The sequence below is a fragment of the Nycticebus coucang genome, chromosome 4 (genome assembly GCF_027406575.1).
Source record: "Nycticebus coucang isolate mNycCou1 chromosome 4, mNycCou1.pri, whole genome shotgun sequence".
Lineage (NCBI taxonomy): Eukaryota > Metazoa > Chordata > Mammalia > Primates > Lorisidae > Nycticebus > Nycticebus coucang.
Window position 1 is genome coordinate 8,694,538 of NC_069783.1, and position 142,092 is coordinate 8,836,629.

Sequence of the window (142,092 nt, forward strand, 5' to 3'; positions counted from 1 at the left end):
GGGCTCTCCTTCCCTGTACCCTAAACCGTACTAGTCTAGGATCCTGCAAATCCCTTGTCAGGTGCCTATCCCCTCAGTGAAGCTTCTAGGGGCTCAGTACATCCAGAGCTCCATACTGGGATGTTCTTCTGGCAAAAGTTAAGCCATGGGTAAAAAGCCTGAGATCCTGAACAATAGGTACTACTGGGTTCTACCTCTCAGAAGGTCCAAAGGTGTATCACCCAGACAGTTTGTGCCCCAGCCTGGAAACACACAGAAAGGCAGAGTGCAGCAGCCACCAGGCAGCCGGAGCCCCAGGTAGAAGGTATGTTGGGGTGGGTAGGGAACTGGACAGCAACAGAGGGAACAAGGCAAGAGCACCCCCTCTTGTGCCTGGTGGGAGCACCCTCCCAGGTCCACGTATGAGAACACTGTGTGTTCTCAGCAGCCACTTTTACAGTAGGAGCTGGCTGGGAGTACCAGACTTAATCTAGGTGGCTCCCTGGACCTACCACTAAGTGCTCAGAGGTGACAGCCACGTGGCTTCACCTCTCTGCCCCTCAGCTTCTTCATTTATAAAAGAGGCTAAAATCTGGAGGATTATATGATGCAGAGCTGGCACCAGCACAACACTTGGGTTACTCTGGGTCCTTAACACGTGTCTGCTGACCTGATCTGCTCCTGTGTCTCAAACAGATCAGACAGGTATCGTGATGATTTCTTTCCTGGGCCAGTGGCTTGGTGTGATGTTGCTAGGGTGCAGCTTCCCCATCTGTAAAATACGTGGGTGGACCTGGATGACATGATCCCCAACTGCCCCAACAGGTCCCCCCCCCATCCCTATACCAATCAGTCCCTCTAGGCGAGGGGTGCTCTCAGCAGTCACTGAATATCTCTGTGGGTCTGTGGATCATTAACTCCATTCCCTCAGCCAATCATTTATTAGGTCCTTTAGTTAACCAGATAGCGGCCAAGCAGTTAATCCATTCACAGCACATTTGGGTCCTTGTAAGCTCTGTAGGCAACCAAACTCCCTTCCAAGTTGGCTCTTCCCGCTCTCCCTCCCAGCCCGGCAGACAGGCAGGGGTGGGAAGGGCAGCCTCTGGAAACCACTTTGTCCTTTGTTGGCTCCACAACTGGGCTCTGGCCAAAAGCTAAAATACTTAGGAGCTGGGAGAAGAGGGGCAGGAGGAGGAAGAGTCTGCCCACTGTGGGTCCTCGCCCCTCAGCAGCTGCCAGGCCCAGGGCAGGCCTGGAAACTAGCTCCTCCAAGTTCAACATGAAGGAGACAGACCAGCTCTGGTGGAACCATGGATCATCACAGCTGGGAGAGACCTCTGGACACGTCTTGTCCAGCATTCTCAGAGTTGTGGATTTGCCTCTGATCATAAGATTTCAGAACAAATTTAGGGGGCAACCATTGATTAGCCAATGTTTTAATAGGATAGGGCATATGTACCATATATGATCACTATCTCATCATAAAAGACAGGACACTTTAGGAAGAAAAAAATAGAAGAATATAATCTCAGAATAAATATTAAATCTTAAATTATACTTAGCTATATATCTTAGTCTGTTCTGTACTGCTTTAACAGAATACCTAAGAAACTGGGTAATTTATTTATATATTTTAAGAAAGGTTTTTTTTAAGCAATCAGATCTTGGTTGGTGCCTGTAGCTCAGTGGGTAGGGCAACCAGCCCCATATACCGAGGGTGGTAGGTTCGAACGTGGCCCCAGCCAAACTGCAACAACAACAACAAAATAGCTGGGCATTGTGGCGGGTGCCTGTTGTCCAAGCTACTCGGGGGCTGAGATAAGAGAATCACTTAAGTCCATGAGTCGGAGGTTGCTGTGAGCTGTGAGGCCACGGCACCTTACCGAGGGTGACATAGTGAGACTCTGTCTCAAAACAAAAAAAAAAAAGGAGGAACTGGCTTTGCAGTCTGTTTGTGGTGGTGGGGTAAACAAGTAGACAGCACATTTGGAGGGTGTGACAGTATCTTGCCAAATTAAAAACACCCACATCCATGGGCGGCACCTGTGGCTCAAATGGGTAGGGCACCAGCCTCATATACCAGAGGTGGCGGGGTCAAACCTGGCCCCAGCCAAAAAAAAAAGCCCACATCCACATATCAGAATCTTCATTTAGTACTGTTTCGGTTTTTTTTGTTTGTTTGTTTGTTTTGAGACAGGGTCTCATTTTGTCACCCTCGGTAGAGTGCGTCATAACTCACAGCAACCTCAAAACTCTTGGGCTCGGGGACAATCCCAGATGGTGGCCGAGTAACAGCCTCCCTACAACAGGGCATGGTGAGTCTGGGGAGATAAGACTCCAGGTATCTCTGGCTGGTGGGATCTACCTATATTCATCCCTTTGAGGACACAGGGAATCAGCAAGGGACTTCTGGACCCCAAGAGGAGGACAAAAACAGTGGAAAACTGGCAAATGGTTGCGTGTGTCCGATCGACCTAATCCTGCAGGCAGCACTAAGTACAAGCAGCAGTGAGACTGCAAACCGGAAAGGCCTTACCTGTGAACTGTTTCAGTGTTTTTGGACTTGGAAGTCAGTTGAACTGCCTTTGGGGAGAGATTGAGCAGGAGTGTGGAGAACTTTGGGCATTGTCTAGGGCCCCAGACTGAGCCACTGAGCCAGATGGATAATAGTGTTTGGCTGTGGGCTGCAGGGAGCCATTGTGAGAGAACTGCCCCAACAAGCTCCACCCTCAGGGTCGCAGAGCAAGGATTGGGCAGGAACTAGTAACCTAGTGACTGAGCAGCCTAAAGGCAGAGACTGAGCTGCCTTAAAGTCTTAACCCTCAGAGTGAGAATGTTTTGGCACACTGGAGCCTGGGTAAAGTGCCGTGGTGTCACAGCTCATAGCAACCTCAAACTCCGCCGCCCATAAGAACTGTGCCGCGACCCCCGTCCCGCACCACCAGGCCTCTGCATGCCCTGACCAGGAACTGCAAGAGCCTCCCTGTCTCCACACCAGCCCACTGGTATGGCCAGGGACTCTGGTAGCCGCGTGCCCTCCGGAGACCTCCCTGCCTCTGCGCAGAGCCCTTCTCCCGGCCAGAGACTGCTGGAGCATTGGGCTCTCTGTGCCAAAGTCACTGGATGCCAAGCACCCCCAGAACTGTGCATACCATCTCCTGCCCTGTTGCTGGATCCAGGTGTGTCACACTCCAGAGCTGCTTCCACAACCAGAACTCCCTGGCTGGGGAAGTCCCAGAGGAACTACACAGGGCCACTCCCTACAAAGATCCAGCAACAATAGAGTGATCCTAATGGGGTCTATCTTGGACAAACACCTCCCCAACTCTGAGGACAACCAAAGGCAACGGTGAAAAACAATCATGAAGCAAAATCAACAGAAAAACTCTGGCAATATGAATAGTCAGAGTAGATCAACTCCCCCAAGGATCAATGGGGCAGACACAGCACAAGATCCCATGCACAAACAGCCAGCTGAGATGTCAGAAATCGAATTCAGAATCTGGATAGCAAATAAGATCGAATTAGAATTCCAGGCAGTAACCTAAAAGATATCTCAAAAATTCAACGAATTCAAAAACCAAATGACCAAAGATTTTAACACATTGAGACAAGAAGGTGCAGCCCTCAAAGATCTGAGAAACACAGTTGAATCCCTCAGTAACAGAATGGAGCAAGCAGAAGAAAGGATTTCCAACATTGAAGACAAAGCTTTCAAACAATCCCAAACTCTGAAAGAGGAAGAAAAATGGAGGGCAAAAACAGATCACTCTCTCAGAGAGCCCTGGGATAATTCAAAGAAAATCAATATTCGTCTTACAGGGATCCCTGAAAGCGACGAAGGGGCTTCACAAGGCACAGAGTCTCTTCTCCATGAGATTAGGACCGAGAACTTTCCAGACATGCCAAGAGATTCTGAAATTCAGAGAGCAGTTTCAGAACTCCAGCACAACTCAACCCAAGTAAGACATCCCCCAGACACATAATCAACTTCACTAAAGTTAATATGAAGGAGAAAATTCTGAAAGCAGCCAGATGAAAGAAAACTATCACTACAAGGGCAAAAATATTAGAATAACTGCAGATCTCTCGGCTGAAACCTTTCAAGCTAGAAGAGGATGGTCATCGACTTTTAATCTCCTAAAACAAAATAACTTTCAACCCAGGGTCCTGTACCCAGCTAAACTGAGTTTCATTTATGACAGAGAAATTAAATACTGCAATGACATTCACATGTTGAATAAATTTGCCATAACTAAACCAGCTCTCCAGGATATTCTCAGACCTATCCTCCATAAAGACCAGCGTAATCCTCCACCACAAAAGTAAACCCACCCAGAAAATTTTGATCAAATTCCAACTTCCACAGTCACAAAAGGATTAAAAATGTCCACCGGACTCTCGAAAGGCTTATCAATATTCTCAATTAATGTGAATGGTTTAAATTGTCCACTAAAGAGGCACAGGTTGGCTGACTGGATACAAAAACTCAAGCCAGACTATCTGCTGCATATAAGAATTGCATCTTACATTAAAAGACAAATTTAGACTCAAGGTGAACCAACCGAAACAAGGAAGGATAAGGATGGACACAACATATTTGTTAAAGGTAATACTCAATATGATGAGATTTCAATTATTAATATTTATGCACCCAACCAGAACACACCTCAATTTATAAGAGAAACTCTAACAGACATGAGCAACTTTATTTCCTCCAGTTCCATAGTAGTTGGAGATTTTAACACTCCTTTAGCCGTGCTGGATAGATCCTCCAAAAAGAAGCTAAGCAAAGAAATTTTAGATTGAAACTTAACCATTCAACATCTGGACTTAACAGACATCTACAGAACATTTCATCCCAACAAAACTGAATACACATTCTTCTCATCAGCCCACGGAACATACTCCAAAATCGACCACATCCTAGGCCACAAATCAAACTTCAGCAAATTTAAAAAAATAGAAATTGTTCCTTGCATCTTCTCAGACCATCATGGAATAAAAGTTGAACTAAGTAACAACAGGAACCTGCATAACCGTACAAAAACAGGGAAGCTAAATAACCTTATGCTGAAGGATAGATGGGTTAAAGACAAGATTAAGAAGGAAATCACCAAATTTTTCGAACAAAACAACAATCAAGACACGAATTACCAGAACCTCTGGGATACTGCAAAGGCAGTCCTAAGAGGGAAATTTATAGCACTGCAAGACTTCCTCAAGAAAACGGAAAGAGAAGAAGTTAATAACTTAATCGGACATCTCAAGCATCTGGAGAAGGAAGAACACTCCAACCCCAAATCCAGCAGAAGAAAAAAAATAACCAATATCAGAGCAGAATTAAATGAGATTGAAAACAAAAGAATTACACAACAGATCAATAAATCCAAAAGTTGTTTTTTTGAAAAAATCAATAAAATAGATAAACTTTGGCCAACCTAACCAGGAAAAAAAAGAGTAAAATCTCTAATTTCATCAATCAGAAATGGTTACGATGAAATAACAACAGACACCTCAGAAATTCAAAAAATCCTTAATGAAAACTACAAGAAACTCTACTCCCAGAAATATGAAAATCTGAAAGAAATTGACCAATACCCGGAAGTACGCCACCTACCAAGACTTAGCCAGAATGAAGTGGAAATGTTGAACAGGCCTATATCAAGTTCTGAAATAGCATCAAATATACAAAATCTCCTTAAAAAGAAAAGCCCAGGACCAGATGACTTTACGTCAGAATTCTACTAAACCTTTAAAGAAGAACTAGTACCTATATTACTAAACCTCTTCCAAAATATAGAAAAAGAAGGAATACTACCCAACACATTCTACGAAGCAAACATCACCTTGATCCCCAAACCACGGAAAGACCCAACAAGAAAAGAAAATTATAGACCAATATCACTAATGAATATTGATGCTAAAATACTCAATAAGATCCTAACAAACAGAATCCAACAACACATCAAAAAAATTACACACCATGAACAAGTGGGATTTACCCCAGGGTCTCAAGGCTGGTTCAATATACGTAAATCTATAAATGTAATTCAGCACATAAAGAAACTAAAAAGTAAGGACCATATGATCCTTACAATTGATGCAGAAAAAGCTTTTGATAATATCCAGCATCCCTTCATGATCAGAACACTTAAGAAAATTGGTAAAGAAGAGACATTTCTTAAGCTAATAGAGGCCACCTACAGCAAACCCACAGCCAATATCGTATTGAATGGAGTTAAATTGAAATCATTTCTACTTAGATCAGGAACCAGGCAAGTTTGCCCATTATCTCCATTGCTCTTTAACATTGTAATGGAAGTTTTAGCCATGCAATTAGGGAAGAAAAGGTGATCAAGGGTATCCACATAGGGTCAAAAGAGATCAAACTTTCACTCTTCACAGATGATGTGATCGTATATCTGGAAAACACTAGAGATTCTACTACAAAACTTTAAGAAGTGATCAAGGGATACAGCAATGTCTCAGGCTACAAAATCAACACCCATAAATCTGTAGCTTTTATATATATCAACAATAACCAAGCTGAAAAAACAGTCAAGGACTCTATTCCTTTCACAGTAGTGCCAAAGAAGATGAAATATTTGGGAGTATACCTAACAAAGGACGTGAAAGATGTCTACAAAGAGAACTATGAAACTCTAAGGAAAGATATAGCTGAAGATGTTAACAAATGGAAAAACATACCATGCTCATGGCTGGGAAGAATCAACATTGTTAAAATGTCTATACTACCCAAAGCAATATATAATTTTAATGCAATTCCTATTAAAGCTCCATTGTCATATTTTAAAGATCTTGAAAAAATAATACTTCATTTTATATGGAATCAGAAAAAAACCTCAAATAGCAAAACATTACTCAGCAATAAAAACACAGCAGGAGGAATCATGCTACCAGACCTGAGACTGTACTATAAATCGATAGTGATCAAAACAGCATGGTACTGGCACAAAAACAGAGAAGTAGATGTCTGGAACAGAATAGAGAACCAAGAGATGAATCCGGCTACCTACCGTTATTTGATCTTTGACAAGCCAATTAAAAACATTCAGTGGGGAAAAGATTCCCTAGTTAACAAATGGTGCTTGGTGAACTGGCTGGCAACCTGTGGAAGATTGAAACTGGACCCACACCTTTCACCATTAACTAAGATAGACTCTCACTGGATAAAAGATTTAAACTTAAGACATGAAACTATAAAAATACTTGAAGAAAATGCAGGGAAAACGCTTGAAGGAATCGGCCTGGGTGAATATTTTATGAGGAGGATTCCCCAGGCAATTGAAGCAGCTTCAAAAATACACTACTGGGACCTGATCAAACTAAAAAGCTTCTGCACAGCCAAGAACATAGTAAGTAAAGCAAGCAGACAGCCCTCAGAATGGGAGAAAATATTTGCAGGTTATACCTCCGATAAAGGTCTAATAAGCAGAATCCATAGAGAACTCAAACATATTAGCAAGAAAAGAACACATGACCCCATCTCAGGGTGGGCAAGGGACTTGAAGATAAACTTCTCTAAAGAAGACAGACGCACGATCTACAAACACATGAAAAAAAGCTCATCATTCTTAATCATCAGAGAAATGCAAATCAAAACCACTTTGACATATTACCTAACCCCAGTAAGAGTAGCCCACATAACAAAATCCCAAAATCAGAGATGTTGGCGTGGATGTGGAGAAAGGGGCACACTTCTACACTGCTGGTGGGAATGCACACTAATACGTTCCTTCTGGAAGGATGTTTGGAGAATACTTAGAAACCTAAAAATAGACCTACCATTCGATCCTGTAATTCCTTTACTAGGATTATACCCAGAAGACCAAAAATCACAATATAACAAACACATCTGTACCAGAATATTTATTGCAGCCCAATTCATAATTGCTAAGTCATGGAAGAAGCCCAAGTGCCCATCAACCCATGAATGGACTAGCAAATTGTGGTACATGTATACCATGGAATATTATGCAGCCTTAAAGAAAGATGGTGACTTTACCTCTTTCATGTTTACATGGATGGAGCTGGAACATAGTCTTCTTAGCAAAGTATCTCAGGAATGGAAGAAAAAGTATCCAATGTACTCAGCCCTACTATGAAGCTAAAATATAGCTCTCACATGAAGGCTAAAACCCAACTATAGCACAAGACTATGCAGAAAGGGCCAAGGAAGGGAAAGGGAGGCGAGAGGTTAGGGTGAAGGGAGGGTAATGGGTGGGGCCACACCTACGGTGCATCTTAGAATGGGTACAGGCAAAACTTACTAAACGCAGAATACAAATGTCTACATACAATAACTAAGAAAATGCCATGAAGGCTACGTTGAACAGTTCGATGAGAATACTTCAGATTGTATATGAAACCAGCGCATTTTACCCCTTGATTGCACTAATGTACACAGCTATGATTTAACAATTAAAAAAAAAAAAACTCTTGGGCTCAAGCAATTCTATTGCCTCAGCCTCCCAAGTAGCTGGGACTACAGGCGCCTGCAGCAACGCCTGGTTATTTTTAGAGACAAGATCTCACTCTGGGTCAGGTTGATCTCCAACCTGTAAGCTCAGGCAACCACCTGCCTCAGCCTCCCAGAGTGCTAGGATTACAGGTGTGAGCCACCATGCCCAGCCCACGTATCAGAATTTTCATAGCAGTTTTTGTCGTGTACTAGCACAAGAGAGTGACCTCTTGCAACCTGGTACAAGGAGCGAGAGTTGACCTGAGTGGAAATGGTGGGCAACTGAGAAAGAGGAACACACACACGAGACAAAAGATAGGATGGCGTGGGCGGCGCCTGTGGCTCAAGGAGTAGGGCGCTGGTCCCATATGCCGGAGGTGGCGGGTTCAAACCCAGCCTTGGCCAAAAACCACACACACACACACACACACACACAAAAAGATAGGATGGCGTTGGGAAGTGACGCAGCTGATGGCTGCACCCAGCACCTGAACTGTAGAAACAGCTTTATTTATACATTGTCTTTAAAAAGATGCATAAATCAGGTGGCGCCCATAGCTCAGTGGGCGCCTCATAAACCGAGGCTGGCGGGTTCGAACCTGGCTCAGGCCAGCTAAAATAACCATAGCTACAACAACAACAAAAAAAAGCCAGGGGTTGTGGCAGGCACCTGAGTCCCAGCTACTTGGGAGGCTGAGGCAAGAGAATCGCTTACATCCAAGAGTTTGAGGTTTTTGTAAAGCTGTGATGCCAGGGCACTCTACCCAGGACGACAGCTTGAGGCTCTGTCTCAAAAACAAACAAACAAAACACATCACTATTCCTCTTTTCGCAGGGCCAAAACAGGAGTTTGGCAGTGATCACAGCCTGTCTGTCTGGAAGGCAGGCTAGAGGACGGCAGAGCAGACGCTTATGCCTGGAGCCTGAGCTAGCCTGCCATCCAGAAAGCAGAGACGGAGCCTGAGACCCAGGAAGCCAGAATCCCGGGAGAGCTGCTGCTGCCTCCTGTTCTGCAAGAATGAGGACTTGACCAAGGTCACACTGACAGAGCAGGGATTTGGATCCAGGTCTGACCCTGAAGCCCATGTACCCTGTCTTCCCCTGAGACAGTTAAATATTGTTAGTCAGGGTCAGTTAATCCCTCTCTTCCCTCAACTCCCGTCCCGGAGTAAGCCTATGAAGAACAAATGGTGGCCAAGAACTCTGGCGGACCTCAGTTTCCTTCTAGTATGAGGGGGAGTTCTGTCTGCTCCTGTTGAATTTGCTGAGGCTGGGCTTGTCCTGGAGGGCCCACCCAGAGCTTCTTAGAGCACAGTCCCCATGGAGCAGAGATCCTGTCTAGCGCCCAAGCTGTGGCTTTTAAGGACGCGGACTCTCACTGCAGCCTCTGCACCTTGCATTGCACCAACCCATGTCAGGGCTCTGCAAACGTGGGTTCCCTGGATGAAGAAGGGTGGGGCAGGGTGGGGAATGTCCTAACTGCTGCACGGCAATATACACATACCTCATGGCTCTGCTCTCCCAGAACTTAGCGCTGCAGAAGTGGAAAAATCACACCAGCAATCAAAGTACAGAATAAAAAAAAAAAAAAAAGTGCAGCGCCAGGGCCAGATCTTTCATTTATAACTGAAGACTTCCCAGAGGGGGTGGTTTTTCCACAGGGTCTGGAAAAAAATGGGAGGGTTTTACCGGGCTCCTTTCAGGTGACTGCCCATCTTGGCTTCCTCTAATACTGCAACACAGTGACAGTGTGTTGGCTTCCCCTAATACTGCAACACAGTGGCCCAGAGAAGCCTCAGGCAGGGCATCAGCGAACGGACTCAGGCGAGGAAGCCTGCCTCTGGGTGTATGTAGAAACGAACGGATGCAGGAATGTCACCTCTTCCTAGTCAGGGATGTACTCCTAAGACATGATGGTTAAGAGAAAGTTAAAAAAAAAAAAGAGTTGAGATGGTCACATCTATCTTTGCGACCTGGCGGATTCTCTCTGGGAACCCTGACCTTCGGACATATGCAAGGCGCCCCTTTAAGTGCAGTCCTCCTCCCCAGCAGAGACAGCCCATTCACAGCCGGGACCCTGTGACTTCCCTGCACGCAGCAGCACCGCCCCCTCCGCGCTGCTGCCGCGCCGCCGCCGGGACCTTTCCCCTACTTTCCAGGGCCTCAGGCCCCGCCCGCTCGCCCTGACCAAAACACGTGCCGCATCCCGCTCGGCGAGATCACGCCGCGGCCAGGCTCAGATCATGCGGCCCCCTGCGGCGCCCAATGGCCGGCCGCGCACGGGCCAGTCACGGATTGGCTAGTGGTAGCCGGCCCCACCCCTGAGGGGAGCGGTCTATTTTGGTTTGCCTTAGAGCTCCGCCCCCGTGCAGCCGCTCCCTTCGCGGCAGCCCCGCCCCTCCCGCGCCGCGAGGGCCGCGCCGGGGCAGAGCCGCGCGGGCGGGCGGAGGCGCGCGCCGGCCGCAGGAGCTCCGGGTTGCTGCCGCTCGCCGCGCACGTGCGGCCGCTGCAGTGCGCGGAGCTCACACACCGCACCTGTTTTGTTGCCTCTTGACGGCCTGCACCATGCACGGGCCGGGCTCCGCCGGCCTGGGCGACGCGCGTGCGGTGAGTAGTGGGGCTGCCGCGGTGGGGCGCCCGCCTGAGCGAGGGGCGCGCCGCATTGGCGGAGTCGGCACAGACGGACGATGTGTGGGCCTTGCCGCGGCCGCACCGGGAATCGGGGCGAGCTCGGGGTACGGGCAAGGCGGCGACCGTGCGGGCTCAGGCCGAGGTGGGGTGGGGGGCGTATGCCCCACGCCTCCGGAGGTGCAGCTTTGTCTGCTTCTCCAGCGGACGCTCCGCCCCGCCCTGCCCTCCTCGGGGCTATTTCCAGCCATGACGTCACCTTGGTCCTGTGCGGAGGGCGGCCGTTGGGCGGGGGTGCGTCTGGCGGGAAGGCGGCATGCGGACGGTGAGGGCGGGGCAAAGCTTTGGGGGCGGAGCAAGGACGGGGTGGGAAGGCGGGGTGGATGCGGTGAGGGCGGGGCAGAGGCGGGGCGGGAAGGCGCGGGTGCTGTTGGGGCGGGGCAAGGATGGGGTGGGAGAAGGCGCGGCGTAAGGGCTTCTGGCGGGAACGCAGCACATGGACGGGGAGGGGAGCAAGAGGTTTGGGGCGGGGCGAGGTCAGCTGGCGGGAACGCTGCACGCGTAGGAGAGGAGGCCGCGTAGATTGCGCCCGAGCCGGGTCGTCGTGGCGCGTGAGTAGCGACGGGCCGGAGCGGGGCCGGCGGCCTTTGCCGCACGTGCTGTTCCGCTCTGGGGATTCCGGGGCGAAGCTGGCGGTGCCCCTTGCCTGGCGGGCTGAGTGGTCTGCGTTGTGACTTAACAGTCGACATCGTGGAGCAGGCTGGAGAACAGAAACTGAGCAGAGTGGCATTTGTAAGGGTCTTTTTCTTTACTCATATGGTTTGAGCAGAATATAGGCCGACAGGAAGTTTTGATGATTAGGAAAATTGAGTGGAAATGTATGTCCTTGTAGACTTTATTTTGGAAAAAATCGGTTAATTCCATTTGCATCCCTCCTCCCACTTAGAGATGGTGCAATGCACTGGGAAGTGATCTCACACTTGAGTTGTGGCCGTTCTTACAAACACTCTATTATCCCCTACTGTCTTTGGAGCAATAACAAGTGACTTAATGTTCCTGAATCTATGGAGGGAACAAGCTAAATTGCTGTGGGATCTACCTTCCCGGAGCCCTTGGTGTTGAGCCGGTGGCAATGCGCTGACTTGGGGTGGGGTGAATGCCCCGGAGAGTTTCAGAAAAGCATCTTCTGTAGGGACGCTACTGTAGTGGCTTTGCCAACTCGAGAGAGCCATTTTCAGAGGAGTTTACTCACCGGCAGATCTGTTAGATGGCCTCAGTGTCAGCTCATTCCCACTGTGCAACAGCTTCTCACTGGCCACTTGGCTTATCCCTCTGGAGTTAAAGTCTTATTAATCATTTACCCAAGAAAAACATGAACTTAGTAACTTTTTTTAAGAGTCAGGATTTTTAGTGAAAATTGCTTTCCAGCTAAGTTCAGTCTTCAGAATGTTGGCTTAAAAGCAAAGTTGGCATCAGTGTTCTCTTACATCTTTTACTAGAACACAGCTGTTGTGTGTGGAATATTGCATGTGCATTACCTGCATGGTACAGGCTCGTAGTGTGAGCATTTACGTACCCAGTGTGGGCTACCCTTCCTGTTTCTCCCCTGCACTGAGAAGCCACTGTGTTGCCCTTAGGTTGACATCATGGACATATATGAGTCGATCCTGGAGAGGAAGCGGCATGATAGCGAGAGGTCTTCGTGCAGCATCTTGGAGCAGACAGACATCGAAGCTGTTGAGGCTCTTGTTTGTATGAGCTCTTGGGGTCAAAGATCCCAGAAAGGTGACTTATTAAAGATAAGACCCCTCACACCTGTCTCTGACTCTGGGGATGTTACCACCACTGTGCATGTGGATGCCTCTGCACCTGAGCTACCAAAGGACTTCCATTCTTTATCAACTCTGGTAAGAGGAGGGGGGAAGGGAGGAGCATGTTTGTGAAATACAGTAGCTTAAATAAAGGTATTCCTCACAAAGTTCTTCAAGAACTTGTGGAAGAGACACCTAGGATGTTAGCAAATAAGTTGTATACCCTCCCTTTGCGTGGGTCTGAAGGGGTGAAGACTCCCTTCTGATCTCTTGAAAATGTACTCTTCTCACAGCTTCTCCCTGGCTGTGTTTGGGATGAAGCTACAGATTGGTAGAGAAAGTGAAATTTACTCATTTCCTGGGGGACCTTGGGTTGGGGGCTGAGATTCTCCCAAGACTCAAGTCTAGGGTCAGGGTATGTAGGTGGCAGCTGGAGAAAGCCTGTGCTGTGACCTCAGCTTTAACTGGGTGGCACCTTTGCCTTCTTGTGGCATCTAACTTCTTGTATGAGTTGAGTGCTGTAAATCACTATTTTTTGCCTGTTTTTTTTTTTTTTTTTGCAATCTGCAGCTGTGGAAGTGTGTAGAGAAAATGCTTCTCAGCTTAGAGAAGTTGAGGGCTAGATGTTGCCAACAGTGAAAATTATGATGTGATTGTCCTGGGCTGGAAGCTTACACTGCAAGAAGAGTGTAGAAAGCAGATCTGGAGAGAGCCGAGAAGGGACAGTGGGTGGCAGACAGAGTGGCAGGATCATGGGCCTGGCTGCTGAGAGTCCCTCTGAATTCTGTGGCATTGGGTTCTTCTACTGAGGAGTTCAGAGCAGGCTTAGACCAGTCTCCTCTAAATGCTTCTTTTAATGTATTGGGGGCAATGTGAATCTCTTTTAAAATTTAACCAAAATGACCTTTTCACGTGGTACTTTTTTTTTTTAAGTGCATAACTCCTCCTCAGAGCCCTGATCTCATGGAACCATCGACAGGGACGCCTGTTTCTTCCCAACCAACTGATTCCAAAGTACAAGTATGCAAAGCCATGGCCATGCCCCCGTCCTCTGCTGTTGCAGCCAGAGTGCTGAGCAGGAAGGTAGAAAGGGGCTTGCCAGGTTTGAAGCCAGAGCCACTAGAGCCAGCCCCCGGCCCCCCCTGCAGGGCCATGGTGACCAGTGTGATCCGACACACTGGGGAGACCCCTGTTCCCATCCACTGTCCTACTATCCAGACTTCAGAACGACAACTTTCTGACAACAGAGAAGGAGAAGCACAGTTTCTGGGACATTTTGAAGCTTTGCAGAACTCAGGCCTCACAGACGGTTTACTCAGCATTGACTCAATGTCCTGTCAGCCTTGCTTGCACAAGTCTGGGAGCCTGCTCCCCACTGACAAAGGCCAGCAGGCAGGGTGGCCCATCGAAGTTCCAACCTGCTCACCAAAGAATTGTGAAAATGACTTGCCAAGGAAAACCACTCCTCTCATCTCTGTCCCTGTTCCCAGTCCTCCTGTCCTTTGCCAAATGATCCCTGTGATTGGACAGAGTGGCATGTTATCAGCTTTTCTGAAGCCCCCTCCACAATTGTCTGGGGGGACTGTCAAATCCATATTACCCCAGGCTGCTCCGGTGCCTCCACATGTGCTGGTGGGACCTCCTGTGTCTCAGGGAGCTGTCATGCTGGTTCTGCCCCCGGGAGCGCTCCCCCAGCCTGCCACGTCTGCCAGCATCATGGCTATTGGGAATACCAAGTTGTTGCCCCTTGCCCCTGCTCCAGTGTTTATTGCCTCCAACCAAAATTGTGCCCCTCAGGTAGACTTTTCTCGAAGGAGGAATTATGTTTGCAGCTTCCCAGGCTGCCGGAAGACCTACTTCAAAAGTTCCCACCTTAAGGCTCATCTTCGTACTCACACAGGTAAGTAGGTACTGGGGCAAGGGAGGGTATTGGGCATTCAGCGCCTGTGGTGAGGAAGCACACTTCGAGCTGCCCTTTTGAGCGTGGGAGGGAAGTGTGAGGACCCCAGGGTAGATAGATGGAAGTGTGCTTTCTCTTTGGCTCAGTCCTCATGGTCTTGTAGGGATTGGGTTATTACTAGCACAACTATCATAGTTTGGTGGGGATTTCTTTCCTTGAGACAGAGTCTCACTCTGTCACCATCAGAGTGCTGTGACGTCACAGCTCACAGCAACCTCAACCTCAAGCGATTCTCTTGCCTCAAGCCTCCTGAGTAGCTGGGACTGCAGGTGTCTGCCACAATGCCTGGCTATTTTTTGGTTGGCAGTTTTCATTGTTGTTTAGCTGGCCTGGGCCAGGTTCGAACCCGCCAGCCTTGGTGCATGTGGCTGGCGCCATAACCACTGTTCTACAGGCACCGAGCCATCATCATAGTTTTAAACAGTGGCCAACTCCTCACCCCCAGGAGATAAAATGCAGTAGAGATCTGGGATCTGAAACCTTTGATAGCTTGTAGGGTGAGTCACAGTGCCCTCTTCTGCTCACATTGCAGTAGACATCTAAAACTAAGAAATACATAAAAGTTCAGATTCTAGAATATTTTAAGTGAGTGTTTTCTTATCTTCAAGAATATGTGCTTCTTTTCTTTTTTCTACTTCTTAAAATTTTTTTTCCTGTGACTCCATACCTGCTCCCCAAGAATATGAGGTTTTCTGAGTTTTTTTTGAGACAGTCTCAGTCACCCTGGATAGAGTGCCTTGGCATCATAGCTGACTTACAACCTCAAACTCTTGTGCTCAAGAGATTCTCTTGCCTCAGCCTCCTGAGTAACTGGGATTATAGGCCCCACACCCTCAATAATGCCCAGCTACTTTTTTTAGAGATGGGGTCTTTTGCTCTTGCTCAGGCTGGTCTTGAACTCCTAAGCTCAGGCAATCCACCCACCTTGGCCTCCCAGAGTGCTAGGATTACAGGCATGAGCCCCTGTGCATAGCCCATATAGTTTTTTAGCTCAGAATAAGTAATGCAAGAAACTGTAGTGATCTAATGATAGGTTATCTAATCATTGTCCAGTAGAATTTTTTTGTGAAGGTGGAAATGTTGATTATCTGTCCACTAGGGTAGCCACTAGCCACATGCACTTGAAATGTGACTAGTGCGACTGAGAAACTTAATTTTACATTTTCATTAATTGAACTTAATTATACAGCTCCCTGCATGGAGAATCACTAATAGATTGGGTCAGCATTTCTCATCTGTTCTGTGGAGCTTTTGTTCTGTGAGTTCTTTTTTTTTTTTTTTTTTAAGGGTCCCCTGTGGTTGAGTAATATGCTTGTTAAACGCCTTTTAGAAATTCACACATATTATAGGTAAGCACACTAATAGGAAATATTAGCATAGGAAAGCCCTGGTCCAGACAGCCCCATGTGTAGAATGGAGCACAGTCTGGTAAGAGGAACTCTGCTCTTCCTTCATGGTACAGACTGGCTGTTTGCTTTGGGAATAATGTTCCAAACCTGTCCCTAAGGTATTTGCCTCTCTGCCTATGAAAAACAGCCTTCAGGGGCAGCGCCTGTGGCTCAGTGGGTAGGGTGCTGGCCCCATATTCCGAGGGTGACAGGTTTGAACCCAGCCCCGGCCAGCTAAAACAGCAGTGGCAACTGCAACAAAAATAGCCGGGCGTTGTAGTCCCAGGAGCTCTAGCCCAAGAGCTGGGGATTGCTGTGAGATGTGATGTCATGGGACTCTACTGAGGGCTACAAAAAAAGCCCAGCCTTCCGGCTTGGCACCTGTAGCTCAGTGAATAGGGTGCCGCCACATAGACCGAAGCTGGTGGGTTTGAGCCTGGCCCAGGCCTGCTGAACAACAATGATGACTGCAACAAAAAAATAGCCAGGCGTTGTGGCAGGCACCTGTAGTTCCAACTACTTGGGAGGGTAAGGCAAGAGAATCGCTTAAGCCCAAGAGTTTGAGGTTATTGTGAGCTGTGACAACGATGGCACTCTACCCAGGGCAATATAGTGAGACCCTGTTTTAAAAAAGAAAAAGAAAAACAGCCTTCCTTGACTTCTCTCTGATTCCATATTTCTACCCTTAACCCTTCGCCCATGTCTGTTTGCTGGAACCCTCCAAGTGCCTTCCCAAATTAGTTCTTAGAATGTTTCCTGATCTTCTTTTCTTTGACCTTGGTGGTTTATTGTATGTCTCTCCTAGTTCTGCCTTTGGTTTTTATGTGCTATGTATTTGTCTCACCTGAATATGTCCCTGGTGCCTGACACTAGTAAGTGATAGCTAGTCATTCGTATTCGGGTGTGGGTGTGGGGGATATAACTGGCTTGGCTGTCTCACCAGCCTGTTGACTTGTTAAGTTCTGTTCTTCACTAAGACTGCTTAGGTGAACTTCAAATCACATCACAGCATAGCTTCCAGAATTGGGAGGTGACTGAATGAGGTTCTCCTGTTTATTCAGTCAGCCTTCCTGGGCAGAAGTACTGATAAAATGGCATAATATGTGATGATACAAACAAGCTTGCTTTTTGTTTCTCAAAGTACTTTAAATTATATAAGCAAGAGGTGGTTGCATAAGACTATAGCTCCTCGGGAGGCTGAGATAGGAGGATCTCATCTTGAGCCCAGGAGTTAGAGGCTACAGTGGGCTATAAGCTCACCACTGTACTCCAGTCTAGACTATGGAGGGAAGACCTCATGTCTTAAATTAAAAAATAAAAAATATAAATAGCTATAAAGGTTCTGAAGAAGCCCATCTTGTGCCATTTTGTAAAGTCAGTGTTTCCATGAGAAATAGAAACTTTAGGTAAGATTGCCTTGGATAAGATCATTTTTTATGTATTTCTACCAATCTGAAAAATATTTACATTAGAATAAGGTGAATGGATGACACTTTTTTGTTAGGTTGAAAACAAGTAGGGGCTTGGTGCCCATAACACAGTGGTTACGACACCAGCCATATAACACCAAGGCTGGTGGGTTCAAAACTGCCTAGGCCAGCTACACAACGACAACTGCAACAAAAAATAGGCATTGTGGCAGGCGCCTGTAGTCCCAGCTACTTGGGAGGCTGAGGCAAGAGAATCACTTGAGCCCAAAAGTTTGAGGTTGCGGTGAGCTATGACTCCACGGCACTCTACCCAGGGCGACATAGTGAGACTCTGTCTCAAAAAAAGGAAAAAAACAAGTAGGGACCTTGATATATCGTGGGCCAAAGAGCTGTCAGTGTCTGTCCAGCACGTAGACAAGTGTGCTGCAACAGTGTGGTAGAACCTGGGAACAGGCAGGGCTCTCCTTATCCTTATAATGTGGGGCGTTTGAAATTAGGAAGTTTCTTTCAGGCCCTGCTGCTTAAAATGGTTTGTGAGAACCATTGTGCTGAATCATCTTGATCATTCAACTCTGAAAATTGCAAGTATTTAGTTGGTATTTCTTTGACATTCATTCAAAAACTATTTGCTGGACGGCGCCTGTGGCTCAAAGGAGTAAGGGCGCCAGCCCCATATGCTGGAGGTGGTGGGTGCAAACCCGGCCCCGGCCAAAAACTGCAAAAAAAAACTATTTGCCAACTGTCTTGTGAAGTGCTGTGCTAGGACCTTACATGTCCAATGACAAATGAGCTGGACAAGTCATAAACCCATGGGAAGGTGGGTCACATAGCCGTATTTTACAGATCAGTGGTTGCATGTGCAGTATGTGATCTTCATAGCCTGATGAAGAGAAGTTCTTTGGGATGCAGGAAAAGATGTCCTGCTGGCTAGAATGACCCCAGAGGGCTCTGTCAAGGAGGAAGGCTGCAGTGACCTCTGGTGGGAGGCTCCCTTGGGTACCTGTGTAACTACAGAAAGACACACAATGAGGTACCTGCCAGGTATTCTGAAACTTTGAATGACAAAGACACTTGAAGCTTGTAACAAGGTGGCTATTAGAATTCTAACCCTTCCGTTTTATAACTAACTTACTTGTCAGTGTGAAAGGAAATAGACAGAATTAATGATTCTGAGAAGTCTTGCAGGTCCTGGAGAGATTTTTTTGGATGTAATGTTTATTTTGAGAGGGGAAGGAATTAATTCTTTGAAGAATTATCCCTCAACTCGAAGCTATAACAGTAGATTTATTTTTATTTTATATCATCTTTTAAAAGATTAGTTTGTTCTCTTTGGGTCCTGACGTATGGCATCTTAGGTGTGGCAGAAAAAATTCATCTTGAAGAATTTCTTGACTTCTGAATCACATGATACCAGAATAATAGGATATTATTTTCTTCTGAGATTTTGGTGAGCAAAATTTTAAAATAACTTGAACTAACCTATCCAAGTAAGGTTCGTTCTGAATGTTTAATGCATGTTTTTCCCTCTTAGGGGAGAAGCCTTTCAACTGTAGCTGGGATGGCTGTGATAAAAAATTTGCTCGTTCAGATGAACTGTCTCGCCACCGCAGAACTCACACAGGGGAGAAGAAGTTTGTGTGCCCGGTGTGTGACCGACGTTTCATGCGCAGTGACCACCTAACAAAGCATGCCCGGCGTCACATGACTACCAAGAAGCTCCCGGGCTGGCAGGCAGAGGTGGGCAAACTGAACAGGATTGCCTCTGCAGAGTGCCCTGATAGCCCACTCATGACCATGCCAGCTTCTGCCTGAAAGGTCGGCTAGGGCTTACTCATGGGATTTTTAAAAAGCCTCTTTTCAGGAACGGAACTGATGGATTCCTCTCCAAAAAAAAAATGGTCTGGGGAGCTAGGGCACAGTTGGAGAGCTGGTTCTGATGAAAGTTATGTTAACTTTTCTGTTCTGGTTGGGACCCTGTTCAATATCTTTTGTAGTTTGAGAAATTTTTTTTAAGGAAATGGAAGAAAATTTGGTAATTTGAATCACCAGCATTCAGGCAGACATTTCGGCAATAAAGTTTACAAAATCTGGGTTTTTACAGTCTTTCTATTCATGTTTTATAGAAATAAGACAGGGTACTAATTTTTATACTATTTTTTATAAGAATATTTATATTGTTGGTGCTCAGATCACCAATGTTTAGATAGATGATTTTACAACCTTCTTTTCTGTGTTTAATAACAAAGTTTGTATATGACCCTGCCTTTAGTAAACTTGACACATTGTTCAGCCAAAACCAAACAAAATCACACATCTGTTATCAGGACTTTTAGGTCTAAGAATTTTTTTGAAATTAGAACTGGCCGAATAAGGGGCTCTTAAAGAAAAGGGAAAAATACATTTTGCAGTCAACTTCTTCATAACATTTTCAAGGGAAATTCCAGGCAACCACTCCTGTCGCCCAAGGAAGTATAGTTTTGGTTGACTTGAAGGTGGGACTTGTGAAGGATGTACCCCAGAGAGTAGCTTACGCCACTGAGTGGACCCCCGCTGCAGGAACTGGTGCAGGATCAAGTGTCTATATGTAATGTTGGCTTTTAGGTTATTGCTGTGCTGAAAGCAAGCCATTCAGTGTCCTGAATTTTTACCTGTAACACCAAAAAAGATCAACTCTCAAACCCAACTCTTTGGCAGTTGTCTTCTTGTGATGTGGCCTTATCCATGCTATATTGTGGGTAGAAGAAGTTCTTAGAGAAAAAGAACGTGTCTGATCGGTTAGTGAACTTTCTACCAAAGTACACCTCACCGAAGTGAGGTATATTTGCAGGTAGATGGTTCAAGGTTCAATTCTTTATCACATACTGAAAACCGTAAGAAATGCAAATGACTCAAAATGGCAGTATGCTACCCAGCTGCCCTTTCTACCAACCTGAAAAATGTTTAAAATGGAGTAAACATTCATTTTCCTTAAGGAAATTGTTTTGATCAAACTAAATTACATGGAATGGGGTTTTTTTGCAGTCTGCCTAGAAAACAGACAGTGTGCACCACTTGTGTGAGCACATCCTACATATGTAAGAGGCTGTGGCTTCTTGCATCTGAGAAGCCGCTGAAACTAGTTTTTGTTAAAATGTGTTGGAAGTTCAGGCAACAGAATAAATGTAAGATGATGCAGAATGTTGCACTACTTTGGTAGCCTGGGAATTTTTTTTTAACGTGCAGTATGTATTTAGAGTTTGTCTTGGTCTATTAGTTATTGACATTTACCTTTATTAAAATGATGGTAAGGGGAACTATTGAATAATTAAATAAAATGAGGTTTTGTGTTCAGGTGTTTTAGTCTGATACGGCCCCCATGTGGCTATTCATAGTGTGTAACGTGATGCCCATTAAGTTGCATTTTACTGTCAGCTGACGTGTGTGTTTTTAGGAAGTTTTCGTGTTTGGACACTTCCTTAGCTGTGTGTTCCTGTTGTCATGAGACGTAGCACAGTTGCAGGAAAACTGCAATTGTACATAGCTCACCACCCCCCCCCCCATCCTTTCTCCTGCTCATGTTCAATCAGCATAAACATTTTCGACTATGCCATAAATGGCATCAAATTTGGATATTTTTCTTAATTATGACATGCAAAGTAACATTAGTCCTACTAGTGTTTGGTGGATACTACAAGGTCTTTGAGTGTTTGGTTACTTGTCACATAGAAAGTCATTCTCTGAGCAGTTTCTAAAGAATAAATATGTAGAAAATAGTTTTAATTTACACTTCCATTTCCTGATTAGATTTGGGGGTACCTTCTGTAAATGATTCCCCACCCCCAACCCATTCTCTTGAAAGATTGTGTTGGTAAACAGTTCCTGTCTGAAAAAGACTCTCGTGAGAACCAGAACCCTTGCTCGTTGGTCAGCATGGAGCCCCTCAGCTGCGGCCAGGTGCTGGAGCTGGAGGGGAGAGGCGGTTTCCCCCATGCACTTTATCACCTGAGCAGTTTTGCTTGATCTTTTCTGACTTTGAGCCTTTTAAGTAGTCTCAATTATAAAACTTAAAATGGTTTGTAATTATGTTTTATGTAACAGATTTTGACTTATTATTTAAATGAGTATATGTAATATAACTTTTTTCTTTGAATCATATAAAACTTCCTCGATTTGCAAACTAGATTTGTGTCCTGTCATTTAATGGAAGTATACGCAGAGGGTCAGGTTCCTACCTGTAATCTTAGCACTTTGGGAGCCCAAAGCTTGATACCAGCCTGAGCAAGAGCAAAATGCTGTCTCTACTAGAAATAGAAAAATTAGACAACATCATGGGAGGTGCCTGTAGGCCCAGTGCCTCGAGGGGCTGAGGCAGGAGGATCACTTGAGCCCAGGAGTTCGAGGTTGCTGTGAGCTATGATTACGCCATTGCACTCCAGCCTGGGTGACAGAGTTAAGACTGTCTTAAAAAACAAAACAAGGTTTTGAAAGTGTCAAAGATTAATTGCGTATCAGCCTAACCTCAATTCTTCTTGTTTTCTGGGCTTTTATTCTATTTCTTTAGATTTCCTGGAGGGTTCTTTGTGAAAGAAATGTGTTGAGAGGCTGCTTCCATGGTGGCCTCTCTGGCAGTGGGTCTAGTCCTGGTAGGAAAGAGGCCCTGTGGCCCTTGGTGCCCAAGTTCTTCCCCCTGTCAGGGGTGACCGCAAAGAGGAACAACTGGAAGCCTTTCCTGGCCTCTCTGAAAGAGGTGCTTGGAAGCCTCTTCCCTGTCTCCCTTCACCCCCAGGCCAAGGTTCATAAGTACATCACAGAGCCACATTCCAAACTCTTGTTCTGTGTACATTTTCTCCTGTCCACATAGGGCTTTGTCCACACATCACTGCAGGAGCTTCTGTGATGTTGCCAGAGGATTTAGAGGGCCAAATTCTCAGGCCTATCAACAGCAACAGACAGAACTGGTAACACCCTACAGGCTGTTTGTTCCAGCCCTTCTCCCACCATGTGGTCTGGCTCCGTATCTGACTGGCCTCATGGGCCCCACAGCTATAGTCCCTTAGATCTTTGGCAGCCTAGTCACTTAGATAAAAATAACATCTCGATCATAAAGACCCCCGAGTGTCTTTCTCCCTTGCGCCTCTTGCCTGACTTCACCTTCCTATATCCAACTGGCCACTTGACATCTGTCCAATCAGCAACTCAAATTTAAAATGACCAAGTACTTTGCTTTTTTCACAGTTGACCCTATCGTCCGGTCACCCTTAACCTCTTCTCTCACCCCCATCCATCCATTCTGTCACAGTTCTTGACTCTTGTAAAATATCCAGCATCCTGCCAGCCTGAGAAAGAGTAAGACCTCATTTCTGCAAAAATTATAAAAAATCAGCTGGGAGGGCGGCGCCTGTGGCTCATTCGGTAGGGGGCCGGCCCCATATGCCGAGAGTGGCGGGTTCAGGCCCGGCCCCGGCTGAACTGCAACCAAAAAAATATATGTATCTGGGCGTTGTGGCGGGTGCCTGTAGTCCCAGCTACTAAAAAAAAATCAGCTGGGGGTTTGGCACTCATAGCACAGTGGTTATGGCACCAGCCACATACATGGAAATTGGTGAGTTTGAACCTGGCGTGGGTCAGCGAAACAGCAGTGGCAACTGTAACAAAAAATAGCCGGGCGGTGTGGTGGACACCTGTAGTCCCAGCTACTTGGGAGGCTGAGGCAGGAGAATCGCTTAAGCCCAAGAGTTAGAGGTTGCTGTGAGTTGTGATGCCACAGCACTCTACCAGGGGTGACATAGTGAGACCGTCTCAAAAACAAAAATCAGCTGGGGTGGCAGTGTGCACCTATGTTCCCAGCTACTTGGGAGGCTGAAGGAGAATTGTTTGAGCCCAGGAGTTTGAGCTTGCCGTGAGCTATGATGACACCCCGGCTCTCTAGCCTGGGCAACAGAATGAGACTTTGTGGAGGTCCTGTGTCAGAAAAAATAATTAACATACGCAACATCTGTGGCAGGGCATGGTGGCTCACGCCTGTAATCCCGGCACTCTGGGAGGTGGAGGCAGGTGCATTGCTTGAGCTCAGGAGTTAAAGACCAGCCTGAGCAAGAGTGAGACCCCGTCTCTACTAAAAATGAAAAGCTGAGGCAAGAGGATCACTGAGCCCAAGAGTTTGACGTTGCTGTGAGGTATGACGCCACGCATTCTACTAAAGGTGAAAGGTGAGACTCTGTCTGAAAAAAAATAGGCAACATCTGACCACTTCTCAATATATTCACTTGTCACCTGGTCCAAGTCACCCTTGTGTCTCCTGGATTATTGCTAGCCCTCCCTACCTCTATTGGGGCCCATTTAGTCTGCTCAGCAGCCACAAGAAGCTCTTTAGAAATGTCAGGTCTGCAAATATGAGTTTGTGAATAAAATTTGTAGTGATACAGTAAAAAAAAAAGAAAGGTCAGGTCTGCTTGGCACCTGTAGCTCAGTGGCTAGGGCACCAGCCACATACACTGGAGCTGGCAGGTTCGAACCCAGCCCAGGCCTGCCAAACAACAATGACAGCTACAACCAAAAAATAGCCATTGTGGCGGGCACCTGTAGTCCCAGCTACTTGGGAGACTGAGGCAAGAGAATTGCTTAAGCCCAAGAGTTTGAGGCTGCTGTGGGCTGTGATGCCATGGCATTCTACCGAGGGTGACAAACAAAAAAATGTGAGGTCATGTGGTTTGCGTAAAACCTTCATGGGCTTCCATCTCTCCAAGTAAAAGCCTGACCTGCTGCAGACAGCCACCTGCACACTGCTTCACTCTTTCTATTCAGTCCACTAGTTCTCTCGGGTGGTGATGACGGCGGTGTGTCTTGGGTGAGTTTCCCTAGAAAGAGATCTTCTAGACAGATTTGCCTGTAGGGCAGTTATTGGATGAAACTCCCAGGAACACTACTGTAAGGAAGTGAGGGAAGAGGATTGGGCCTAGGGAGAAAACTGCAAAGCTAGTGCAAGAGAGGTGGACCCCACAGAGCTCTGGTGCTGGGAGGGCCCTGTGAAGGGGTCCCAGAGTGGGGCAAGGAGAGCAGTCTAGTCATCAGATGAGGACTGCCCAAGGGGAGTAGTTAGCCTTAGGCAGACCACTGTTAGCCTTGGCAGACCACTGCTGACAAGCTGGGGACTCCCTGCAGCTGGGGGTCCCTAGTACCTATTCTCCATTGCTGGCACAAAGGCTGCCTCCCGGGCCAGTGTTTTATCCACTGGCAGAAAAACACCCCAAACCTACAGCCCCCACATCTGTGTACCCTTCCCTGCTCCTCAGCTGATTCTCTTTTTCTCCTTTAGCACCTTCTCAAATTTGTCCTAGGCTGGGCAAAGTGCTCACAACTGTAATCACAACACTATGGGAGGGTGAGGTGGGTGGATGGCCTGAGCAAGGGCCAGACCCTATCTCTACTAAAAATAGAAAAATTATCCGGGTGTTGTGTTGGGAGCCTGTAGTGCCAACTACTCGGGAGACAAAGGCAGGAGGATAGCTTGAACCTAGGAGTTTGAGGTTGCCGTGAGCTGTGCTGACGCCATGGCACTCTAGCTTGGGCAGCAGAGTGAGACTGTCTCAAAAACAAAAAATAAAAAGTAGTCCTAAATCTTTTTTTTTTTTTTTTTTTTTTTTGTAGAGACAAGAGTCTCACTGTACCGCCCTCGGGTAGAATGCCGTGGCGTCACACGGCTCACAGCAACCTCTAACTCTTGGGCTTACGCGATTCTCTTGCCTCAGCCTCCCAAGCAGCTGGGACTACAGGCGCCCGCCACAGCGCCCGGCTATTTGTTGTTGTTGTTGTTGTTCTTGCAGTTTGGCCGGGGCTGGGTTTGAACCCGCCACCCTCGGTATATGGGGCCGGCGCCCTACTCACTGAGCCACAGGCACCGCCCAATAGTAGTCCTAAATCTTTAAGAGTTGGCTGTGAGGTCCTGGAAAGACTTGGACTTAGAACAAAAGACCTATTGAACCCAGGCTTGACTATTTACTGGCTTTGCAAACTTGGGCTTCTAATGCCTCCCACACAGGAGAGTGGCAGAGGACATGCCCCAGAGTTTAGTGTAATCTATCAACTAGTTCAGTAAGTACTCCAGAACATGGTCACTACAGGGCAATTACTGTCACCCTCTCCCCACTGGGATATCCCTTAGCCTGCAACAGTGCCCGACCTTCTGTGTGTGCTGAACATGTGTTGGAGTGGATGCCACTCCACGTGCTGGAATCCAAGCCTGGCGCTCAGGACATCCAGGGCAGGGATGAGCTCAGCGTAGGCCTCTCACCCCTGAGCTCTCTGCAGATTCAGCCTGTGGGGAGAAGCAGACCTCCTGCTGGGGCCCCCTGGGAGTGCTGGGGCTGAGCAATCCTGTGTCTGCACAGGGAGGGTTGCTGTAGTTGTGCGTCTGACACAAAGGCTTAGTGCCTTCCGGGGACACTCATCCCGGAGGCGATGATAGAGAAGGCTTGCAGATGAGATCTCCCCGACACGGGTCCAGGCTGTGTGCACGTGTGTGCATGCAGGCATGTTGGGGGTTAGTAAATAATAATGGCCTTCACACTGGAACTCTGGTGGTGGCTACAAGCCTCAGCTTTATGACTTTGTTATCTGCTCCTCTCTCTCTGTTGTCACCACAGTTCTTTACTTTCTGGCCAAGACATCGCTGTACCTTTACTTTCAACCTGCCTCTTTGTTTAGGAATTTTTTTGTTTGTTTTTTTCAGTTTTTTGGCCGGGGCTGGTTTTGAACCCAGCACCTCCAGTATATGGTGTTGGTGCCCTAACCCTTTGAGCCACAGGCACTACCCCTGTTTAGGGATTTTTTAAAATGAGGAACTTGAGACATTTTCCTAATAGTTGGCCCACCCCCGAGGTGTGGGACACACTGAATCCCCTAAGTCATGGAGCTTCAGCCTTAAAGCCTCAAACCTTTCCTCTTAAGAAGCCTAGCAGGTCCCAGAGTTTCCCTGAGCCAGACCTGCAAACAGGCTTCTTCTCCCTAATGTGGTTCGTGCTGACTCTAAGGACAAACTGGCCAACAGCAGAGACGGTAAAGAAGAAACAAGACAGCACAGCGTGCATGTGTGCGGGATGCTGACAGTGCCCATCTGCAGCTGGGCTCTGGTGCTGCGGCCTCAGGGCACTCCTCCAAGATTAGATTCTGACCCCTATTAAGAACATACCAGATTTTAGAGCTTAGTTTATTGCAAATCTCATTTATCTGCTAAGATGTATGTCAGCTCCTCCACCACAGGGAGCATATCACATCCACCCAGCCAGCCACCCATCCAACAAGCATTTAATGAAATCCAAAGATGAACTGTCCCAGTACTTGCCCCCAAAGAGCTCATAACCATGTGGGGAGGCAGATGATGAAAACACACGATGACTATCCAGAGTCAGGACAGGACAGCAGACATGGGAGCGGGGCCGGGCAGCACCAAATGGTGAGTGGCTAGTTCTGCCCGTGTCACCAGAAAAGTCTGCGGATGACTGTGCCTTGAAGGTCAAGGGAGAGTTTTCAAAACCTAGGACTAGAACAGCAGCACCTGCAGAACAAAGATGTCAACATAGACACCAGGTGCAGACCCAGGGAGGTGGAGAGGGGCGGGCTGGGGACAGTCTCTCCTGAAGGGCCACTGAGTTAAACTGAGAGTCCCCCAGGGCAGGAGAGAGGAAGCAGCCCCCACCCCCACCACACTCACCTGAATGCCTGTGGGAACTTGGGGAGGGATGTGGACCTGTGCCATTTAAGCCTTGGGCCTTTGCCCCTCTTCCCTTTTTCCAGAATTCCCAGCATCTGGCCACCTCTCCTGCCAGACAGCCCAGACACCTTTCACGGCAGCTGGCACAGGTGATCGCCCCTGTCTGTGTGCCTTTGTGTCTCATAGACTGAAGTTCCATGAGGACAGGATGGGAGCCCTTCCCCGGGGCTTGTCTGTGTCTCCACGGCCCAGCACCTTGGGAGGCTCAGGAGGCATGCTATCTGTGTGTTCAACACATGGAAAGCATGTGTTGGTCATACTGCTCTGGCTGTAAGAGCTGGAGGGGTGAGGCTGGGCAGGTCAGGAGATGAAAGTCCAAGAGAGCATGAAGGAAGGATGATAAGAAATCGATTGTGAGCGGCAGAGGCTATGATGTCTGGATGTGAAAGAGGAGAAGGTAGCGATGAGGCAGCCCTGGTCCTCCAGCACACACATGCCACAGAGCCAGGCCACGGGCAGTGCCAGCGTGGACGGACAGCAATCTTCCTCCTACGCAGAGGCCACCTCCACAGAGTGTTGCTTTGGAATGAGAGGTCTGGTGCGGACACCATGTGCCTCATTGTCAGTTGCTGAGAAAGGGATTTTGCCTTTCTAGGCTTTAGTTTATTGTTTACAAAATTAGGACTGAGGAGAGACAGCAGGTACCATGCCTACCTCAGTGTTGGGCACTTTATTCTGGATGTAGAAGTCTTAATTATTTTCCATTAAAAGGAACCAGGGCTCTGCAGGGCAGCCATTGGGGGCAGACATTATCAGAATGGCCTTAGAATATTCCTGTGTTTCTGGATGCCTTCCAGAGAGCCAGGGCAGTGCTTCGCTGCAGAGAAGTCCACTCAAGGGGCTGCCCCTGCCCAGCTTCTGATAGGCTGAACACCGAGGTAATGGTAATAACATGACCCCACTTCTGCCCCAGATGGAGTAATGGGGATGGGATTGACACACTCAGATAGTGAGAGGGGAGAGAAGAACCCTGATGAAAGACATGAAAAGAGTTCTCTTTTTGACATTAGGAATGAAAGAGTGACCCTGAGAGATAGGCAGTAAGTGGGGTGGCCCCTGGGGCAGCCCTTTTGCTGCCTTGAGTTTCCAGGTTTGGGCTGTGGTGTAGGGAGTTGGCAGGACAGAGTACTGAAGAGACAGTGACAGCAGAGAATCCTGGAGACCCCGCAGGGAACACAGGCTGGTGGGATGGGACACCTTCAGACTGCAGGCAAGTTGTGTGCCCCGTGAGCAGGTGTCCCTTCTCTGAGACTGGAATCATCTTCTTTATCAAAGGGCGACCCTACATGATTAAAATCTGTGCTGAGCACCTACTGCAGCGGTTCTCAACCTGTGGGTCGCAACCCACAGGAACTGTATTAAAGGGCCGCGGCATTAGTAAGGTTGAGAACCACTGGTCTGCTGGGTGCCGAGCAGTCATCTCCACTGTGCCTGACATAGCCTCCGAGGCTAAGCAGCCTGCCCTAGAGCCGAGTGTGGGATCTGCTCACTCAAGTGTAGGAATTGGCTGAAACAGAGGCAGAAAGAAAAGCATCTCAAAGTTGAAAATGATGTATGTTATTGTCTGGAAAGTCTTAAGGAACCTCAAGTATGTCTCCTGGGCTGCATGGCGCCCATCCCTGCTGCCTCCAGGCCCAGTCCCTCCATCTCCCAGGACTGGGACCCAGCACTTCATTTGGCAGCTCCTGTTCAGATGATACTTTTCTTGCACTCAAGAAATAAAAAGACCTGAGAAAAACTGCTGTGACTTCTTAGTTTTGACGAAGTGCTTTCACTTTGACGTTGACATAGAGTCGTGGCCTATAATACTCAGGATCACTTTATTCCTAACACTTCGCTCTCATTAAGGGCTTTATGGGTTTCCCACTGGAAAATGGAGAGGTATCATCTCTTTCTTGGAAACTAGCTGAACATTTCCATTTTAACAAAATAATGACATAAAATTATAAACATTTACATCATTAAATTCAAAGCCGGATCCATCAGGTGGTAAGCAATAAATAAAAATTTAACTCTTACTTTAAAAGAAGTGTTTATATTATTATTAAAATAGTATTGACTTTCGTCTTTATATCAAAAGGAAAGGTTTGGGCTGAGATGAGAAACAGTCCCCCCAGACCCCTCCTTTGGGGAGGTTCTGTGCCAGCCCCTCAGGGGGGCTATTCACACTCTTAACATGCAGTAAAAGTCTTCCAGCTGCAAACAGCTGGCCTAAGGCACACCTGTCAATTAAAAGTTCATGAGAAAGCTCGTGGATGATTCAGCAGGCCTGTGTGTCTGGGGACAGTTGTCCCCTGGTTCCTAAGATGCGGTGTTCTGAGGACATGTGAGCTGGAGTTCTTCTCAGGAAACCTTGGCAGGTAAATGCAAGATAAGCCAGGGACTGTTCTGTTCTGACTTCAGCAAACGCTGCTGTTGTTTCCTGGTCCCCCTATAGACTTGACATCCTTGCCAGATGCTCTGGAGGAGCCTGCCTCCCAGCCTTTCTGTGGGGTGCTCCCCACCACCTGTCTACCCAGTGTTTCCCCTGAGCAAGCTCCAGCTGAGCACCAGCTCATCCCTGCCTGCCCACAGCCAAGTCCCCCTTCCAGCAGGGGCTCTGCCTTGCATTCAAGGGCTCCCTGGGCAACTCAGTTTTTTCCTCTGTCAACTGTGAACATTCTAGGGCTCTTCCAACCCCACCCAGCAGGAAGAGAATTAAGAAGTCCCACAGCCCTAGTCAGGCTGGCTGCTGGAAGGAGAAGTAGAGAGCAGGTGGCAGAAAGGCCCTTCCATGTGGGGCCTGGGTGCTCACGACCTGCTGTGCCTCAGGGCCATTGGGGAACAACAGTGACAGCCTGAACTTGTGTAACCTCAGATTATTGTTAGAACTGTGGAGGGCCTCAAAGAACCTCCAGAACTCATTTTCCAGAGAGGGAAACTGAAGGTTAGAGAGGGAAGGTGACAAGCTCTACAACCCACTTGCAAGGCCAGGATTAGAGCCAGGGTCTGTATCGCCCAGCTCAGGCTTAGAATCAGTCACCTCCCATGCCGAAAGGAAGTGCCAGAGAAGGTCTGAAGCTGGGGGTCAAGATCCCTGGCTCCTCAAAGTGCAGCAGGGGCTCCAGCAGCTTGGCATGGCCTGGCAGCTGGTCAGAAATGCAGAACCTCGGGCCCCCCCCAGGACCTAGAGAAGTAGGACCTGCATTTTAACAACCCTGGGGCAATCGTGCCAGTTACAATTCAGAAGCATCGGGCTAGGGAGTAGGGGTGAGACTGAGGGCACAGCTTGGTGCTCCTTCCACAGCAGAACCTATCGGATACACACCTTGAGGGGTTCACTTGTGTCACCCAAGCCTTATGAGGCTTCCCCACTGTGGAAACCAGAAGAGCCCTACAGACAGCCCCGAGACTAGAGAGTAGGTGGCCTGGGCCCACACCCCTATGAACTAGCACCCAGGCCTGCCCTGGGTCTTGGGGCTGTGTGGCTGCCTGCCTGTCACCAGCAGCCACCCATAACACTGTCTGAATATAACTGAAAAGGTCAGTTTTGAAAGATCCAGGAGCAGCTACATTTTGGAGGTGGCTCAGCTCGAGCCCGGGCAGGCAGGGGAGCCGGCCTCAGCGGCAGTACTCCCGCTCAATGCTGGCCATCAGCTCCTCTTCTGAGTAGTCGTAGGAGATGGGCGACTGCCTCTCAGGCCTCTTGTGACTGCTGCTGGGGGCTCTGCAGTGAGAAAAGGGATGATGCTGTCAGGAGGCCAGGTGGGGCCTTCATACGCTCATCTTTCCTGGCTACCACACAGGTCCCTAATGGGTCCAGTCTGAAACTTAAACTGAAAACCTTTGCCCTGGGGACACCTTCTGACTCCACCTTTTTTCTGGCTTCACCTCCCACCATATTGTCCACCGAGACCTTACCCTGAGAAGCCTGGCCCTACAGTTGTTGAAAGGGTGGGTGGTCTCCAGGGTGTCAAGACCCAGCCCCGCCACTCATCAGCAAACTTGAGCAAGGCATTTGGACCTCCGCACCTCTGTTTATTCTCCTCAAAAATGTAGATTTACTCATGATTCATCATGAGGCACAAGAGAATGCATGGGTATCACCCGATATGTGAGCCAGCCTCGCCATCCCATCCAACAGAAGCTAGCCTGCCCCTCACACCCTGCCTGTGCCCTCTGGGGCCTCACAAGAGCTGCTGCCCCAGGACAGGATCCCTCCACTCACTTGGCCTGAGTGAGGCGGACCTAGAACACAGTTCCCACTCCTGCCGCCTGAGCTCTCAGACTTTCTGGACTTCTCTGGGTGGTGCTAGCTATGCCCCTGGACGTGGCTGTGTTGGCATGTGTGTGGCCTGGCCTTGCTCCCACCCACAGTGCCTGTGCTGAGGGTGTGGTGCCCTGCAACCCTGGGCAGGGTGAGATGTCTCGGCCTGGCTGAGAGCTACCCCTGGGAGGTGCTGCCTTTGAAAGGTGCTCAGTTCTGCAGCTGAGAAGGTCCAAGAAAGCGGCTAGAGCTGCCCACTGCCAGTGTGGGGCATCACCCTGCCACCCACCGGCCTGAGCTGCTCTCCCCTTGCCAGTCAGACAGCTGGGGCACATGCTCCCCCTTTTCTGATCTCAGTCTCCCCTCCTATGGGCTCAGAGGCCTGGGCCAGAAGTCTCCACGGCCCACAAGGCCACTGCAGCCACGCTCCTGCTGCACAGAGAACAGGCTCCCAAGCCCCAGCTATCCTGGTGACTTCACACCTGGGGTGCAGTCCCAAGACTCCACAGGAGAGAAGTACGCCTAACAACAGGACTCCAGGCATCTGTGGTGTGGGCACTTCCTATGCCCTGAAGATGAAAGGTGCTGATGGCACAGCTGGCTGTGGGGCCCTGTGTTTACTGGGCACAGACCCTGTGTCAGTACGCAGGAAACAGCTAGTGTTGTTACTGTTATACATAGGGGGCCCAGCACCATGCCTGTTCCGGAAGGTGCCCAGTAAATGTTCCTTTTTGCCCTGGAGACAGTGGGAAAAGCAGATGCTTGGGAAGCAGGCAAGCGCTTGGCTCTGATGCATCGCAGCTATGTGGCCTTTGACAAGTCATTCATCTGGCCTCAGTGCTGCAGGTAAAAGGCAACAGCTACTCCATGAGGCTGAGCCGCTGGCTAGAAGAGCTGCTGCCTGCAGCACGTTAGGCATGGAGCTGGGCACCCAGGAAGCACTGAGGGCTTCATTTGTTTTCCTCTACATAGATTTTACATTTCTTGACTTTTATGTACCTTAAAAATTTCATGGGCGGCACCTAGGGTTCAATGAGTAGGGCACTGGCCCCATATACCAAGGGTGGCGGGTTCAAATCGTATCCTGGCCAAACTGCAACAAAAAATAGCCGGGCATTGTGGCGGGCGCCTGTAGTCCCAGCTACTCTGGAGGCTGAGGCAAGAGAATCGCCTAAGCTCAAGAGCTGGACGTTGCTGTGAGCTATGACGCCACAGCACTCTACCTCTACCAAGGGCAACAAAGTGAAACTCTGTCTCAAAAACAAAAAAAAAAATTTTTTTTGATAATGACCCATACATAGCAGCAGTGCTGCATTTAGAGTTGCTATATTTACTTTATCACATATTTATCTACTTCCTCATCCGGTTTTTTGATGCACACGAGGGTGAGCTTCAGACTGAGTACCTCCACCCAGAAACCCTGCTGGAGGGATCCTGCCAAGAAGAGCTGGAAGATGCAGGAGGGAGGAGACGGAGGCTGGCGCACTGCAGAGGCCACTGCGTGAAGGGCTGGTACCGAGGGTGCCCATGCTGAGAGGGGCAGCAGCTGCCAGCCTGGAGCCCAGGGCAAGCCTGCTGTGGCCTTGGGGCTCCCTCCCTGGTGGGTACACAGAGCTGACTTTGCTTCCCTGGCACTGTTCCAGGAAGGGGGCTGGCCAAGCCCTGGGCACAGCCCTGGGCACTCTCCCACCCCAGCCAGAGCCTGAGTGCCTAGTGCCATCCTCAGGGCCACTCCCACTAACGTATGATGAGTGAATGAATAAGTCAGTGAGGTACGGCTGGGGAGAGGTGGTAAACAGAAGTGTGAGGAGTGTCTTGGAGTCTGCATATGTAAAAACCACAAGGGAAAGAAATAGCTAATTAGTTCATGGTGAAATTTAGTCCTAAATTCCTTGGGCTGGTGAAAACCATAGAGAATCCCTGCTAACCATCACCTTGACCTTGGCTGAAGGTGCATGGGTAGAGCCGTGTGACTGTCCTCACTGCCCTCTCCCCTGCTACCACAGTGGTGTCCCAGCATCACAAAGGTGGCTACAGAGTTCATTCTACTGGAAAGCAAGGGCTCTCAGTGTGGCATTCAAGGCCCTCCTAGTCCCCTTCCACAGACCCTCCACTGAACTGCCACCGGCACACAGATTCCTGGAAGGTGATGCAGTTCCGGGACCTGAATGCTCCTTCCTCCTCCTCCTTAGCCAGCTCCTCTATATCCTTCAAACCATCCCGAGCACTGACTCCTCCATGAGCCCTCTCTGATATGCATAGGCTGCTGGTCTCAGGACCTCCCCAGATGTCTGTTAAACAAGGAGTCCAGCAAGGTTCATGCCCTAAAGTCATTTGTAACTAAGAAAAATAGCTCTGGAGCCAAAACTTTCACACTCTTTACCTCCAAGATCTTGTCTGAGCTCCACCATCACCACATGAGTTACCATGTCCATTAGAAGTGAGTAAACTAGGTCAACCTGGGCCGTGGTGCCTTCCACAGAGGGGGCCACCCTCTCCATTTTGCTAGGGCTGGGCTGGGATCAGGCCTGGGGAAGCTCGAGGGGAAAAGGTGGCAGGCACACTGGCCTGTCACCTTCTAGGCTGTGAAGTCCTTAAGGTCAAGGGCTATGTCTCAGTCACAGATTCAGCTGATGCACACAGCACAGACACTTGACACCTGACTATTTCTGAATGAGTTAGTGAAGGCAGGAATGGGGAACAGGGAAGTCAGGGAGGCCCCGATCCAGCTCATGACCATTTATAGGAAGCAGTTGGAAGCTGGGAGACGAGAACACCCCAGCAATCCCCTGCAGCTGGCCCCTCCCTTGAGGGGCACAGGTTTGCATGAACTCTAGAAAGTGGGGGGCAGAGCAGTTGCAGATAGCTAGAGTCAACAGAAAACTTGTAGCTTCTGAACAGGGGGTGGGCTTCCCACACTTACTTGGAGACACTGCTGTTCCCTGTGTGGCCTCCTGCACTCTGTTCTGGGGATTCCTGGAGGATAAAAGGAAGAGGCATCAAAACCTTGTCCACAGCGCGGCCTGCCCGATACCCTGGCTTCATGTGGACAGATGTCAGTGACCACTTCCAACCCAGGACCCATAAACCTCAGAGCTGGAAAGGCTCCCTCAGCTGAGTTTGTTCCATCTGCTCATTTCACAGACAAGAAAACTGAGGGTGCAAGACAGTGACTGATAAAGCTCACGCAAAAAGCAAATGGCAGAACCAGGGCCAGCCTCCCTGCCTCTGGGACTACCACCTGGCAGGAGGGCACCCTGACTCCCACCTCTAGCACCCACGTGACCACTGCCACACAGCATGAGAGCGCCCCGACTCCCCCTCCAGGAATCCGTGCCCATTGCCATGTAGCACAAGGGTACCCTGACTGCTACCTCCAAGAATCTGTGACCACAGCCACCTAGACTCCCACTTCCAGCAACCATGCGACCCCAACCCACTCTTCACACTGCCCAGAAGCCACACCCTACTCCTCCGCAGTGCTTTCCCCTTGCATGGCACAGTTTGCCGCAGACTCTGTTCCCACAGTCCCCTTGCCTGACCCATGGCTATAGACAGGCCTCGATATCTGTTGGAGAGAGCCTTCCCACCTTTTTTCCTTTTCCAAGAGAGTTTTGGCAATTCTTGGTTATCTACACTGCCATTACGGATGCTCCTCCACTTACTATAGGTTGTGCCTGTGGTAAAGTTGTTTTGACTTACATTGAAAAATCTTAAGTCAGGCTCAGTGCCTATAGCTCAGAGGCTAGGGTGCCAGCCAAATGCACCGGGCCTGGTGGATTCGAACCTGGCCTGGGCCTGCTAAACAACAATGACAACTACAACAACAACAACAAAAAATAGCAGGCATTGTGGCAGGCGCCTGTACTCCCAGCTACTTGGGAGGCTGAGACAAGAGAATCACTTAAGTCCAAGAATTTGAGGTTGCTGTGAGCTGTGACACCACAACACTCTACCGAGGGTGATACAGTGAGACTCTGTCTTGAAAAAAAAGAAAAAAGAAAAATCTTAAGTCAAAACATTGGAAGTCAGGGATTATCTACATATGTGTACATACGTGTTAGAATCAGCTTGTCATAGGATAGTTGGGGCTGGGAGGGAACATTGTAGATTGTCTTAGGGGGAACTTACTTCTTTACAGGAAGAGTCTTCAAATTTATAAATAAGGAATACCTATTTGTTTGAGGCTTTTTTAATGTCTTTTTTTTTTTTTTTGAGACAGAGTTTGACCATGTTGCCTAGGCAAGTCTCAAACTGCTGACCTCAAGTGATTCTCCCACCTCTGCCTGGCAAACTGCCAGGGGTGGCGCCTGTGGCTCAAAGGGGTAGGGCGCCGACCCCATATGCCGGAGGTGGTGGGTTCAAACCCAGCCCCAGCCAAAAAAAAACAAAACAAAACTGCAAACTGCTGGGATTACAGGTGTGAGCGACCATGCCCAGCCTTTATTGTCTTTTAAGAAGTTTTACCTTTTTCCCTGTAGAGATATCATGTAAATCTCTTTTTAGACCAATTCCTAGATACCTACTTGGTACCTACCTGTTTTCCTTTTCAGATTGGTATTTTTTTAACTGACAAATACTAATCGTACATGTTCATGGGGTAGTGACATTTTGATACGTGTAAAATATAGTAATCAGAGTAATTAGCATACCTATCATCTCAAACATTTACCATTTCTTTATGCTGGGAACATTCAATATCTTCCTAGCTATTTGAAATGCTTTATTATTATTAGCTACAGTCATCCTGCACTGTTGTGGGGCATCACACTAAGACTTATTACCTCCACCTAGCTCAATGATTTTCCACCTGTGTGCCGTCAGAGGCTCTTAGGTGTGCTGCAAAAATTTTTAAAAATCATTTATTAATGTGAGGTTTTTCTATGAATGTTCTGCTAGCTTCATAAGTGAGTATATGATAGGCTCTATTTGAATAAATTTGGAGTTATTTTTCTTAAAAAATTTATTAAATTATTTTTGAAGGAAATTCAAAAAGTATATATATATATATATATATTTTTTTTTTTTTTTTTGTAGAAACAGAGTCTTACTTTGTCTCCCTCGGTAGAGTGCCATGGCATCACACAGCTCACAGCAACCTCCAGTTCTTGGGCTTAGGCGATTCTCTTGCCTCAGCCTCCCAAGTAGCTGGGACTACAGGTGCCCGCCACAACACCCGGCTATCTTTTTATTGTTGTTGCAGTATGGCTGGGCTGGGTTTGAACCCGCCACCCTCGGTATATGGTGCCGGCACCCTACTCACTGAGCCACAGGCACCGCCCAATAAAATTTTATTTTTTACCTGCTTGTTGACAGAAATATATAAATTTATCTTGTCCTCAGTTCTGCTAAACTCTTTTATTAATTCTAATAATTGTTTGTAGATTCCTTATGGATTTTCTTAGTTCCCACGCATGTGGTCTGAGAATAACAACCTTTTGGCTTGGCACCTGTAGCACAGTGGTTACGGCACCGGCCACATACACCGAGGGTGGTGGGTTCAAACCCGGTCCAGGCCAGCTGAACAACTGCAACAAAAAAAAATAGCCATAGCCGGGCGTTGTGGCGGGCGCCTGTAGTCCCAGCTGCTTGGGAGGCTGAGGCAAGAGAATCGCTTAAGCCCAGGAGTTGGAGGTTGCTGTGAGCTGTGTGAGGCCACGGCACTCTACAGAGGGCCATAAAGTGAGACTCTGTCTCTACAAAAAAAAAAAAGCCAGGTGTTGTGGCAGGCACCTGTAGTCCCAGCTACTTGGGAGGCTGAGGCAAGAGAATCGCCTAAGCCCAAGAGCTGGAGGTTGCTGTGAGCTGTGATGCCACAGCTCTCTACCGAGGGTGATAAAGTGAGACTGTCTCAAAAAAAAAAAAAAAAAAAACACAACCTTTTGGCTTTTCCCTTTCTGGTCCTTGTACATTTTCCCCCTAACCTTTCTGGGCTGGCTGGGACTTCCAAAATTAAAGTGAAAAGAAGTGATGCTGACAGGTTTCTTTGTCTTATTCCTTTATTTATTATTATTATTATTTTGAGACAGAGTCTCACTATGTCACCCTCGGTAGAGTCCCATAGTGTCACAGCTCACAGCAACCTCAAACTCTTGGGCTTAAGCAATTCCCTTGCCTCAGCCTCCCAAGTAGCTGGGACTATAGGCACCCGCCACAATGCCCGGCTATTTTTTTTTTCTACGGTTGTCATTGTTGTTTAGCTGGCCCGGGCCAGGTTCGAACCCGCAAGCCCCAGTGTATGTGGCTGGTGCCATAACCACTGTGCTACAGGTGCCGAGCCTCTCTTATTCCTTTACTGAAGGAAAAGTTTTCATTATAGCACCACTAAACATGACATTTCCTATAGTTTCCTCTCTGACTGTCCTTCATCAGATCCTGGGTCCTCTGTGCCAGGTTCCGGGTGATTTCTTCAGCTTTATTTACTCATCAAGCCTCTATTCATCTCTGTCTAATCTGTTAAACTCATACCATTGGAATCTTTCACTTTCTTTATTATATTTTCCATTTCTAGATGTTCTATTTGTTTTTTCTCAAATCTTGAAGGTCACTTTCTATAGTGCCTTGTCCTCTGCAGGTATTTCTTTAAACTTAATAAACAGAGGATTATAATCTGTGTCTGGTAATCCTAGTAACCTGACATCTTCACTGGTCTGTATTTTTGTGTGTATGTGTTTTCTTTTTTTTTTTTTTTTGGCCGGGGCTGGGTTTGAACCCGCCACCTCCGGCATATGGGGCCAGTGCCCTTCCCCTTTGAGCCACAGGCGCCTCCCCACTGGTCTGTTTTTGTTGTCTGTTTCTTCTAAGTCTTCATTCGGTTCCTTGGTAATTGATTATTTTTTATCGTTTGCTGCTAGTTGGCCTTGAGAAACTCTTTATGGATATTCTGTGAGACCTCAGGGGAGGACACCCTCCTCCAGGGAGGGTATGCACTTGTTTTTGCCCAGCTTCTAGGGGCCTACTCGGCTTGGAACCACCTTAAATCAAATCTCTGCATTAAGGTATTTTTGGGCCACCCAGGTGATGAGAATTTAGGCGCAACCTTAAGGGGCAGCAGGATTGAGCTTTTAACTCCCCAGAGTCTTTTAACCTTCCTGCCATGACTCTTTTCCTTGAGCCCCCAAGGATCCTACAGTTCAGAGGGAAAGATGTCCCTTTATACTCTGTTAAGCCCTAATTTCTGTTCCCTTTACTGTTAGACAACACTGGCCCCAAAGTTCAAGTTCATCTGGGACAAAAGAAACTTCAGTAGCTCTCTCTGGATTCTGCTTTTTCTTAGGTTTTTGGGCTGGCAATTCCTCACTATCTCATCAGCTATTTAATGCTTCAATGATGCTTTAAAATTATTAATCTTATCCAGTATTTTCAGTTGTTCTCAGCAGGTGGGTTTGTCTGAATCTCCTTTTTCCCTGTGTTCCCCAACATAAGGCACTTGGGGACACTGTGGGTCACCCTTTTGAACCACAAAATTGAGCAAAGCCAAAGTCTAGCAAGATGTCAACCTTGTGGACAGGATTCCACCTGCCGATACAGGAAGAACATTCTGGAAATCCTTACAGTGCGCTCCTTGGTGGGACACTGACAATACTGTATGTTCACTCATTCATTCACTTGGTGCCTCCTGTGAGAATGGCACTGGGCCCAGGGCTACGATATGGAGTGAGGCTGCCAAGAACCCAGCCTGCAATGAGCTTGCGCCCATAGGAGACACAGTCTCGTGACAGTGAAATATGAATAAATCCTATAACTGAGTTATGTAGGAAGGGCCAGGAGAGCAAACAGGCAGGGCAGCCACCTCTGTCTAGAGAGAACACCAAGAGAGATTTTTGGTTTTTTTTTTAAAGACAGAGTCTCAAGCTGTCGCCCCGGGTACAGTGCTGTGGCATCATAGCTCACAGCAATCTCAAACTCAAGCTCAAGTGATCCTCTTGCCTCAGTTTTTTTCTATTTTTAGTAAAGACGAGGTCTTGCTTTTGCTCAAGCAGGTCTCAGACTCATGAGCTCAAACAATCCACCCACCTCCCAGAGTGCTAGGATTACAGGCGTGAGCCACTGTGCCTGAATGACGTCAAGGAGATTTTGAAGGAGAGTGGCAAGAATGACTTTTAGCTGGGTTTTGAAAGATTAGGAATCTACCAGATGGAAAAGGAGGGATGGGCACTCCAGACACGGAAGAGCACATGCAAATGCACAGAGTCATCAAAGAGCAGGACACGGCATTTCTTATCAGCTCCTACGTGCCCTACGTGAGCTGTGCTTTTTTGCCTGAACAGATACAATCCCTTCCCCAGAGCAGATCACAGCTGGGGAGAAAATGCCAGCATGATGAAACCAGACAGAAAACAAATGCCAGATTGTACAGCTGGAACACAGGCACTGCAGGCACACAGGAGACTTGATTCCATGATAAACCAAACCCACTGGCCTGCTTCTCCCTTTCACCTGAATACTTAGAAATGACAGAAAAGGTCATAAGCAAAAAAAAAATCCATCATAGTACTGGAAGGCAGGGCGTGCCCGCCCCTGGTGAAGCGGAAATGCCAAGGAGCTGATGAAGGACGGAAGACAGACTTAGGCTAGGGGAGGAAAGCACAGCCCAAGACATACAGGACAGAGCTGCTAGGGCAGTGGGGGCAGCTCTGGGGGGCTCGCAGGTCAGAGGAGACAGACCAGAGCAGCAGAGGGCCACAGTCAAGGGCAGGCCCCATCTACAAAAAAGTAAAAATATCAGCTGGGCATGGTGGCACATATTTATAGCCCTAACTACTTGGCAGGCTGAGGAGGGACAATCACTTGAGCCCAGTAGTTTGAGGCTGCAGTGAGCAATGATATGCTACTGTCCTCCAGCCTGGGTGATAGAGCAAGACCCTGTGGAAGGAAGGAAGAGATGAGGAAGGGGGAAGAATGGAAGGAAGGAAGGAAAAATAACTGAAGTAAACTTTCTTTCTTTTTTTTTTTGAGACAGAGCCTCAAGCTGTCACCCTCTGTAGAGTGCTGTGGCATCACAGCTCATAACAACCTCAAACTCCTGGGCTTAAGCGATTCTCTTGCCTCAGCCTCCTGAGTAGCTGCGACTACAAGCACCCACCACAACGCTGGGCTATTTTTTGGTTGTAGTTGTCATTGCTGTTTGGCAGGCCGGGGCTGGATTTGAACCCTCCAGCTCTGGTGTATGTGGCTGGTGCCTTAGCGGCTTGAGCTACAGGCGCCGCCCAATAAACTTTCTTGAGTTAAAGCTATTTAAGTCTTCAAAATGAAAGGACCCACAAAAAGCAAACTAAATAAATGAAAACCCTGCAGGGCATGGTAGCTCATACCTGTAATTCCAGTAGTCTGGGAGGCCAAGACAGTAGGCTCACTGGAGCTCAGGAGTTCCAGACTAGCTTGAGCAAGAGCCAGCCCCGTCTCTACCAAACATTAAAAAATTATCCAAGCATTGTGATGGGCACCTGTAGCTGGGCGCCTCCCAACTACTCAGGAGGCTGAAGCAGCAGCATTGTTTAAACCCAGGAGTTTGAGGTTGCTGTGAGCTAGGCTAATGCCGCAGCATGATAGCCTGAGCAATAGTGAGACTTTGTCTCAAAAACAAACCCAAAGAAACCCTAAATAAATGAAAAACCATTCCAGTCTAAACATAAACATTCTGGTAAAATTTTGGATATTGAGGTGCTATAGTCTGAATGTGCACCCCCAAAATTCCTAAGTTGAAACCTAATCACTAATGTAATAGTATAAAGAGGTGGGGCCTTGAGGAGGGGTTCCTGGTCTTATGGAGGAGGCCCATGGGAGCCTGAGTGCCCCAGGCTCACTCTGAAGCAGAGAACAGACCTCACCAGGCACCTGGCACCTTGATCTTGGACTTCCCAGCCTCCAAGATGTGAACAATACATTTCTGTTGTTTACAGACTGCCCAATCTTAGGCATTTTATTACAACAGCCTGACTAAGAAACAGGATAAAGAGAAAATCCTACAAGTGTTCAGGAAGGGAGAAGCAGGTGGAGACAGGCCACCTTGGCCTCGCACTGTCATCAGCCGTAATGGGTACCACTGTCATGGCCTCAAACATGTAAGGGAAAGTAATTTTAAACTCAGAACTTTAATTCTAAATAAACTATTAATCAAGTATTTTCTGACATACAAAGACTAAGAGTTTATCTCCTATTACCCTTTCTGGGGAAAAAAAATCTTTAAAAAAGAAAAATATATGTATTTTTTCAGCCTGAGCAAGAGTGAGACCCCATCTTTACTATAAGTAGAAAAACTAGCTAGGCATTGTGGCACATGCCTGTAGTCCCAGCTACTTTGGAGGCTGAGGACTGTTTAAACCTAAGGGTTTGAAGTTGCCATGAGCTGTAACACTACAACACTCGAGCCAGAGTGACAAGAGTGAGACTGTCTTTTCTTTTTTTTTTTTTGAGACAGAGTCTCACTATGTCACCCTTGGTAGAGTGCTGTGGGGTCATAGCTCACAGCAAACTCAAACTCCTGGGCTCAAGCAATTCTCTTGCCTCAGCCTCCTGAGTAGCTGGGACTACAGGCGCCCACCACAACGCCCAGATACTTTTTGGTTGCAGTTGTCATTGCTGTTTAGCAGGCCAGGCTCAAACCCGCCAGCCTCGGTGTATGTAGCTGGCACCCTACTCACTGAGCTATGGGCACTGAGCCAAGACTCTGTCTTAAATAAATAAATAAATAAATGGATTTTTAAAAAAATCAGAGAAAGGGCTCCATAAGCCTAATGGACTTAACTCAGAAATACCAAGGAGTAGAAATCTCTTGGCAAGCACCCTGTTTGTGTTTAGTTTCCAAGACACAAATGGAGTGATCAGGATAGCTGACTTGATTATCTGAAGAGCTCATGTGGGAAAGAGGCACCACATTCCTTCTGCCTGTCCCAGGATGTGTACACACATTGGATGTGTACACACATTGTGTAGACTTTGGCTCAACCCAGAGAACCAACAGTCAGATCTGCCTGTGAGGGAGAGGCTGCAAGTCCAAGGGTCTGTTCCTCCCAGCCAAAGCGCTCTGTCTGGACTTATGCGTTCCATGTCTCAGATCCCTGCAGATGCTCAGCAGGAAAGGCAAGGGGGCCACGGAGTGAGAGCGCGTCATACTCACTGTTCCCACTCTCCTTTCCATGCCTGGGCGCCTCCCCCAAAGCTGCCCACTTCTCCCTGACTGGCCAGGGGCCCTCTGACAGGTTTTGCTTTACCCTGACTTCTAGCGTACGTTCATCGTGCTGTTTGCAAATCTGCTGAGATGGAGACCCTCCTGAAGGCAGGAGGGACACCACTGCGCCAAACACCTGTCGGTCCGTATAGACAATTACCTGCCTGCTGCCACCCCTCAGAAAGGGCTGCCAAACCCAGGCCACAGGGGCTTTGCCTGGTGTAGGGACCTTACTCTGCTCAATAATGACTAGATAGCACCTCAGCCTCAGGGCAGCTTTGATGATGGAACACCACCTGTGTGTGAATCTACCCCCAGTGCAGTGCAGAGGGAAGGCCAGGATCTTCCTTTGCTTTTCTTTTGAGACAGAGTCTTACTATGTCACCCTTGGTAGAGTGCTGTAGCGTCATAGCTCACAGCAACCTCCAACTCTTGGGCTTAAGCGATTCTCTTGCCTTAGCCTCCTAAGTATCTTGGACTACAGGCGTCCACCACAAGGCCTGGCTATTTTTGTTGTTGTTGCAGCTGCCATTGTTGTTTAGCTGGCCCAGGTCGGGTTCGACCCACCATCTTCGGTACATGTGGCCGGCGCCATAACCACTGTGCTGTGGGTGCCGAGCCAGGCTCCTCCTTTTCAATTTCTCTGATGGCTCAGACTTGTCCTATCTTGTTTGGTTTCCTCTCACACGTCTCTCTGTGCTTTTGGTTTGAATATGGCCCTTTTTCTGGCCAATTTGTTTAAGGCTTCAACTTGACTTTCTCAGAAGGGGAACACCACCAGATTCCTGCCCAGAACGCACAGCTTGCTGAAGCAGCACGGAGGAGCTTGTAAGAAAGGAAGGACACAGCAGCCCCTGGTGGCAGCTTCAGACCTGGTGCAGACACAAGCTCCTGCCACTATTTAGTGCCAGCTGGCTGCCTGCCACCTGCAGTCAGACATCTGGACGTGCGGGGGCCCTGGGAACTGGGTATGCTGCTAATATGTGTGTGCGTGTACACCTTTAGAGGGTTTGTGTCATCCCTGAAGATTTATAGGGAGGCTCTGGAAAGACCAAACCACAGCCAAACAAGGAGCAGAAAACATGAGAAGGAACCAAGTAAGAGCTCTGTCTCCTTGACTCTTAAACAACCAAGGTTTTTGTGAAAATTAATGGCGGGCGCCTGTAGTCCCAGCTACTTGGGAGGCTGAGTCAAGAGAATCGCCTAAGCCCAAGGATTTAGAGGTTGCTGTGAGCTGTGTGACGCCACGGCACTCTACCGAGGGCGATAAGGTGAGACTCTGTCTCTACAAAAAAAAAAATAAATAAATAATAAAATAAAAATTAAAAAAAAAAAAAAAAAGAAAATTAAAGTTTCAAAGGTTACTTTTTAAAAAAATCCACAGCATATTATAGATTATATCCCATTTCTTCTATTGAAAAAGTCCTCTTCTTGGGCGGCGCCTGTGGCTCAGTCTGTAAGGCGCCGGCCCCATATGCCGAGGGTGGCAGGTTCAAACCCAGCCCCGGCCAAACTGCAACAAAAAATAAAAAAATAGCCGGGCGTTGTGGCGGGCGCCTGTAGTCCCAGCTACTCGGGAGGCTGAGGCAAGAGAATCGCTTAAGCCCAGGAGTTGGAGGTTGCTGTGAGCTGTGTGAGGCCACGGCACTCTACCAAGGGCCATAAAGTGAGACTCTGTCTCTACAAAAAAACAAAAAAAAAGAAAAAGTCCTCTTCTTAACTCTTAATTTCAACAGATTCTATCTATATGTGTTTATATACCGTAGATATAGATACAGGGTGTGTACATATGTATACCTAGCAATTTTGTGGATAATTGATAGAACAAACTTCAGATATTTAAAACATACAACTTGGAGCCAGGCATGGTGGCTCACACCTATAATTCCAGCACTCTGGGAGGCCAAGGCAGAAGGATCACACTTGAGCTCAGGAATTTGAGACCAGCCTGAGCAAGAGTGAGACCCCATCTCTACTAAACATAGAAAAATTGGCCAGGCATTGTGGTAGACAACTGTAGTCCCAGCTTCTCAGGAGGCTGAGGCAGGAGGATTACTCAAACCCAGGTGTTTGAGGTTGCTGTGAGCTAGGCTGATGCCACGGCACTCTAGCGGGGGCAACAGAGTGAGATTCTGGCTTAAAAAAAAATACAATTTGTTAAGTTGTGACCTCGTATACATACTACGTACATGCTATATACATACACACACAGACCCATTAAACCCAAGCATTCCTCTGCCCCTCTGAGTGCCTCCTTCCTTCCTGGCCTCCACCACTGATCTGGACTAGAGTACCCTTTCTAGAAGTCCAGATAGTGGAATCATACAGTCTGCACCCTTTTGTGTCTGGTTTCTTTCACTCAGCATAATGTTTCTGAGATCTATCCTTGTTGTCACGTGTATCAGTAATAGTTCACCCCCCTTTTATTCCATTGTACGGATATGGTCCCCCTTCCACTTGAAGACTTATCCTTTTTTTTCTACAGGCAATTCACAAGTTTGTTTTAGGTACGCTGAGTTGGACATGCTTGTGGAGCTGGCACACAGGAGAAAGAGTAATGCTGGTGACACCCATTTGGGAACAACTGACACCATGGAGTACATGAGATCCACCTGGGAGAGAGAATGACCCTTCTCTGAAGCCCAGATTAGGTGGCTGACTCACAGCAGATAGTCGCCCACCCTGCTGCCCGACCTCCCAGTGTTTGCCCGTCAAGGCCGAGGGCACTGTTCTCCCCACACAGTGGCCAGGGCTGCCCGTCCTCCTGGGAAGTTCCACTTAAGGGCTTCTGGGACAGCAGAAGCTGAGGGGTGCGGGTGGCCTCTCTGTGAGAGCTGTTCTGCACTGCTAAAATGACAAGGACTTGTTCCAAAAAAGGCTCCAGAGAAATACCCTCTGGCTGCGACAGACTGCCCACTGGTGAGGCCTGGGGGAGGGGCTTCCAAAGCCACCAAGAAAGAAGGCAAGGGAGACCTAGAGAGCCACAAAGAGGTGACTGGAAGAAAACGCCACACGTTACATTTATGTACTTTCAGCACATTTCATGCCCTGTGAAGCATGTTCACAGGCATGTCCATGTAATTCCTCCAAATCTCCAGTAGAAAACATTCCTTGTCTATGCCGACATGGGATGGCGGCAGTCAGTTTGACCCAAACCCCAATGTCCAGCTGACCAAGCTAGTATGGGTGAGGTTGACAGTCACATCCTTGTACTTGCTTGGAGCCTTAGTACCACCGGGAGAACTTGTACAATCACCTTGCTGGACCCCTCAGGCCTCAGATATAAATAAGATGGACTGAACCATCTCCAAGGTCCCTTCTGCACCAGTCATCGTGGGTTCTAACAATGTAAAGAAACTGAAAGGACCCTGGGCATTTGCATCAGGGCAGAGCTTGGCCTTGGGCTGAGGACAGCCTTCCTCACTGGGTCATGTGCTCCCTTGCACATTTCCTGTTGTCAGTTAACTGCAATTACATCCCTCCAGCTGCTTCAGCCAGAACTTTGGGGTCACCCTAGACTACTTTCTCACACATCCCGCAGCCATCCCCTGAGTAAATCCATAATCCAAACACTCCTCATCACCCCCCTTCTTGTTTGAATGACTATAAAAGCCTCCACCCCAGTGTCACTCCCAGCTTTTGTCCTGTGCCTATCAGCCCATCCCCTCTTTGTTCAACATGGCAGTCAGGGTGAGCCTCAACCATCGATCAGACACACCCCCATGGTGTGTAGCCTACCCTCTAGCAGCTGCCAGCTCATTAAAGTAGAAGCCAGGACGGTGCCTGTGGCTCAAAGGAGTAGGGCACCAGCCCCATATGCTGGAGGTGGCGGGTTCAAGCCCGGCCCCAGCCAAAAACTGCAAAAAAATAAAAACTAAAACAAAATAGAAGCCAAAGGGGTCTGGACGGGATAGTCCCTTTACCTCCACAGCACCTACCTACTCCCGCTCCAGCCTCCCCACCCAGCATCTTGCTCTGTGTACACACCCAGCGGCCTCCCACCCGAGGCCTCTGACTTCTGATGGTTCTGCAGGGAACACTCTTTCTCATAGAAGCATGGCGGCCCCTGGCCTCCTGCGCAGCTTTGCCCAAACATCCCCTCAGTACCCCTCCTTACCCACCCTGCTCAGTATGACAGCCCCGCCCGCAAGGCTGTCCTCCCACCTCCTTGCTGCTTCTCTGTTTTGTCTTCTCTTGCCAGCTGTTGGACTGACCTGACAGGTCTGTAAGTGAAGGTTTTGTCTGTTTGGTTCCCCGATACATACCCAGCACCTAGAACAGTACCTGGCAGGTGCTCAGAAAACATGTGACTCGAGTGAATCAATGGTAGATGAGACATTTTCCTAATTAATAGCCACAGATTGGCAGAGATACTGCTGATTTAAAAATAACATAATTTGATTAAATAACTTAATAAAATACAAATACAAATCCTTAGCTTTTCTCACATAATTTTCCTACCCTAAATATCAAGTATCCCATTTCAAGTATCCCATTAGAATACTGTTGATTTTGAAGTTTCGTTGATTTTGGGAAAGGAATTCTGCCTTGGACACCTAAGTCTATATAGGTACAAAGTTGAAAATAAATCCACCACAGTAATAGGATATAAAGGTTTAGGGAATTACGATATATAAATCCGATGGGGCATTTGTCACTCACTAATAATTAAGGGCCAGGCACAGAGGCTCACACTGTAATCCTAGTACTCTGGGAGGTCGTGGGTGGATTGCTTGAGCTCACAGGTTCGAGATGAGCCTGAGCAAAAGCAAGACTCCTGTCTACCAAAAACAGAAAAACCAAGGCAAGAGGATCGCTTGAGCCCAAGAGTTGGAGGTTGCTGTGAGCTATGATGTCACAGCACTCTACTCAGGATGACAGCTTGAGATTCTGTCTCAAAAAAACAAAATTTAGCTTAGAAATGTGAAAAGCTGCTTATGAAATAGTTTAAGTAGAATAACTCAGAATGGACTCTGTCATAATTTCAACAATATCAACTTTTGAGATAGAAAAATGTAAATTTGAAAAGGAACAAGAGAAAATCGATGGTAAATTAGAAAAATGTATCCTGGGAGCCATTTTAAATTGTCAATGATACAAAATTGCCTTTGCCTTTAAATTTTTGTTAAGATTCTCAGCATTGGGTGGCGCCTGTGGCTCAGTGAGCAGGGTGCCGGCCCCATATACCGAGGGTGGTGGGTTCAAACCCAGCCTCGGCCAAACTGCAACAAAAAAATAGCCAGGCATTGTGGCGGGCGCCTGTAGTCCCAGCTACTCGGGAGGCTGAGGCAGGAGAATCGCCTAAGCCCAGGAGTTGGAGGTTGCTGTGAACTGTGTGACGCCACGGCACTCTACCTAGGGCAATAAAGTGAAACTGTGTCTCTACAAAAAAAAAAGATTCTCAGCATTGCTGGGTGGCGCCTGTGGCTCAAGGAGTAGGGTGCCGGTCCCATATGCCGGAGGTGGCGGGTTCAAACCTAGCCCTGGCCAAAAAGTGAAAAAAAAAAAAAAAAAAAAGATTCTCAGCATTGATAAAAAACAAAACCAAAAAATCCAACCTGGAAATTGCCTAAATTTCAGGGGTCCTCAAACTGCAGCCCGCGGGCCACATGCAGTGGTGTGATTGTATTTGTTCCCGTTTTGTTTTTTTACTTCAAAATAAGATATGTACAGTGTGCATAGGAATTTGTTCGTAGGTTTTTTCTTAAACTATAGTCCAGCCCTCCAACGGTCTGAGGGACAGTGAACTGACCCCTTGTTTAAAAAGTTTGAGGACCCCTGAATTAAATAATGGTACTCTATTAGGTAGGCATATTATGAGGCCATAAATATGAAAGAAATTTTTTTTTTTTTAAGACAGAGTCTCACTATGTCACCCTGGGTAGAGTGCCGTGGCATCACAGCTCACAGCAACCTCCAACTCTTAGGCTTACGCGATTCTCTTGCCTCAGCCTCCCAAGTACCTGGGACTACAGGTGCCCACCACAACGCCTGGCTATTTTGTTGTTGTTACAGTTGTCATTGTTGTTTGGCAGGCCTGGGCCAGGTTTGAACATGCCAGCCTTGGTGTACATGGCTGGCCCCCTAACAACTGAGCTACGGGCACCACACCTAGAAATTCTTATGTTAAATAAAAAGATGCTAGGCTATGACTTTTATGTAAATGATCTTAATGGAAGATATGCAGAGAAAGAGAGACATACTTCGAAGGAAATACATCAAAATATTATCAGTGATGTCTGTGGAGGGTAAACTGTTTTTAATTTACTTTCTAAATACATTTCTGTTCTCCAATATTTATACAATGAACATTTATAATTATAAAGTAAAAAGAAAGACAGGGATCATCCTTATTCTTTTATTTTTTTTTTGAGACACAGTCTCACTCTGTCACCCTGGGTAGTGTCATTTTTTATTTTAAAACCTCTTATTACTGAGATCACTTTCATTTTTTTACTGCAGAGAACAAGGGGCAGATTTTTTTCTCACGTGCTTGTATATCAACTATTCTAATTTTTAAAAGAAACTTTAAAAATAAGCACAACCTTTGCTGCACTAAACCAATCTTTAAGGTTTGCAATATGATGTGCGGTAAGCAGGGTAGCAGTTAAAGGCTCCTAGACGCATGGGAGCACAAGAGGAACTTGGGGACAAATTATAATCCCTCTTGATGGCAAATTCACTTAATTAAAATTCTGGAGCAATACCGAGCACAGGGTGGAGAGTTTGATGTCAGACTTGGATCTGTTCCTTACAGGGCACCCTAGCCAAGTTAACTAACCTCTCTGGCCCTTGTCTGTGAATGGAATCGGCGGGAGGGGATACCAGTTCTGCTAAGTAACATAATATACAGAAAGAACCCGCTGTTGGAATGCCCCTACTGAGCAGTGGCTATTTGGAGGATGCCTGTTTCGCATCTGGAAGAATTTCCAAGTGATTATAAGTGAACTGCAAAGTCTTATCTTTAATGAGAATCAAGCTGGCAGTGGCACCCATAGCTCAGTGGGTAGGGTGCTGGGCACATACACCGAGGCTAGTGGGTTTGAACCTGGCCTGGACCAGCTAAAAACAACAATGCCAACTGCAATAAAAAAAATAGGAGCTGTGGCAGGCACCTGTCTTCCCAGCTACCAGGGAGGCTAAGGCAAGAGAATCGCTTAAAGCCCAAGAGTTTGAGGTTGCTGTGAGTTGTGATACCACAACATTCTACAGAGGGTGACATAGTGAGACTGCTTCAAAAAAAAAACGAAAGAAAGAAAGAAAAAGGAAAAAAGAATCAAGCTGGTACAGAAGAATGGACCTTTCTCTCCTCTTTCTCTCCTCCCTCTCTCTAGCCCTTCCCTCCTCCCTTTCTTCTTCTCTTACCCTGTGTCTTCCTCCCTCTGTTCCTCCCCTCTCCCTCCCTCTTCTTCTCCCTCCCTTTCCTGTTCCTTACCCTCCTCTCTCCCCCTGCAACCGGCAACACCCAGAGTCTCAAGAAAATGCTTAAACTAGCCAAGCATAGTGACTCAGGCTGGTAATCCCAACACTCTGGGAGGCCAAGGCAGGAGGATCCCTTGAGCTCAAGACCAGCCTAAGCAAGAGAGAGACCCTGTCTCTATTAAAAATAGCTAAAAATGGGGCGGCACCTGTGGCTCAGAGGGGTAGAGCACCGTTCAAACCCAGCCCCAGCCAAAAACTGCACACACACACACACAAAATGCTAAAAATAGAAAAACTAGCCGGGCATTGTGGAGGGCACCTGTAGTCCCAACTACTCGGAAGGCTGAGGCAGGAAGATCACTTGAACCTCGGAGTTTGGGTTTGCTGTTAGCTAGGCTGATGCCATAGCACTTTAGCCTGGGCAACAGAGTATGGCTCTGTCTCAAAAAGGAAAGAAAAATGTTCAAGTAAAATGAATGCCGTTTAGAAATACAGCACAGGAAGTAAATAATTATAAATCTGCACAACATTTAGTACAAAGGGGATAACCCCTAACCTGAGCACATAAACGTATGAATAAATAGGCTGGTGGGGGAAATTCATGGTAAGAGACAAAAGTTCTTGATAAATTTGTTTGGGGTAAAAGTGACAGAATTACTAAACACCAGGGATTAATGAATATATATATATTTATTTTGAGACAGAGTCTTACTATGTCACCCTCGGTAGAGTACCATGGCGTCACAGCTCACAAGCAACCTCAAACTCTTGGGCTTAAACGATTCTCTTGCCTCAGGCTCCCACATAGCTGGGACTACAGGTGCCCACAATGCCCAGCTATTTTTTTGTTGCAGTTGTCATTGTTGGTTAGCTGGTCTGGCCTGGGCTGGAACCCGACAACTTCAGTGTATGTGGCTGGCGCCGTAACTTCCATGCCACGGGCGCTGAGCCGGAATTAATGAATTTTTAAAAATAATACAGAAAAAGATAAATAGGGAAGTCACTGGTGTCATTGTTGTAAGTAGAATCATTGCAAGTGTTGGGTCTGCCTTTCACCTGGGAACTTTTGGAGCAAAATGGAAAAGACACGGAACATTTTGGGTTGTATAACTTGGCCTGGAGCCTAGCAGACTTGTACATAAATTCTGACTCTGCTGAGTATTGTCTGAGGAGTCTGAGGTAAGAGGATCCACTTGAGTCCAGGAGTTCAAGACCAGCTCAACCCCCATTTCAAAAAATAAAAATTAATTAAAAAACTACTAGTTTTGGTAATGAGCGTGGTGGCTCATGCCTATAATCTTAGCACTCTGGGTAAATTATTAATCTCTTTGGGCTGAAGTGGTCTCATCTCTAAAATGGAGAAAGCAATATTCACCTCAAAAGGCTATTAGAAGGAGAAAGAAGCCAGATAACAAAGATGAAATACCGCATACAGTCCTTAACATGAGTTTATTTCGCCCCTGCCTTTTTTTTTGGAGACAGTCTCAGTATGTTGCCCTCGGTAGAGTGCTGTGGCGTCACAGCTCACAGCAACCTCCACCTCTTGGACTTAAGTGATTCTCTTGCCTCAGCCTCATGAGTAGCTGGGACTACAGGCGCCTGCCACAACACCTGGCTATTTTTCGGTTGCAGTTGTCATTGTTGTTTAGCAGGCCTGGTGTGGCTCACCTGGTGTGGGGCTCACTGCCAGCTTCAGCATATGTGGCCAAAGCCCTACTCACTGAGCTACAGGCACCCAGCCACCCCTTTGCCTTTTTTAATATACATATTATCTGCAACAAAGCTAAATTATTTTTACAAGCATGTCTCCAGGAACATGTATAGGTACTCAGAACAAACAGAAAACATTTTTCTAGTTGATTTGCATTATGGAAATGGATTGGAAAACAGGAATATCATTGTTGGTCTCTTTATTTGGTGAACTGTCTCAATTGTCATATTTTAGTGACATAAATATAGACACAGACGCACACAGACTGTCACACTTTTACCAGTGGCTGTGGTCTCATGATCACATTTTTTCCCATGCAATCTACATTTCTTGGTTATGAGGATTTGTAATGGAATCCCAGTGGAGAGAACTATCTTATCCTTTACATTTGTATTTTACGTCAAATCTGTTCATATTTTTTCCTGAGCTTCTGATCCAGAATGAAAATCCTTTTACCTAGTGTTTCATTACAAAGTTTTATGGTTCACATAAAAAAATGATTTTAACTGAAAGCTGCTACTGTCTAAACATAAGAGAAATTTTTTCTCAATTCAGGGCTTGTATACCATAATATCTGAACATTCTATGGTTAGAGAATTTTAAAAATTCTTCATTTAGGCCCCGTGTAGTGGCTCACACCTGTAATCCTAGCCCTCTGGGAGGCCAAGGTGGGCAAATTGCCTGAGCTCAGAAGTTTGAGACCAGTCTGACCAAGAATGAGACCCTGCCTCTACTAAAAATAGAAAACTAGCTGTGCACTGTGGCTGACGCCTGTAGTTCCAGCTACTCAGGAGGCTGAGGGAGGCAAGAGGATCTCTTAAGCCCAAAAGTTTGAAGATGATGTGAGCTATGATGACACCACTGCACTCTAGCCTGGGGGACAGAGTAAGACTCTGTCTCAAAAATAAATAAATAAATTCTTCTTTTTTTAAGCATAGTCTCACTTGTTTACCCTGGGAAGAGTGCCATGGTATCTTAGCTCACAGCAACCTCAAACTCTTGGGTTCAAGTGATCCTCTTGCCTCACCTTCCCAAGTAGCTGGGACTATAGGTGCCCACCACAACGCCCAGCTATATTTCACAGATGGAGTCTCGCTCTGGCTCAGGCTGGTGTCAAACCTGTGAGCTCAGGCAAGCCACCGGCCTTACAGGCATGAGCCACCACTCCTGGCTTAAAATTGTTCATTTAAATACTTCTACTTCTTAAGGATTAATTTTAAGGTAGTCATGGTGGTGCAAGCATAGGCTGACAACATGCTTATAGTCCCAGCTACTGAGGAGGCTGAGGTAAGAGGATCACTTGAGTCCTGGAGTTCAAGACCAGCTTGATCCCCCTCTCAAAAACTAAAATTAATATAAAAATTACCAGTTTTGGTTGGGCACGATGGTTCATGCCTATAATCCTAGCACTCTGGGAGGATGAGGGATGAGGCAGGTGGATTGCTTGAGCTCAGGAGTTTGAGACCAGCCTAAGCAAGAGCAAGACCCGGTCTCTAAAAATAGCCAGGTGTTATGGTGGGTGCTGGTAGTCTGAGCTACTTGGGAGGCTGAGGAAAGAGAATTGCTCAAGTCCAAGAGTTTGAGGTTGCTGTGAGCTATGATGCCACAGCACTCTACCAAGAGCAGCAAAGTGAGACTCTATATAAAAAATAAATTTAAAAAAAATTACAGTTTTAGGCTTGGTGCCCGTAGCACAGTGGTTCGGCGCTGGCCACATACACTGAGGCTGGCAGGTTTGAACCTGGCCCGGACCTGCTAAACAACAGTGCTAAACATTGTTGTTGCTAAACAACAATGACAATTACAACAAAAAAAATAGCTGGGCGTTGTGGCGGGCACCTGTAATCTCAGCTACTTGGGTGGCTAAGGCACGAGAATCACTTAAACCCAAAAGTTGGAGGTGGCTGTAAGCTGTGATGCCAGGGCACTCTACCAAGGGTAACATAGTTAGACTCTGTCTCAAAAAAAAAAAAAAAAATATTGCCAGATACGGTAGCGTGCACCTGCAGTCCCAGCTACTCAGGAGGCTGAGACAAGAGGATCGCTTGAGTCCAGGAGTTCTGGGCTGTAGTGCACTATGCTGATCGGGTGTCTGCACTAAGTTCAGCATCAATATGGTGACCTCCCAGGAGCAGGGGCAGGGGGAGGTGGCACAAAGTTGCCTAAGGAGGGGTGAACCGGCCCAGGTCAGAAACGGAGCTGGTCAAAACTCCTGTGCTGGCTCGGCGCCTGTGGCTCAAGCAGCTAAGGCGCCAGCCACATACACCTGAGCTGGTAGGTTCGAATCCAGCCTGGCCCACCAAACAACAATGATGGCTGCAACCAAAAAATAGCCAGGCATTGTGTCAGGTGCCTGTAGTCCCAGCTACTTGGGAGGCTGAGGCAGGAGAATTGCTTGAGCCCAGGAGTTGGAGGTTGCTGTGAGCTGTGCTTCCACGGCACTCTACCCAGGGGGACAGCTTGAGGCTCTGTCTCAAAAAAAAAAGGAAAAAAAAAACAAAAACAAAACTCCTGTGTTGAGCAGTAGTGGGATCGTGCCTGTGACTAGCCACTGCACTCCAGCCTGGGCAACATAGTGAGACCTCATCTCTTAAAAAAAAAAAATTACCAGTTTTAGTATAATATGACAACACTTCATTTTTATCTAGCAACCTTAATTATATCAAGGAAACAACCAAGAATTAAGAAGTAAGATAAAAAAGAACATTTGAGCAACTAAAATAACTGCCACAAAGCTCGTTCACAGAAAGGCAATTCTCCAGGCCAAGAAAGAACTTTCCCAGGTTTGGGCCTTTGGGAAACACAGGGTCTGCCCCTACAGTGCTTATCTGATTCCCAAACAACAAAGCAGCTCAGAAAAACATCTATTAGGGCAGGGGAGGACTGGAGAATACAAGAAAAGTGGAGTGGTTACATGTAAGCTGACAACAGTAAAAAGCCACAGTTGCAAGACCAAGGACAGAAAAGCAATGACAAGCAAACATCACAGATGTCAGGGGCCATCTGGATAAGGGTGCTGGGTTCACATCTCTGCTCCACTGTAAGTGTGGGGCTTTGGTCAAGTTACATAGCCTCTCTGTGCCCGTTACCTTGTTTGTATCAGTCAAAAGGGGCATTAATAACGGTAAAGGCAAAAAGAGTTCATACGTATCTGAGACCCAAGGTCTCATTATGATACTTAGTTACATGGGCCGTGCCTGTGGCTCAGTGGGTAGGGCACCAGCCCCATACACTGAAGGTGGTGGGTTCAAACCTGGCCCCGGCCAAATGCAACAACAAAAAAATTAGTCAGGAGTTGTGGTGGATGCCTGTAGTCCCAGCTATTCGGGAGGCTAAGCCCAGGAGTTGGAGGTTGCTGTGAGCTGTGTGATGCCACTGCACTCTACCAAGGGCGATAAAGTGAGACTCTGTCTCTACAAAAAAAAAAAAGATACTAGCAGGCTCGGTGACTGTGGCTCAAGAGGCCGGCCACATACACCTGAGCTGGCAGGTTCAAATCCAGCCCGGGCCTGTCAGAACAACAATGACGGCTACAGTCCCAGCTACTTGGGAGGCGGAGGCAGGAGAAACGCTTCAGCCCTGGAGTTGGAGGTTGCTGTGAGCTGTAATGTCACAGCACTCTACCCAGAGGGACAGCTTGAGGCTCTGTCTCAAAAAAAGAAAAAAAAAAAGATAGTAGCTACATCTCTTTCTTGAACATAGTCAAGTGTAATACATAATATTCAGAATGATGATTCAGGGATATACGCAATCCATCTCTAAGACATTTGAATCAACAGTGGTTAAAACTTTTAAACATAGGTACTTAAAAGAATAATTTTCACTTATCTGATGTTCTCTTATAAAAAATACCTCTTGCGGCCCCAAATGCTAGATAGTTACATACCTAAGGAAGGTTTTCTTCCTTCCTTTCCAAAGAACTAAAAATAGTATTGTTTATACCCCCAGTTTAGCAGCCTTTTCTCTGTTCTTGGGAACATTCTATCTAACATTTTGAAGAAAGGCCAGCTTCTATGTATGGGTTTCAATACTGATTCCTCCAAGCTCAGTGGTGTCCTATTAACTCAGATTCTTGTAAAATGTACAACTGTAGAGAGAATCACTGAAGGGATGTAATCTGTAAAGCATAAAAGCATAAACTCCACACTCAAAGCCATGGGCAGTACCTTTAGAGCCAGTAAATTAAAAGACCTCTACCTTTTGACTTTATCTTTCCAGGGCTGAAAATAATGAATTGGGCCCTAAAGTTCCCTTACAGCTCTAATAACCTATGAGTCCAGCATCTATTCTGGCACCTGTGGCTCAGTCGGTAAGGCGCCGGCCCCATATACCGAGGGTGGCGGCTTCAAACCCGGCCCCGGCCAAACTGCAACCAAAAAATAGCCAGGCGTTGTGGCGGGCGCCTGTAGTCCCAGCTACTTGGGAGGCTGAGGCAAGAGAATCGCTTAAGCCCAGGAGTTGGAGGTTGCTGTGAGCTGTGTGAGGCCACGGCACTCTACCGAGGGCTATAAAGTGAGACTCTGTCTCTACAAAAAAAGAAGAAGAAAAAAAAAAAAAGAAATGTTTCTGGTGCAAAGATAAATACAGCCCACACTTATACCCACAGCTGGCTGATCTCACCACTGCAAAACTTCCTGATCCATCTCCTCTACAAGCCTCTCGCTGCTGCTGCTTGTGTTCAGGTCCTGATCACCTGGACTGCTGGAGTAGCCCTGCAGGTGGTCATGTCCTGGTCTTACTCTGTCCAGTTCATCCTCCCCACAGCTGTTGTCGTGATCTCACTAAAACACAAAGGGTCACGACCTTACCCTTCAAAGATATCCACAGCTTTCTTAGCAAAGCGCAAATTCCTGACATGGACCACCCCTAACATGACATACACAAGACATGGCATACACACTTTGTTGTTTTTTTTTTGAAACAGAGTCTCACTTTGTCGCCCTTGGTAGAGTGCTGTGGCATCATAGCTCACAGCAACCTCAAACTTCTGGGCTTAAGTGATTCTCTTGCCTCAGCCTCCCAAGTAGCTGAGACTAAAGGCGCCCACCAGAACACCTTGCTATTTTTAGAGATGAGGTCTCGCTCTTGCTCAGTTTGGTCTCAAACCTGTGAGCCACAGGCAATCCACCACCTCGGCCTCTTAAAGTACTAGAATTACAGGGGTAAGCCACTGTGCCCTGCCTGGCATACACTCTTAAGACCTCTTCAATAGGTTGGGCATGATGGCTCAGGCCTGCAATCCTAGCACTCGGAGTGGCCAAGGCGGATTGCCTGAGCTCAGGAGTTTGAGACCAGCCTGAGCAAGAGCGAGACCCTGTCTCTAAAAATAGCCAGATATTGTGGTAGGTGCCTGTAGTCCCAGCTACTCAGAAGGCTGAGGCAAGAGGATCTCTTGAGCCCAAGACACTGAGGTTGCTGTGAGATACAATGCCACAGCAGTCAACCCCAGGGCGACTAAGTGAGACTCTGTCTCAAAGGAAGAAGAAAAAAAAACCTCTTCAACTCACAACCAGTGCACCAGGCACCTGGGCACCATCACCCCTCCTGATCACATACCAATGTCCACAGACCTTCTAGACTCAGGTCAACTGAGGCCCTTGTGGAATGCTACCTGCCTCTCCCAGGATTAGCTTCCCCACACATACCCGTGGACCCTTTAGGTGGTTTTCTTACCACACTGCATTCTGCTTTCTGTCTGCAGATTTTTCTCCCCCATTAGGCTGTGGCCATCTTTAGGGCAAGGACTGTGTGCCCCATCTACCTTCATCTCTAGCACCCAGAGTTGCTCAAACAGTGGTTGGGAAATGACTGAAAGAATGAAAGATGTCATATCAGTCACTATGATATTCTGCAAATCAGAAGGAAAATGTCCATTCTTGCTGTCTTCCCCTCATTTTCACCTTAATTTTCAAAGAATTTGAAAGTGAACACTGAAAGTAACTGCCTCTTTGTTATGTAAGAATTTTCCCCAAATCTCTCAACTATTTGCCCATTTTTAGTGTTATATAACTGTATGCTGATGTGGTCTTAAAAGAATCTTGTTATATAATTCAGCCCTGCTTACCACAGCTCACTTTTCCTTTTTAAAAACAGTGGGGAGGGTGGCAGAGAACAGGGGATGGGCAGCTGGGCAGAGCTCTGGGCACTGAGGGGTTTGGCTGTCCCCACCCTCCTTGGGCTTTTGAGCATTCTCTGGCCCCCACCCCCAGTTGTTAAGCAAACCCCAGGGAATTCCAGGGACTCTGAGGAGGGAGGTGTTGCTTTTGGCACCTTCTTCAAGCTCAGGAGCTGATGGTTAAGGATCTTGTTCATCAGCTCTGCTGGAGCAAAGGCTGTGGGCTCGCCAGAATGCTTGTTTTGTTTTTATCATGTTTTAGAACAGTAGGGCTGTTATTACAAGTGTTCTGGAAGACAGAGTGAGGAACCTCAAAAGAGATTCCTCAGCGTCTTAAAAATAGCCAGTAATATGAGAATTGCCTGAATGGCCAGGCAAAGGTCCGGGTGAGTGCGATGCAGCAGGGCGCCGTGAACCACCGTTTGGCTGTCAGTCCCACCCACTTAGCATCCTGCTGCACCAGTGTCCAGGAAAGGGCCAAGGCCAGGGACTTGAGGAAAAGCCAGCACCTCTGCCCAGCTCACACCTGGGCTGCAAGGATGCTGTACTCCGAAGGCGGACAAGTGGGTCCAGAAAGGGAAAGGAAAGAAAGCTCCGACCAAGAAAAAAACCCGAGACGCACTTCTGCCCATGGACGTCTGTCCCTCTACCCAAACAGTTGAGAGATTTGGGGAAAATTCTTACATAACAAAGAGGCAGTTACTTTCAGTGTTCATTTTCAAATTCTTTGAAAATTAAGGTGAAAATGAGGGGAAGACAGCAAGAATGGACAGCACGTCTGTCCCTCTACTCCCAGCACGGTCACCCACAACTGGAAACAGACCCACACCCGATGGAGGCAGAGTGGGAGAAACCCAGGGATTGTTAGGGGAAGAGAGGCCGTGTGATTCTGCAAGAGTCCTCGGAGGGACTCAGACGGCGGGGACACGCGCGTCTGCGAGCGTGGCGCGGGCCAGGGGAGGCTGCGCGGGACGCGGGGATGCCAGGGGCGGAGAGGGAGGAGGACATGCGCGGCGGGGCGGGACAGGATGGTGGCACTCGCGGCCGGAGGGACCGGGGCGCGGGGCGCGGCCGGCGGGCTGGAGGCCCGGTCACCCCCCGGGGCACTCAGCCGACTCCACACTCACCGCACTCTCCGCGCCCGCGGCGGGGCGGGGTCGGGGCCGGACTGGGGCGCACTGGGCCGGCTTTCCCTGGTCCCAGGCCGCCGACTCGGCCAGCAGCTGGTCCAGCAGGCGCAGGGTCTCGTCCCTGCCGTCGGGGGGCGCCGCAGGCACCTCCTCGGTCGCCGCCCCTGCTGCTCCCCGGGCCTGGGTCGGCGCCACTGCCGTCGCCGACACTCGCGGCCCCATCGCGCCTTCCGGGGCTGTAGTGCAGGGCCCGGCCGAGCGGCTCTCCGGGCTGCGCCGCCGCTTCAGGACCCGGCCGCTCCGGCTGCTGCCGCTGCCCATGGCGCACCCGCCGCCTGCCGGACCGCGGCGCAGGCCCCGCGCGGGGGCGCGGCCTAGAGGCGGAGGCGCTGCCCGGGGCGGGGAGGCGTAGGGTGGAGTGGAGGGGAGGCGGCGGGGTGGAGGGTCTGGGAGGCGGCGGGGTGGGGGGTAGGCAGTGGAGCGGGCAGGAGCGGGGTACAGGATTGGGGAGGGTGGGGGGAGGATGGGAAGCCGGGGACGGGGCGGGGAGGCGGCTGCAATCTGAGCAGGGGTGCTGCGGGGGCGAGTGGATGGCCCAGGAGAAGTGGGCGTGGCCCGGGGGGCCGGGACACAATTAGGGGTACACGACCGGATAGTTGGCGTGCGCACCTGGCCCTGGGGAGAGACCGGGCAATGGGTGCAGACAAGGAGCGCGAAGGGGCGCGCGCGGCCCCCTCCCCAGTCTGCTTCCCAGACTCCCTCTCCTCGCCTCCCGCCGACCCCCTTTGCCCGCCCGGTCCGGCTCCCCGACCCTCAGGTCTACCCTCCGGTCGACCGTGTCTGGCAGCCGGCAGTAACCAAAAACACTCAGGCTGCGACAGTCCTTGGGCGTCCCCGGCCAGTTTTGTTCATTTATGGAAACTTCCCCAGGCACACGCTCGCCCGCAGCCTGTGCCAGGTGGAGGGGAGCGCGCGGGGGTGACTTACCAGGCTAGCTCTAGTGGGGCTTGGAGACCACCAGTTACTTCTCTCAAACCCTCACAGCCCTCAAACGTTAAATTAGGTAGGGTCAGGGGTAGTAGAAATGGGAGTATCTTTGAGGGCTAAGATGGACGCCAGAGCTTCGCACCCCTGTGCCCTCCCGCCTTTAAATGTCTGTCCTCCACTCCGCGTACACAGGCAGACTTAAGGCGGGACCCGAGGAGGGGAGGCCATCTTCAGCCTTCCCTTTATGCATCAGAGCTTCTGTGTGCAAATGCTGAGCCTCATCAAAACCCCAAACGTGGGGGAAAGAAAAAAGTTTCTTTTTTGTTTATTTATTTATTTATTTATTTTTATTTTACTTTTTTTTTGTAGAGACAGAGTCTCACCTTACCACCTTCAGTAGAGTGGCATGATGTACACAGGACTCACAGCAACCTCTAGCTTTTGGGCTTCCACGATTCTCCTGCCTCAGCCTCCCAAGCAGCTGGGATTACAGGCGCCCACCACAACGCCCGGCTATTTTTTGGTTGCAATTCAGCCGGGGCTGGGTTTGAACCCGCCACCCTCGGTATATGGGGCTGGCGCCTTACTCACTGAGCCACAGGCACGACCCAAGAAAAAAGTTTTAAATAAGGAAGAAAGGGAAAGCAGCCCCCTCCCCACTTCCCAAGAAAAAAAGCAAAAGGAAATAGTATAAGGTATTGGTCATAAGTCTAGCTTTTGGTCTTTGGATTTTTTTAAAACCCCAAACCAAAAAAAAGCTCTTATTTTTAAGTGAACTAACCTCAAATCATGAAGAGGAAACACGCCAAAGCTGTCTGATTCAAACTCAGGGACTCTTAGTGGTGTTTGTTCCCGTATTTTACTTACATTTCCTTCTTACCTTCCCTGCTTTCTTTAAAATGTAACCTGTCCAATCAGTGTAACCTAATTTATTGTACCCTCAATGATTCCTAAACAATAACAAAAAGTAATCAATAAACAAACAAATCTACCCTTTCCAAAATGGAACAATTCTGGACTGCAGAGTAATTATGAAAATGGACTTTCATATACTTTCTCAACCATCGACTTGAAAATTTTGCTACTTTATCACTTCAAGAGTAGATATTAAAAACTTTATGCCCAAGAAAATGGTATAAACATGGGATTCAAATCTATATCCATTTATTTTTATGATCAAGACAAGAAAATATTTATCCCTCACCCCCTTGACGTACTATCTTTCTTTTTTTTTTGAGACAGAGTCGCAAGCTGTCACCCTGGGTAGAGTGCTGTGGCATCACAGCTCACAGCAACCTCAAACTCTTGGGCTTATGCGATTCTTTTGCCTCAGCCTCCTGAGTAGCTGGACTACAGGTGCCTGGTACAACGCCCAGCTATTTTTTTGTTGCAATTTCATCGGGGCCTGGTTTGAACCCGCCACCCTTGGTATATGGGGCTGGAGTCCTACTCACTGAGCCACAGGCACCACACCTCTATTATTATTTATTATTATTATTTTTAGGATAGTCAAATGCAGTGGGAGTGGAGAAGGAAGAAAAGAATATGTAATGGGGTGGCGCCCCGTTTTGGTTTTGTTGCAATTTGGCCAGGGCTGGATTCTAACAGGCCACCCTTGGTATATGGGGCTGGCACCCTACCCACTGAGCCATAGGTGCCGCCCTTTTTTTTTGTTTGTTTGTTTTTTGTGAAACAGAGTCTCACTATGTTGCCCTTGGTAGGGTGTGGTGGTGTCACAGCTCACAGCAACATCCAACTGTTGGGCCTATGTGATTCTCTTGCCTCAGCCTCCCGAGTAGCTGGTACTACAGGTGCCCACGACAACGTTGATGTACTATCTTAATCATCCAAATGTAGGACATGGAGCCAAGTTATTAGATCTCATTTGGTTGTTCTAAATCCACAGATAAGCTGGGCACAGTGGCTCACACCTATAATCCTAGCAGTCTGGGAGGCCAAGGTGGGTGGATTGCTTGAGCTCATGGCCACCCTGAGCAAGAGTGAGACCCTGTCTCTACTAAAAATAGAAAAAAAAAAATAAAGAAAAACTAAGGCCAACGCCTGTAGTCCTAGCACTTCTGAGAGGCTAAAGTTATGAAGTGAGATAAGGACCACCTATTCAAATTAGAATTTCAAAAAGGAGTCTTTTATTAACCATGGGGCTTTCGCAGCAAAGTCTAAAGCAGAGTAAGTGAGAGAGCATTGAGGGGTCTGAAGTTGGGGTTTTTCTAGTCTGAAAGTTAGCAAAGGGCCAAACAGGTGGGCTGAAAGTTAGCAATTAGAAGCAAAAAGAAAGTTGGCAAAAGAAGCAAAAAGCAAGCACGGGGTCACAATGACCCCTTTTACAGAAGTGAACCTTGCAATTTAGCGGTTTAAACAATAGGTAACACAAGGGCAGTTAGATAACAGTAAGGTAACATAATGCAGATCTAGCAGCTAATGGATAAGTAAAACAATTTGTCACAGCACTTAGCTCATTAACTTTCATCATGATAGTACTTGGCCCATTTGTTCTTATCTTGTCCTGTTCCAGCCCCATCCGACCGATCTAAGAATGATGGTGCCTGTCATCATTTCAGAGTTATGGTGTTCTCATCTTTTATCCTACACAGCCCCCGGTGCACGTTGGTGGCAGACATGGTAGCTATCTTACTGGGGTGAGAAGGCAGCTGGTACCCGTGAGGCTGCTGGAACCCATCTCGCCTAGGTGGGTGGATAGCTTAAGCTCACAAGTTCAAAACCAGCCTAAGCAAAAGCCATACCTGTCTATGAAAAATAGAAAAATGGCTCAGCGCTGTAGCACCATGGTTATGGCGCCAGCCACATACACTGAAGATGGTGGGTTTGAACCCGGCTCAGGCCTGCAACAAAAAAATAGCTGGACGTTGTGGCAGGCACCTATAGTCCCAACAACTTGGGAGGCTGAGACAAGAGAATTGCTTAAGCCCAAGAATTTGAGGTTCCTGTGAGCTGTGACGCCCCAGCACTCTACTGAGGGTGACATAGTAAGACTCTGTCTCAAAAAGAAATAGAAAAACTGGGCTGGGCACCTGTAGCTCAGCGGCTAGGGTGCCAGCCACATGCACCAGAGCTAGAGGGTTCAAATCCAGCCTATGCCTGCCAAACAATAATGACAATTACAACCAAAAAATAGCTGGGCGTTGTGGTGGCCACCTGTAGTCCCAATTACTCGGGAGGCTGAGGCAAGAGAATCACTTAAAGCCCAAGAGTTTGGGGTTGCTGTGAGCTGTGATGCCACGGCACTCTACCAAGGGCAAGAAAGTGAAACTCTGTCTCAAAAAAATAAAATAAAATAGCGGGCAGTGCCTGTGGCTCAATGGAGTAGGGTGCCGTCCCCATATGCCAGAAGTGGCAGGTTCAAACCCAGCCCTGGCCCAAAACTGCAAAAAATAAAAAATAAATAAAATAGAAAAACTGAGGCAAGAGGATTGCTTAAGCCTAAGAGTTGGAGGTTGCTGTGAACTATGATGCCACAGCACTTTACACACGGCTACAACTTGAAACTCTGACTCAAAAAAAAAAAAAAAAACCAATAAAAAAACGAAAGAAAAACTAGCTGGGCCTTGTGGCAGGCATGTGTAGTTCCAGCTTTTTTTTTTTTTTTTTTGTAGAGAGAGTCTCACTTTATCGCCCTCAGTAGAGTGCCTTGGCATCATACAGCTCACAGCAACCTCCAACTCCTGGGCCTAGGTGATTCTCCTGCCTCAACCTCCTGAGTAGCTGGGACCACAGGCACCTGCCACATGCCCAGCTATTTTTTTGTTGTTGCAGTTTGGCCGGGGCTGGGCCTGAACCCATCACCCTTGGTATATGGGGCCAGCACCCTACTCACTGAGCCACAGGTTCTGCACAGTCCCAGCTTTTTTTGAGATGTAGTGAGACTGTCTCAAAAAAAAAAAAAAAAAAAAGAAAAGAAAACAAATCTCATCTTGAAACTCTTTAAATCTGGAAAAAAATTCAGAGGGAACAGAAATTTTTCTTGAACTAAGTTCAATTCAGTTTAATCATTTAAAGAAAAACATGTTTTACTTCTGGCTAAGTAGAGGCTAGTCATGTGACTCATAGTTTAAATATATCCACAGCTCCCTGTGTTCACCTCCCAAGGCAACAGTTTTTTCTGACCACTGTAGATTCCAACCCTGTTTCCCCAGACTTGTCTAGTTAGCTCTGCGTCAGTGGGAATAAGGCCAAAGCCTGTGTTTTTTTCCACTTTGAGAGTACATTTTAAATTAGCTACATTTGTAGACCTGGCTTCCATCAGATAGTCTGTGAACCCAGATTGATTATATTAGAAACTTCCCATTAATAAGCAAACAACCTAAGCTTTTCTCATGGGACTAATAACCCTAAGATTATCTCTTGAAATATACAGAATCTTTGTCCCAAAGAGTTAACACAGTCCCAGGAATACTGGACAACTGAAAATGGGGTCTGATCCTGATTAAGAAAACATCCTAGCAGCCACACCTGTTTGTGCAGTGACTGTGGTGGTGGGTGCTGGTGACGGTGCATGGAAGATGAAGCCCAGCTTGGGAGCCATCTGCTTGACTTTTGGAAAATAAGAACTTCCTTTCTGTAAACAAATTAAACTTTGGAAGAGAACTGCAGTTAATGATACTTTCAGGAGGACAGGGATTCCCTGAACAATGTGATCCTTAGCAATAGAACTAAACTGGCATCTGGAGATGAAGCTGGTCCCGTGGTCACCACGCACCACAGCCTGTCATCCAGTCCTCATCACAATGGGCTTAAAGTTGCCCAGGTTTCAAAGGCCCATTCAAGAGTCCTTTCTTCGCTCAGCGCCCGTAGCACAGCGATTACGGTGCCAGCCACATACACCGAGGCTGACAGGTTCAAAACCAGCCCAGGACACCTAAAACAACAATGACAACTGCAACAAAAACAGCCAGGCATCGTGGCGGGCACCTGTAATCCTGGCTAATTGGGAGGCTGAGGCAAGAGAATCACTTAAGCCCAAGAGTTGGAGGTTGCTGTGAGCTGTGACACCACAGCACTCTGCTAAGGGCAACACAGTGAGACTCTGTCTCAAAAAAAAAAAAAAAAGAGTCCCTTCTTCAGGACCTTTAGGTCTCTTCTCTCTGCTCAAGACCCTCTACCACTTTCCACAGTCATGACTCACCACAACCCATTGAATAAGAGATACATTGTGTAGGATGGTTATGAATTTGCAGAAAGACAGTATTTATATTCAGGTGAAAAATGAGACAGCATTTGAAACATAGCAAGCCGTGTTTCTATTTTTAATGCTTAATCAGTAACTTGAGAGAGCCACAGTGCTATTAATTAGTACTGATGTGTTGGGCTGCAGCATCCTATACAATTACTATTGTCTTTTTCCCGAGTGTCCAAGCTTTTGCACTTGGTTTCATGGTTTCAACATTGAAAAGGGAAAAGAAAGTCTAAGGGAAAGTCACCACTGTTCATTAAGGATAATGAATGAAGTGCAGAAGTCCTTTGCAGTATCTACTCAGAAATAAGATACCTTAGGTCTTTAGAGTTGCCATGTCTAAACCTAGATCATGGCAGGTTTGGCCCGTTCTGTAACATTGTAAAAAATTCTGTTCTGACCCTATGCAGTAAAATGAGAATGTCCTATACCCTCCCCACCCCCCGTCCACCATTTAAACAAATGGTGGGAACTGAAATTTATGATGCAGACTTCCCATTGCATGATGAGTTCTTGTTGCTTAAAGAGATAGCTAAAGGCTTCTGGTTTAAAACAGTGGATCAGGTGCAGCCTTGGCTTCTCTTGTTATTTGTGACCTCATTGAAATTGAGATGAAAGGAAAAGGGGTGGAGGAGGAGTTATAAGTGGAGGGAAAATCACAAGTGAAAGATTTCAACACATTTCAGGAAAATGGACAGCCGATAGCAGAGATTTGGCAGATGACACAGGCAGGGCAAACTGCAGCCTATACTGTGAGGTTGGAGGATGGAGAGGAAATTGGGCCATTCTCCTGCCAGAGGAGGTCGCAGGTATGAAAGGAGGTGGGAGCAAGAAGTGGGCAGACAGACCTGAGCACTGACTGAAGGTCTTCATACAGGACAAGGGCATCATCCCCCACCCCGCCCCTGCTCCCCCACTCACGTTTAAGAAAAAAGGCCAGGCTTGGCACCTGTTGCTCAAGCAGCTAAGGTGTCAGCCATATACACCAGAGCTGGCAAGTTCGAATCCAGCCCGGGCCTGCCAAACAACAATGACAACTACAAGCAAAAAATAGCTGGGCGTTGTGGCAGGCCCCTGTAGTCCCAGCTACTTGGGAGTCGGAGGCAAGAGAATTGCTTAAGCCCAGGAGTTGGAGGTTGCTGTGAGCTGTGGTGCCACCGCACTCTACCCAAGGCAACAGCTTGAGGCTCTGTCTCAAAAAAAAAAAAAAAAAAAGTGTGGGGGGGCAGTGGCTGGGGGCAGTGGCTCACACCTGAAATCCTAGCACTTTGAGAGGCTGAGGCTGGTGGATTGCTTAAGCTCAGGAGTTCAAGACCATCCTGAGCAAGAGTGAGACCCCGTATCTCCACTAAAAATAGAAAAAAACTAGCTGGGTGTTGTGGCAGGCGCCTGTAGTCCCAGCTATTCAGGAGGCTGAAGCAAGAGGATCACTTGAGCAGGAGCTGATGTGGTTTACTCTGCTGCTGTGTATATAAGACTCTTTTCCTGGATGGCACCTGTGGCTCAGTGGGTAGGGCACGGGGCCCATATACCAAGGGCGACGAGTTTGAACCTGGCCCCAGCCTGCTAAACCAGCAGTGGCAACTGCAACAAAAAATAGCCAGGTGTTGTTGGTGGGCACCTGTAGTCCCAGCTACTTGGGAGGCTGAGACAAGAGAATCGCTTAAACCCAGGAGTTGGAGGGTGCTGTGAGCTGTTCCCAGCAGAGCCCAGTAGAAATCTTTTCCTATTGGGCTCTGCTGGGAACAGGGACTTATACCAGGAGTTCTATGTGGGTAGGGGTGGGGGTCCTCCTCTGCAGGCTTGCAGGCTGGAAGTTGCCACCCTAGTATTGGTCTACTCAAGGTTTAGGCACCCACCCTTGGCCCTCCAAGTAGGGTAAGGTGTCATGTGGAAGGGCTGTTCCTTCTCCAGGGGCAGCAGATAGAAAAATGTCTCTGGGCAGGGCAGGTGCAGTGACTGTCCAGTATAGCATCCGCAGGTGCTGGCCGCAGCGAACATGAGCTCCCTCCTCCTCACAGGTCTGCTGCCCCAGGTGACCTCCAAGCTGACTCCCCTTTCTGTAAACACAGTTTTGAGCAGGAGATTTGGAGGCCACCCACTCAAAACACACTCAGACTCTAGGCTTTGTTAGGGTCATTTATCATCCTGAGGAAATTGTGTAGGGAGGGGGACTCGAACCTGTGTAAATTTGGTCATGAACACCTGAATGTTTATTACAGAAGGTAACTGCTGGCTAGCAAGAGTGTGTAACAAACACAAAATGTCCTGCCTAAAGCTCAAATGCCCCGACCATGGACAGCAATTGCTGTAAGGTGGAAACTGCCTTTTTGTGTGACCACTTCTGTACACACCTAGTCCATGGGCTAAGAAAGCTAGGAAAATGCTTGAATTCCTAATTTCTCATCAGATTTGAGAATTAATTAATTGGCTAAAAGAAATAGAGGTATCCAGTTAAATCTCAGGTTAAATATTTAAAAAGTCTGCTCTTTAACTTGCTAGTGGAGTTGAAGTCCCAGGCTGCTCACAGGGATTACTGATTAATGCCTGTGCACCCTTTTTGCAAGTGCCCCTGACCGGAAAGATCACCTGCCCTCAGGTGTGCAGTCACTCTCCACCCATCAAGGGTCACTGACACTTCCTGAAAGATTGCCAGGCCCTGCCCCTTTCCCTTTCTAGAACTTAGCTCATTAAATGAGCTCACAGCAACCTTATAAGGTAGATACTGTCTTTTTTTTTTTGAGACAGAGACTCACTGTCACCCTCGGTTGAGTGTCATGGCATCACAGCTCACAGCAACCTCCAACTCTTGGGATTAAGCGATTCTCTTGCCTTAGCCTCCCATGTAGCTGAGACTACAGGCGCCCACAACAACGCCTGGCTATTTTTTTGTTGTTGTTGTCATTGTTGTTTAGCAGGCCCAGGCTGGGTTCGAACCCGCCAGCCCCAGTGTATGTGGCCGGTGTCCTACCCACTGAGCTACAGGTGCTGAGCCATAAGCTATAAGGTAGATATTGTCTTTCTCCATTTAATGGATGGCAAACTGAGGCTCAGAAGATTTTGAAGCTTGCCTAAGATCTTTTTTATTTTTTGAGACAGAGTCTCAAAGCTGTCGCCCTTGGTAGAGTGCTGTGGAGTCACAGCTCATAGCAACCTCAAACTCTTGGGCTTAAGCAATTCTCTTGCCTCTGCCTCCCAAGTAGCTGGGATTACAGGTGCCTGCCACAATGCCTGGCTATTTTTCTGTTGTAGTTGTCATTGTTGTTTTAGCTGGCTGGGGCTGGTTCAAACCCGTCAGCCTGGGTGTATGTGGCCGGCGCCCTACCCACTGAGCTACAGGTGCCACCTGCCATTTGGCTCTTTACACAGAAGGTTTGCCAAACCCTGGGTTAGTTGATATTCTTCTGGGTTTTAGCTATTAATCCCAGGTGATATGGTTTACTCATTAAAGAAAAGGAAGTTAATATTAAACATCTAAGAATTTTAGTAATGTTTCTGCCTTCATACCTAACTTAGCATTCTTACCTATGGCCCCAGTAAGATTGTTGAGCTATAAAAGCCAAAGTAAAAAAAGTTCTTGTAAATAAATCAACCTTCCTAAGTTTTTTTTGGAGGGGGGACACAGAGTCTTACTTTCGCCATCTGTAGAATGCTGTGATGTCATAGCTTACAGCAACCTCAAACTCTTGGACATAAGCAATTCTCTTCCCTCAGCCTCCTGAGTAGCTGGAACTATAGGCACCCATCACAACACTCAGCTATTTTTATTTATTATTTGTTATTTTTATTTATTTATTTATTTTGAGATAGAGCATCACTGTTTACTCTGGGTAGAGTGCTGTGACATCACAGCTCACAGCAATCTCTGACTCTTGGGCTTAAGCCATTCTCTTGCCTCAGCCTCCCAAGTAGCTGGGACTACAGACACCCGCCATAATGCCCAGCTATTTTTTGTTGCAGTTGTCATTGCTATTTTAGTTGGCCTGGGCCAGGTTCGAACCCACTAGCCTTGGTGTATGTGGCTGGTACCATAACCACTGTGCTACAGGCTTGTTGCCCTGGGTGGAGTGCTGTGGCTTCACAGCTTACGGTAACCTCAAACTCTTGGGCATAAGCTATTCTCTTGCCTCAGCCTCCCAAGTACCTGGGACTACACATGCCTGCCACAATGCCCCACTATTTTTTGGTTGCAGTCGTCATTGTTGTTTGGCAGGCTCAGGCTGCATTTGAACCAGCCAGCTCTTGTGTATGTAGCTGGTGCACTAATCGCTGAGCTACGGGCACTGAGCCTGCAGTTGTCATTGTTGTTTAGCTGACCTGGCCAGGTTCGAACCTGCCAGCCTGGGTGTATGTGGCTGGCACTGCAACCACTGTGCTACAGGTGCCAAGCCATGGCTAGTTTTAGAGACAGGGTCTCACTCTTGTTCAGGCTGGTCTCAAACCAGTGAGCTCAGCCAATCAACCCACCTTGACCTCCCAAAGTGCTAGGATTACGGACGTGAGCCACCGCGCCCGGCTAACCTTCCTAATTTTGAAATCTCTCCTTTTGTAAAAACCAGAAAGTCATTGTTACTTTTCTGATATTTTTACAGTTTCTTTTTCCTTACAGATAATTTTTTTTCCTGAGGTAGAGTCTCATGCTGTTGCTCTGGGTAGAGTGCTGTGGCATCATGATATCTCATAGCAGTCTTAGTCTTAGGCATAAACCATCCTCTTGCCTCAGCTGGGACAACAGGTGCTTGCCAAGATGCCAAGCTAGTTTTTCTATTTTTAGTAGAGACAGTGTCTCTCTCTACTCAGGCTTGTCTTAAACTTTTGAGTTCAAGCAATTCACCCTCCTTACCCTCCCAGGGTGCTAGGTTTGTAAGTGTGAGCCACCACATTCAGCTACAGATAAAATGTTAAAGGCATTTCCCTTCCCGTGTTCTTCCTAAGATACAAATAAAAGGATAAAATCTAGATTTCCAGTTCTGCAAGCATCAACATTAGAAATCTATTAAAAGTTATTTTAATCCACTGAAGAATACTTATCCAAATATGTTTTGATTACTTAAACTAAAAGTAAATTTACACCAAAATGAAATTATCAGAAAAGAAACAATCTGTTTGAGCAAGTATACACCCCACATATTCAACCTGACTCAACTCTTCAAACATTTGCAAAGACCTACTGTGTGATAATGATGGGGAGTATTGACCTTTAAGGTGCTCAGGGCCAGTGGAAGACATAGGTATGTTAAATAGTTAAAAAAACGAAAAGGGACGGGAGGTTGCTGTGAGCTGTGATGCCACAGCACTCTATCCAGGGCGACAGCTTAAGGCTCTGTCTCAAAAAGAAAAAAAAAATTGGCGGCGCCTGTGGCTCAGTGAGTAGGGCGCCGGCCCCATATGCCGAGGGTGGCAGGTTCAAACCCAGCCCTGGCCAAACTGCAACAAAAAAATAGCCAGGCGTCCTGGTGGGCACCTGTAATCCCAGCTACTCAGGAGGCTGAGGCAAGAGAATCACCTAAGTCCAGGAGTTGGAGGTTGCTGTGAGCTGTGTGATGCCATTGCACTCTACCGAGGGTGACAAAGTGAGACCCTGTCTCTACAAAAAAAAGAAAAAGGAGCCGGGTGCGGTGGCTCACGCCTGTAATCCTAGCAAGCACTCTGGTAGGCAGAGTCAGGTGGATCGCTTGAGCTCAGAGGTTTGAGATCAGCCTGAGCAAGAGCAAGACCCCATCTCTAAAAATAGCTAGGTGGGGTGGTGCCTGTGGCTCAGTGAGTAGGGAGCCAGCCCCATATACGGAGGGTGGTGGGTTCAAACCCGGCCCCAGCTAAACTACAACAAAACATAGCCAGGTGTGTGGTGGGCGCCTGTAGTCCCAGCTACTCGGAAGGCTGAGGCAAGAGAATTGCCTAAGCCCAGGAGTTGGAGGTTGCTGCGAGCTGTGATGTCACAGCCCTGTACCGAGACTGACAAAGTGAGACAGAATCTCAACAACAACAAAAAATCGCCAGGTGCTGTGGCAGGTGCTTGTAGTTCCAGGTACCTGAGAGGCTGAGGCAAGAGAATCACTTAAGCCCAAGAGTTTGAGGTTGCTGTGAGCTATTATGAGACAGCACTCTACAGAGGGCAACAAAGTAAGACTCTGTCTCAAAAAAAAAAAAAAAAAAAACTTAGCGTAAGTTCTGGGGCCTTTTGGCTCAGTGCCTATAGCCGGGCACCAGCCACATACACTGGAGCTGGAAGGCTCAAATCCAGTCCGGGCCTGCCAAACAACAAGGGCAATTATAACCAAAACATAGCTGGGCATTGTGGTGGTGCACCTGCGTTCCTAGCTGCTTGGGAGGCTGAGGCAAGAAAATTGCTTAAGCCCAGGGGTTTGAGGTTGCTGTGAGGTGTGATGCCACGGCACTCTACCCAGGGTGACAGCTTGAGACTCTGTCTCAAAAAAAAACAGGTGGTGCCTGTGGCTCAGTGAGTAGGGCGCTGGCCCCATATACCAAGGGTGGCGGGTTCAAACCCACCTCGGACAAACTGCAAAAACAAAAGAAATAGCCGGGCATTGTGGCAGGCTCCTGTAGTCCCAGCTACTTGGGAGGCTGAGGCAAGAGAATCAGCTAAGCCCAAGAGCTGGAGGTTGCTGTGAGCTGTGACACCAAAGCACTCTATCAAGGGTGACAAAGTTGAGACTCTGTCTCTTAAAAAAAAAAGAAAAGAGGAAGACCATGAGAGAGCAGGTACAAAATACAGAGGAAGGAAAACTAGCAGAAGTTAATGACTAGAACTGGGTTTTAAAAGAAGAGCAGATGTAGGAGAGTCTCCAAGCAGGAAAAGACAGAAGCCAAAATGGGAAGACACGGGGCCTTCAGGGAGCTTGGTGGGCCCTGGTGAGGGCAGAGGAAAAAGAGGCGGTGCTGTTTTCCATATGCCCCTGTGGATTTAGCTTAGTGCTTAGCATGAGGAAATGACTTACCTGATTTCTAAAAAGAATCCTGCATTTTGAAAGAAATGAAATCCCAGAGTGAAGAAATGCTCCTCCCCCATCACATGTCCTTCGGCACCAGGAGTTCGTGGCCCTGCATGGTACCACACAGCCCTGTGTGCGTGCATGCACATGCGCGCGCGCGCACACACACACACACACACACACACAGAGTCATGGAGGGGGTAGTGTAAGGAACACTGGGGAACACATGCTCTGGGAACAGAGTCCCAAAGGAAAAGTGACTTGTCTAAAGTCACATTGCCCTCTGTAGAGTACTGTATCATCAAAGCTCACAGCAACCTCAAACTCTTGGGCTTAAGTGATTCTCTTGTCTCAGCCTCTCAGCATCAGCCACATACACCTGAGGTGGCGGGTTCAAACCCGGCCCAGGCCAACTGTAAACAACTGCAACAAAAATAGCTGGGCATTGTGGCAGGCACCTGTAGTCCCAGCTACTTGGGAGGCTGAGGCAAGAGAATTGCTTAAGCCGGAGAGTTTGAGGTTGCTGTGAGCTGTGATGCCACAGCACTCTACTGAGGGCAACATAGTGAGACTCTGTGTCACAAAAATAATAATAATAATAAAGTCACATGGGGCATATTTCAAAGCTGTCCCTTATTGAGGGTTATGGTATTCTGGGCACCCTATGGGATTGTGGATTCCCCCTTGGCAGACTTATGGGGTAGATTCTGTGACCCCTCATTTGATAGAGGAAGTCCCTGAGGCTCAGAGAATGAAGACACTTGCCAACAGTAACACACATAATCTGTAGTGAAGCCTCATGTGGTTTTGTTCCAGGGCGCATGCTCTCCGGACAACCTTCTCAACCTGAGACCCATCTGGGTCCTCCTTCACCAACAAACTCCCACAAATAGCACACCAGCAGAAAGTTGCACAAATAGCCTTGGTGGCATTTGTAAAGTCTGTGTCCTTGTCCACTGGGCAGATTCTCTTTCTGACCAGAGCATTATCAGCCTCTTCCACTCCCTAAAAAGATCACAGTCCATTTTGCAGTTTGTACAACCTAGCACCTACATGCCAACCTCTGGGGGTCAACTGCAGGAGAGGTTTATTTGAATTTGTTTGCATCTGAACTATTATTACATCAGACACTGTATTGCATCCCTAAGTCCATATGAAATCTGAATACCACCTGTCTGTAGAGCAAGCTCTGGTTGCCATGGTAACCGAGCCATCACACTCTCCCTGATTCCAATAGTCCAAGTAACACCATTCAGGTCTCAGCTGCAAAGTTCCACTCACAGCAGCCATCTCTTGCTTCTTGCTGCATGTTCCAGAAACCCAGGTGTGTGAGGAGGGCCTTGACTGAGGTATCTTCCTTGTCTGATCTTCCTCTGATTAGCCCCTCAGCTAGTTCACATGCATTGATTGAGTACCAACTATAAGCAAGGCTGAACTTGGGGATGGGGATGCATTTAGCACATGAAGATGGAACCAAACATCTAGGGAACACCCAGCTTGTGTTCTGGATGTTCTTCAAACGCTTGTTGTGGCCCTGCTCTGTCGTGCACTGTGCTAAGCACCAGGGAGAAGAATTTGACATAGACCAACTCTACCCTCCAACAGGGAGTAACCAATGGGGAGATAAAAGTGAGCAAGTAACACAGTCCAGTGGGACAAAGCTGATGAAGGTTGTATACAAAGTTCTGGGGGCATCAAGGTAGACTTCCCAGAAGAGGCAGCTTTTCTTTTCTTTTTTTTTTTTTTATTTATTTATTTTTTTTTGTAGAGACAGTTTCACTTTATGGCCCTGGGTAGAGTGCCGTGGCATCACACAGCTCACAGCAACCTCCAACTCCTGGGCTTAAGCGATTCTCTTGCCTCAGCCTCCCAAGCAGCTGGGACTACAGGCGCCCGCCACAACGCCCGGCTATTTTTTTGTTGCAGTTCGGCAGGGGCCGGGTTTAGAACCTGCCACCCTCGGTATATGGGGCCGGCACCTTACTGACTGAGCCACAGGTGCTGCCCAAGAGGCAGCTTTTCAACTGCATCTTTTGCAGGGGGTTGAGTCTGATTCAGTCACCCTGGGTTGAGCGCTGTGATGTCATAGGTCACAGCAACCTCCATCTCTTGGGCTCCAGATCCTCTTGCCTCAGCCTCCCAAGTAGCTGGGACTCTAGGCACTGGCCACAATACCCAGCTAGTTCCCTTCCCTTCCCTTCCCTTCCCTCCCCTCCCCTCCCTTCCCTTCCCTGTCTCATTATGTCACCCTCCATAGAGTACTGTGGCATCACATCTCACAGCAACATCAAACTCTTGGACTTAACGATTCTCTAGTTTCAGCCTCCCAAGTAGCGTGGACTACAGGTGCCCACCACGACACCTGGCTGTTTTTTTGTTACAGTTGTCATTGTTGCTTTAGCTGGCCTGGGCCGGGTTCGAACCTGCCAGCCTCGGTGCATGCGGCCGGTGCCCTACCCACTGAGCTATGGGCACTGCCCCAGTTTTTCTATTTTTAGTAAAGACATAGGATCTTGCTCTTGCTCAAGCTGGTCTCAGAACTCCTGAGCTCAGGCTTCTCCCGCGTTGAAGGCTGGACAGGGAGCCCCAGTTTTCCTAGGCTTGGGAAGATCATGAAGGGAACACACTGACCTTTTGCCCTGAGTTGGAGGGACTGAATTCGTTCCTTTGTCCATAACACTTATTAATGATGAAAACATGTTTCTATTTGCCAAGTCCTGGCCAGGTGTAAATTTTTAAGACCTAATACCCCTAGACGAAAGAGCCCATGTAGAGATCCCCCAGTTAGTTAGTTCTCCCCCCCCCCCACCAGAAGCTCTGGTGCCTTTTACTTCTGTGTTCCTTTCTCTTTTTTTGAGACAGAGTTTCACTCTGTCACTCTTTGTAGAGTGCCGTGGCATTACAGCTCACAGCAACCTCAAACTCTTGGGCTTAAAGTGATTCTCTTGCCTCAGCCTCCCAAGTAGCTGGGAGTACAGGTGCCCGCCACAACACCCGGCTATTTTTTGTTGAAGTTGCCACTGCTGTTTTAGCTGGCCAGGGCTGGGTTTGAACCCACCACCCTTGGTATATGGGGCTGGTGCCCTACCCACGGAGCCACAGGTGCCGCCCTCCTTTCTAATTTCTAATAAAAATCCTGTCTTGCCACTGATCTGTGGCAAGATCCTGTCTTGCTACTGAAGAGCAAAATTCCGGTATCAAGGCAATCCATCTGCCTCAGCCTCCCAGAGTGCTAGGATCATAGGTGTGAGTCACTGCACCCAGATTCAACTTCAGCTTAAAAGACACAGGGGAGTTCATGAGACAGATACAAGAGAGGAGGGCAAATCAAACTCACAAGACTGGAGGGGAGGACGCAGGAGGAGGAGGAGGCTCAGGTGGGTCCTAATCAGAAGAACCTTGAACTCTGTGCTGAGCAGGTTGGTTTTTACCCTGGGGCTTGTGGGGAGGAGACATGGAAAATGGAATGGAAAGAACAAATCTGAAGGTGGAACCCAGCTGGGAGGCTGTCACTGTCACCAGGTGAGCAGGACAAGCTGGCACATTCTTTTTTTTTTTTTTTGCATTTTTTGGCCAGGGCTGGGTTTGAGCCCACTACCTCTGGTATATGGGGCCGGAGCCCTACTCCTTTGAGCCACAGGTGCCGCCCTAGGCTGGCATATTCTTTAACTCCAGCACTTTGATCCCAAGGAGCTCAAGAGGGCCACCCCTTCCCTTAGCCACTGGTGTTTGGGCATGACACAGGGATCCCAAGGAGTTGTTTCACTGCCTTACAGACTCAACTCTGTAGATTAGAAGTAGCCTTGGCAACCAGGGATTGGAAGTTCCCAAGCCTAAGAGCTTCAGTGATTGGGAACCAGGTCAGTGGCCAAGGCCAGGAGCAGGAACCTGGGGTCAGGCTGCTCTTGTGTGGGAGCTGACTCCCTGGAGGGGTTGTAACCCCACCCAGCTGGGCTCCTGTCAGGTCTGGGCAAACTCTCCAGAGGAGGGGCCCAAGGAAGGAGGAGGCCTTGCCAGGCGTTTACCCTGGGAAGATGGGGAATGTCACAGACTGGGGAGAAGAAGATGGGACAATGAAATACAGGTGGGATCAGGACCAGAACAACAATAGTAGAGGAAACTAGGGAAAGCGAATCAGGTCTGCAGTCGTACCATGGTTAATTTCTTCCTTTTTTTTTTTTTTTGAGACAGAGCCCCAAGCTGTCACCCTGGGTAGAGTGCCTGCCGTGGCACCACAGCTCACAGCAACCTCCAGCTCCTGGGCTCAAGCGATTCTCCTGCCTCAGCCTCCCATGTAGCTGGGACTACAGGTGCCTGCCACAACACCCAGCTATTTTTTGGTTGCAGCTGTCATTGTTGTTTGGTGGGCTGGGCTGTATTTGAACCCACCAGCTCAGGTATATGTGGCTGGCGCCTTAGCCGCTTGAGCCACAGGCACCGAGCCCCTGGTTAATTTCTTTTTCTTCTTTTCTTTTTTTTTTTTTGAGACAGAGTCTCACTGTGTGGCCCTGAGTAGAGTGCAATGGTGTCACAGCTCACAGCAACTTCAAACTCTTGGGCTCAAGCAATTCTCTTGTCTCAACCTCCCAAGTAGCTGAGACTACAGGTGCCTGCCAGAACGTCCAGCTATTTTTTTTTTTTTTTTGCAATTTTTGGCCAGGGCCAGCTTTGAACCCACCACCTCTGGTATATGGGGCTGGCGCCCTACTCCTTTGAGCTACAGGTGCCACCTCATCCAGGTATTTTTTTGTTGTAGTTGTCATTGTTGTTTGGCAGGCTCAGGCCAGGTTTGAACCCACCAGCCTCGGTGCATGTGGCTGGCGCCCTAGCTACAGGCACCAAGCTCAAGGTTAATTTCTTTTTCTTTCTTTTTTTTTTTTTTGCAGTTTTTGGCTGGGGCTGGATTTGAACCCGCCACCTCCAGTATATGGGGCCGTCACTCTACTCCTTTGAGCCACAGGCGCCGCCTAAGGTTAATTTCTTATTTTTGATCACTTACTTGGGTTATATGAGATGCTGACGGTAAGGGAGCCAGGGCATATGGAAACTGTGCTGTCCTTGCAACTCTCCTCTAAAATTATTTTAAAGTAAAGTTTTAAAATCACTATTTTTCTTTTTCTTTTTTTTTTTTTTTGAGACAGAGTCTTACTTTGTCACCCTCAGTAGAGTGCTAGAGAGTCATAGCTTATAGCAACTTCCAACTCTTGGGTTCGAGTGATTCTCTTGCCTCAGCCTCCTGAGTAGTTAGGACTATAGGCACCTGCCACAATGCCCAGCTGTTTTTAGAGGCAGCGTCTCATTCTTGCTCAGGCTGGTCTTGAACCTGTGAGCTCAGGCGATCCACCCGCCTCGGCCTCCCACAGTGCTGGGATTATAATCATGACCCACGCCCAGCCCACGTATTTTTCTTCATGAAAATAAAAGGAGATACTGGCTCTCATATCTTGGTGCACTGTCAATAACCTTGTGTGTCACCTTGTTTCTTCGTTTCTCCCAATTTTCCAGTAAATGTGAAAAGACCTAGATCACTGGAGCCAGGTCCACGGAGGTAATGGGGAAACATTAAGAGGCCAGCTGTCCTCTTCTTAATGCTACCACATTGTTCTAAATTCTTTTTCTTTTTTAATTTCAGATTAATGCAAGGGTACATACAATTAGGTTACATTGTTTGCATTTGTAAGACAAAGTCCCAGCTGTGGTTGAGTCCATTACCCAAGAGATGTGCCATAGACCCCCCGCATCGCACTTTTCAGGTGGGTGCTTACCTAACCCTCCCCAGCCTTCCCCCTTCTTGAATTTAATTGTGTTTTCCTCTTGTTTGGGCCTGTAGTTATTAGTGTACTAGTTGCAGCTTAGTATTGAGTACATGGGATGCTTGCTTTTTCATTCTTGAGAAACTTTACTAAAGAGGATGTTCTCTACATCCATCCAGGGAAATATAAAAGATGCAATCTGGGGAGGGTGGAGGATGGGCAGAGGGAGGGTGGTTGGTGGGATTACACCTACGGTGCATCTTACAAAGGGTACATGTGAAACTTACTGAATGTAGAATATAAATGTCTTAACACAGTAACTAAGAAAATGCCAGGAAGGCTATGTTAACCAGTGTGATGAAAATATGTCAAATGGTCTATAAAACCAGTGTATGGTGCCCCATGATCATATTAATGTACACAGCTATGATTTAATAATAAATACATTTTAAAAATAAAAAAATAATAATAAATAAAATCCTCAAAAAAAAGATGCAGTCTCCATCTTCTTCTTTTTTTGAAGTTTTTGGCCGGGTCCGGGTTTAAACCCACCACCACCACCGGTATATGGGGCTGGTGCCCTACTCCTTTGAGCCACAGGCGCCGCCCCAGTCTCCATCTTTTTTTTGTGATTGAATATTATTCCATGGTATACATATACCACAATTTATTAAATTCTTTTTACTCCAGTCACTGCAGCCAAAAGCCTTGGAGTTAGCCTTGACTCCTCCTCTCTCTCACACTCACTTCAGGCCGTTAACAAATCCCTTGGCTCTGCCTTCAGGTCACTTCTCACGAAGTGCTCTTCCTAGCCTTCCTGCTCCTTCCCTGACCCCTCAGCAGTCTGCTCTCACCTCAGCAGCTGGAGCTAAAGCATAGGTTTGATTATGTCCCTTCTGTGTTGAAAAGGTAGTGACTGGTCCCCACTTCCTTCAGGGTAAGAATCTAAGTCCTTAAAATGGCCTCCAAGAGCCTCTCAGAGGGGCCCGTTTCTTCTCTGATCTCAGCCTTTCTCATTCCTCTCCCGCCTCCCTGAGCTTCTTACCTGTCCTCAGCGGTGCCAGTCACTGGTTCGTGAGGCCTTTACGGGCACTGTGTTTGTGTCACGCCCAGGGAAAAGCTCACATTGGTGGGAGACATCTCACTCCTCTGGTCTCTTTGCACAGAGTCCTGTTTTAAATGAAACCCCTGCTACACTCCAGATCCCCTTTCTTTTGCTCTATTTTCTTTCCATAGCCGTCTTCTAAGGTATAGTTCGCTCTGCTTAGTGATTATGTTTATGAATTATTACTGTGTGTACAGTGCCAGGCCCTCAGCACCTATGTATTGCTTCAGTGAATATTGTGAGAGGGATATGTGACAGCCACTCTTTCCAGGGACAATCGTCCTCAGCACTGCTCTTTTGTAGGTTTTTCCTTTCTAGAGCAGAGCCATGTCTACCCACGTGCATGCTGTCCATCTGGGCACAGAGACGGGGTCCGTTCCCAATTGCTAGCTTTATGGCGCAGTGGCACTTTGGAACTGGAGACACTCAGATTTCAGTCCAGTCTCTACCACCTGGATAGCTCTGGTTATTGGATGATTTAATTTCATTGTGCCTCAGTTTCCTCATCTTTCAAATGGGAGTTAATACACATAACACCTGTTGTGCAAGGTGAATAAAGTTAAATGTGACTATGCAAGTCAAGCAGTCAGTATAGTGTCTAGCACATAATAAGCACTCAAAAACTGTGCACTGAAAATGCATTTGTAAAAGACAACTTAAAACTCAAAGCTCATTTTCCCAGAAAATCAATGGAATTCCCGGGAATTCATGAGAAAAGTTTGATAACTGAACTGAGAATATATTATTAGCTAAAGGCTGGTATCAATTCAGTGGACATTTTGGAGGACCTATTCCAACAACAGGTGGGACTTCTTTCATGGCACAACTTTATTTTGTCTCTTGGCACTGGACACATGGATAGAACTGGTGCTCAGAGCCCAAAAGAAAGAGATGATGCACTCTGAATGGCAACCTTCCAGGTGAGTAAGCAGAGGCCTGAAAAGGCTACAAATTATTTCCCAGGGTCACAGGACTGGGGGGAAGGTGCCACAGGCCACCTGCTGCCCTGGGGACTGGTGTGAGGACTGGGCAAGCCCTTGCTCCAAGGAGGGCTGGGGTGCCTCATGGCCACTGGCCAGCAGAGAAAAGGGGGATTCCACACAGCCAGCTTGGCCCCCAAATCTGTGCTTTTTTGTTTCTCTGTCAGACTGGAATGAAGTGGCATGATCACAGTTCGCTGCAGCTTTGAACCCCAGGCTCCAGTGACCCTCCTGCCTCAGCCTCCTAAATAGCTGGGATGACAGCTGCACACCACCATGCCCCACTAATTTTTAAATATTTTTAGAGATAGGATCTTGCTATGTTGTCCAGGCTGGTCTCAAACTCCTGGCCTCAAGCCATCCTCCTCAGTGTTCCTATGTGTAGGCACTTTCTTAATTTTTTTTATTTATTTATTTATTTTAGTTTTTTTGTTTTGTTTTGTTTGTTTAGCAGGCCCAGGCCAGGTTCAAACCTTCCACCCCTGCTACATGGGGCTGGCACACTAACCACTGAACTACAGGCGCCCCCAGTGCAGGCTCTTTCTGACGCTCAACTGACTGTACTAATGACTGACTATGATGTGGATTAAAAAAACCTCTTCTGCGTAAAAATATATGTTGTCTTCTATACAATGAACATCTGTGTCACTGCCCTCAGCCTCCAGGTGTAGGCACGAGCCCCAGCTTCTCAGCCTCCTCTATTTCTCACAGTTCTTCCAGAGCAGGGGAGAGTGCGGCCCCCTCCCTTTGCCTGGAGGAAGAGCTTGAGCAATTGTGAGGGCCTCGGGCTCCTTCTGGTGGCCATCGCTGGTATAGGTGACTCAGGCTGAGGTGTGCTTCACCTGCCCAGAAGGTGAGGGGGTGAGAGTGGCGTGTGAAAAGAGCACTATTTGATCTGGGTCACCTGTGTATTTGAGGAGGGCAGGGCAGAGGAGACTGATTAACCTCCCTCGCCTTCCCTGCACCCCACCAGCTCATTCCTTCAATGACTCTTCACTAAATTTAATATTTATCAGGCCCTACCATGTGCAAGGCACTGTGCTGAGGGCTGTGGGAAAGATGGAGCTCAGTAAGATCTTTATCTCTGGCCCCAAAGACTAAACCACAGCATGCTGTTCCACCCAACCCATGGAGCACCTAATGTGTGCCAAGGATTGTGCTCTGTATTTGTTTAAAGATGATAATCGTTAATAACCTCAAGTCTGGGACACAAACACTTCTTAGCAAACACTGACACCTGGCGTATGCTCAGTAAATGTCAGCTATCATTGTCTTTACCGGGGGGCAAGGAGAGCTGGACTCACTGGGCGTCCTAGAGTTGAAGATGGAGCTTTTGGTGGAATAAAAGAAATTTTAAATATATAAAAAACATGGGTTAAAGGCTTGGCGCCTGTAGCTCAAGTGGCTAGGGTGCCAGCCACATACACTGGAGCTGGTGGGTTAGAACCCAGCCCAAGCCTGCCAGACAACAATGACAACTGCAACCAAAAAATAGCCAGGCATTGTGGCGGGCACCTGTAGTCCAAGTTACTTGGGAGGCTGAGGCAAGAGAGTCACTTAAGTCCAAAAGTTTGAAGTTGGTGTTTGTTATGACGCCACAGCACTCTACCCAGGGTGACAGCTTGAGACTCTGTCAAAAAAAAAAAAAAAGTTTGGGCATCACCTGTGGCTCAGTGGGTAGGGCGCTGGCCCCATATACCGAGGGTGGTGGGTTTGAATCCAGCCCCGGCCAAACTGCAACAAAAAAATAGCCGGGTGTTGTGGTGGGTGCCTGTAGTCCCAGCTACTCGGGAGGCTGAGGCAAGAGAATTTCCTAAGACCAGGAGTTAGAGGTTATTGTGAGCTGTGATGCTACGGTACTACAGAGGGCAGCATAGTGAGACTCTCACACCAAAAAAACACACATATGTTAACACACACATACACACACACACTTTGGTACAAATACTTTCTTTCTCTCTCTCTCTTTTTTTTTTTTTAAGAGACAGAGTTGGCTCAGTGCGTGTGGCTCAAGCGGCTAAAGCGCTAGCTACATATGCCTGAGCTGGCGGGTTTGAATCCAGCCTAGGCCCACTAAACAACAATGGTGGCTGCAACTAAAAAATAGCTGGGTGTTGTGGCAGGCGCCTGTAGTCCCAGCTACTTGGGAGGTAGAGGCAGGAGAATTACTTGAGCCCAGGAGTTGGAGGTTGCTGTGAGCTGTGATGCCACGGCACTCTACCCAGGGTGACAGCTTGAGGCTCTGTCTCAAAAAAAATAAGAGAGAGAGAGAGAGAGAGACAGAGTCTTGGGCAGTGCCTGTGGCTAAGTGGGTAGGGTGCCAGCCCCATATACGGAGGGTGGCGGGTTCAAACCTGACCCCGGCCAAACTGCCACAAAAAATAGCCGGGTGTTGTGGTGGGCGCCTGTGTACTTGGGAGGCTGAGGCAAGAGAATAGCTTAAGCCCAAGAGTTAGAGGTTGCTGTGAGCTGTGATGCCACCGCACTCTATCCAGGGCAGCATTGTGAGACTCTCAAAAAAAAAAAAAAAAAGAGGGACAAAAAAACACATATGTTAACACACACATACACACACATTTTGGTTCAAATGCTTTCTTCTGTCTCTCTTTTTTTTTTCTTTTTTTTTTAAGAGACAGAGTCTTGAGCAATGCCTGTGGCTAAGTGGGTAGGGTGCCAGCCCCATATACCGAGGATGGAGGGTTCAAACCCCAGACTGCCACAAAAAATAGCTGGGCATTGTGGCAGGGGCCTGTAGTCCCAGCTACTCGGGAGGCTGAGTCAAGAGAATTGCCTAAGCCTAGGAGCTGGAGGTTGCTGTGAGCTGTGTGACACCACGGCACTCTACTGAGGGCAATAAAATGAGACTCTATCTCTACAAAAAAAAAAAAGAGAGAGAGTTTCACTTTGTCGTACTTGGTAGAGTGCCATAGCGTCACAGCTCACAGCAACCTCCAGCTCTTGGGCTTAGGCGATTCTCTTCCCTCAGCCTCACAATGCCTGGCTATTTTTTGTTGTTGTTGCAGTTTGGCTGGGGTTGGGTTTGAACCCGCCACCCTTGGTGTATGGGGCCAGCGCCCTATCACTGAGCCACAGGCACCGCCCGCTTTCTTCTCTCTTGATGCATCCATGACACTGGGAAAATGGTTTGGGTGGTTCTTCCCTGAAAGGTCTTCAAGGCTGGAGAGGGAAAGTGGCACTCTTTGGCCTTTTATCCACACCTCCTCCCTCAGATGGAGAGGAAGAGCCAGAGGGTGAAGCCCAGGAGAAGGGCTCCCCGGTCCAGTTTTAGACTAAGTCCAGCGAAGCTACACAGGCTTCTTTCTAGGACTTCTGAGGGTCTTCACTGTGCTGATGAGGCCTCCACGAGGGAGATGAGATGAGCAGACAACATTTTCCAGAGCTCTTTATCAGGGAGCATCTGGCTGGGGGTGGGGCTCAGAGAGTCCCTTGGCCTTCACAGGACCCTGTACCTGCAACTGGGATGGCAGCTGTCCTGTGTGCTTCAGAAAATCATCCCTGGCCAGGGGAAAGCCACCCCAAAGAGTGATTCTCCAAAAGGCTCAGGGGCAGTATTGAAAAGACCAAGGGGAAGATGTGAGCAAGGGCCAGCTCATATCTTCCCCTTGGTCTGGTCCCCCAGGGCAGCTCTGTGTGGTGGTGGGCGCCTGTAGTCCCAGGGAGGCTGAGGCAGAAAGATCACTTGAGCCCAGGGGTTCAAAGTTATAGTGAGCTATGATGACATCACTGTACTCTAGCTTGGGCAACAAAGAGAAACCCTGTCTAAAAAAAAAAAAAAAAAAAAAAGAATGTTCTAACTAATCCAGCTTGTTTCCGTCTGCCATTCCCTTTTCCACCCTGGACTCCCAACAACCCATCCTTTGTGTTCCTCTCTCCACAGACTAGACTGAGCCTCCTCAGTAAGGCTTGCATCAGTTGCCCATTCCTGATGGGTCAAGGATATAGAAAATGTTTCTCCAAAGATCTTTAGGGACAAGGACAGGTGAGGAATTGGCCCACTCAAATCATGGAGACTGAGAATGGGGGCAGCTGGTCCATACCGTAAACTGGGGGAGTTGCCAACTACAGATGGAGGGGTTTGTGCTGGGCAGGCAAGAACAAGAAATGTCTGATAAGGGTGGCGCCTGTGGCTCAGTGAGTAGGGCGTGGGTCCCATATGCCAAGGGTGGTGGGTTCAAACCCAGCCCCTGCCAAACTGCAACAAAAAAATAGCCAGGCATTGTGGCCGGTGCCTGCAGTCCCAGCTGCTCGGGAGGTTTAGGCAAGAGAATTGCCTAAACCCAGGAGTTGGAGGTTGCTGTGAGCTGTGACGCCATGGCACTCTACCAAGGGTGATAAAGTGAAACTCTGTCTCTAAAAAAAAAAAAAAAGAAATGTCTGTTAAATTTGGCTAACTTTAAATTAAAAAAAAAAAAAAGTGTCCATGACAATGTTAACAAATCAAAAAGGAGAGAAATACATCTAAACTTGACCAGTGATTATTTCTGGATGATGAGAACAGGGACGATTTTGTTCTATTTCTGTATTTTTCCTCACCCTCTACCATGAGTAGATGTTAGTTTTATCTTGGAAACATCAATACATTTTTACTAGAAAATTTAGGAGGTCTAAGCTTCTCTGTGGTACTAAATAATTACTTTTATTTGTATTTCCTTTGTTTTTCCAGTTAACTACAAACTCCTTGTGAACAAGAGCTTCATCTTTAGCAGTGCCTGTAGCTCAGTGAGTAGGTCGCCAGCCCCATATACCGACGGTGGCGGGTTGGAACCCGGCCCCGGCCAAACTGCAACAAAAAATAGCCGGGCATTGTGGTGGGCACCTGTAGTCCCAGCTACCTGGGAGACTGAGGCAAAAGAATCACCTAAGCCCAGGAGTTGGAGGTTGCTGTAAGCTGTGATGCCACGGCACTCTACCAAGGGTGATAAAGTGAGACTGTCTCTAAAAAAAAAGAGCTCTGGGCAGCGCCTGTGGCTCAAGGAGCAGGGCTCAAGGAGCAGGGCGCCGGTCCCATATGCCAGAGGTGGTGGATTCAAACCCAGCCCCGGCCAAAAGCCCCCCCCCAAAAAAAAAAAATGAGCTCCATCTCCCAGCATGTGCCAGGTGCCATTCTAGGTGCCTGGATACACAATTGAGCAAAACAGACCAAAATGTCCCCCTGACATTCCCAGGGAGGAAAGCCAGGAAGTAAACATGGTGTAATAGAAGGTGATTTGTGCAATAGAAGCAGGCAGCCAGGGGCAGGTGGTCAGGAGCAGAGAGCTCAGGGAGGGTGTCGATGGTGGCATTTTATGTGATCTCAGTGAGGCCTCACTGAGAAGGTGGCCCTCGGCAGACATGACGCAGATGAAGAATGGGTGTCAGGCAGAGGGAACCACAGCCCAGAGGAGCCCCTTTGCTGGTGTTGTGCCTCGAGTGTCCCAGGAGCAGCAATGTGGCCACTGTAGCTGGAGGGCTGGGCACTGGAAGGTACTGGGAAAGGGGCTGGGGTGGGGCCTGTGGCACCCTATGGGCCTCTGGGGACTTGGATTTCTGCTCTGGGGGAGAACACAGGAAAGTCTGGGTGGCTCAGGACTGGCACCAAGCCCTGGCCTCCTGGCTCTAGTCTCTGCTCTTTCCTCTACTTCCTGGAACGCTGTCTTGCCACTTTTGGTTATGTCAACCCAACCCAAGTGTGATTCTTCAAGTTTTTAAAAAAGTCCAGCTGGTGGGTGGCACCTGTGGCTCAATGGAGTAGGGCGCCAGCCCCATATGATGTGGCGAGTTCAAAAAACCCAGCCTCGGCCACAAATTGCAAAAAAAAAGTCCAGCTGCCAGGCCCAATGTCTGACCTCACTAATCTTGCCAGTACTGCTGTCCTTAGCCATGGGCCAAGCTGAGATAAACCTTTTGGGCTGCCTATCAGGCACCATCAGAGAAGGGCAGCACCTCCCCAGGGCTCCCCAGGACTTGTCAGGTCAACCATGGGGCTTTTGAAGGATGGGTAATGGGGGGGGAGGGGCCTTGGAAAACCCTGGAGCAAAGGTCACAATCACATTAGCTGCCATTCACTGAGGACTGTGATACGCCAGGCACTGTGGGGTGTCTGCCATGAAGTCTCTCCCCTGGGCCTCACAACATACTTCTGAAGTATTAGTAGCCCACTTTACAGATGAGGGAGGTAGGCTCAATGAGTTGACATGCTTGCCAGTTACACAGCCAGGTGTGTCAGAAGTGTGAATCAGTCTAGGTCTTTCTGAATCCAGAGGCACTAAAATTAAGGTGCCTTCCATAATCATGTCCCACCTCGAATGAATCTGTAAGCTCTTGTCAAACTTTTTCAACCTTTCACCAGGTAGGGTTATGTGACATGCAGCAGATAACAGTATCATTTTTGTTCTAAATTCTACATTGTCAACTTATTAAAATATCTCTATAAAAGTTTATGCTGAAAATAGAAATCAAAACCACAATGGTTTTGCAGGCTCTGCACCTGTAGCTCAGCAGCGAGGGTGCTGGCCCCATACACCAGGGATGGTGGGTTCGAACCTGGCCCAGGCCTGCCAAACAACAATGACAACTACAACAAAAAAATAGCCAGGCATTGTGGCCAGTGCCTATAGTCCCAGCTACTTCTTGGGAGGCTGAGGCAAGAGAATCACTTAAGCCCAAGATTTGAGGTTGCCGTGAGCTGTGATGTTGCAGAACTTGACATGTGAGACTCTGTTGCACAAAAAAAAAGGGCAGTGCCTGTGGCTCAGTGAGTAGGGTGACGGCCCCATATACCAAGGGTTGCAGGTTTGAACCCGGCCCTGGCCAAACTGCAACAAAAAATAGCCCAGTGTTGTGGTAGGCACCTGTAGTCCCAGCTACTCGGAAGGCTGAGACAGGAGAATTGCCTAAGCCCAATAGCTGGAGGTTGCTGTGAGCTGTGATACCACAGCACTCTACTGAGGACAACAAAGTGAGACTCTGTCTCTAAAAAAAAGAAACAAACAAAAAAACTGTGGTATGAGCATTCAGTGGAATATGAACTACTCAGAAGTGAAAAGGAACAAACCATAGATACCCTGAATAACTTAGATGTATGTCAAGGGCATTATGATAAAAAAAAAAGGCCAAATATCAAGGGATGGCACATTATCTGATTCCATATAATATTCTCTAAGTGTTGGTGATAGAGACCAGATCAGTGGTTGCCAGGAGTTAGGACTGGGAGTGTATTTGACTATTAAGGAGCAGAGTGATAGATTTTCTTTCTTTTTTTTTTTTTGGTTGCAGTTTTTGGCTGGGGCCCGGTTTGAACCCACCACCTCCGGTATGTGGGGCCGCCGCCCAGTTTGATTTTCTTTGTTGTGATGGAACAGTTCTATATCTTGATTTGGTGGTGATTGTGCAAATCTATATATGTGATAAAATTTCAAAGACCCATGTACACACACATACATGAATTCATATAGAAACTGGTGAAATCCAAATAAGGTTCATAATTTAGTTAATATTACACCAATGTCAATTTCCTGATTTTGATAATGTACTATGGTTGTGTAACATACTGAAGTAACCTAGATGAAGGGTACACAGGAACTCTGTCCCATTTTTGTAACTTCTTTTATGTCATAAACTATTTCAAAATAAACCCTATACTTAATTAAAAATAAAAATGGGCGGCACATGTGGCTCAAGGAGTAAGGCGCCAGTCCCATATGCCAGGGGTGGTGGGTTCAAGCTTGGCCCTGGCCAAAAACTGCAAAAAAAAAAAAAAGAAAAAGAAAGAAAAAGAAAAAAGACAATGAAATATCAAGAAATTATAATGGATAGCATACATAAGTGAAAAAAAGATTATCATGTCAAACATATAGAGCTCATGGCTCTGCACCTGTAGCTCAGTGAGTTGGGCACTGGCCACATATACATGAAGCTTGAGCCTGCTAAATAACAATGACAACTGCAACCAAAAAATAGCTAGGCTGGCTGGGTGCCTGTGGCTCAAGCGGCTAAGGCACCAGCCACATGCGCCTGACCTGGCGGGTTCCAATCCAGCCCAGCCCGCCAAACAATAATGACAGCTGCAACCAAAAAATAGCTGGGCATTGTGGCAGGCACCTGTAGTCCCAGCTACTTGGGAGGCAGAGGCAGGAGAATTGCTTAAGCCCAGCAGTTGGAGGTACTGTGAGCTGTGATGCCATGGCACTCTACCCAGGGTGACAGCTTGAGGCTCTGTCTCAAAAAAAAAAAAAAAAAAAGTTGAGCATTGTGGCAGGCACCTGTAGTCCCAGCTACTAGGGAGGCTGAGGCAAGAGAATTGTTTAAGCCCAAGAGTTTGAGATTGCTGTGAGCTGTGACGCTATGGCACTCTACCAAGGGTGACATAGTGAGTCTCTGACTCAAAAAAAAAAAAAATATAGAAAGCTCCTATAAATCAATAAGAAAATGATGAATAGCCCAATCAATAAATAAAATTAAGTGAATTTGGAGAATATAAAAGGACATTTCATTAATGCCCATGTTAAATCTCACTAATAATCGAATAGATTCAGATTATGACAAGGAACTGTTAGTTTCTATCCAAATTTTATTTATTTTTGTGGTTTTTGTCCAGGGCTTGGTTTGAACCCACCACCTCCAGCATATGGGACCAGCGCCCTACTCCTTGAGCCACAGGCGCCACCCTGTATCCAAATTTTAAATGTTTACTCCATGTGACCCAGTAATTCTACTACTGCTAGGAAACAGAGAGATATACATTACAGTATTGTTTCTAGTAGTGAAAAACTGGAGAGGACTGCATGTTTGTTACAGGGGATTGATTACATAAATTATAATAATGTCAAGTAATATTCATCTAGTGCTTCCAATGCTCACCAGTGTTTTTACATGTGTTAGCTTATGTAATCACAATAATCCTGTGAAGGAAGCGCACAGGCATAGGAGGGCCTCCTCTCTGGCTGGGGCTCCTTCTCCCTGAGGGTGAAGGTGAATCCTTATCAGAGGAGTAGGTGACTCATGGTAGGTAGGCCACCTCTCTCCTTGGATTCTCCAAGGTGGGTCCTCCTGAGCAGCTGATAACCCTTTCCCAGGGTTATCAGGATATGAAATGAACTGCAAAAGTAAACATACTTCAAAAGAAAAAGGAAAAAAAAAAACTGGATTACAGATAAAAAATAAGAGATTACAGGCGATAGACCAAGAATTTATTTTTATTTATTTATTTTCAGAGGTGGGGTCTTGCTCTATGTCGTCTAGGCTGGAGTAGAGTGACAGGATCACAGCTCACTGTAGCCTCAGACCCCTGGGCTCAAGGAATCCTCCTGCCTTGTCCTCCTAGAATGCTAGGATTATAGGCGTAAGCCCCCTTAGCTGGCCCTAGGGCATTATCACTTTTCAACATCATTTTAGACGTTATCTGAGCATAAAGACTCTGCATCAGGCTCTGCCTGATTCTCATGGTGCCCTGAAAATGGCCTCTCAATATCCAAAGCTCTCCAATCTGAATGCTCTGGACACATAAACATCAAACAGCTCTGCCTGGCTGTCCACCAGGCTTCCTGCTTAACCAGTTCCTGCCTACTTCCGGGTGAGCAATAGCCCTTACTGCTGTTATTAACATGAAATCCTCAGCTAATTTCAAAGCTTAAATGGGTTGGAGTCAAGTACAGTCCAGACTTATGGATGTGGCTCAGCTGTGCAGATGGCTTGATCCATGAGAGTACAATAATTATTAAGAATATAATTTGGTATCCATATTAAAACAAAATTTCTGAGAGTCTGGAATTTGCGCGAGTGGTTGGGCTGGGTGGTTCTGGGTTGAGTCTGTCAGATAGGTGAAGTGAGAGGTTGGCCTGTGCCTCAGTCATCAGACAGCTTGACTCGGCTGGAGGATCCACTTCCAGGATGGGTTCCTTGAATGTCTTTGAGTGGTGGAGACAAAACTGCTTGTGTCTCATGACATGGTCGCTAGTTTCCTGCCCTGGGACTTTCCATGAAATTAAAAAGGCAGCTGCAGTATGATTCAGCCATAGAAGTCACATACCTCTGACATAGTTTCACATTATTCTATTAGTCACACAGACCAATCCTGATTCAGTAGGAAAGGATGTGAATACTGAGGGGAGAATTGGTGGGCACCATCTTGGAGCCTGGTTACCACAGAAGCCAAGATTTCCTCTATTATTAAAACAAACTGTTGGGCGGCGCCTGTGGCTCAGTCGGTAAGGCGCCGGCCCCATATACCGAGGGTTGCGGGTTCAAACCTGGCCCCGGCCAAACTGCAACCAAAAAATAGTTGGGCGTTGTGGCAGGTGCCTGTAGTCCCAGCTACTCGGGAGGCTGAGGCAAGAGAATCGCTTAAGCCCAGGAGTTGGAGGTTGCTGTGAGCTGTGTGAGGCCACGGCACTCTACCCAGGGCCATAAAGTGAGACTCTGTCTCTACAAAAAAAAAAAAAAAAAAAACAAAAAACTGTTTAAAATAGCCCAAGAGAATAATCTATAAGTTAGCAAAATATTACCCCACGGTGGTCTAGAGTTATATGACTGAAAACACACAGGATTTGTTACTAGCCAGACCTGTCTATATTATCCCCTAGCAAGTATTCTTGGCAATAACTTTTAACCTAAATATGACAAAGGCTTTAGACCTAACTTACAGTTTACACTCAACACTGGAGTTACAAAAAAAAGTTAAATTGACACTTTGAAGAAAGTCAGGCAAATGTACAATGTGGGACATTCTACCAGAAAACTAGCTCATGCTTCATAAAGTCAATGTTGTGGGGAAAACAAAGAGCTTTATTAATTAAGAGACCAAAAAGACACACACCCATAGAGGGGATAAAGCCAGTATGGCCAAATGGGAATAGCTGTTGAGTCCTAGGGGTGAATGGACACTATAATTTTGATGTCCAAAACATTGTCTCTGTCTTTTAGACAGTCTCACTATGCCTCCCAGGACGGTGGCTTTACAGCTCACAGCAACCTCAAACTCTTCGGCTTAAGCGATTCTCTTGCCTCAGCCTCCCAAGGAGCTGGGACTACAGGCGCCCACCACAACGCCCAGCTATTTTTTCTTGTTGTTGCAGCTGTCATTGTTGTTTAGCAGGCCCAGACTCCAAACACTGGTAATAAAAAGGTGAGCCGGTGCAGTATCTCACACCTTTAATCCCAGCACTCTGGGAGGCTTAATCCCAGCACTCTGGGAGGCCGAGGCAGGTGGATCGCCTGAGCTCACAGGTTTGAGACCAACCTGAGCAAGAGCAAGACCACCGTCTCTAAAAAATAGCCAGGGGTTGTGGAGGCAGGCTGAAGAGAATCACTTGAGCCCAAGGGTCTGAGGTTGCTGTGAGCTGTGACGGCACTGCACTCTAACACTCTAACTCTACCGAGGGCGACAAAGCAAGACACTGCCTCAAAAAAAAAAAAGAGTTGGGAGAGGAACGTTCTGGTTGTACTGTTTAAAGAGCTGAGTGAGGGTGGCGGGTTGGAATCCGGCCGGCTAAACTGCAACAAAAAATAGCCGGGCGTTGTGGCAGGTGCCCGTAGTCTCAGCTACTCAGGAGCTGTGAGCTGTGACCCCACAGCTCTACCCAGGGTGACAAGGTGATACTCTGTCTCTCTTAAAAAAAAAAAAAGAGCTGTGTGACCTTGGGCGGTTTCCTCATCTATAAAACACGCCTAAAGATGCCAACCTCTGGCTGCTGTCTGGATCCAAAGTATGCACCGCCGGATGCGAGTGCGGGGTGGCTGGCCGTGTGTTGTAAGCGCTTGCCACCTGGAACAAAGACTCGGCCCGCCTACGCAGGTGTAATAAATCACCACCTGATTTATACCTGAGGTGGGGTCCGAGTCTTTCTTCCAGGTGGCAAAAAGCGCTTACAACACGTGCAGCTGCCCTTACTGCTGTTACTAACATGAAATCCTCAGCGCCGAGTCCGGGACACCGGAAGCGCCTAGCAGCTTTAGGAAGGGAGGCCCAGAGCACCCGCCTCGGTTTCTCCGCACTTAAAGGCGGGGGGGGAGGAGCAACCTCGGTTTCGCCGGGACCCCAGGGCGGGAGGCGTGGCGACTGCAGCGCGGGCAGCGGAAGCGGGCGGGGCGCTCGGTGGCGTGCGAGCCGAGGCCTGCAGAGCCGGGCGGGCCTTCCTGGGCACGAACCAACCGTGGAGATGTCAATGTCAAAGCCGGCGTGGAATGGAAAGGGAAGAAATGCCGGATCCCCGCGCCGGGGGCAGCCCGGGGCCGGGGCGGCGCGGCGTCCCTTTGCCTCGGGCTCTGCCTCCTCCTGCCCAGGCCAGCAGATGCCCTGCCGGAGGACGGATAGGAGAATGGAGACTGGGGACGTGTGGGCCGGGATGACTCCGGTTGGCAGCGGGGCTGGCAGGACAGCGGCTTCCGCGGTGTCTCAATACTTATTTTTTTGAGACAGTCTGTCTTTGTCACCCTCGGTAGAGTGCTGTGGCGTCACAGCTCACAGCAGCCTCCAACTCTTGCGATTCTCTTGCCTCAGCCTCCCAAGTAGCTGGGACTGCAGACACCCGCCACAACGCCCGGATATGTTTTTTAGAAACGAGGTCTTGCTCTGGTTCAGGTTGGTTTCGAACTCGTGAGCTCAGGCAATCCACCCGCTTCGGTCTCCCAGAATGCTGGGATTACAGGCGTGAACCACAGGGCCCGGCTTCTACCTACTTATTTTTTGCAGTTTCTACAATGGATATGTGTATATAAGTGGTCAGGAAATAAACTAAAAATGAAGCCATTTCTGGCTGCTTCAGACAGAGTTATGGTGAGTACAGCAGGACCTAAAAGTTAGCTTATGGTGCCTAAGAGAACAACCAAAAGGAGCACTCTGGATGCTGATTAAGGGAAATGGGAACGTGAGTTGGGTATTAGATGATGCCAATAAATTATAGATAATTTTGTTATAAGCCATAAATTATCAATCAAAATAACCATTTTCCTGGAGATAGATGCTGAAGTGTGTGTGACAGGGTGAAACTGGCAATGCCTGCGAGTTGCTTTAAACAAATGACACTACACCAAAGTTTTAGCTGTTACTTTGGATAAGAGATGTGGTCTTTACAAACCTTTGGAACATAAAAATGTTTGAAAACTAATCTGTAGTCCTTTAAGAAATGGCAGAAATAGACCTAGGTGGGAAGGCTGCCTGCTCCAGCCTCTTTAGAGTATCTTATCTAGAAAAGGCTTTGTGAAAAGTCCAGTTTCTCTTGGTAACAGCCCTGAGGAGGTTTGTAGTTGGAGTTTTCTCAGGCTTATCAGTTATTTCTGGGATCTGAACTGTTTCTCTTCATTTATTGCTGGCATTTTGCCCCTTGCAGGGCAAGAGTCACTGGCAAACCAGAGAGCTACACACAAAAATGAAACTGTCACTAAATTCTTGCTCCACCCTCACCCCAATGGAGTTTTCAATTGCTCTTTAGGCTATTTGATCCAATAAGTAATGAATGAACCTGCTCAGTTTTCTTTTTTTTTTTTTTTTTTTTTTTTGCTGAGCTTGCAAATTTTAAAACAAGGTGACAGGGCGGCGCCTGTGGCTCAGAGGATAGGGCGCCAGCCCCATATACTGAAGGTGGCGGGTTCAAACCCGGCCCCGGCCAAACTGCAACAACAACCAAATAACCGGGCGTTGTGGCAGGCGCCTGTAGTCCCAGCTACTGGGGTGGCTGAGGCAAGAGAATTGCCTAATTCTCCAGGAGTTGGAGGTTGCTGTGAGCTGTGATGCCAAGGCACTCTAGTGAGGGCGATAAAGTGAGACTCTGTCTCTAAAAAAAAAGAAAAACAACAAGCGTGACAATTGGGGATGGCCCAGGAGACAGGATTTCAGTGGAAAACTGCACCAATGGCTCTCCCTGTTATCAGGTCACTTGCCCCCGTCATAGCAACCTGAGCCTTAGGGCGCAGCAGCCAGCGGTTCTAACCTTTGGGGTGCAAGGTCTTCACCCAGCACCCCACAAATCTGTCAGATCTCGGGGCCCTTGCACCCCCACCACAAGGACATGAAGCTAAATAGTTCCTGCAAAGCCTCCTCCACAGCCAGAAGCGTTTTTCAGCCAGGCGCGGTGGCTCACGCTGTAATCCCAACTCTCTGGGAGTCCGAGGCAAGGAGATCCCTTGAGCTCAGGAGTTCGAGACCAGCCTGAGCAAGAGCGAGACCCGGGGGCTTAGCACACACCTGTAGTCCCAGCTACTCCGCAGGCTGAGGCAGAAGGCTCCCTTGAGCCCAGGTATTTGAGGTTGCTGTGAGCCTGGCTGACGCCAAGGCACTCTAGCTTGGGTGACAGCGTGCGCCTTAGTCTCAAAAAACCTCGCTAAAAACCAGAAGCGTTTTTCAGTCATTTGCAAAGTCCCTCCCTGGCCGTGGGGCGTTTTCGGAAGTGGGGCTGTGGGATGAAGATCCAGTTCGCGCTCTCAGGCGGGCTCCAAGCTCCAATCGCAGCTCGACTAATCCTAAACCGTTTGTGCCTGCGCGCCAAGGCGCCTAAATTACTGGGGGCGGGGGGGGGGGCTGCAGCCTTTGTCCCAGGGGTCGGGTCCCCTGATCCCAGCAGCCAGCCAACGGGTCCCGGGGGAGTCCCAGGGGGTCCCCGGAAGGCGTGCCGCGGAGTCCCCAGCGCAACACCGCAAAAGCTCTCGCCACGCGGCTACCTGGGGGCGGAAGGACAGGGGGCTTCTAGTAGGTGGGGCTTGGCAGGCATCCAATGAGATGCAGCGGGCGGGAGCCAGACAATCCCCCAAAAAGGGCGCGCTGTGCGCGGGGCATTTAAGAACGTCGGGCTGCAAGTCCATCCGTTTGCCCCTCTAGTCTGTGACTCGCCTCTGTAGAGTCACGTCCGCCTCACCTCAGCCATGCTCTCTGTCCGCGTCCCTCTCGCCCCCATCGGAGACAAGCAGCTAAAGCTCTCGCCGCTGAAGGGGCTCAGCCTGGCGGACAAGGAGAACACGGTGAGCGCCGGCTCGGCGCGCGGTGGCCGGGCGGTGGGCTGCGAGCGCCCGGGCGGGCGGGAGGGTGAGGGGGCAGCCCGGCGTCCCTCACGCGCCTCTCCCTGCAGCCCCCGGCCCTGAGCGCGACCCGCGTCCTGGCCAGCAAGACCGCGAGGAGGATCTTACAGGAGTCCCCGGAGCCTGTGAGTGGAGAGCGTGGGGGCGCGAGAGGTCTGGTCGGCAGAGGGAGTCTGCAGAGCGTTTCGGCGCCAAAATCGCATTGTTTGCTCAACTCCTCGTGCCTTTCCCGCCAAAGTGACCCCTTCCTGGAATGACCTGCTTTGTATATGTGTACATGTCCCCCTAGTTCTATAGTACTCTCCTCTCCTAGGACACAGGGGATGCGATGGGACTGCTGACCTTGATGCACTGAGCCACATGAACTTGCCGGCAATGGAAGGAAGGCGGCTTGGGAAAATGGCAATTTCATGTGCTTCGCCCTACCTAGCCTTAGATCTTGTGTTATTTTTCTCCCCCTTCAGAAAACTAGAATCCCTGCCCCCAGAGTGCAGGATGAACCACTGCTCAGAGAAAACCCCCGCCGCTTTGTCATCTTTCCTATCGAATACCATGACATTTGGCAAATGTATAAGAAAGCGGAGGCGTCTTTTTGGACGGCTGAGGAGGTAATGGCATTCTGGAAGACCCCTGCAGTGGCGATAATAACTTGTTTGAACTGTTACTTCCATTCCCTTTGGGGAGGATTGCCCCTGAGGATGTTAGATGTTTTAATTGGGAGAGGGACTGTGTGTGAGGGGTGTGTTAGGCCATGATAGAAGACTTGAAAGACAATTTGAAAGTGCTTGGTGTGCGGTCCTTCATGCCTGAATCTGAAATTGTGAACATCTAAACTCAGGTGGATCTTTCTAAGGACATTCAGCACTGGGAAACCTTGAAGCCTGAAGAGAGATACTTCATATCACATGTTCTGGCTTTTTTTGCAGCAAGTGATGGCATCGTAAATGAAAACTTGGTGAGTTTCCAAAAGCCAACTTCTATTCACTTGAAGGTTGAAAGTAGAAATAGTTTGCTTTTGTCTTCTTAATTTTCCACGCTGTGTGCATACGTGTATAGCATACATACATGGCAACTCCTGTTTTGCAACACAACTGAACTTATGTCTCTTGTATTTATTCCCTGACCGGGGAGTCTCAAAGCCACAGTTCTCTGTGGCTTTGCCATTTTGATAATTTGGTTGCGGTGCTTACTTTGGCAGCACAAATACTAAAATTGAACCCATACAGAGAAGATTAGCATGGCCTCTCCCCAGTGATGACACAAAAATTCGTGAGGCATTTCATATTTTTCCCAAATAATAAATTACCCTTTAATTATGCTCAAAGTAAAACTTCTGTCTAGGGCGGCGCCTGTAGCTCAGTGGGTAGGGTGCTGGCCCCATATACTGAGGGTGGTGGGTTCAAACCCAGCCCTGGCCAAACTGTGACAAAAAAATAGCCAGGCCTTGTGGTGGGCGCCTGTCGTTCCCTACCCAGGAGGCTGAGGCAAGAGAATCGCCTAAGCCCAGGAGTTGGACGTTGCTGTGAGCTATCCATGATACTCTACCAAGTGAGACTCTGTCTCAAAAAAAACTTCTGTCTAAAAAGAAATTTTAGTTGCATATGTCTTACTGTGACTGGATCCTTTTTGCTATGGCTTAGGAAAGTCAATTGATAATAAGTGCTCACAGAAACTCTGTGAAATAGGAATTATCTATTTACTGATCTGTAAATGGAGCATATGTTTAAAGAAAAAAACCTTATGCTGGTTTTCTTATACAAAGAAGGGAGTACCTTGAGGCTGAAAGTTGCTGCTGTTAGTTTTTCCTTAAGCTTAACTTTGATGTGTTTGTCACTAGGTGGAGCGATTTAGCCAAGAAGTTCAGATTACAGAGGCCCGCTGTTTCTATGGCTTCCAAATTGCCATGGAAAACATTCATTCTGAAATGTATAGTCTCCTTATTGACACTTACATTAAAGATTCCCAGGAAAGGTGAGTATTCAGGTGGTATGCAAAATGTTGAGGACTCACTAAGTGTAAGCTTTATTTCAAGTTTTTGGTTCATATAGGCAGAAAAATGACTCCAGAATGACTAAGCAGTCATAGTCGTTTCTGGCACCCATAGTCATTTCTGTTTTTGGCAAGGAAAAAATTGACTTTATTAGTCATTCATTTACAGTTATGAGGGTGCTGTTGAACAACCAATCTAATGCCGTCTTTTGAAAAAGTAATATGGGCAGTGCCTGCAGCTCAGTGAGTAGTAGGGCGCCATCCCCATATACTGAGAGTACCAGGTTTGAACCCAGCCCCAGCCAAACTGCAACGAAAATTAGCCAGGCGTTGTGGCAGGTGCCTGTAATCTCAGCTACTTGGGAGGCTGAGACAAGAGAATCAGCTAAGCCCAAGACCTGGAGGTTGCTTTGAGCTGTGATGCTACGGCACTCTACCCGAGGGCAACAAAGTGAGACTCCTGCCTCTTAAAAATAATAATAATAATCCCTAGATGTTGGATATGATGAAGTAAAATTTAGGCCTAAGGGTCTTTACTCGTGTGACAACATTTTGAGAACCTAGACTGTGGGACTGGGGCTGGGGCTGGATGGTGGGGGAGGAGGACTTGCCCCTTAAGGAGATTACAAGGTCAGCATTAGGGGAAAGGAGCCTTATGGAGTGACAGTGGCAAAGCTGAGGCCTCAAGTGGCTAATGTAGACTACATGGAAGCATGTAAAGAGGAAAAATGAGCAGGAACTCTCAAAAGGACTGAGGTAACTCTGAGTAGAGATTTTTTTAAAATTTTATTTATTCTTATTAGTTTTTATAATTTTGGGGGGAGAGACAGAGTCTCACTATATTGCCCTCAGTAGAGTGCCATGGGATCATATCTCTGCAACCTCAAACTCCTGGGCTCAAGTGATCCTCTTGTCTCAGCTTCCTGAGCAGCTGGGACTATAGACGCCCACCACAACGCCTGGCTAATCTTAGAGATGGGGTCTCACTTTTGCTCAGGCTGGTATCAAACTCCTAAGCTCAAGCAATCTGCCCATCTCGGCCTCCCAGAGTGCTAGGATTACAGGCATGAGCCACCGTGCCCAGCCCTGTGGGTAGAGATTTGAATATTTTGTAAATAAAAATGAGAACATGTAGAGGCATGATTGAGGGTATGACACAGGGATGGGATTAGGAAGGTCTGGATGGTAAGCCTCAGGAACAGGGAGATGCAGGCCGATTCAAAGAGGAGGGTTCTGAGATGGCAAGAGAATGGAAGGAACCCAATGTCTAGTGACCTTAGCTTCAGAACACAAGGTCATGTGGGTGGGAATAGGCTGGGAAATAGACTCCTAAGGGGTGGGCACCAGTATGAAGGAAGCAGAAGAAGGTAGTAAGGAAGACCCAGGTAGGTGCAGGGCTTACCAATTTGGTTTCCTGATATGGGATCAATAGTGTAGCTTAGAGGCTAGAAGGAAGCAATCTTAGGTAGTTTAGCTTATTGGTTTAATTATGTAGATATGGTAGTGTCCCAATAACACACCCAATGATAATCTTTGCTGTTTATTTAGTGAGATAATAGCTTAACAGTTAAGATTTTATGGTTCTTTAAAGATGATAGGGTCTGGGAACTATGATCTGGATTTGAAATAATGAAAGCAGTAGGCCAGATGCTGTGGCTCACGCCTATAATCCTAGCACTCTGGGAGGCCAAGGCGGGTAGATAGCCTGAACTCAGGTTTGAGACCAGCCTGAGCCAGAGAGAGACCTTGTCTCTAAAAATAGCTGGGCATTGTGGTGGGTACCTGTAATGCCAGCTACTTGTGAGGCTGAGGCAAGAGAATCACTGAGGCCAAGAATTTGCTGTTGCTGTGAGCTATGATGCCACAGCACTCTACTGAGGGCAACAAAGTGAGACTCTGTTCTCAAAAAATAATAATAATAAAATAAATAAGGCAATATCACCCCTGGTATAGTGGACTAAGTTTTAGTGTTCATAGACCTTGGAGCTCAGTATGGAGTACAGGATACCGAGACTTATTAATCAACACAAATGAAATGAATGTTGAGGTTTTTAAAAAACACTGGAAGGAAAAGCTAATCAGCAAAAAGAAAAACATTTCAGTGTGAGTTCTTTTGGGGAGGGAATTGGCAAATACTAGAATCTGGGCTTCATCCCAGCACTGATCTAAAAGTTTGTGACCGGAGGTTTTGCTTATGATGCTGTAATTGCTGACGCTTTATATCCCTACTAGGGAATTTCTCTTCAATGCTATTGAAACAATGCCTTGTGTCAAGAAGAAGGCCGATTGGGCCCTGCGTTGGATTGGGGACAAAGAAGCTACCTATGGTAAGGAGACCTTTGACCCTACTTAACCTGAGTCTGGATTGTTGGCCATTCCCATAAATACCAACACTTACTCACTAGAAACTCTTTAAATAGGAGAACGTGTTGTAGCCTTTGCTGCAGACCCTACTTAACCTGAGTCTGGATTGTTGGCCATTCCCATAAATACCAACACTTACTCACTAGAAACTCTTTAAATAGGAGAACGTGTTGTAGCCTTTGCTGCAGTGGAAGGAATCTTCTTTTCTGGTTCTTTTGCATCAATATTCTGGCTCAAGAAACGAGGACTGATGCCTGGCCTCACATTTTCCAATGAACTTATTAGCAGAGATGAGGTGAGTAAATCAAACAGCAGGCAAGCTTGTAGCCCAATTGTCTACAACTCTAAGGCTTATTTTTATGTCCACTAAAGGAGACTCAAGATAACAGATGCCATTATATACACATTTAATACTTCTAAGTTTAGGCTCGATGCCTATAGCTCAACGGCTAGGGTGCCAGCCGCATACACTGGAGCTGGAGGGTTTGAACCCAGCTCAGGCCTGCCAAACAACGATGATAACTACAACCAAAAAATAGCCAGGTGTTGTGGCGGGCACCTGTAGTCCCAGCTACTTGGGAGGCTGAGGCAAGAGAATCTCTTAAGCCTAAGAATTGGAGGTTGCTGTGAGCTGTGATGCCATGGCACTGTACCGAGGGCAAAAAAAAAAAAAACTTTGTTGATAAGCCTCAGTGAAATGAGGATTCATTTTGATCCAGGGTATGTCTTTGAACACTTGGATTAAACTGAAGAAAGGAAGGTGAAAGTGCCCTGAATTTCTAGTGTATGTCACGTTTGAAGGGCAAGGGGCATGAACCTTACTATACTGGGGGCCCACTGAATATATTGAACACCGTCCATCTTGCCTCACAGAAAAACTTTCCTTCTTATGTAGGGAAATAAGCTTTGAAGCTTATGGGAGGTTGACTCACTTGAAATCGCATCAGATTTTTGGAGCATCTAAAATCTAACTAGCCTTGTCACTGACATTTGCCTTTCCTAGTGGGGGTAGTGCCAAAACTGGAGCTTTTAGCTGTAAAAAGAATACCTTGAGCGAAAGTTCTGGCTCCTCACCACCTTACAGAAGAATAGGTGTGGCTTGTCCTTTCCTAGGTGGGAGCTTTCAGGGCCTTGGGTCGGGCTGACCCTGCCTCAATGGTAGAGGTCACCTTCCCTTTGATAGTTCCAGTGCTCTCTGTATGGCTGAGCAAGTTGTATAAGGAGAATGCAGACAGTTTCATATTCCACGTTACAGTGTTCTGGCTTTAGTGATCTTGAACTTTTTTCTTCTAGGGTTTACACTGTGACTTTGCCTGCCTGATGTTCAAACACCTGGTACACAAACCGTCAGAGCAGAGAGTAGAAGAAATAATTATCAATGCTGTTAGGATAGAACAGGTGGGTGACGTGTACGAGTCTCGCTAGTGCAGTGGTTCTCAACCTATAGGTCGTGACCCACAGGAACTGTATTTAAGGGCTGCAGCATTAAGAAGGTTGAGAACCACTGTCGAGTGCTTGCTAGATGCTTTGGTGGTATTCAGAAGCTATTTTTGGTCCCTAGGAGTTCCTCACTGAGGCCTTGCCTGTGAAGCTCATTGGGATGAATTGCACATTAATGAAGCAGTACATTGAGTTTGTGGCAGACAGACTTATGCTGGAACTGGGTTTCAACAAGGTAAAGTATTGTTTACACCCTTCTGTTGCTTTTGAAACTGTTGTTCTATATTTATATCTTGATGTGAACCTTTTCAGGTTTTCAGAGTAGAAAATCCATTTGACTTTATGGAGAATATTTCACTGGAAGGAAAGACTAACTTCTTTGAGAAGAGAGTAGGCGAATATCAGAGGATGGGAGTGATGTCAAGTCCAACAGAGAATTCTTTTACCTTGGATGCTGACTTCTAAATGAACTTCTAAATGTTACTGTGCTGATTTTTGTTCTTATCCCCCCAAAATCAGCTCAAATGTATTAACCAGCTACACCAGGGTAGCTATCTCAAAATCCATTCTATTAACATTAATAATGGAGTGACTGCCACTCCTTTTTGGGGCTGTTTGGGGGAGTTAGTCTCACTCTGTAGCCCTGGCTGGAGTGCTGTGATAGCAGCCTACTTACAGCAACCTCAAACTCATGAGGTCAAGCAGTCCTCCTACCTCAGCAGCTGCTACAAGGCCTGCCTAACTTTTTTCTTATTTCTTTTTCTTTTTCTTTTCTTTCTTTTTGAGACAGTCTCACTGTGTCACCCTGTAGAGTGCTGTGGCATCATAGCTCACAGCAACCTCAAACTCATGGGCTTAAGTGATTCTCTTGCCTCAACCTCCCAGTAGCTGGGACTATAGGTGCCCACCACAATGCCCGGGTATTTTTTTGTTGCAACTGGCCCTGGCCAGGTTCTAACCTGCCAGTCTCAGTGTATGTGGCTGGTGCCATAACCACTGTGGTATGGGTGCCAAGCTCTTTGGTTTTTTTTTTTGAGACAGAGCCTCAAGCTATCGCCTTGATAGAGTGCTGTAGTGTCACAGCTCACAGAAACCTCAAACTCCTCAAGCAATTCTCTTGCCTCAGCCTCCCGAGTAGCTGAGACTACAGGCTCCTGCCACAAAGCCTGGCTATTTTTTTTGTTTTTGTGAGACAGAGCCTCAAGCTGTAGCTTGAGGTAGAATGCTGTGGTATCACAGCTCACAGCAACCTCCAACTCCTGGGCTCAAGCGAGTCTACTGCCTTCACCTCCTAAGTAGCTGGGATTACAGGTGCCCGCCACAACGCCTGCCCGGATATATATATATATATTTTTTTTAATAAATCCACGATACTGAGGACATGTGCAGGTGCTCAGGTGCATGTGGCTGGTGCCATAGCTGCTTGAGCCACAGGTGCCAAGCCTTTTTTTTTTTTAAATTAGAGATAGGTCTCGCTCTTGCTTAAGCTGGTCTCCTGAGTTCAAGCCATTCTGCTTCAGTTTCCCACAGTGCTAGGATTACAGGTGTGAGCCGCGGCACCTGGCTGCTATCACTACCTTTAAGATAAAAATTGTTCTGATTTTGCAAGCAGGCTGAATTCATGTCATCGTATCAATAACATGGCAACCTTGGCCTTACTTATAGGGAGGGAACCCCTAGTGAGTTTGGCCTTGGAATGGCCGGATTACACATTCATTAGCTTATTGCCACATGGCAGTTGAAAGCTTCAAACCAGAATGTTGAAAAGTTTACTTGTTTGTATATAAAATCTGCTTCAAACCAGATGTTGAAAAGTTTACTTGTTTGTATATAAAACTTGCACTTTACAAACATAACATTGTTTGTACTGTCACAGTAATAGCCAAATTTATTTGGTTCCTACACCAAATGCAGTATTATTTTTACTACTAAAAGGAGCCAAGTTATTAAAACAAATTAAACATAGCTAGGCATGGTGGCTCACGCATGTAATCCCAACACTGTGGGAGGCTGAGGCAGGAAGATTGTTTGAGCTTCAGGAGTGAGACCCCCAACTCATGAAAAAAAATTGAAAAACCCAGCAGGGGCTTGGCGCCTGTGGCTCAAGCGGCTAAGGCGCCAGCCACATGCACCTGAGCTGGCGGGTTCAAATCCAGCCTGGGCCCGCCAAACAACAGTGATGGCTGCAACTAAAAAATAGCCGGGCATTGTGGCAGGCACCTGTAGTCCCAGCTACTTGGGAGGCAGACACAGGACACTCGCTTGAGCCCAGGAGTTGGAGATTACTGTAAGCTGTGATGCTACGGCATTCTACCCAGGGTGACAGTGTGAGGCTCTGTCTCAAAAAAAAAAAAGAAAAGTAAAACCTAGCCAGGCACTGTCCGAGCACCTATAATCACAATTGAGGTACATTGAGAGGCTGAGGCAGCGGGATGCCCAGAGTCTGAGGTTGCAGTGAGCTACACCACCATTGCTCTCTGCTCAGGGCATAGGATAGAACTCTGTCAACAACAACAAAAAAAGGCGGCGCCTGTGGGTCAAAGGGGTGGGGTGCTGGCCCCATGTGCCAGAGGTGGCCCATTCAAACCCAGCCCTGGCCAAAAATTGCAAAAAAAAACAAAAAATAAACTTTATCATTTGTAAGCCTTATTTTCTTTAATGAATTGAAATACTCTTTAACTTTAAAGTCAACCCTGTAGAAACTTCAGATTTTTGTCTCTTATGCTTTTTATGCTATATCCTAGGTAGAGTGTCATGGGATAGGAGATTAAGGATCATCTTTCAGGGCAAGGATCTTCTAACTTAAACCACTGGAATTGAAGCATGGTCTGGGCTGACTGCTAGTGACCTGAGTTTTAATATGTTTGAAAGGAAATGCCATTTTATTTCTAAAATTATATTTCCCCCCTACTTCTAGTTGTTAGGAAGAGATCTTTGAAGAGTTCTTAAATGGGATCAAAGGTAGTATTTATTATTACACAGTTTTAAACCATCCTTGAATAGAATGACTCACCTAAGATGGTACTTCTGCTAAGTGGTTCAACCAGAATTGAAATCAGCTCTCCTAAGAATTGTTTGTTCTGTTTGCTTAATTTGTATGTATGTAGGTACATTGAGAGTTAATTCATTTATGTTTACTATGTGTGTTTTAGATTAGAAAATATTTTATCATGTATGTATTTTTAGATTTGATCTGTACTTTGAGAAAAAAGACTCAGTAGTGGCTGGGCAAGGTGGCTGATGCTTGTAATCCTAGCACTCTGGGAGGCTGAGGCAAGAGGATCCACGAGCCCAGGAGTCTAAGACCAGCCTGAGCAAGAAGAGACCCCATCTCTATTAAGAACAGAAAAAATTGGGCGGCACCTGTGGCTCAGTTGGTAGGGCACCAGCCCCATATACTGAGGGTGGCGGGTTCGAACTCAGCCCTGGCCAAACTGCAACAACAAAAATAGCCGGGTGTTGTGGTGGGCGCCTGTAGTCCCAGCTACTCGGGAGGCTGAGGCAAGAGAATTGCCTAAGCCCCGGAATTGGAGGTTGCTGTGAGCTGTGATGGCACAGCACTCTACCCAGGGGGATAAAGTGAGACTCTGTCTCTTAAAAAAAAAAGAAAACATTAGCTGGGCATTGTGGCAGGTGCCTGTAATCACAGCTACTCCTGAAACTGAGATAGGAGGATCCCTTGAACCCAGGAATTTGAGGTTGCTGTGAGCTGGGCTGATGCCATGGCACTCTCTAGCCTGGGCAACTGAGTGAGACTGTCTTTAAAAAAAAAAAAGGACCCAATAGTATCTGTAAATTCCTAAGTGACTAAATATTGCTAAATGAAATTGCAAGATTTATTTAAAACTGAGCATCATTAGTGGATGTTTTATTTTTTGAGACAGAATCTCACTCTTCCACCCTGAGCAGAGTGCCAAGCATAGTTTACAGAAACCTCAAGCTCTTGGGTTCAAGTGATTGTCTTGCCTCAGTTTTTCTATTTTTGGTAGAGGTAGGGTCTCGCTCTTGGCTCAGGCTGGCCTCGAACTTGCTGAGCTCAAGCAATCCACTTGTCTTGGCCTCCCAGAGTGATAGGATTATAGGTGTGAACCACCTATTTATTCCCAGCTTATTTAGTAGACTTTTAAACTTTAATTTAAAAATATTTAAAACTTTAGTTTGAAAATGCATGAGTTCAGGCCGGGCCCCTATAACTCAGTGCTTAGGGCTCTGGCCACATGCTCCAGGGCTAATGGGTTTGATCCTGGCCCGGGCCTGCTAAACAAACAAAATAGCTGGGTGTTGTTGGGGGCACCTATAGTCCCAGCTACTAGGAAGGCTGAGGCAAGAGAATTGCTTGAGTCCCAAGATATTGAGGTTGCTGTGAGCTATGTCGCCATGGCACTCTACCAAGGATGACAAAGTAAGACTCTGTCTCAATTTTTAAAAAAATTCATGAGTTTAAATTACTTTCCGTCTAGGGCAGCGCCTGTGGCTCAAGGAGTAGGGCGCCGGTCCTATATGCCGGAGGTGGCGGGTTCAAACCTAGCCCCAGCCAAAAACCAAAAAAAAAAAAAAAATACATTAAATTACTTTCTGTCTAGATTTGGGAGGACGAGATGTGATATTCATTAATCTTACAACCCCCCACTTGTTAAGTCATGTTGTCTATTAGTTTTCATTTCTTGTATAGTAATAACATGTTTTTGTATCTTAAATTATTAACTAATACTAATTTAGATTTATTAAATAAATCCAGATTTATAAAATCCTTACACTTTTACAATGGATATATTGCATTGTCAGATATAGGCAGAAGTTGAGTGAGTTGGATTTTAGGATTCTATTTCCCATTAGTTGAATAATGGGAGGACTAAGTTCTGCCAACTCAGATTTTGTTTCTGAAAAAGGGAACCAAATTTTTAGCATAAAGCATTTCAGTCTCAAATGGAATATTGCACAAGTGTTTTGTACAAAATTAAACTATAACTGTTCTTATGTCAGTTCCTTCATTGAGAAAATTTGCATCTTAATTCAGGAAGGTAAAGTATTTTATAAAGTCTTGTGAGTTCATTTAAGTTGTGGGGAAGAGACTTTCCTTGTGCCTATTTTGGCACAAGGTGTATAGGAGCCGGTACACTTGGAAGGTGGTGTTAACAATGCCCGTGCGAAGCCAGGACAGAGTCCATGGACAAGCTGCTTCTGGGCCTGTTTTCCCATTAGTTTTTTTTTTTTTTTGAGACAGAGTCTCACTATTTCGTCCTTAGTGCTGTGGCGTCACAGCTCACACCAACCTCAAACTCTTGGGCTTAAGCGATTCTCTTGCTTCAGCTTCCTAAGTAGCCAGGACTTGCCCACCACAATGATTGGCTATTTTTGTTGTTATAGTTGTCATTGTTGTTTAGCTGGCCCGGGCTGAGTTGAACCTACCAGCCTCAGTGTATGTGGCTGGCGCCCTACCCACTGAGGGGAAGAGAGAACCTGGGGACAAACACAGGCGTGTTTGTTTTTTTAAGACAATCTCAAGCTCTTGCCCTGGGTAGAGTGCCATGTCATCATCATAGCTCACACAAGCCTCCAACTCTTGGACTTAAGTGATCCTCTTGTCTCAGTTTTTCTGTTTTTAGTAGAGACAGGGTCTTGCTCTTGCTCAGACTGGTCTTGAACTCTGGATCTCAATCAATCTGCCTTGGCCTCCCAGAGTGGTAGGATTATAGGCATGAGCCACTGTGTCCAGCCTGTTTTCCCATTTGCAAAACAGATGAGGTTACAGGTCTTTCTAGCTGGAGTTCGCTCTGTTTTCCCTCAGCCCACTGATCTATGGGGACTTGCACATGAGTTTGGATTGATCTCTCTACAAATGCCCTTTCCTGACTCAAAATCTCACCTATCTTTTTTTGTTTGCAGTTTTTGGCCAGAGCTGGGTTTGAACCCATCACCTCTGGCATATGGGGCCGGTGCCCTACTCCTTTGAGCCACAGGCACCACCCTAAAATCCCACCTATCTTCACCAAACCTGTGAAAGGTCATGATACCTGTCTATTCCCAAACCATTTATTCCTGTGTGTCACATACACCACTGCCATTCAGTTCCTTGGTCATCTAACAAATGGCAGCTGTCATTAGGTGCTGTTCTCTGTACAGAGACAAACCAATGAGCCAGAGGAGCAGTCACCCCACTGTGGAACTCAGGTTTAGTCCTAGAGAGGAAAACTGGTGTAGATTGAAGGGTTAGGTGGTGATGGGAGTTACAGAGCCAAAATCTGGAAGGAGCCACAGATTTCTGTGGCAGGTTGGGGATGATGTAGGAGAGGCCTCATGGAATAGGTGACCTTTCTGTTGGGGGCAGGGGGGCATGTTCTCCCCAGCTATACAGGCTGCCCGTGTTTTATCGAACATGTCTCTCATGTTGCACAAGGGGTACCCTGAAGCTGGCTTGTGTATCTAACGCCACTAAGGCGGTTAGATACACATATAGTGCTGCTCACTACTCTTGGGCCTCACACCAGACGTACAAACCAGGGAGCCTGTGGTTTAAACGATTACCCTGGGAGATTATGGATAGGATAGCCCAGTGGGCTTTTAGCCCTGAGTGTGCCTTATAATTACCTAGTGAATTTTAAAAATCTTCTAATGCCTGGATCCCACTTTTGGAAAAGGCAGTCGAACTCAGTTTTAGTCAGATGTTTCCTAATTTGTGCAAGCTCTAGACATGCTCCTTTGAGGATTACGTCTCATTGTGTGCGCACAGCTGGGGCCCTGCCCAGGTGCAGTGGCCAGACCTGGCTGCCAAGAGCAGACCTGTGAAAACCTTTTGCCTCTGCCTGCCAGGCACTGACATGGCCTCTGACACAAGCAAAGGACTGGTTCCTTAGTAAAACAGGAACCAAATGGGTACATGTTAATACTTGTGCACTGGGAGCTGATATTGTACGTTTTGGGAAGATCAATGGCCTTGCCAGTGTTGGTCTGGAGAGCCTGATGAAGGCTTGACTCTGCTTAGAAAGACAGGTCCACCTCTTGTCAACTAGTGGCTGTGGCTTAGGGGTAGGGGGTTTGGGTGGCTTGACCTGTTCAATGACAATCCCCAAGTGCAGAGGGGGGGCCCTCCTGGTGTCCATCTGGACCTACAGGGAACACATCTGTGGTGTCTCCTTGCTATTTCCGGAGGGGATACAGGTTCAGATAACAGCTAAGGAATGAACTTGTGAACTCAAAGGTTATGTTTGAAGGAATTATCCATAAGGAGGTAGGGAATAGGAAAAGACAAAATGATAGTGCATATTTTTAAAGGGAGTTTTTGGCTCAGTGCCCATAGTTAGGGCACTGGCCATATACACCCAGGGCTGGCGGGTTCAAACACAGGCTGGGCTTGATAAACAACAATGACCACTGTAGCAAAAAAAATAACCGGGTGTTGTAGCTGGTGCCTGTAGTCCCAGCTACTTGGGAGGCTGAGGCAAGAGAATCTCTTAAGCCCAAGAGTTGGAGGTTGCTGTGAGTTGTGACACTATGGCACTCTACTGAGGATGACCTAGTGAGACTCCGTCCAAAAAAAAAAAGGTTTTAAGAACAGAAGGAATGGATAGACAGTGTTCAAAGAGGTAATGACCAATGATTTTTCTAGAACTGACTCATCTTCAGAATCCACCATGAAGGAATCCCAGGTCAGATCAGTGAAAATTGATACCTAGACTCACAAGTGAAACTTGTAGATGAAATGGACATTGGTCGATGAAGTTCACAGGAATGAAAGGAATGTTAAGAATGTTCACAGGCATGTTCCCTGCAAAGGAACAATCCCACTAAGAAAATTTCAACAGCAACAGAAGCCACAAGATTATGGAACCATATCTTAAATGCTGTAATTATTGGGCTAAACTGTTATTCAGAAGTAAGATAAATAATCTTAGGAAGTGAAGAATTAAGACGAAGGGTGGGGACCAGAGACGTTGGTAGGCCCTCTGTGACTTGATTAAAACCAAGTGGAAGCTGGGTATGTTTCCTGTAATGCCACCTACTCCAGAGGCTTAACACATGAAGCCTGGAGTTCAGTGTTGCAGTGAACTGTGATTATTACTCCACTGATGGCAGCCTGGATGACAGAAGCAGAATGAGGCCCTGTCTCTAAAAGGGCAGTACCAACCTACTGGCACCAGGGACCAGTTTCGTTGAAGACAACTTTTCCATGGGATAGGGGGGGATCCGCAGGAGGTGGACCTCAGGTGGTGATCTGTGTGAAGGGGACAGGGACGGTTTCATGGAGGTGGGGGATATGACAGGAGATAGAGCTCAGGCAGTGATGTGAGATGGGGAGCAACCCCAAATACAGGTGAAGGTTTGCTCACTTGCCTGCAGACCACCTCCTGTGGTACCAGTCCCCACCACAGCTTTAAAGGAGAAAATAAAAGGTAAATGGAAAGCATGGGGTAAGATAACCTGCATATCAAAGCCAGTTAAGCATAATGAATACAGATAGACTAACCAGGCTTGGTACCCGTAGCACAGTGGTTACGGTGCTGGCCACATGCACTGAGGGTGGCAGTTTGGAACCTGGCCCGGACCAGCTAAACAATGACAACTACAACAGAAAAATAGCCGGGTGTTGTGGTGGGCACCTGTAGTTCCAGCTACTTGGGAGGCTGAGGCAAGAGAATCTCTTAAACCCAAGAGTTGGAGGTTGCTATGAGCTGCGATGCCACAGCACTCTACCGAGGGCGACATAATGAGACTATCTCAAACACAAAAAATAGACTAACCAGTTAATAGAGAAACTTCAGGTTCAGTAGAAGAATGCTAGCTAGACGCTATAAGTCCTTTAAAGCAAAAAGACTAGAAATAAGTTATTGATCTAAAGTACAAGGGGGTAACTGCCCCAGACGACATGATCTCTTGCACTGTCTGGGTGTTACCTCATAGTCCTGCCTCTCCAGGGAGGCAGTCTGGGCTCAGTGACCAGAGGGGCAGTGTCTAATTGTGGTCTTTGACCCTATCTTCCCTAGTCACTATTCACTCATTGTCCTCCCCTGGTCTTCTGCATGGTCCTTGGTCTGCTTTTAAGCCAATTGCAGAGATTCACATCTATGTGATTGCTTGGAAGCTTATATATCCTCCAGAAGTAGGAGCTGCTCCATTCTCCCTTCTCAGGACCACCAAGGTGTGGTTCTGGGGGGGCAGCCTGGAAGGGGCTGAATGTGATTGAATGCACTTAACAAACGAGTGGTGTATATTCCATAGTTGGGTACATTGTAGCCTGGGGACCAACAGTGGGATGGAGGTGGGGTTGAGGCTGGGATAACACCAGGTAAAAAACCATGAGACGGGCGGGCGGCACCTGTGGCTCAGTGAGCAGGGCGCTGGCCCCATATACGGAGGGTGGTGGGTTCAAACCCAGCCCCAGCCAAACTGCAACAACAAAAAAAAAATGGCCAGGTGTTGTGGCGGGCGCCTGTAGTCCCAGCTACTAGGGAGGCTGAGGCAGGAGAATCGCCTAAGCCCAGGAGCTGGAGGTTTCTGTGAGCTGTGTGACACCACGGCACTCTACTGAGGGCAATAAAGTGAAACTCTTTCTCTACAAAAAAAAAACAAACCATGAGACATTCTTTGTACACACTGTAGTGGACATGGCAGGTCCTCCTGGGTGTGGGTGTCCCTGTGAGTTTGAAGGCTACGGCTGCCAGTGACCTGGAGAAGACCACTCTGGAACCTCTGAATTAGGTGGGCACCACAGTAGATGCCTCAGGAATGGGTGTGGCTTGAAGAGGCTTACTCTCCCCAAAGGCCATTAACTGAACCCTGTTGTCCTCTATCAGAAGTGCCCAGACACAGCTCAGGACCCAGCTCCTGCCACCTGGGCCAGGCCTAGGACTTGCTTTCTGCTGTGGGGGGAGGGGAGGGGAGGCTTTTTCTCCTGGCCCTGGGATTGGCGGGTAGATGGTCTGCTGCTGCAGAAGGACTGGCCCACCTGAGTAGAGCCCACACTGGACAAAGGAAACCTGATGTACAGAGAAACAGTCATCACATGTCATTTATCAAATCTGTCCACACTTCAGACTTCTCCCTTGGCCAATACACTCATAACGGGATGTGATTGATTCTCCTGCCACATGCAGCAGGGTTCCACCTGACCAGAATGTACAAAATTCATCTCATCTGCACTGATCTCAGGGGTGTCAGGGAGGTCTCATAACTCCACAATAACTAGTGGCCAGCTGGCACATGACCCTAGGTTGGCCAAGTTGAGCCTAGTCACACTCTTGCCCCTTTATTGCACATGCCCCTTGATGAGAAAACAGGCATCCCCCCTCTTTCCTGCTGCTCATGTTTTGTCCCTCTCTTGCCTTCCTCACCAGGGTGGGGGAGCTGAGCTCTCTCCCACATGGCCATGCAAGTCCCACACATACAGGGTCCAGGATTCCTGTAGTCTGTACAGTGCCAGCCCAGGCTTATGACTGGAGGCTCTTCCAGTAGGGATCACAGGCCTATAGGTCACTGCCTTATGGTGGCTTGTGGGCACTAATAGCTAAATCCTAACCCAGGTTTAGGAACAGGGTGAGTGGAAAGCAGTGGCTGGCCTTGCAGGTAGGAAACTAGAAGGTCTGGCTGTTTCCAGAAAGCCCTAGAACAGCAGCTCCACTGTAGGGGAGTCCAGCCTCTAGTGGGCCCCAGGACTAAGCTGAGGAGGGATTAGCTTTAGAAGGCTGGGAACAGGTCCTAGAGCCATGCTGGCCTTACCTTGGACTATCTAGCCCTAACCTCCCATATCAGTTGCTGAAGGGCATTTGAGTGCCACCAAGAGCTCATAATTCCTATTAGTGTGAGGATGACCACAGCAAAGGCCTTAGAAACTACTCCCTTTTGAGAACTAATGGAGTCTTTGGAGGCAGTCTCTGTGCCTTGGTTTACACACTGAGTAATGGCCCAGCTAAATGAGCTTGTGGGAATTGAATGTGTAGGTCATGCCAGGAGGTTTTAGAACAATTGCACTGATGTGAAGTCCACAAACCATTCAGTGTACCCATTAAACATGTCCAGTGGTTTTTGGTTTGTTCACAGTTATGTGCAGCCACTTCACAATCCACCAGAAAAGACCCAGCACCCACTTAGTCTCTCCCTGTCTCCCCCTACCCCAGCCCTGGGCAGCCACTGATCGACTTTCTATCTCTAGGTCTGATCCAAACAGGACTTAGCACTGGCAAAGGCTGGATTTTCTTTGTTCATTTAGAATGTCTGATGTCTATTCTTGCCTGGCATGTGGGCCACTTTGCCTTAAAAGGTTCCTGGGAGAGGGGACTTTGCTGCTGTGAACTGGTAATAAGCTGGATGGGAGCAGTGGATTTGGGGTCTGCTCTTTCCTGTGTTCACCTCCAGCAGGAAAAATGAGGCATGGAACCATCTCTTTGGTCTCAGGACAGGCTTCTCTGTCTCGGGAAATTTCCAGAGGGCTAAGCTGTTGGGGCCTCTGGAGAATTGAAACAAGTCTTAGAACTTTCAGGAACATGAGGTTCTTCTTTTGGGTCCTCTGGTTTCTCACGTCCACCTTCACCTTTCTTAGATCATTATTTTAGCCTTGGATCCTCCAATGTCAACCTAGCAAAATTGCATGAGGCCAGGGTTAGAACTTAGCCTGTGAACCAGGTCTAGGCTGTTGCCTGGTTTTGTACTGACCAGGAGCTAAGAATTTTTTTTATTTTATTCATTTATTTTTGTAGGCTCGGCGCCTGTGGCTCAAATGGCTAAGGTGCCAACCACATACAACTGAGCTGGTGGGTTCGAATTCAGCCCGGGCCACCAAACAACAATGACAGCTGCAACCCCCCAAAAATAGCCAGGCGTTGTGGCGGGCACCTGTGGTCCCAGATACTTGGGAGGGTGAGGCAAGAGAATTGCTTAAACCCAGGAGTTGGAGGTTGCTGTGAGTGGTGATGCCACAGTACTATCCAGGGTGACAGCTTGAGGCTCTGTCTCAAAAAACAGAACAAAACAAACAAAAAAATGCCAAACATTTATTTTTGTAGAGTCAAGAGTCTCACTTTATCACCCTTGGTAGAGTGCCAGTGGTGTCACACAGCTCTCAGCAACCTCCAACTCCTGGGCTTAGACTATTCTCTTCCTCAGCCTCCCAAGTAACTGGGACCACAGGCACCTGGCTATTTTTTGTTGCAGTTGTTACTGTTTAGCTGGCCTGGGCTGGGTTCAAACCCGCCACCCTCGGTGTATGTGGCTGGCTCTATAACCACTGTGCTACGGGTGCTGAGCTGCTAAGAATGTTTTTAAAATGCCAGCACTTGAGTGGTCTAGGCAGGTAGATTGCCTGAGCTCACAGGTTCAAGACCAGCCTGAACCAGAGGGAGACCCTGTCTCTAAAACATAGCTGAGCTTTGTGGTGGGCACCTGTAGTCCCAGCTACTTGGGAGGCTGAGGCAAGAGAATCACTTGAACCCAAGAGTTTCAGGTTGCTGTAATCACTGTGAGTGAGCTAAGACCCCACACACAAAGGAATGTCAGGGTGGGGTGCGGTGGCTCACACCCATAATCCTAGCACTCTGGGAGGCCCAGGCAGGTAGATCACCTGAGCTTACTGGTACAAGACCAGACTGAGCAAGAGTGAGACACTACTTCTAAAAATAGCCAGGTGTTGTGGCGGGCACCGTAGTCCCTGCTACTTGGGAGGTGTAGGCAAGAGGATCACCTGAGCCCAAGAGTTTGAGCTTGCTTTGAGCTATGACACCATGGCACTTTACCAAGGGCAACAAAGTGAGACTCTGTCTCAAAAAAAAAAAAAAAAAAATCAAAATCAAAGGAATGTTTTGTGACACTTGAAGATTCTAGGAAATTCAAATTTCAGGGCCCATAAGTAGTTTTGCTGGGACACAGCTATATATTTGTGCCTTTGCCATGGACAACACAGACTTAAAGTACCATGGTCTGAATTTTCTATTTAGATCTTTACAGAAAGTGTTTGATGGCCTGAGTGAAGCTTGACCTTGTTCTTGAGGGGTACAGGGCAGAGCCAGGGAGTAGGGAGGCAGTGAGTGGTTGGTGGGAGACCAGGCCTGAGTTAGCAGGTATTGCTGCTGTGCAGAGCTGATTATTGTCACTGTAGACAACTATGAGGGCCATGTGGCCACATGGAGAGCTGTGTACAGAATAATGATAAATGGAAATAGCAGAGCATAAAATGGCAGGTACACTGTGGCTGTGGTGCATGTGGGTGGAGACAGCAGGTATCGCACGTGGAGAATTGAAAGTGTCTGAGTGGTGGGAGTGAGAGCTGTTCTTTCTGTTCTGTTTTCTGTTTTAATTTTCCTGTAATGTTCTTGTAATAAATACCGATGAGCACAGTTACAACCTAGTACCTGCCAGGCAGATGGCTGTTCCCAGACCCAGGAGGGCTCAAAAAGAGGGAGTTGTGCCCTGGGCTTGGGCTCTGGAGGAAGTGCCCGGGGAGGTGAGGGCTGGTATACTTGGCTGCTGGGGCTAGGGCTGCATCTCACCTGCACCTGCCCTGTGCAAACCTGAGTTGTGATACATGTGTCTCTGAACTACTTTGCAGTTGCCCCTGAAAGTTGCTTAGAAGGCCTGGCATCTCGTTGGCAGCTGGGAGCCAGTTGCTTCTATCCAGAAGGGTTAGCCAGGGAGGGCCATGCTGATTCTCTTCTGCTCAGAGACCTCTGGGTTCCAGCCTGATGGGCCCAGCCAAGTCTAGCTCTGCTGTTGATGGGCTGGGTGTCCTGAGACCCAGGTTAAGTCCATCCACCCCTGCCTCCAGTGACCTGCTCAGAGCTTCAGAGAGTTAGTGCCACCCAGCTATGTTCAGTGGCATGTGTCTTAGGCTTGGGCTGAGCTGGGATGATGGCCCTCATATCAGTGTGCTGTCCCCTCATGGGTACATTCATTTTTTTCATCCCATTCACAGTCCCTGCCAGCAGAGGCCTGGGCACACAGGAGATAGTGAATATTACTGATTGTGTTAGGATGAAGGGGGCCTGAAGCTTAAGAGCTTAATGGTGCCAAGGTTGCAGGAGGAGGGTACAATTAGCCCTGAGAAGAGGGAAGGGAGAGGAGGAAGGAGTTCTTGCTGGAAAGGAAGGAGCAGGTGGTGTTGTGGGGCTGTTGTAGGTGCCAGAAATAGACAGCACCCGCTGGGGAGAAGGGGTAACGGAGTGAGGCGGGTATCAGGTTGGCTCAGCACACACTCACTGGGAGCCCTGCTGTGCGTGCATTCTGTTCCAGGTGCTGGGGGACCACGGAGCACACAGCAGATGAAGCCCTGGCCCTCATGGAAGTGGGACACTGGTGAGAAGATGGAAACCACCCATCTACTGAGAGCATCCAAGTCATAGGGTGGCGGTACTCTGAAGACATGGAAAGCCGAGAGGAGGAGGAGGAGAGAGAAGAGCAGTGGCTCTGCACTATCCTGCAGGGAGAGGGAACTGTAGGAGGTGGGGACAGATGCTGTGGTTAGTCCTCAGTAAGAGGGCGGGGTACATACAAAGGCCCTGCGCAGGAACGTTGTTACATAGTCAGAGCAGAGGAGGGCTGGGAGATGGGTTTGGGTCAGTGGGGTGGGGGTTGGCGGATCGTCCAGGGCCTTGTAGATAGGCCCAGGTAAGCAGTTTGGATTTGGATTCTTAAGTCTTTTTTTTTTTTGAGACAGAGTCTCAAGCTGTCATCCTGGGTAGACTGCCAACTGTTGTTGCGTCACTGCTCACAACAACCTCAAACTCTTGGGCTTAAGCGATCCTCTTGCCTCAGCCTCCCAAGTAGCTGGGATTACAGGCACCTGCCACAAAAATAACCTGGCTATTTTTGGTTATAGTTGTCATTGTTGTTTGGCGGGCCTGGGCTGGATTTGAACCCGCCAGCTCTGGTGTATGTGGCTGGCGCCTTAGCCGCTTGAGCTACAGGCGCCAAGTCGGGATTCTTTTTTTTTTTTTTTGTAGAGACAGAGTTTCACTCTATGGCCCTCGGTAGAGTGCCGTGGCATCACACAGCTCACAGCAACCTCCAACTCCTGGGCTTAAGCGATTCTCTTGCCTCAGCCTCCCGAGTAGCTGGGACTACAGGCGCCCGCCACAACGCCCAGCTATTTTTGGTTTGCAGTTCAGCCGGGGCCGGGTTTGAACCCGCCACCCTCGGTATATGGGGCCGGCGCCTTACTGACTGAGCCACAGGCGCCGCCCCAAGTCGGGATTCTTAAGTCTTGAAAGAGGCTCTCCTATGTCTGTATGTCAGGTGTCAATTGGGCTATTCTGGTGGACACAGGAGGCTGATGCCTCTGTCCAGGTGAGAGGTGATGGTGACATGCACAGTGGGGAGCAGGGGCCAGCTATGGAGGTAGTGAGCATGACTGTCATATGCTGTTTCCTAGCTTAGGAAATGGCACCTCCAGGCCCCAGGTTCCAGGTCTGAAATCCAGGCCTTGCCAGCCTTTGCTGTTCTGTGTGTGGCCAGGTGGGGTAGCCTCCCACCTTCCTGAGTCCCTTACTCCTCACCACAAGCAGCACTGCCCTGTGATCCAGTGTCCATTCCAGTGGTCCATCTGGCTCCCCTATCCCCCATTCGCCCTTCTTCCATACATTGTTTACATAGGATCCAGGATGGTACTCAGCACATCAGACCAGGATGGGGGCTTTATGCAGCACAGTGACATCAGAAAGGCTCTGGCAAGCCTCCACCCTGCCAACCCACCTCCCTGAACTTGAGCTTTTCAAGCGTGCACCTTCCAGCTTTTCCCTTCTGCCTCGCTCTTGGCACCTGTCCACCTGCTCATGATCTTCCAGATCTCAACTTAGAGGCCACCTTCTCTAGGGACTTTCCCAGGCCCACTGGGGCCAGGTTAGGGGCCCGGTCTGTGCCTTCATGGCCTGCCAGCATTTATCATACAGAATTGTATTTGTCTGTTTACTTCTGACACCCCATTGCCCATTGTGAGTCTCCTCAGGGCAGGGGTGGGGTCTGCTGTCCCCTGCTGGGGTGGGATACTCTGGATTCTCTCCATCTACTGGATGAACGAGTGTCCCATGGGGAGCTGCGGTGTCTGGCATGGTAATGTGAGGGTCACACTATAGGAGCTGGTGGAGAGTGTGACTGGAACTCCAGTCCCCAGAGTGGTGGTCAGTTAGCGGGGCTGCTTCCTCGCCCCCCTTCCTTCCCTGCTTTCCTCGGCCCTTGCAGTCCACATGCCTGGCAAGTGGCTGTAGGTGCTGGCTGAATACATGCCCATCTGGCTGTCATTGTTCGCTCACAGGGCCTCCTGGGGACCATCTTGTAGCCCAGAGGGATGGCTGGTAGCTGGAGTTTCAGGCCTTAGGGCCAGGAAACTGCAAGGAAGGCTGAATTCTCAGGGCACCCCAGTGCTGGGTCAGGCCTGTGCTCTGCTTTAAGGACTGGAAGTGGGAGGCGGCGGCATCAGCTGGCAGCATCTCCTCGGGCTCTTCCAAAGTCAGAGATGAGGCCTCAGATCTACTTGCTAATGTACAATTTATTTATTTTTCAGTTTTCTTTGGAACCTGTGCTTGTGCAGATGGTCACATGATATGGGGGGGCATTGAGTTTTATGTAGCGGTTGGCAGAGGGCCACTTGGCATCCCTGTGCTTCGTAAGACTTCTGGGGTCCCTGTGCTGTGGCTCCAGCTGCAGACAGCTGCCTCCTCCCTACACTGTTTAGCTTTTGGGCCCAGCAGTTTTCTTAGCCCCAAACATGTGTGTGACCTTACGATTCTGGCCCTTCAAAGATCCCGACGAGCTGTTCCGGTGTGTGGGTGGAATTCCTATTTTTAATAGCCAAGTTGTTGAGAAATTATAAGGCTTCTACTTCCTTTTGAACGGGAGGCTTTAAGAAATACTTATTTATATCTTTGCTTCTATAGAACCCAGGAGGTCATCTTTGCCTGGGGAGGGTTGGCAGTGGAGGGGGTGACCTGCCCGAGGCCCCAGTGTTAGCTTGCACCTGCTCTTAGTAAGTGGTGGAACACCGAGGGAAGTCCAGCTCTGCAGGTGGATTAGGGCAGGGAGTGGGGGTAGCTGAAAACAAATAATGACCACACAGGCTGGCAGGGATGGCAACTTGTGCAAAGAGTGCAGAGTCTGGGGGGAGTAAAGGGAGGGGAGAGGAGTGAGAGAGGAGGGTGCCCCTTACATTCCAGGCAGGTGTGCAAGCACCTGTAGCAGAGTTTGCAGAAGCCAGTGGCTCAGTGTGTTTGGAGTTGGTGTGGCCAGGTCCTGAAACTCTCCCAAGTTTTAACTTGGAGGGTTAGAACGATGCTGTTTAAACTTATTTATTTCACATGGAGACCTAGCATGCACACTTACAGCCTGGGCGCCCTGAGCCACTGGGCCTTTGCTGTGTGCAGTGCATCCTTGTCCTATTCTGTTTCTTTTGTCCTTTTAAAATGCTGTTTGTAGTCTTTGCCATTGATTTCCTGTCTCCCTGAATATTTTTGATTTGCAGTGTGAACAGCGCTGGACTGGGGAGAGTGAGATCGAGGCAGGAGCCCAGGTAGAGGCTGCTGTCAGGGTGCAGCGGGACGGGATGAGGACACCAGGTGTCGGGCCTGGGCAACACCAGAGACTCCTAGTGGAGGTTCTCTGGGCATTGACCTGCCGGCCTCAAGAGACTTGGGGCAGCTCCTGAAGCAACAAAAAGGACCCTCTTACTGCAAGCCACGCTGAGGATCCAGAAGCTGTGGTTTCATAACTCAGACGCATTGCGTGGTGTCTGAAAGCCATTTCATTAAATGTCGCGTGGAATCAAAATAGAAATTACATCTCTGGGACAAAGCCCATTAAGCCAGGAGCCAGGCATTCTCAGTTGGAAGCAAGAATAGTCTCAGAAGCAGGACTGTGGCTCCCAGGCTGCCAGTGTCTGCGGGGCCAGCCTTCCCCTCCCTCTCTCTCACACATCTGAACTCCCCAGGTATGCTGGGCTAGGGGTGGTCCTCAGGCCAGCCCACCTGTTGTGAATCAGAGGCAGCTGAGGGAAAATGACAGCCTCTTCTCTCACACACCTCCTAGGTTTCTTGTGCCAAGCTGAATAGTTCGCATCTTTGATTAGAGATCCTCAGCCACCTGTAGGAGGTAAACACATCTTATGGATGAGACCCTGTGGCTCAGGGGGATTCATGTATTAGCCTGAGGACACACAGCTAATGAGAGGCAGAGATGGGGCTAGAACTCTGAACTTTGTGGTCCCGAAGCCCACCTTCTTTTCTCTACCCTCAGCTGCCTCTTTTCCCAGTGCTCCTTGCTTTTTGGAAACAGATGGTCAAAGTGGAGAGAAATGAACTAATTCAGAAAGAATGTTTGGGGAAGGGCCCAGGAGCCTGGCATTTTTAAAGCTCCCTGGTAATTTTTTTATTTATTTTTTTCTGTTTTTGGCTGGGGCTGGGTTTGAACCCACCACCTCCAGCATATGGGGACTGCACCCAACTCCTTTGAGCCATAGGCGCCACCCATCTCCCTGGTAATTCTAATGTGCAGCTAGGGTTGGGTGCCTCTTCGTTAGTGGATAGGAAAAGGGTGTGCATGTCCCTGTGTTTGTCCTCTGTCCCAACTGCCACCTGCTGGTCCATCTATTCAGCCATTGCATGAGAAGGATTTTCTGCTGAGGGCTCTAACCCAGGTGTGTTCCAGAGCTGAGATGGAGGGGTCATGGACCAGGCCTTGACAGTGCCATCCCTGTGCTGCTTAAGACTTCTGGGTCCCTGTGTTGTGGCTTCAGCTGCAGACAGCTGCCTCCTCCCTACACTGTTTAGCAATGAAGAGGGAGAAGAGGGCAGTGCAGGGGTAGTGACCCCAGGCACGGGTGGAGGGAAGTATGCAGAAGTACAGGAGATGACTGGGCTTTGGTTTTTTTGTTTGGATTTTTTGTTGTTGAGGTTTTTGGCCAGGGGCTGGGTTTGAACCCGCCACCTCTGGCATATGGGGCCAGCGCCCTACTCCTTTGAGCCACAGGCGCTGCCCTGGGCTTTAGTTTTCTAATCCATTAATTTTTATTTTTTTGTGTATTATTTCTGTCTACTTTTTTTTTTAGTTTTATTTTATTGCTTTTCTAACTTCTTATATTGAATATAGAATTTCTATCCTGAAAATTAAATGTAAGTTTTTTTCGAAATCTTAATATTAACGAGAGCTTTCTTTATTTTTTTCATTTTTATTTTTATTTTTTTATTTTTGAGACAGAGTCTCACTTTGTCACCTTCGGGAGAGTGCCTAGCTCACAGCAACCTCAAACTCCTGGGCTCAAATGATCCTCTTGCCACAGTTTTTCTATTTGTAGTAAAGAGAGTGGTCTCACACTTGCTCAGACTGGTCTTGAACCCCTGAGCTCAAGCAATTCACCTGCCTTGGCCTCCCAGAGTGCTAGGATTATAGGAGTGAGCTGCTGCGCCTGGCCATAAATATAAGTTTTATTTATTTAGATAGAGTCTCACTATGTGACCCTTGATAGAGTGCTGTGGCGTCACAGCTCACAGCAACCTCAAACTCTTGGGCTTATGTGATTCTCTTGCCTCAACCTCCTGGGTAGCTGGGACTACAGGCACCTGCCACAATGCCCAGCTATTTTTTGGTTGCAGTTGTCATTGTTGTTTAGCTGTCCCGGGCCAGGTTCAAACTCTCCGGCCTCAGTGTATGTGGCCAGTGCTGTAACCACAGTGCTACAGGTGCTGAGCCAAATATAAATTTTTTTTTGTTGTTGCAATTTGGCTGGGGCTGGGTTTGAACCCACCATCCTCTGTATATGTGGTTGGCGCCCTACTCATTGAGCCACAGGCACTGCCAAATATAAGTTTTAAAAAAAATTTTCCTCTAGAAATATTTTTAGCTGAATCCCGTGGAATGTACTATGTAGTGTACTCATTATTATTACTTCTGTATATTCTGTGGTTTGGATTTTGACTTCCTGTTAGACTCGTGAGTTAACAGAGAGATTTTCTTTTCTGTCCCAAGATGGTAGCTCTTTTTCTTCCCCCAAGTTTGTCACAGATTTTTAGTTTTATTGCTCTGTGATTAGTGAATGCTAATTCACATTTCTACTTTTGGAATTTACTGAAATCTTTGTGACCTCTAATAGATGGCCAGTTTTGTTCTTTTGGCACTTAAAGGGAACATGTTCTTTTTTCAGATCTCCTGTATGTTTATTTGCTTTTTGTTTATGTGATCTGTCATTGGCTTATAAAAATGTTGGTTTCTGCTAATGTGTTCTGTTTCTCCCTTTATACCTTGTAGTTTTTGCTTTGTGAATGTTGATGTTATTTGCTTTTTTTCTTTGAGACAGAGTCTGACTGTGTCACAGCTCACAGCAACCTGAAGCTCTTAGGCTTAAGAGATTCTCTTGCCTCAGCCTCGCAAGTAGCTGGGACTACAGGCGCCCGCCACAACGCCTGGCTAGAATGTTGATGTTATTTGGATCATAGATATTTACCTTTATATCTTCATTACAAATTATACTCTTTTTTTTTTTTTTTTTTTTTTTTTTGTAGTTTTGGCCGGGACTGGGCTTGAACCTGCTACCCCTGGTATATGGGGCCGGTGCCCTACTCCTTGAGGCACAAGTGCTGCCCTACAAATTATACTCTTGATATAATTTGTCTTATTTTTTTAAGTTTTTTTTTTTTTTTGGTAGACACAGAGTCTCATATCATTGCCCTCGGTAAAGTGCCGTGGCATCACATAGCTCACGGCAACCTCCAACTCCTGGGCTTAGGTGATTCTCTTGCTTCAGCCTCCTGAGTAGCTGGGACTACAGACACCTGCCACAATGCCTGGCTATTTTTTTTGTTGTTGTTGCAGTTTGGCTGGGGCTGGGTTTGAACCCACCACCCTCAGCATATAGGGCTGGCACCCTACCCACTGAGCCACAGGCGCCACCCATAATTTTTCTTATTTAATGCTTTTGTTCCAAATACATTATTTTTTTCTTTTTTGGGACAGAGTCTAACTTTATTGCCCCCAGAATAGTGCCATGGTGTCACAACTCACAGCAACCTCCAACTCCTGGGCTTAGGCGATTCTCTTGTCTCAGCTTCCCAAGTAGCTGGGGTGCTCGCCACAACACCCGGCTATTTTTGTTGTTGTTGCAGTTTGACCGAGGCCAGGTTCAAATCCGCCACTCTCGGTATATGGGGGCCGGTGCCCTGCCCACTGAGCTACAGGTGCTGCCTCCAAATACATTCTTGTTCATTTTTATTAACATCAGAATTCCTACTTTCTTTGTGTTTTTATTTGCCCAACATACCTTTTTCCACACTTTTTTTTTTTGTGAGACAGAGTCTTATTGTGTTGCCCTTGGTAGAGTGCAATGGCGTCATAGCTCACAGAAACCTCAAGCTCTTGGGCTCAAAATGATTCTCTTGCCTCAGCCTCCCTGGTGGCTGGGACTATAGGTGCCTGCCACAATGCCTGACTATTTTTGGAGATGGGGGTCTCGCTCTTGCTCAGGCTGGCTTTGAACTCCTGAGCTCTGGTGATCCGCTGGCCTTGGCCATTCAGAGTGTTAGGATTATATCCGTGAGCCACCGTGCCTGGCCTCTTTTTCCCATCTTTTTTTTCTTTTTCCCCCATCTTTTTATTTTTAAAGTTTCTCAATTGCTTTGATCTAAGCACAAAATTTGGTTTTGCTCTCAAATATAATCTGAAAGCCTTTTTCTTTTAATGGGCATGTGTAGCTCATTTACATTTATTGACATGACCAATAATAGTCTTGATTCTATCATTGTCTTCTATTTTGTAATTTAAACATTTTTAATTTCCACTATGTACACTGTGTTTATTTATATTTATTTTTGATAGGTAGGGTCTCACCACGTTCCCCAGGCTGAAGTGCAGTGGCTTTTCACAGCTACAGTCCTAGTACCCTAAAGCCTTGAACTCATGGGCTCATGCATTCTGCTTCAGCCTCTCTAGCTGGGACTGAAAGTGAGCTGGCTACTCTGTTAATTTTTTTGTGGGTTTGTTTCTTCTGATAATTTGGTTGATAATTATGACTATAATTCCTTAATTCAATCCTTTTTGTAGGTATATTTTCTACTAAAAGAACTTATTTAAAAAATGTATTTTCTGTCCTCCCCCCTTTTTTTGCCACCTATTTTTTTTTTTTTTTCTGCTAGTCAAGCGTGGTTATGGGGATAAACTTTTTTTTTTTTTTTTGAGAGACAGAGTCTCACTATGTCGCCATCTGTAGAGTGCCGTGGCATCACAGGTTACAGCAACCTCCAACTCTTGGGCTTACGTGATTCTCCTGCCTCAGCCTTCCCAGTAGCTGGGACTACAGGAGCCACCACAATGCCTGGCTATTTTTTTTTGTTGCAGTTGTCATTGTTGTTTAGCTGGCTCAGGCTGGCTTGAACCTGCCAGCCTCGGGGCATGTGGCTGGCGCCATAACCACTGTGCTACTGGTGCCAAGCCAGCCATAAACTTTTAAATGATTATATATCTCCATATTTATCTTCCTGCAGTAAAATCTTTCTATACTATCTTTTTCTTATTTTTTTTGCCTCCTCCCCTGTAAAAAAAGATATATAAATCAGCATACTTAGCAACTCTCTCCTTTTTTCCTTCCCCATTTTTGTTTATTGAATCATTTCTGAATTCAAGGTTTATTACATTACATATGATCTTAATCCTCACATTGGCCCTCCAGCTAGAGCCACTTCTCTCAGTTTTATTTTTTGCTGAAATGTTTCTATGTGTCTTTTTATTTACTGAAATTCCTTTTCCATTAGTTTTTTTTTGTTTTGTTTTGTTTTTTTGAGACAGAGCCTAAAGCTGTCACCCTGGGTAGAGTGCTATGGCATCATAGCTCACAGCAACTTCCAACTCCTGGCTCAAGCGATTCTCCTGCCTCCGCCTCCCAAGTAGCTGGGATTACAGGCGCCCGCCACAACGCCTGGCTATTTTTTTGGTTGCAGCCGTCGTTGTTGTTTGGTGGGCCCAGACTGCATTTGAACCCTCCAGCTCAGGTGTATGTGGCTGGTGCCTTAGCCACTTGAGCCTCAGGCACCGAGCCTTTTTCCAATAGTTTGATCAAGAGTGGCTCAATGAAAAAATATTTCCCAAGTTTTTGCATGTTCAAAAAAGGTTCTGGTCTTGGGCGGCGCCTGTGGTTCAGTGAGTAGGGCGCTGGCCCCATATAACAAAGGTGGCGGGTTCAAACCCGACCCTAGCCAAACTGTAAAAAAAAAAATAGCTGGGCCTTGTGCAGGTGCCTGTAGTCCCAGCTACTCGGGAGGCTGAGGCAAGAGAATTGTCTAAACCCAGGAGTTGGAGGTTGCTGTGAGCTGTGACTCCACTGCACTCTACCGAAGGTGACAAAGTGAAACTCGGTCTCTAAAAGAAAAAAAAAAGGCTCTGGTCTTTGTATTAGATCTGCAGCTTGTCAGGTTGTAAAATTCTTGGTTTGCACTTTACTTCCTTGAGAATTTTGTAGGTATCACTTCTCTCTGTCTCTAGAATTTCATGCCATTGAGGAAAACTCCAAGTCTAACTTTCATTTTTTTAACCTTATAAAATGACTTGATCTTTTTGTGTGGTTGCCCAAAGGATCTTTAGGTTCCCCCAACCTTTCTTTTATGTGTAGTTACTTTTGTAGAAATTACTTTGGTATTGACAGATTTTTGTCGTTTTCTCCGGTATGTGGTATGTGGTATGCCTTTTGAATTTGTAGATTCAAGTCTTCTTTTATTTCAGGAAAATTTTCTTGAATTATGCTTTTAAATATTTATGTTCCCTTATTTCAGTTTTCTATTCTGGGATCCTTTGTAGGTCTTCCAAATCTATCATTTTCCCTGAAGTCCCTTTATACTGTTCATTTTCATTTCCTTTTGCTCACTTTTCTCATTCTGGTTCTTAGTGGCTTGACTGTGATTTCAGCAGCAGTGATTCTCCTTCATGCTGCCTTCCATTTGTCATTGGTTGGAAGATTTTCTTTTTTCCCTTCCTTTCTCAGTTTTTTTTTTTTTTTTGGTTGCAGTTCAGCCGAGGCTGGGTTTGAACCCGCCACCCTCGGTATATGGGGCCGGCGCCTTACTGACTGAGCCATAGGCGCCGCCCCCTTTCTCAGTTTTGTCAGTTACGTTTCATTTTCCCCCTGAGCTCTCCTATTTCTGTTTTGTGCTCTTGCTTTCTGGAGATGATTGCTTTATTTATTTCAGACAGAGTGTCACTTTGTTGCCCTCGGTAGAGTCCCATGGCATCACACAGCTCACAGCAACCTCAAACTCTTGGGCTCAAGAGATTCTCTTGCCTTAGCCTCCCAAGTAGCTGGGACTATAGGCACCTGTCACTGTGTTTGGCTGATTTTTCAATTTTGTGTAGGGATTGGGGTCTCATGTTGCTCAGGCTGCTCTGGAACTCCTGGCCACAAGTGATCATCCTGCCTCAGCCTTCCAAAGTTCTGGGATCACAGGCATGAGCCACCACTCCCAGCTTAGTTTTTTCTTTTGTATGAATTCTTTTTAAAAAATTGTGTTGCCTATAGTCCCAGACATAGTGAGACTCTGTCTCAAAAAAAAAAAAATTGCCTTCAGCCAGAAAGAAGGTGATAATGGAGCTTTTTCTTTTTTTTGAGACAGAGCCTCAAGCTGTCACCCTCGGTAGAGTGCCATAGCATCACAGCTCACAGCAACCTCAAACTCTTGGGCTCAAGAGATTCTCTTGCCTTAGCCTCCCAAGTAGCTGGGACTACAGGCGCCCCCCACAACGCCTAGCTATGTTTAGAGACGGGGTCTCCCTCTGGCTCAGGCTGGTCTCAAACGTGTGTACTTAGGCAATCATCCTGCCTCAGCCTCCCAGAGTGCTAGGGTTACAGGCATGAGCCACCATGCCTGGCTGAGAAGATTGCTTTATTAATGTGTTGTTGTTTAATTTGTAGTGAAATGTTCAGTGGAGTTTCATCTAGTATGTTTTCCCCTACCACTTGTTTCTCCTGTTCCTTTTTATTTGTTAATTCTCAGAGCATCTTTCTTTAGATTCTGTGCTACTTGGCTTTTTATTTCTCATCTTGGATAAAGTACATTTTTATTCAGCTGTTTGCCAGAGGCTCATGTAGGAGAAGAGGCCAGGAATTTTCCTTACGGCCAGTGTTGTGCTGCTCACGTGCAAAGTCTGATGGTTCCTCTTTGCTTCTTACAAACATTGCTTTTCTGTTTGATTCTTCACTGCGATTTGTTTCCTCTGCTTCTTGGAACCAAACATGCCTGTGTGTGGGATGCAAGTCATGAGCTTGTGCACTCTACTCCTGTTGATGCAAATGAGGGACTTTGACGAGCAGTGTGGTCCCTTTTCACAGCTTCTTCCTTAACCTCTGCTTGTATCTCCAGCTTTCTGCAGTCCTCTGACTTGTTGCTTTTGGATTTCATCTCTCTTCTGTTTTCATTAGAAATGGAATTTGTATCCAAGATGAGTTTGCATTATTTTTCCTCTTTCTCCTTGTTATTTTGGAGTAATTTTTTTCTTTTTTTTGGCTTTATTGAAGTATAATAAACTGTCCCTGTTTGATGTGTACTGTCACCGTCCATATTTTCCTTGTGTGCTTTCTTATTTCCACCCCATTCTCAGGCAGCCACTGATCTTTTTCTGTTACTATGGATTAGTTTGTATTTTCTAGAATTTTATACAAATAGAATTTTACAGTATATATTTTTTTCTTTTTGGCCTGGCTTCTCTCACTTAGCATAATTATTTTGAAGTTAATTCAGTTACAGTACAGCATTTCCTTCCCTTTTAATGCTGTGTTGTAGTTCATTGCAGAGATATGACATAATTTATCCATTCACCTGTTGAGGGACATATGGGCTGTTCCCAGTTTGGGCTATTATGGATAAAGTTGCTATGAATATTCATGTAGAGTCTTTCATCCACACATGCTTTTATTCCTCCTGAGTAAATATGTAGGAGCAGAATGATGTATGTTTAACTTTTTTAAGAAACTGCCAAACTATTTTCCAAAGTGACTATACCATTTTATATGCCCGTGAGCACATGAAAGCAAGGCAAGAGCTGCAGTTGCTTCAGATCCTTGCCAACACTTGGCACAGCCAGTCTTCTAAATTTTAGCCATCTTAGTTGGTGTCTAGTATATCTCCTTTGTGGTTTTAATTTACATTTCACAAATGACAGATGGCCACAAGCATCTTTTCCTGTGCTTATTTTCATATGTGTATATTCTTCGGTTAATTGTTCAAATCCTTTGCCCATTTTTAAAATTGGGTTGCCTTACTAAGTTATGACATCTCTTTATATATTCAATATTCTACATACAAATTTTTAAATCAGACATATGACTTGTAAATGTCTTCTCCAGTATGTGCCTTCACTTTTATTTTCTTCACAGCGTCTATTGAAAAGCAAAGGTTTTTAATCTGATGGTGTTTAATTTATTTGGTTTAAAAGAATAGTTTGTGGGGTGGCGCCTGTGGCTCAGTCGGTAAGGCGCCGGCCCCATATACCGAGGGTGGTGGGTTCAAACCCAGCCCCGGCCGAACTGCAACCAAAAAATAGCTGGGCGTTGTGGCGGGCACCTGTAGTCCCAGCTACTTGGGAGGCTGAGGCAGAAGAATCGCTTAAGCCCAGGAGTTGGAGGTTGCTGTGAGCTGTGTGATGCCACGGCACTCTACTAAGGGCTATAAAGTGAGACTCTGTCTCTACCAAAAAAAAAAAAAAGTTTGTGGATTTTGTGTCCTATTATTATTATTATTATTATTATTTTGAGACAGAGTCTCACTCTGTTGCCCAGGCTAGAGTGCTGTGGCATCAGCCTAATAGCAACCTCAAACTCCTGGGTTCAAGTGATCCAGGAAACACACCTAACCTCAAAGGATAAAACAAGACTCAGGGCGAAGAGTTGGAAAATAATATTTCAGGCAAATAGAAATCAGAAGAAAAGAAGGGTCTCAGTGTTATTTTCATATACAATTGGATTTAAAGCAACTAAAATTAAGAAAGACAAAGGTGGTCACTTCATACTGGTCAAGGGGACAATACAACAAGAGGACATTTCAATTCTAAATATCTATGCACCCAACCTAAATGCTCCCAGGTTTATGAAAAGGACCTTACTTGGTTTAAACAATATGACATCCTACAACACCATAATAGCTGAGGACTTTAATACTCCTCTGACAGAACTAGACAGACCCTCTAAACAGGAACTAAACAAAGAAACAAGGGACTTAAAGGAGACTCTAGAATAGAGGTTCTCAACCTGTGGGTTGTGACCCCTTTGTAACAATGAAAATACATCCTGCATATCAGATATTTACATTATGATTCATAACAATAGCAAAATTATGGTTATGAAGTGGTAATGAAAATAATTTTATGGTTGGGGGTCACCACAACATGAGGAACTGTATTAAAGGGTCACAGCATTAGGAGGCATTAGAAGGTTGAGAACCAGTGCTCTAGAATAATTGGGCTTAATAGACATACATATCATCCCTGCTTGGTGCCTGTAGCACGGTGGTTATAGTGCCGGCCACATATACATACCCAGGTTGGTGGGTTTGAATGCAGCCTAGGCCAGCTAAACAACAATGACAACTGCAACAAAAAATAGCTGGGTGTTGTGGTGGGTACCTATAGTCCCAGCTACTTGGGAGGCTGAGGCAAGAGAATCCGTTAAGCCCAAGGGTTTGAGGTTAATGTGGGCTGTTACGCAATGGCACTCCACTAAGGACAACATAGTGAGACTCTTATCTCCAAAAAAAAAAAAAAGGAAGAAAGAAAAAGAAAATAGGTATAGATTGCACTTCTTTTTTTCTTTGGAGGTAGAGTCTCACTTTGTCACCCTTGGTAGAGCACCATGTCATGATAGCTCATAGTAACCTCAAACTCTTGAGCTCAAGTGGTCAGCTCTACTTTTGCCTCAGCCTCCCTAGTAGCTGGGACTACATGCACCCACCACAATGCCTGGCTATTTTTTAGAGATGGGATCTTGCTCTTGCTCTGGCTGGTCTTGAGCTTGTGAGCTCAAGCAGTTCACCCACCTTGGCCTCCCAGAGTGCTAGGATTACAGGTATGAGCCATCGTGTCCAGCCAGATAGCACATTTCTTAAACTGATGGAAGCCATCTATGACAAACCCACAACCAGTGTCATACTGAATGGAGTAAAATTGAAAGCATTTCCACTTAGAACTGGAATCAGACAAGGATGTCTACTCTTGCCACTACCATGCCACAGAACTCTGGAAGTTCTATCCAATGCAATCAGGCAAGAGAAGGAGGTTAAGGGCATCTAAATGGGGGCAGTGGATGTCAAACTCTTGCTCTTTGCTGATGATATGATCTTATACTTAGAAAAACTCGGAGACGGCCAGGCTCAGTGGCTCACGCCTATAATCCCAGTACTCTGGGAGGCTAATGTGGGTGGATTGCCTGAGCTCAGGAGTTCAGGACCAGCCTGAGCAACAGCAAGACCCCATTTCTAACAATAGCCAGGGGCTGTGGCAAGTGCCTGTAGTCACAGCTACTCAAGCAGTCCACTCAGGGCAACAAAGTGAGACTCTGTCTCAAAAAAGAAAGAAAACTCCAGAGACTCAACCACAAGACTCCTGGAAGTGATCAAGAAATACAGCAATGTCTCAGGGTATAAAACCAATGTCCACAAATCACTAGCCTTTGTATACACCAATAACTGAAGCTGAGAAGCAAATTGAGGACACAATTCCCTTCACGGTAGCTTCAAAGAAAATGAAATACCTAGGAATATAACTAACAAAAGAGGTGAAGGATCTCTACAAAGAGAATTATGAAACACTGAGAAAAGAAATAGTAGAAGACATTAACAAATGCAAGAACACACATGCTTTTGGCTGAGAATAATCAACATTGTTAAAATGTCTATACTACCCAAAGCAATCTACAAATTTAATGCAATCTCCATTAAAGTACCAATAACATACTTTGAAGAACTGGAAAAAATAGTTCTCCATTTTATATGAAACCAGAAAAAACCCTGAATAGCCAAGGCAATTTTTAGTAATAAAAAGAAAGGTGGAGGCATCACTGTACCAGACTTCAGGTTATATTACAAGTCCACAGTGATCAAAACAGCATGGTATTAGGATAAAAATACAAACACAGTCATATGGAACAGACTAGAAAACCAGGAGATGAAAACAATCTTATATTGACATCTGATTTTTTTTTTTTTTTTTTTTTGAGACAGAGCCTCAAGCTGTTGCCCTGGGTAGAGTGCTGTGGCATCACAGCTCACAGCAACCTCCAACTCCTGGGCTCAAGCGATTTTCCTGCCTCCGACTCCCAAGTAGCTGGAACTATAGGCACTCGCTATGATGCCTAGCTATTTGTTGTTTGGAGGGCCCAGGCTGGATTCGAACCTGCCAGCTCAGGTGTATGTGGCTGGCGCCTTAACCGCTTGAGCCACAGGTGCCAAGCCTGACATCTGATTTTTGATAAACCAAACAAAAGCATACACTAGGAAAAAGAATCCCTATTTAATAAATGGTGCTGGGAGAACTAGATAACCACATGTAAAAGACTGAAACTGCACCTTTACCTTTTACCACTTAAAAACTGACTCACAATGGATAAAAGATTTAAATCTAAGACATGAAACAATAAAAATCCTAGAAGAAAATATGGGAAAAACTTTTGGATGTCGGCCTGGAGAAAGATTTTATGAAGAAGACTTCAGTGGCAATTGCAACAACAAAAAAATGGGATGTCAGGTGGTGCCTGTGGCTCAGAGAGTAGGGCACTGGCCCCATATACTGAAGGTGGTGGGTTCGAACCCAGCCCCGGCCAAACTGCAACAATAAATAGCCAGGCATTGTGGTGGGTGTCTGTAGTCCCAGCTTCTTGGGAGGTTGTGAGGCAAGAGAATCACCTAAGCCCAAGAGCTGGAGATTGCTGTGAGCTGTGACGCCACAGCACTCTACCGAGGGCGACAAAGTAAAACTCTCTCTTAAACAAACAAACACACAAATGGGATTAACCTGAAAAGCTTCTGTATAGCTAAGTACACAACAATTAAAGCAAATAGACAACCTTCAGAATGGGAAAAGATATTTGCATGTTATGAATCTGAGAAAGGGTTGATAACTAGAATCTACAGATAAAGTAATCAACAAAAAATGAACAAACAATCCCCTCTTATCACTAAGCTACATGAACAGAACCTTCTCTGAAGAAGACAGATGAATGGCTAACAAACATGAAAAAATGCTCATTGTCCCTAATCATCAGAGAAATGCAAATCAAAACCACCTTGAGATACCACCTAACCCTGGTGAGAACAGCCCACATACTGAAGTTGCAGATACTAGCACAGATATGGAGAGAAGGGAACACTTTTACACTGTTGGTGGGACTGCAAACTAATACAGCATCTTTGGAAAGAAATGTGGCGAATCTATCCTCAAAGAACTCAAAATAGACCTTCCATTTGATCCCACAATGAAAGAAAGAAAAAAAATCATTTTATCATAAGGATGTTTGCACTAGATTGTTTATCACAGCTTAATTTACAATTGCCAAGATGTGGAAACAACCTAAATTCCTATCAACACAGGAATGGATTAGTAAACTGTGATACACACACACACACATATATACTTACATCTTTTATATTACCCTGGATGGAGTTGAAACACATTCTTCTTAGTAAAGTATCACAAGAATGGAAAAGCAAGTATCCAACCTACTCAATACTAATATGAAGCCAGTAGATAATCGAATACATACACACACGAGAAAAACTCAATTCAATTCAAGTTGGGGGAGGAGAGAGGGGGATTGGTGTGCTCTTACTTAATGGGCACAATGTCAGGAAATATGACACACCTCAGTAGGACTATCTTCTGCTAGGAGGATGATAACCGTGGCATCAACAAGTATCATCATGATACCACCATTTTGTTTTCTTTGGATTCTTGTTACATGTTGGCACATAAAATGAATTATCTGGTGGCTGTCTCTTTTCTTTGCAGCTGGAAAGCATGCTAATAATGCTAAGACAAACTGACTGGTCTGAGAGCGCTGGGGACCAGTCTTCTGTTAGAATGGATAAACAGATATGACCATTGCTATAAACATGAGGATGAACAAGAATATTTTCACCAGTAAACATGACCTGAGGAGAGTCAAAAGGATATCGACTACTAAACTTAAATAGAAGTTGAAAATTTTCCCCTTCATATAAGGTACCTGGTGCACCTTCCATGTCTACAATCCACTGTGTAATGGAATTTAAATCATCCCAGGGGGTGGGTCATTTTGTAAAGCCAACAGTTCTTTTTGTAGTCGTTTCTGCATTGACGCCATGATGGAACCATCCCCCCCAGCAACCTCAAACTCTTGAGTGATTCTCTTGCCTCAGCCTTCCAAGTAGCTGGGACTACAGGTGCCTGCCACAATGCCAGGCTATGTTTTCACCATACGCTGGTTTTATATACCATTTAACGAATTTTCATCACACTGGTTAACATAGCCTTCCTGGCTTTTTCTTAGTTTTTGTGTTAAGACATTTATATTCTACATTTAGAAAGTTTCACATGTACCCTTGTAAGATGCACCGTAGATGTGGTCCCACCAATTACCCTCCCTCCGCCCATCCTCCCCCTCCCCTTCCTGCCCTCTCCCTTCCCCATATTCTTATAGTTGGGTTATAGCTTTCATAAATTAGTTTCATAGTAGGTCTGAGTATATTGGAAACTTTTTCTTCCATTCTTGAGATACTTTACTAAGAAGAATATGTTCCAGCTCCATCCATGTAAACATGAAAGATGTAAAGTCTCCATCTTTCTTTAAGGCATCAGGCTATTTTTTTTGTTGCAGTTGCATTGTTGTTGTTTTTTTTTTGTAGAAACAGAGTCTCATTTTATGGCCCTCGGTAGAGTGTCATGGCATCACACAGCTCACAGCAACCTCCAACTCCTGGGCTTAAGTGATTCTCTTGCCTCAGCCTCCCGAGTAGCTGGGACTACAGGCACCCACCACAACGCCCGGCTAGCATTGTTGTTTTTTAGCTGGCCGGGCCAGGTTCAAACCCGCCACCCTCAGTGTATGTGGCCGGTGCCCTACCGATTGAGCTAGGGGCACCGCCAAGTGATCTGTCTTATTAATGTTACCTATGAATCATGATATTTTCATCTTATCATATAATCTGGTCCAAAAAAGCAGATTAAATTATCTATTAAAATCTATATGTAAATATTTTACGTCCTATAAAAATATATAGCTTTCTTAGATATTCACATTAGTTTTAAATAAACCAGTTCAAATTTAAAAAATAAAAATAGAACTACTACATAACCCAGCCATTCTTCTTGGGCTTATTCAGCACCTTGTAAAGATATCTGCACTCCATGTTCATTGCACTATTATTATTATTTTTGAGACAGAGTTTCACTTTGTCACCCTCAATAGAATGATATGGCATCATAGCTCACAGCAATCTCCAACTCTTGGGCTCAGATGATTCTCTTGCCTCAGCCTCCCAAGTAGCTATGACTACAGATGCCTGCCACAATGCCAGCGGGCCCTATCTCTCTTTTTTAGAGACAGGGGTCTCACTCTGGCTCAGTCTGGTCTCGAACCTTTGAGCTCAGGCAATCCACTGGCTTCAGCCACCCAAGGGCTAGGGTTATAGGCATGAGCCACCATGCCCAGCCCTTTTTTATTTTTTATTTTTTTGAGACAGTCTCACCATTGCACCATTATTCACAATGGCCCACATAGGGATTAAGGATTTTCTGACACACAAAAAGAAACTCCTGATATCAAGTGATCCTCCCACCTTACCTTCCCAGAGTGCTAGGATTACAGATGTGAGCCACCACACAAGGCACCTTACCCATTCTTTTTGAAAGCTCATTTATCTACAAATGAGATAGTTCAGTTCCCCTTTTACAAAGGCACAGAAAGACCAACTGAGATTAACTTTGAAAGGAAGAGGCAATGGAGAAGACTCTTTAGTAAAAATTGCAAATTAACAATTTAATTAATTGTCTCAAAGAATTAGCAAAGGAAGAGCAAATTAATCCTAAACCCCGCAGAAGAAAAGAAATAACCAAGATCAGACCAGAACTAAAGGAAATCAGAGGCCGGGTGTGGTAGCTCATGCCTGTAATCCTAGTACTCTGGGAGGCTGAGGGGGGTGGATTGCCTGAGTTCACAAGTTTGAGACCAGCCTGAGTCAGAGCAAGACCCATCTCTAAAAATAGCCTGCCTTGGGTGGTGCCTGTGGCTCAAAGGAGTAGGGCACCGGCCCCATATGCCGGAGGTGGTGGGTTCAAACCCAGCCCCGGCCAAAAACTGCAAAAAAAAAAAATAGCCAGCCTTGTGGCAGGTGCTTGTAGTCCCAACTACTTGGGAGGCTGAGGCAAGAGAATTGTTTGAGCCCAAGAGTTTGAGGTTGCCGTGAGCTATGATACCATGGCACTACCAAGGGTGACAAAAAGATGGAAGGAAGGACGGGAAGGAAGGAAAAGAAGGAAGGAAATCAGAACAGAAGAACTATAGAGAAGACCAAAGAAACAAGAATTTGCTCCCTGAAGAGATAAACCAACATCCTCCTAGATCAACCAAAAATAGAAAAGAAAGGACCCCAAAGAGCTCAATCAGAAATGAAAAAGATATTACAACTGATAGCACAGAAACAAGAAACATCATCCCTGAATATAACAAAAACCTCTGTGCACATAAACTAGAAAACCAAGAAACAGACCAATTCCTGGAAACATATAACTTCCCCAGACTCAACCATGAAGAGATAGAACTCCCAAACAGACCAATACCAAGCAACAAAACCAAAGCTGCAATAAAAAACCTTCCAGTTGGGCGGCGCCTGTGGCTCAGCGGGTAGGGCGCCGGTCCCATATGCTGGAGGTGGCGGGTTCAAACCCAGCCCTGGCCAAAAAAAAAAAAAAAAAAAAACCTTCCAGTGAAGAAAGTCCCAGACCAGATGGCTTCACAGCCAAACTATATCAGACCTAAAAAGAGAAGCTAGCACCCACGCTGCAGAAATTACTCTACAACATCCATGAAGCCGTATCACTCTGAAGTCAAAGCCAGAAAAGGACATAACAGAAGAAGACTGCAGACCCAAATCCTCCTTCAATACAGATGCAAAAACTCTCAACAAAATTCTAGCAACCTGACTTCCGCAACACACAAAGAAAAACAAAATCCACTATGACCAAGTGGGCTCCACCCAGGCCCAACAGACACAGATCTGCAGATGTGACTAACCACATAAACAGAGGCAAATAGCAAAGACCACGTGGTCATCTCAATGAGATGCAGAGAAAGCAACTGACAAAACTCAGCACTTTTCTATGATAAGAACTCTCAACCAAATAGGCATAAGTGGAACATACCTTAAAACTCTAAAAGCCACATACAACAAACTCACAACCAACATCATGCTGGATAGGGAAAAATTAAAAGCATTCCTGCCTAGACCTGGAACCAGACGACTCATATCCTTCATCATCACCTCCACTCCACATAGGGCTGGAAGTCCCAGCCAGAACAATCAGATGAGGGAAGGAAAGAAAGGGCATCTAGATGGGGACAGGAAAGGTCAAGCCATCACTCTTTGCCAACAGATCTTGCATTTAGAAAACCCCAAAGATTCTGCCAAGAGACTCCTGGAATTGACGAATTCAGTAGAGTCCCAGGATGCAAAATCAATGCACACAAATCAATAGCATTCCTATGCACCAACAACAGTCAACCTGCCTGAAGAAGGAAATCACAGAGTATATAAACAAATGGAAAAGCATATTGTGTTCATGGGTCGGCAGAATCAGCACTGTTAGAATGTCTGCACTGTCCAAAGTGATCCACAGATTCAACGCAATCCCCACAAAATACCAATGTCATTTTTGCAGATCTAGAAAAAAATAATTCCATGCTTCACATGGAACCAGAAAAGAGCCTGAATAGCCGAATCAACCCTAAGCAAAAAGGACAAATTGGGGGACACCCCCCCCAGACTTAAGTACATCACAAAACCACCACAACCAAAATAACATGGCATTGGCACAAGAACAGACACAGAGCAATGAATCAGAACAGAAAACCCAGATAGGAAAACGTCCCTACACTGCCATCCAATCCTGACAAAGCAGACAACAGCGCACGCTGGGGAAAAGGTGCCCCTCTCAACAAAGGGCACTGGGAAAGTGGGACAACCACGTGTGAAAAATTGAAATAGGAATAACACCTCTCACCTCTCACAAAAAATAATTCACAGTGGACCACAGAGTCAAACCCAAGGCATGAAACCACAAGAATTCTAGAAGAAAATGCTGAAACAGCTCCCATAGACATAAGCCCAAACAGTCCATGAGGAGGACCCCAAAGGCAATCATAGCAGCAACACAAATCAATAAATGGGTCGCACAGCCAAGGAAACTCAACAGAGCAAACAGACAACCCACAGAATGGGAGAAAAATTCACATGTCACACACCTGACAAAGAGTTTAATCCACAACGAACTCAAAAGAAAAAAATCACGCAACACCCCCCACACACACAAGAAAGTGGGCAGAAGACATGAACAGAAGCTTTCCAAAAGAAGACAAATTGATGGACAACATACATAGAACACACCTCCAGATCAAAATTAGGCAGCCACCACTTTTTCTTTCACTCCCTACAAGAGGCAGCACAATACATAAACTCACCAGACAAGTGGTGCAAAAATTCTTCATCAAACAGAAATGATAAGAGGCAAAACCATCGCCTAAGCCCAGGAGTTGGAGATTGCTGTGAGCTGTGATGCTACGGCACTCTACCAAGGGTGGTAAAATGAGACTGTGTCTCTATAAAAACACACACACAAATGATATGGAATTCCAAACACAAACAATCTAAAATGCAATGCCCTAACACCACTCTGTTTCTAAAGTTTTTTTCAGAGGACTTTGAGGTGGAACTTCCTTATGTTGCAGCAAAACTCACAAATAACAGACAGTAGAGGAGAATCTCAACCTCAAAATGCATAGGTCTATCAAACAAATGGGAATCCCAAGAGGACAAATACCACTCCAAATGGCAAGTCAGAAGGTGACCCAAATGCCCTATAGGGCTAGAAGTTAAACCCTTCCCAAATGGTGGTCTTACATAGGCCACCCAAGTGGCACCTTAGACAGTGCCCCAAATGCTCTACAGGGCTGGAAGATAAACCTTTCCCAAATAGTGGCCTAGTCCTCCAACTCTTGCCAGTTCCCTCAGAACCACAAATGAGCTCTGAATTCAAACCAGCTTCCCTAGTTCCACTCAGCCTCGTGACTTCCACCCCTAAAAGGCAAATGAAAACCAACCAACCAGAAGGTCTGAAACCTCCCCCATATGGAATCATGGTCTTGGTGTGCATGCCCAGGAACTCACCTGACAAAAGGCCTGGCGTCCAGACACTTTCAAATCCATTTCCTTCTCCTCAACTCAGTTCAAGTTGCAGGGAGCTGCGTCTAGTTTGGGGAGTCAAAGACAGGAGTTCCCCAGAGCTAAAAAGTCTCCTACAGCTGCTGGGGTTGTCCCTTGCTCTCTCACCTCAAAAAGATGTTGCTCCTGGGCGGCACCTGTGGCCCAGTGGGTAGGGTGCCCGTCCCATATACCAAGGGTGGTGGGTTTGAACCCGGTCCCGGCCAAATTGCAGTAAAAAGATAGCTGGGCATGGCTCAGCGCCTGTGGCTCAAGCGGCTAAGGTGCCAGCAACATACACCTGAGCTGGTGGGTTCGAATCCAGCCTTGGCCTGCCAAACAACAATGATGGCTGCAATCAAAAAATAGCCAGGCATTGTGGCAGGCACCTGTGGTCCCAGCTACCTGGCGGATGTAGGAGAATCTCTTGAGCCCAGGAGTTGGAGGTTGCTGTGAGCTGTGATGCCATAGCACTCCAACTAGGGTGACAGCTTGAGGCTCTGTGTCAAAAAAAAAAAAAAAAAGATAGCCCGGTGTTGTGGCGGGCACCTGTAGTACCAGCTACTCGGGAGGCTGAGGCAAGAGAATCGCCTAATCCCTGGAGTTGGAGGTTGCTGTGAGCTGTGTGACGTGACGCCATGGCACTCTGCCGATAAAGGGCGATAAAGTAAGACTCTGTCTCTACCAAAAAAAGAAAAGATGTTGCTCCTACCTGTGTAGAGCTACAGCTTTGACCCTAGAGTGTTCCTTGCCTCTTCCAGTAATTGTGGCATGCCATTCCAGTGGGGTGCCAGTGGGCCCACCCAGGGATGCCAAAATCTGTTACTGAAAACTCAGGACTTGTCCCTGAGGCCACATCAGAAAAATAGGGACAAGCAGTTTGAAGAGAAGGAAAGAGAAATTTATTACTTTGCCAACAAAGGAGGAAAATGGCGGACTATCATCTCAAAATCCAAATTCCTCAGGACTGCCTCTCTGGGAGAAAGTGGTTCAGTGCTTTTTGGTAGCTCAGCTGCTTGTTATCAGTGGGTGGCTTCTGCTTTACACATTAGCCTTGTGAGCCTGGCTGATGTGAGTCTTCCCTCTAAGCTAATCCATGTGCTGTTTTCTGGCATGGCGGTGAGGTTTCTGCCTTGGGTCAGCTAAAGGGTATATGCTATCTGGGAGTCCTCTTGGAGGACAGCCAACTAGCTTCAGTCAGCAGCAGCTCAGCAAGCAAAAGGTCATGTTCAGTTCAAGTGCAAAGATCATGAAACCCAGTGGTGAAAAGCCAGATGAATTAAAGTTGCCCCAAGCTTTTTGCCAGCTTTTCACCAGGTTCATGATGTGAGCTGGGGAGAGAGAAGCAAGAAGAAGCCTATTTCTAGGCATTTTGTCCTGTGTGCCAGGAAAAAAAAAATGTTGCTGGGGTGGGGTCATTCATCCATTCCAACCTGTGCTTTTTCACTACTTTTTGAGATCTTGAGCTCTGTATCAGGCAGAGAGGTGGGTCCACCTGGTTCTTGCCCTTGAGGCCCTGGGGGTCTAGAAGGGGCTGAAGTGGCCAGAGAACTGGGCTATGTGTGTGGGAAGCTGGGTGAATGTTGGTCATACCTGCTCTTACCTTTCTGCACCTTCTGTCCTTGTTTCTTTCTCTGCTCCAGAGAGTGGTCACTGCTGGGCTAGGCTGTGGCAAGACAAGTCTGTGCCCTCAGTCAGGTCCATGAAGCCACTTGGCCTGGAGGAAACAGCGAAGATTTTGGAGTCAGATTCCAAATTTCTACTCTCTCAATTTCTTAATTTGCTTTACTGGGAAAGTTGCTGAACCTCTCTGAGCTAGTTTTTTCATCTATAAAATGGGTTCTGAGAAAAGCCTCTAGCGTTGGTGGTTGCTTAACTCAGGGCTACCCCTCCTCCCCCAAAGAGCACCAGCTCAAGCTCATATGCTTTGTTTCCCGATGGATAACCTTGTTCGGAAACCCTTTTCCAGAAGAGCAGGGGAGCTCTGGACTCTGGGGGCTGAGTAAAGCCAGGGAGGCAAGAACTGGAACCTTCTGTTTTTTGCCTGTACATAATCCAGCTCGGTTACTGTGAATTCAATATTCAGTCAGATCTGAAATGCAGTTCTGGGTTACATTGTTTCTGGGAGTTTTGACAGAATGAGGAGAAGCTAAATTAGATTAAAACAAAATTGCAATCACTGAGTTAATGACGGTGACAATACAAATAATTCGCAACCAAATTAATGTAATATTAAATCTCATCATACACTAATAATCTCACAGCATTACAGAAACAAATGTTTGGGTGGAATGATTTATTACATGGGAGAGCAGAGTTTTGGGCAAGTCTCAGAATTGCCTTCTGAGATACAAAAAGGAAGAGGGAAGAGCTCAGATTTCTAAAGTGCCCACTGGGTGCCAGGATGCAGGGCCACACCGTCCCTGCCCTCGGGAAGCACCTGGTTCATGTGGTGGGACGGCTGTGTCTGTGGTGCCTGTGAAGTGGAGGAGCCTATGACAAGGGCTGCCGGGAAGGCTTCCTGGAAGGGTTGGCATCAAGCAGGAGTCAATGGGTCGTGTTCCCCTTTCTCGCCTTTCTTCTTTCTGCAGCTGGCTACAATCTGGCTTTTGTCCTTGAAATGTTCTTACCAAGTCAACTTCGTGTTGCCAGACCCACAGCCAGGTCCTCAGGCCTCATCTTTCTTGATTCTCAGTAGCATGTGCTCCTAGAAGCTTCCCCTATCCTCAGGGACCCATCCTTTCCTGGTTCCACCAACATCACTAGCACCCCGTCCCTGCCCCTTCGGTGTGTCCTTTCCCCTCCCAACCTCCTGCATCCCAGTGCTCAGCCCTCCCCTCGTCCCTTCCCCAAATCGCTGGCTCCTGCAGATCCTACCAGGCCTGCGGAGGCCTCCGACGCTCATGGCCTATCCTGGCCTTCCTGGCCACCACACTCAACTATCTCTGGGATGTTTAATAGCATTGCTTTAAAACCAGATAATGTGATTTAGAAAGCACACACATCCTAAGAGCACAGCCTTGTCACAAAGTGCGTGCACCTGGGAAGTCAGCCCCCACATGGAGAAAGAGGGCATCACCAGTGCCAGGGAGCTTCCCGGCACCTCCCGGCCTACCCATCCTCACACTTCCTTCCCCAGAGGGGAGTCTCGCCTGGCTTGTGCTTTACAGAGAGGAATCAGATAGGACAGCTCTTCTATGTCTGGCTGCTGTGGCCTGGCACAATTTATGTGACACCCTGTTGCTGTATGCGGCTGTAGGCTGTTCTTTTTTATTGCCTAGAGAGGATCCATTGCATGAGTATACCACCGTATAGTCATTCTACTCCTGATTGACACTTGTAGTGTTTCTAGTTTTAGAATCATGAATAATCCTATTAGAGGGAGCTAGTGGCTTTTTTTCTCCTCACTCTGCAAACCAACCCTCCCTGCCAGGAATTGAGCTTGTAGAGACCTTCAATGCCTCAGTCAAATAGAGTGCCTGATGGTGGAATCTCAGGTGTCATAGCTGGCTTATTAGTTTAAAATAAGTGAGTTTGTGAATTAATGAAGAAACAAATGAGTGAATGAGAGGATGGACAAGTGAATGAATGAATGCATTTCTGAAAAAAGCATTATTGGGGGTGCGGCGCCTGTGGCTCAAAGGAGTAGGGCGCCGGCCCCATATGCCGGATGTGGCGGGTTCAAACCCAGCCCTGGCCAAACACTGCAAAAAAAAAAAAAAAGAAAAAAGCATTATTAGGTGCTCATTTGTGTCAAATACTGTGCTAGTCGCCTTCATAAACATTGCCATTTTTAATCCTCACCACATTGAGATGGGATGGTTATCTTGTTTTTGTAGACAGAAAAATAAAAACAGGGCTCAGAGAATTCAGGTCATTTAGTTTCTCTGGACTCAGTTTTCCTGCCTGTGAAATGGGTAACAGTAGGGCTTAGTGGGTTGTCGAGAGGATGGGTGGGGTGACACACATGAAGCGGTCAGCACAGTCCTGGCCCAGAAAAGTGCTTGAGAACTTTCTTTCCATTTCTTTACTTTTCCTAGAGACAGGATCTTGCTCTGTCACCTAAGGTGGAGTGTAGTGGTGTGATCATAGCTCACTGTAAACTTGAACTCCTGAACTCAAGTGATCCTCTCACCTCAGCCTCCCAAGTAGCTGGGAAACAGGCATGCACCACCAAGTATCACTAATTTTTCTGTTTTTTATAGATATGGGGGTCTCACTATGTTGCTCAGGCTAGTCTTAAACTCATAGCCTGAAGGGATCCTCTCAGCGCCACAGTGCTGGGATTACAGGTGTGGGCCATTTTACCTGGCTTCTGCCCATTATTTTTATGGTTTGCAGCTGCATGGCTCATAAGTGGCCTGGCCCGAATTTGAACCTACCACCTTCTATCATCCCACTTCACAATTTCTGCCTCTTCATGCTGCTTGCCTCTGGGAGATTAGGTGAGGGAAGGGTCTTGGCTATACCTTTCTGACCTTGGCACTTGGTCGCTGAGCCACCTCTATCTTCTCCCTGCCCTTAATCTGGGCTGTGGTTAAGCCCAGGACTCAGATGCTTCCCCCTTCTTCCCTCCCCTACCCAGAGGATGAGGTTAGAATACAATTGCTGTGGTCTGGGCTCACTAATTTCATTTTCTGTGTCTGGAGTAATAGGGCCTCACAAACTCATTATGTTAATTTAAATTCAAATAATAACCAGCTGAG

General features: G+C 47.1%; 3 protein-coding genes, 1 non-coding gene and 1 pseudogene across 8 annotated transcripts; 3 read left to right on the forward strand and 2 right to left on the reverse strand.

Annotated features, from left to right (window-relative positions):
* Positions 1–10,954: 10,954 nt before the first annotated feature.
* Positions 10,955–21,840, forward strand: KLF11 (KLF transcription factor 11). 5 transcript variants are annotated; one of them, XR_008379700.1, is made up of 6 exons: positions 10,955–11,071; positions 12,730–12,999; positions 13,837–14,803; positions 16,151–16,212; positions 18,996–19,128; positions 19,213–19,274. XR_008379700.1 is itself a non-coding variant. In XM_053589691.1 (4 exons), exons 1-4 carry the CDS (start codon positions 11,030–11,032, stop codon positions 19,491–19,493), a joined length of 1,560 nt encoding a protein of 519 aa, XP_053445666.1. In that variant the 5' UTR covers positions 10,955–11,029; the 3' UTR covers positions 19,494–21,840. The 5 variants fall into 5 exon arrangements, 3 of the variants coding, with proteins under 3 accessions (XP_053445666.1, XP_053445668.1, XP_053445667.1); XR_008379701.1 differs by lacking the exon at positions 16,151–16,212; XM_053589691.1 differs by lacking the exons at positions 16,151–16,212; positions 18,996–19,128 and having other exon boundaries at positions 19,213–21,840.
* A 5,017-nt stretch (positions 21,841–26,857) lies between these two features.
* Positions 26,858–59,648, reverse strand: CYS1 (cystin 1). Its single transcript, XM_053589694.1, has 3 exons — positions 59,221–59,648; positions 34,599–34,651; positions 26,858–31,135 (listed from the first exon to the last, which is right to left on the reverse strand). The coding sequence occupies exons 1-3, from the start codon at positions 59,542–59,544 to the stop codon at positions 31,030–31,032; spliced, it is 483 nt and encodes a 160-aa protein (XP_053445669.1). The 5' UTR covers positions 59,545–59,648; the 3' UTR covers positions 26,858–31,029.
* A 35,114-nt stretch (positions 59,649–94,762) lies between these two features.
* RRM2 (ribonucleotide reductase regulatory subunit M2) lies at positions 94,763–105,886 on the forward strand. Its single transcript, XM_053589695.1, has 10 exons — positions 94,763–95,159; positions 95,267–95,341; positions 95,681–95,824; positions 96,055–96,171; positions 97,054–97,187; positions 99,438–99,532; positions 99,731–99,864; positions 100,863–100,967; positions 101,131–101,244; positions 101,322–105,886. Exons 1-10 carry the CDS (start codon positions 95,064–95,066, stop codon positions 101,472–101,474), a joined length of 1,167 nt encoding a protein of 388 aa, XP_053445670.1. The 5' UTR covers positions 94,763–95,063; the 3' UTR covers positions 101,475–105,886.
* LOC128585154 (U6 spliceosomal RNA) lies at positions 96,399–96,505 on the forward strand. Its single transcript, XR_008379896.1, has one exon. It is a non-coding gene; the product is annotated as a U6 spliceosomal RNA (small nuclear RNA).
* Positions 105,887–131,805: 25,919 nt separating the features above from the next.
* LOC128584629 (ubiquitin-conjugating enzyme E2 W-like) lies at positions 131,806–132,276 on the reverse strand (annotated as a pseudogene).
* Between the last annotated feature and the right edge of the window lie 9,816 nt (positions 132,277–142,092).

Bases quoted from the DNA above. Each gene is read 5' to 3' on its own strand.
- KLF11 (XM_053589691.1), top strand. From the start codon at position 11,030: ATGCACGGGCCGGGCTCCGCCGGCCTGGGCGACGCGCGTGCG. The intron at 13,000-13,836 runs GTAAGAGGAGGG...TTTTTTTTTAAG, and splicing joins TCCATTCTTTATCAACTCTG to TGCATAACTCCTCCTCAGAG. The intron at 14,804-19,212 runs GTAAGTAGGTAC...TTTCCCTCTTAG, and splicing joins TCATCTTCGTACTCACACAG to GGGAGAAGCCTTTCAACTGT.
- CYS1 (XM_053589694.1), bottom strand. From the start codon at position 59,544: ATGGGCAGCGGCAGCAGCCGGAGCGGCCGGGTCCTGAAGCGGCGGCGC. The intron at 34,652-59,220 runs GTGAGTGTGGAG...TTTATCCTCCAG, and splicing joins CCGCGGGCGCGGAGAGTGCG to GAATCCCCAGAACAGAGTGC. The intron at 31,136-34,598 runs GTAAGTGTGGGA...TTCTCACTGCAG, and splicing joins GGGAACAGCAGTGTCTCCAA to AGCCCCCAGCAGCAGTCACA.
- RRM2 (XM_053589695.1), top strand. From the start codon at position 95,064: ATGCTCTCTGTCCGCGTCCCTCTCGCCCCCATCGGAGACAAGCAGCTA. The intron at 95,342-95,680 runs GTGAGTGGAGAG...CTCCCCCTTCAG, and splicing joins TACAGGAGTCCCCGGAGCCT to AAAACTAGAATCCCTGCCCC. The intron at 100,968-101,130 runs GTGGGTGACGTG...TTTGGTCCCTAG, and splicing joins ATGCTGTTAGGATAGAACAG to GAGTTCCTCACTGAGGCCTT.